The sequence below is a fragment of the Rhinolophus sinicus genome, linkage group LG07 (genome assembly GCF_036562045.2).
Source record: "Rhinolophus sinicus isolate RSC01 linkage group LG07, ASM3656204v1, whole genome shotgun sequence".
Taxonomy (NCBI): Eukaryota; Metazoa; Chordata; class Mammalia; order Chiroptera; family Rhinolophidae; genus Rhinolophus; species Rhinolophus sinicus.
The window spans coordinates 8,685,061-8,829,239 of NC_133757.1; the positions used below are offsets into that span (position 1 = coordinate 8,685,061).

The 144,179-nt window shown below is 41.7% G+C and overlaps 1 protein-coding gene across 1 annotated transcript; it reads right to left on the minus strand.

Moving 5' to 3' along the window:
• Window positions 1–26,336: 26,336 nt before the first annotated feature.
• Window positions 26,337–77,164, minus strand: WDR11 (WD repeat domain 11). Its single transcript, XM_074338967.1, has 29 exons — window positions 77,007–77,164; window positions 75,986–76,097; window positions 70,858–71,011; window positions 69,691–69,864; window positions 68,087–68,273; window positions 65,808–65,973; window positions 65,275–65,389; window positions 64,214–64,409; window positions 63,855–63,958; window positions 61,132–61,308; window positions 58,522–58,606; window positions 52,941–53,047; window positions 50,829–50,904; window positions 49,470–49,578; window positions 47,225–47,349; window positions 46,144–46,291; window positions 42,176–42,282; window positions 41,654–41,768; window positions 41,108–41,279; window positions 34,940–35,048; window positions 34,010–34,072; window positions 32,760–32,825; window positions 31,794–31,971; window positions 31,108–31,203; window positions 30,346–30,511; window positions 29,742–29,839; window positions 29,176–29,321; window positions 28,359–28,439; window positions 26,337–27,302 (listed from the first exon to the last, which is right to left on the minus strand). Exons 1-29 carry the CDS (start codon window positions 77,090–77,092, stop codon window positions 27,146–27,148), a joined length of 3,675 nt encoding a protein of 1,224 aa, XP_074195068.1. The 5' UTR covers window positions 77,093–77,164; the 3' UTR covers window positions 26,337–27,145.
• Between the last annotated feature and the right edge of the window lie 67,015 nt (window positions 77,165–144,179).

Sequence of the window (144,179 nt, forward strand, 5' to 3'; positions counted from 1 at the left end):
ATGACTTTGTGGAGGGGAGGTGCCCAGCCACCCCCCAGCTGCTCCAGCCCTCTACTGTCCTAGCTCCAGCCACCATCCAATGACAGCTGCATGAGAGGCCCAGAAATATCAATCAAGCCCTTCCCCATTTCCTATCCCACAGAAACTGTGAGAGACCATAAAAATGACTGTTGTTTTAAGCACAGCCAGCGGTGTGCTGGTAGATTTTTATTTACTATAAAATGATTCTGGGTTCTCCAGGAAAAAAATAAAAGCCCAGATCTGTAGTGTCTGCCTATTTCCATGGTGTAACCATAACCATGATGGCCAAACATAAGCCACCTTTTCGGTGAACATAGAGTAGAGAAGAGATGTACCCAATGGGCTCTGGCCAGCAGCAGGAGCTGGTGCCAGCATACCCTTGTATGCAGCACTAGAGCAGACCCTAACAGAGGACAGCTCTGCAGGGCCAACCAGGGCTCCAGAGTATGTCATAAATTCTTTCCCCAGTTTGTGCGATGGAGCTCAGAGCCAGGAAGCATTGGGGTGTGTGGCAAATGAGGCCCCTCTGGCCTCGTGGTGGACAAACGCAGAACTGAAACCTTGAAGCAACCCTGAGAGACTCCTAATTTGACAGTATCTTCCCTGATACAGGAAACTATAGTGGCATAAGCCCCTCACCTTGTATGGGGTAGAGATACGGATGGCTGTGGGCAAGTTAGGCCGTAGCAATTTGGGGTTTCGAAGACCCGGGATCCTTCACTAGTCTAGGCAAACCTGCCCTGAGGGATTTGACAAGTGCAGAAGAAACTTATATACACAAGAAGTTGTGGGTGCGCTGGGCCTGCTTTGTGACAACGCCGCCATGTTTCCAGTGAGCGAGCAGGCCCACCCCCCAGCACCTAGAAAAAATATCACCAGTGGGGTCTGCATAGCAGGGGTCACATGAAGATGGTCGTTATTTTCTACAACTTGCTTTCTATCATAAATTAGTATATATTTTATTATAGAAAAAATTCATAAAAGGATAAAATAAAAATTACACCCAATCCATATTATTCCCACTGAAAACTTTTGGGTACTTTTTTCAAACTTTGAAAATATACATTATGGATGGGTTTTACATCCAACGTCTTTAGTGTTACATCATAGTCAGTTCCCCCATCCATAAATCTATAATAATAATAATAATAATAATGGCTGCATAATATTCTATTATGTGGATGATGACAACTCTAATTACTGGATAGATAGGCTGTCTCCCAAAATGTGGAAGTAACTCCCAAAATGGAAAAGCTTATAAATAAGTATTTATGGTTTTATCTAATTGTAGAACGTTTGCAGAAATAGGAAAACATAATGAAAGAACATGGCTATTTTTAGGGCTCTTGATTAACTTCACTGTTTTACAGAAAGTTTCTGTTAGTGTGAGATCCCACCAGCAATGTGCAAGAGTGCATGTCCTACAGCAACTTGAAGGGCAAAATGAATGCTCATTGTTGCTTTGACTTACATATTTTATTAATAAATTTGAATATTTTACATGTTTGTTGAATATTTGTATTGATTGTTATTTACTTGTACTTCTTGTCCATTTAAATATTGTTGTGTTTTGCATTAGCCTCTCACAGAAAAATGAGATTAATTCTTCGTGATCTTTATCACAAGCATCTTCCCAGTATTACTGATATCTAGAAGTTTTAATGTTTCTGTGGTCAGCCCCAATAATTTTTTATTTATTAACCTATTTCTAAGCATTTATATCTACAGAGTCCTTCTCTTGAGATCTGAAATTTACCTGTGTCCTCTATTTTTATGTTAGTTTTACATATAATTGTTAAATGCATGTGGAATTTATTTGGGTGTATGGGGAGAGCTAGGGATTATCTTTAATTTTTTCCACATGGTTGGTCCTAACATCATTTACCGACTAATCTCCCTTTCCTCACAGTTCTTTATCACGTACTAATTTTTCATCTGTATTATCTCTATTAGGGCCTGTGTTTGAGACATTCTGTTACATTGATACACCTGTTGATGGTTTCATTGGGCTATTGAAATTTTATAATATCCTTTTTTCCCCCCCTCAACAATATAATACTTTTAATATACTTCTTTCTCAAAATATTCTGGGCCAGATCAAGCTACCAGCATTTCCTTAGAAGGAGCATTTCAGGCACATCTTGTCTGAATGTAACTCGTGGACCTGAATAGCCTCTCTTGTCTACTCATGATAATAAATAGTCAGGTTTACAAGTTTCCCCCAGGAAAGAGGCCTTTGGATTTTTCCGTGCTCATCCTGGCTGTTTGCTTTGGAATGGAGAAGAAAACAAGGGCAGAATGAAGCGAGAGCTTGGGCCTTGCTAGGCTGCCTTGAAGAAAATTCATTTATGTGCTTACCTTTTCTTATTAAGGGTGTCATTGGCTGTTGGCTACACAACAGTGACTTGCATTTAGCTCTGCCTTCATTGAACCCTAGTGAAGAGACGCCCTAGATAAGACTAGTAGCTGCTCATTAAAGAACAGTCAGCAAAGGGTATGGGCTCCATTTGTAACTTTATCACTAAATTATCGTGGGTACGCTGCTGTCGCATTCTGGAATTCTGCCACACCGTCTGTAAAATGAGGCTTCCAGACTGGACGGTCTTCCAGCTCTAACACAGCGCAACTTGTGGCAGGCAGCCCCATCCAAATCTTGCAATGAAATCCTCAAACTGCCTTTGTTTCCCTGAAACCAGCGTTTGTCAGAACTTTTCAGTCACTCCAAGTTCAGACATCTTGGCACTGCCCTGAGCCTCCTTGCTTTGTGAACAGTCTTTTCAGGATCCCAGGGATAAAAGCGTCCCCAAAGTGTGAAGCAGATAAAAAGCTTCACAAGAGAAGAGAAGACGAAAGTTGTGGGTTGTGTTTTTTTTCCCCCTTCCTCTCATTAGTTTAACTCCTGACTGATTTAAACATTTGTTACATTTTTCCTGGAAACTTAAAAGTTTAATTTGGAATACAGTCACGGAGCAAAAAATCTGCTGAGTCTATAATGCAAAAATATGGTTGCTAATGAGTGGCACTGATTTAACAGGAAATAAGGAAGAAAAATACAAATTTTGGAAGAAAATAAGCAATTTCACAATGTTTCCATTTGCTCCAAACCCAACTTCATTGCTTCAAGAGGTAGCTTGGAAATTTTTCTCATGAAAGTGCAGTAAATATTCCTGTAGACTGTCTATCTTCTGGCCTGGGAGAAATGGGTAGAAATGACAAAGTTCCTAGAACAACTTCTGGGAAATTTGTGTTGATGGTATCTCTGATTTTAAACTCTTTATTCTTTCCTCCAGCAAAAACATACCAAATTGTGCAACAACTAAGAACAGAGTAGCAAATTCCTGCTTCTTTCTTTTAAAAAATACATATTTTAAGTCTTTGTGGTCACACTGTGTGAATGTGTGTGTTTTGGATATGTTTTGATATAACTTAAGAAGCTATCACAAAACTATTCCTCCCCATTAGAAATTCTGATTTAAAAAAAAAGAAAGAAATTCTGATTTTACATCATTAATTGGCATTTTCAAAACACAAAGCGCCCAGTTTGAAGTCTACAAATAAAACACAAGCCCAGATGCTGCGTTTACACTTGCATGCATTTAACACTTCATAAGCAGTTCATTAAACTGATAACGCTTTAAACAGTAACACTGGCTCTTTCAGACGCTTTCAGACGCCCTCGGCCCTCAATTGTCCTGAGGCATCGAATGAACCCTTCCTAGGCTGGGAACCACAGGAATTTACATTCTTGAAGTATGTCTCTTAATTATGGACACCCTGGTCCCTGGCTGACTCAGGGCCAGCTCCAGCCTGCATGCCCCAGTGACTGCACACACAGGGACAGGCGGCGAGGGTTGCGCTCCGAGCACACCAAAAGGGGCCCCAGGGCCCACCCAGGGGTAAGGCTGAATCTCACCACTTCCCTGAGACACCTCGCTGGTGTCAGCACAGCCTCTAGGTTCTGCTAAGCGACTTCCTCTGCCCAGAAACCAGTTTTCCAAGAGTGAATCTCCTCGTTTATCAAGGACTCGGGAAGAATGTTCGCCACTTTCTCGAGTTTCCTTCTAAAAGTAGTAAGCAGTCCCCAGTGCCCACGTTCTCTGTAGAAAACCGGAGACCCCTGCGTGGGCCCCATCTTCCTGGCATAAACCTCCAGGTCCCGGGGGGGGGGGGGGGGGCTATTACTAGGCAGCAGGACGTCTTGGTGTCGGCCTACCTGCGCACAGTTCTCCCTGGAGAACAGTGTAAGGGTTACCAGTCCTTGGCTATGCCTGTGCCAGGCACCAAACAGCTCTGGATGCGTTTCATTCAATTCTGCAATCCAGGGCCGATATTGTCCTTCCTTTGCGGACGAGGACGCCGAGGCTCACCTGACCTAACAGGGATAACGATGCCCCGTCCCGCGGTGTGAAGCGCCAGGCGTGGTGCTGAGTAAGGCTTTTGCAGCAGCGTCTCCTTCAACCCTACCAACTGGTCGGGACCATTATTCTCCCCATTTTGCAAAAGAGAAAATGGAGGCAGAAAGACAGGAACGGAATTAGAATTCAAGTCGTGCATCTAGCTCTCAGGATAGGGCGCTTGGCCTCTACGCTATGGCCACCTCTGAGGACACGGTGTGCACGAGTTAGAGGCTCTCAGAGCCCAGCTCCTGGAGTTTCATCCCGAGGCCGCGAGAACCGGAACCCTCTCGTCCCTCCTGCGGGGCCCCGACCCGGGCGCCCCGCGTTCCCACGCCTCTGGACCTGGGGATGATTTCCAGGCCCATGTAATTGATGGGTGACTGATTGATTGGCAACTGGTGGGTAACTGATGGGTAACCGACCCGCTGCTGATTAACCTCAGCGGGGCAGTGGCGAGACGCGCAGACTCCGCGGCCATGGACACAGCGCCATCGCGTGGCAAGAGAGGGCAGAGCAACCGGAGCCGTGGGTTCGGACCTCCAAGGACCAGGGTGAGCCAGGCGATTGCGGTGGGTGCGGCAGGACCTCTCCGTCCTTTTGGGAACATACCTGGTTTCCTGCTCAGGGCGCGGGCGGCCATGTAGCTGTACCAGCAAAGGGAATGGCCTAGTGGGGTCCTGCGTGGCGGGGACTCCTTGGTCATCCCTGAACTCGCGGGGGTGGGGGCAGGCCCCAGCCTCTCCTGTTGCGGCAGCGGGTTTGTTGAGGAGAAAGGAGAGCATGTGGCAAAGGGTCCTAGGAACCTTCTGCTCTTTCAGGGATACATGGGCCCCTGAACTGGGGCGAGGTCATTTCCCCCCCCCCACCCCCCACCCCGGAATTAAGGTTTTTTTTCAATTACAGTCGACAGACAATAGCTATATTAGTTTCAGGTATATAGCATAGTGATCAGACATTTATATATGGGCAAGATCATAGTAAGGCTTATGCCGCTATTCATTTATTTGTTTTATGGTTCATTCATACATTCAGTAAAAATTTAATAAGCACCTACTATGCGCCAGGACCAAGATGGATGCTGATGATAGAGAAGAGGATATAAGAGATAGTTTAGAGTGCGGTGGTCCCTTTGACAGTCAGGAGAAGTCCCTGACATCCTTCTCAGAACACTTGAAAACATAAAATAAGATACTCAGGACTACAAAGCAACCGATTATACTGAAAAACAGCCATCAAATGGGATAATCTGGGAGGGCCTGAATGATATGATATTTGATGTTAAGAAGCCTCATACAGAGGTAGGAAATGGTCACCAGAGGCCCCAATTCAGCCCATAAACCTGCAGAGTCTGAAAGTTTGACTCCTGTGCAGGACCTGTATTCAGCGTCAGGCCACTGTTTCCCCCCAATTCCTAAACCTGGTCAGATTCATTTGCATGTCTGCCTGGGCCCTGAAGGCACTTGATTTTGTAATGTTGCTGCTTGGGGCAACCCAGCCCCAACATTGGTCTGCCCTGCAGAATTGAAACCCTTGTAGTTGAACCTGCAGAAAAACCTCAGCATCTCTGAGTCCTATTTGGGAAACAGCCTCCTTACAGCTTGGAGATGAACCTCCCAGGTCTCTACCCACCTTTTATTCAAAGTGTCATCTCCCAGGATCCTCTCTAAGCTAGCAGGTATGGGGCACCTCTGTTCCCACCCACATGTTCCCAGACCAGCAACAGCACCACAGGCAGTGTTTTGGGGGTGGCTGGTGAGCTTAGGGCTGGGTCAGAGGTGGCCTTTGTAGTTGGGTCTGAACCAGTGCGGCAAGCTTGCAGGGTGATGTCAGAGCTGGCACTGGCAAAGAACAACTTTGTTGACAAGAAGATTAATTAGACAAATGTAGTGCCCATCAGTTATTGCCGCCGACTCCTTGGGGGTCAGCTCTAGTCAAGCCTTTGCTAGAGATTTTTTTTTCATCTTTTTAAAAGAAAGTTTAATCTCCTAACAAGGCAGCCAAAACCCAGTTCACGGCATGCCAGAAGAGCGAGTACATACACGTAGGTTCTGAAGGGAGGGTTCCTGCAAGCCGCCGGGCCTCAGGCTGGCGCAGCCTGGGAGCCGGGCGGGCCTTCCTCCTACCTGTACAGACCCGGCCCCAGGAAGCGTGTTGAGCCCTGAATCCTTCCTCATGAGGGAGGACGCCCCATTTGTGAGCTCTCTGGGTATCTCTTCCTCTCTGCCTTTCATGGGTGAGTGTCCCCGGAGAGGGGCTGGCAGCCAGCCATGCTGGGGCTTCAGGGCTTAGGGGCTTCCGCCACCTACACCTTCCCTCAGTTCAAATGTCCTCTTCAACAGGCGCCTTCCCTATTGTCCCATTATGAGAAGTGGCCTCATTCAACAAATATTCACTGAGCCTATTGTCTGGAAGCAACCCTGGGGATAATGGGGTGATCTCCATGCATCAGGCCCCAGCCTTGGATGGGGGGCTTATGTTCTAGAGGGGGAGACACAAAAATGAGTAAAATAAATACACAAATGAGCTAGTTTGTGCTTGTGCTAAAGGCCAAGACGCTAAATGAGGGGATGTGGTGGAGAAAGGCTGGAGGTGGCAGACATTTTGGAAAAGGTGCCCCTGAAGACGGGAGATCGCAGTGAGACCAGAGGAGGGAGGAAATCTGCATGGGGAGAGATGGCTTTTTATTTTATTGTTTCAGCCATAGGAGCTAGGAGCCTAATGGTGTCAGGGGAAGCGACACTCTGTGAATATCTGTTGACTGGATAACTAGAAAAATGTGCTTCTTATACTTCCGTGTAAATTAGATTCTTTGAGGGGGACTTGTAAAACTGTAGATTCCTGGCTCCACTTATTTGAAGGGGTGGTGTGAGTCCAGAAAGCTGCATTTTAACAGCCCTTTCCTCCCACACACCCCTCTCCCCGCAAAGAGGGTGCTGCAGTTGGTCTGAGCCTGCCCCCGTCCCTGCCCCTGCCCAGTCAGCAGCCATCGTGGCAGCTCTTACCCTCAGACTGAGCTGCAGTCCCTCGCACAGCCCCATCTCAAGGCAGCCTGCTCAGTCCTGGATTGCTGCCTTCTCTGTCCTTTCAAACCTCCCTGAGGTTTGAGAACTCCCTCCCGGTCAGGCTATGGGCGCCCAGAGCCAGCGCAGCTTCAGCAGGCCCATTCTGGTAGCTTTCACCTCCCACACTACCCGCAGCACTCCTAGGCCTAGCTGTCTCCTTGGACATGGCAGGCAGATCGGGCCTCCTTCTAAGGGGCCTCTGAAAGCCTTCTAGGGCTGGGGCAGGGGTGGACGGCCACTCAATTGCCTTGTCAACAGTTGCCCCTCCTAGAGACCCCCTAAAGCCCCATAGGTTCCCAAACAGCCTCATGGATCCCACATCTATTAATATTTTTCTCTTAAAAAGAACTGAGAATCCCACATGAATAAGCTGTAGTCCCTCATTCTGCTTCCACAGCCGATGGGAGCCTGGGTCTGATGAGGGCACGCTGGCACTGAGCAGGAGTCCCCGGGGCATGCAAGGGCGAGGCTGGCACTATGAGGAGCGGAGCGTGGCAGGCAGCACTGAGCACTGGGTCTTCCAAGGGAGGAATCAGCTTTGCTGCCCCTGAGGCAGTCCTGGCAGGAGACCCAGGCAGGAAGGGGTGGGACTTGCTCTGCCCCCTGGGGCCCAGCCCTGTCTATAGGGCCTAGTGCACAAGGAGACCCTGGGGCTGGGATGTGTCTACCTGGGTCCTGCATCCTGTCCTTTCAGAGTTCTCTTGCATACGTGGAGCCCTGAGCCACGCAGGTCTGTGTGGGCCTCTCTCCCTGGACCCATTCTCCTGTGGGGACCAGCACAGCTGGAGGTGTGGGTAGTAGGCTGAGGGCGTGGACAGAACTTGGACACCTGAGGCTGTGTGGGTACACACACGTGCACTCACACAAGTGCACAAGGCCCTTATGGCCCAATAGGTATTTGGGGGTGGACCTCCAAAGGGGTGGGCCACAGCCCGACTCTGCACTGACACTTTCTGACAGGCAACTCCTGAGATTTCTAAATCCAAACCTGGCCTTCTAGAGGATGAAGAAGATGCATTTATAAGGTAGAAAAATAACCCATGTTTTATCTGACAGCTTGTTATTTTAATGAATAACTTTTTAGTAAAAGACATATGATATGGGTCCTCCACTTTCACTCTCATTCTGGGGCTCCAAAACATTAGGAAGTCAGGAGGCAGTGGAGGAAGTTACCAGAACCAAGGAATCCTCCTCATAGGGGAGGGGGTGGTTCCCAGCACAGAGACTGGGACTTTCCAGTGTTGGCCACACCCCTTTTCCTGTCTCCACCCCAACCTAACCTCCCCACGTGATTCTCCAGGTGTGGTCAGGAAGACCAGCCTGAGGCTGGAGGGGACACCCCCCAACACACAGGCCTGATGAATGGGGCCCTGGGGGTGGGGCTAGGGAAGCTGTCTTTTGCCCCCTCCCCCAATCAAGGACTCAAAGGCCCTGGGAAGTGTGAGAACTGCTGCTGTGGGGGAGTGTGGGTCCTTCATAGTAGCAGATCATGCTTGGAAAAGGGGTAGGGGCTTTTCTGTCTGGAGACGGCTGAAGCGGCACAGTCTGAGAATTACCTGCTGTCGCTGAACAGATGTTTGGGGGCCCTAGAGCCTAATATTTGTAGGGAACTCTTTTCCAGCTGCACATGGAGGGGGCTGTAAACTCTTGGGGCCCAACTAGGAAACCACTCATGTCCTATGGAAGAAAGCTGGCCGTTAGGCCACCTGGCCTGATTCTCCTCTAGGACAAATGTAAAGCTTACGATGGACTGGAGTCAAAGGCCTGAGCCTGCCACCAACATGTTACCATGGTCTGTTTCTTCCCTCTCCAGGCCTCAGTTTCCCTGTGTGCAGAAATGGCCTTTATAAGCCATTTAGCAGTATGTGACTTTCATAAATAAACTGACATGTAAGGCATCGATTCACTTCTAGTCACAAAAGAGAGGGCAAATAGATTAGGAAATTTCTTCTTCCTTTGGCTAATGGCTTTTGGGGCGCTGTGTCGCCAGACAGATGTTGTTCAAACAGAAGACAATTCTGTGAAGAGTTGAGTGGCGTGGTTGAGCTGCCAGACTCAGCTGCATTTCCCAATCTCTGCTGCCCTCTGCTGCCTCTTGCAGGCTGGGACACGCTGATGCAAAGCCTAGCGATTGGCATCACAGAACCACGTTCTGCAGGGAACCTGTGGCTCAGAATGGGCAGTGATTTCCTCCAGGCCACACAGCAAATCAGCCGGGCAGAGTCCTCTGGCTCGTGGAGCCTCCGAGTGGTGCCCGGAGCAGCATGGCATCCCCCAGGAACTGGCTGGAAAGGCGGCTTCTCAGGCCCCGCTAGACCTGAGTCAAAAGCCATGGGCGGGGCTCAGCGCTCCGCCTCTGCGTAAGCCCTCCAGGTGGTTCGCGTGCACTCCAGGTGAGACACTTTGCTATCTCTTTGGAAACAGAAGTCCAGGGGACTCTCATATCATACTGTGCGTCTTTAAAATTAAAATAAGACATGAAAAAAATGCAGAAGTGGGGCTACTTTTTTTTTGTTTCATATTTGGGAAGGTTCGCGCTGTGAGAGTGTGGATTCCTTCCCAGCCTTTGCCAAGAACTGATTCCTCAGGGACAGATGAAAAGTCTTCTCTGAGCCAGGTAATTGCGTGTGCAGTGGAAGTGACAAACAGCCTCCGCTGCGTTTCTGCATTTCAGGGAGACACATCTGATGGCAGACATCAACCGGGCAGGGAGCTGGACTTTCTAAGACTGTGCTGATTTGAGTTCATTCATTCCCTCATTCAGCAACTGCTTACTGAGCACCCACTCTGCATTCTACAGACTGTGTTCAGCATCTGGTTCCTACCCTGGTTGGTGCAGTCCAGTGGGGAAGACAGATAATAGAGTAGAAATTGCACATCAAGTGAATCAGCTGAAATTAGTCACAACTGATAAAGGTTTTGAAGGACATTCTGAGTGCGCTGACAGGCAGGAGGGCACAGCCTAGGCAGAGGGAGTTTTATAAAACAGTGTGACGCCACGTCCTATGAAGGAGGTGGTCCTGACTGCTATGGGAGAGAGGACACTGTCATGCAGGGTCTCAGCTCCCGCTCCCCGCACAAGAATGCAGGATATGGCGAGGCCAAAAAGGAACACCCACGGAGCCATGGATGAGGGGTTCATACCACTATAGTCGCAGCTGGGTTGGAGACACAGGAAGCAGGAGCCACACGATCCGCAGCCTGCCGTCCACTTCTCTGCCAACCAACTAATCCCCTAGCATAGCCACGGCAGTTATATTAGTGGCTAATGGCTAACTGGTTACAGCTGATGGCCAGCTAGTCACAGCTGATGGCCATCCAATCACAGCTGATGGCCATTTACTACCTGAGCCAGCACCTTTCCACATGAGGCCGAGAGCCTGGAAACTGCTCTCTGGGGCTCTGTACCCATAGATGCCTTAAGCTCCACCTTGCCAGGTGGGCTGCAGGGGATCCCAAAGAAAAGACATGACAAAGGTTGGGACTTGATGGGCTGAGTCTTTTTACATTAGAATTAAACACAACTTTTATTATTTTATTATGGAACAATTTTTATTGATAAAAATTTAAGAAATAGGGCCAGCCCGGGGGCTCAGGCGGTTGGAGCTCCATGCTCCTAATTCCAAAGGCTGCTGGTTCGATTCCCACATGGGCCGGTGGGCTGTCAACCACAAGGTTGCCAGTTCAATTCCTCGACTCCCGCAAGGGAGGGTGGGCAGCACTCCCTGCAACTAGCAACGGCAACTGGACCTGGAGCTGAGCTGCACCCTCCACAACTAAGACTGAAAGGACAACAATTTGAAGCTGAACGGCACCCTCCACAACTAAGATTGAAAGGACAACAACTTGACTTGGAAAAAGTCCTGGAAGTACACACTGCTCCCCAATAAAGTCCTGTTCCCCTTCCCCAATAAAATCTTTAAAAAAAAATTAGGAAATATAGATAATACAGACAAGATGAACATTTTAAACCATCTAGAATCCTACCATGTTGACATAACCACTGGTAAGAGTTTGTTGTAGAGCCTTGAGTTTTTTTAGTCAATATATGTGATATTTATTACATATTATATTATACTATAAGTTATATATATCGGCCAGCACACCGTATTGGTAATTTGCTTTTTAAATGAGCACTGCAGCACGGGCATTCTTTTTTCTGACCCTCTGTTCAGCTGCGAGCACCAGTCTGCTGGAACCTGCTGTGCCTGGTGCATCCAACACTCATTTAATCCTAGTACCTGTCAGGTTGTCCCCCTGTTCCTGAGTATACCCTGAACTGGAGGGGATTTTTCTTGTTAAAAATATGGTCACTTTAAGAAGACAGTGGCAGCTCTGGGGCTTAGTGTATGAAAAATCACCGCACACTTACGGAGACAATGATGCCCCAAGAGCCAGGAGAACATAAATCAGGATCTGGGAGCTCTGGGCAGGAGGAGGGCAGAGCCTGGGAGGGGGTGGGCAGGGACATGGAGGTGGGATGGCACACTGGGAACGCCAGAGCATATATATATATATATATATATATATATATATATATATATATATGTATACTTATAACTTGCACATACAATTCAGGTGACCAGGAATGAGGCCTGGACATGAGGATACTACGTGAACAGCCCAGGTGGGCCCAGGAGAGGTCCTAGGTAGTGTAGTGAGACCAAGATCCTCCGAAGTGTTAAACATCCTTTAGCTTTCTTCGCATTAACATAGTGAAGTGAAAAAATGACGCCTGATGCTAATGCTTTCTTATTTTTTTGGTTATTGAAGTCACACACTGTCAACACAAGAGCTGATTTTGGCCCAGAGATGTATTTTTGTTTGGCTTGCACTGGATTTTTACAAAATCAAGCCACCATTTTAAAATCTGGACATTGCATGTAATTATTTGGACTTAAAGCTTCTTTTGAAACATCAAAAGATCTGACGCTCAGCATCCTAATTTTTGTGTCCCAACAGTCAGCTGGTGCTCACCAACTTTCCCTTCCGGAGCCTGTCACCCCAGGATCGCCCCTCGCACAGGGTGGGTTGAGCACTGCACCCGGACTGTCACACTCAAACTTAGGACCAGCCCATCCTTGCTGGCACTTAACTTTCTGATTTGTCCTCAAGCCTGTGGATACCCATCACCCCAAAAATACAAAGTTTGGGTTCATCTGAACCAAATCTGTACTAAAATCAAGCAAAACACAAATGGAGCTGTTCATGGGCTCTTTGTGCAACCCCGGAAGTGTGTGTCCGTATCATTCTGTCCCCTGAACCAGCCAAACAACACTCAACTGGTCAAACTAGCCACACTGTCTATTTTCATCTGAACATATTATAACCACAAACACACTTAGAAAAAGAGCTGTGGGCCTCAATATTATTGGTCATCCCCAAGTTCCCGGTTATACACTGTGTTTGTTCCTTTGCTCAGAGGTGGAAGGTAAGCATTATGAAAACCAATGGAAGCTTTGACTATGATTTGCTTTCTTTTGCTGAACTGGGAGAAAAGTGCCTCTTTTGGAGGATACAGTGAGCCAGAGTGCAGCCTGTAGATCCCAGGGCTGCTGGAGTCTTACCTCCTTCTTCAGGAAGTGGCTAAAATATGTTTTCATGGGTTTAAAAAGTGGTGGTTGAGAGGCTGAGAACTTAAGCAGAGCATAAGGGGTGAGAGTAGGAGGCATGAGACTCTCGGTACACGTGGAAAATAAGAGTAAACCGGAAATAGACCAGCCCTCAGAAAGTCAAAGTCCAGTTCTGAATCATCTCAATTCCCAACTGAGGTCACCTGGGATTGCTAGTGCACCTAGCTTGACTGCCTGCACAAAGCAACGGTAAATCCTGGAGGAACACAGCCTCATCCAGCACTGCAAATTATACTTACGTCTTTTTATAGAGAGTGTCTGATAATCAAAAATTACCAGACATACTCAAAAGCGTATCAATGAAACTGACTACTGACTTTTCCTTAGAAATAGTGGGAGCTGGGGGACGATGGAATATTTTCAAGGTGTTCAAAGAACATAGCTGCCAACCTTGACTACCAACCTAAGTGAAAATATCCTTAAAACATGGAAATGACTGTTGAAGCTGGGCGGTGGGCACACAGGGGTTTATTACATTATTTTCTCTACTTTTGTATGCTTGAAATTTTCCATGAAAGAAATGAAAGCAAAATAAAGACAGGTAAGACCAACAAAAGCTGAGAGAATTCATTACCAGTAGACATGTACTAAAGACAGTGCTGAAAAGTGTTCTTCAGGCAGCAGGAACAAGACCTCAGATGGCAGCTTGGCGATGCAGGAAGGGTTGAGGAGCAATGGAAGTGGATATTCATGTGGGCAAGAGTAAACCAATATTGACCGCATCAAATAATAATAATTCTGCCACGAGTGGGGTTTGAAGTATACATAGAATCAAACCACATGATAACAGCAGCACATAAACCAGAAGAGGGATAAACAAAATTAGAATGTTCTAAGGTCCTTTTCACTGTCTGGACACTAGTTAAAGTACTAATTTATGTTAGACTTTAATAATAAGTCAAGGATGAATCCTGTAATCCCCTAGATAATTATAAAACAAATAGAAGAGGATATGTAAGTAACAAGATAATAGTGGGGAAATAGAATATTAAAAAATACTAATCCAAAATAAGACCGGGGAGGAGGGGAAAGGACGTACTACAGGTGGGAAAATTGGAAGCCAACAGTAAAGATAATAAGACTGAAAGTGGCCACATTAAGTAACACCACTACATGGAAATGGTCTACGACTACAACTGAGAGAATGAATAAAGAACAAAACCCAACTACATGGCACTTAGATGAGACACCCCTTGTATATAAGGACACAAAAGGCCAAACATAAGGCAATACAAACACAGGGGAAAGAGGAACGATGAACTCGTGCTGCTATCAAACACCGTAAGCAGCGGAGAGCCCAAGAGCCAGTGGTGCGATGACCGGATGGCCCTCTCATCATACTCACCTCGCCCTCTAGGAAACACATGGCCTATGACTGTTCTGGACCCTGACTCACCATGAAGAAGCAGGCCCCTGGAAACCTGGAGGCACCTGGCACTGCTGAAATGCTGGAGATGCTGCAGTGGGTGAGACCCGTCCTGCCCAGTGGATGCGGCAAGCTCAAGAAGAGCTCACTACCATGCAGTGACAGGGTGTGCGGAGCTCAGAGCTGGGCCACCTGATTGGGGCTGGGGGTAGAGGGATGCGTGATGGCGCAGGGCGCTCAGTCTTAAGGACATGCAGATGTTCTCCAGGCAGGTAATACAGGAACGGCATTCCAGACAACTGGAACAAAGCTGTGACAGTGCCACAGGGTCAGAAACCAGTGTTTCAGGCTGATGGCGTCATGGGTTGCAAATAACAGGTGCTGAGCAGGAGGTGGCCTGGGGCTGGATGGGGGAGCACCTTGAATGTCATTCCAAAGTGAGCTTGAGCCTGGGGTGTGGAGACAAGGAAGGGTTCTGGGCTGGCAGCGGTATAATTATACTACGTATGAGGAAGACTGGAGGGGCAGAATGTCTTGTTCTGAACTTGGAAGAGAAAGCCCTGGCAGGAGAGAATGGATGGGGAAGGAGGGACATCTCCACTGTTGAAGATTGATGCAGAACAACTGGCCAGGAGCACAGAGAGAACCTGTGAGCAAATCAGTTTGGGAACCCAGAATCCAGTTTGGGAATCTGACCCTTGCTTGAAGAAGCACAACTTGTATCTGGCATATTAAAGGCCCTGAGAAGGTCTGCAGTAAAGAAATTTATATTTGTTTTGGCAGTTCCCAAACTGGTTTGACTATAATGCATTAAAAAATATTTATTGATGTTTTTCAGGACAGTACAGTTCCAAGGAACAGATTGGGATGTATTCGCCAAAGGGATTCTTGGCTCTGGAAGCTTGGAAAGCTAAAAACACAGAGAAGCCGAGACTCTGGAATCTTCCCCATACCACAGTGGAGGCTCTGACTTCCAAACCAGGGCTTTGCTGTGGGTTTAGGAACTGTTTGTGCCCATGGTTTTCTCCCATCTGAAGTGGGACGCAGAAAGAAACGCCAGCAAAGCATTGCAAGGGTGGCTAAAATCAGGGTGATAGAAACAAGGCAGAGAGCCTGCTTCTGTAAATCTGGGTAAAAAGGAAACGTTTATGTCCAGAGGTGCATAAAAAGCTCAAAGCTGTTCCTTTCTTTTTAGAGAAGTGGGTCCTTCCCGGAGAAAGCTGACTGTGAGTAAAATACATGGGAGCTAAGGGTGTCCTGCTAGCCGCCCTCAGCCAGGACAGAATGTGGTAGTATAGTCAGAATTCTTCTTGTTCTGGGTGAAAACGAAGGTCGTCAGCATTACAATTTGAAGGCCCTGAGGAATTCTGGGTCCTCGTTTTTGGTCACTGGGGTCTATTAGTTTCAGAGTTGCTGTGACAAATGACTACAAACTTGGTGGCTTAAAACAGTCAAAATTTATTCTCAGTTCTGGAGGCTGGATGGTGGCCATCAGTGTTGACAAGGCCATCCTTTTCCTGAAGGTGACAAGGACAATCCTTCCTTTCCTCTTCCTAGCTTCTGGCAGCTTCGGGAAATCCTTGGCTTGTGGCTGCCACACTCAGATCTCTGCCTCTGTCTTTGAGTGGCTGTCCTCTCTTATAAACACACCAGTCATTGGATCCATGATTTCATCTCAAGGTCTTTCCTAATTACATCTGCAAAAAACATCTGTTTCCAAAATAAGGTCACATTCTGAGGGTCCTGATGGACATGAATTTTGGAGGGGATACCATTCAACACCCTACAGGAGAGTCAGCAATTCCACCAGAAGGTCCTGCAGACGCTGCAGTGACCACGCCATCCACACAGGCCGACGTGCGTGCCTGGCTCAGGTGGTGGGAGGGTGGCCCTGGCACTTCTCTTTCCTGAGACTAGTTGGTTCAGTCATGGCCTGTCTGAGGTTCCAGGAGCTCAGAGGTTAGGCTGCCCGTGCAGCCCTGAGACTCACCAGACACTGCAATGACTGTGAAAAGCCCCAGCCTCTCACCTCCCAAACACAGCACGGCCATTCATGTTCCCACTATCACATGAAAGTCAAGATACCTCCACTGCTTACAGTTTAAGAGCGATGGGCTCTAACTTACAGGCCAGTCTGATGATCAAAGGGAGGGAGCGGCATTTGCTCAGCCAGACCGAGACTCACAAAGGGAGGTTTTCCCTGGACTCCCACCCATGCCACTGGCTCCAGGGGTGGAAACGAGCAGCTCCCCGACTGTGTCCTCAGATCAGAGCCGGGTCTTCATGGACTTACAGATTAGCCTTTGCCCCTTCTTGAGACTGGGCAGCCAAGGCAGGCCACTGTGTGCCGGTTGGGACTTGCTTCTCCATTTAAGGTTTTAATGGTCTCGAGTGGCTTCCACAAGGTCCATTTCACAGCTGGGAGGCCAGCTGCCAAGCTGCTGAGATTGAGGAGGAAATGGGGAGGGGGAGAGGAGGAAGGGGGAGTAGCCCTGGAGGCAAATGCAAGGCAAGGGAGCATCCTCTCTGGAGCCTTCTCTGGGGTCTGCCTGCCCCCGTCCCTCACAGCAGTGCAGGCAGCGTCCCCACCGCCAGTGAAATTACAGGCCATCTGGTTTCAGTCTTTGCTCATAATGCTTGGGCCCGCGAGGGTGTTACAGGTTTATTCACTGAATTTAATCCTGCCGACTTCCGAGCAGACCGAACAGCAGAAGCTGGTTTGGAACAGGACCCATGGCTGAGACGAGGATGCTGACGACTATGGCCACAGATGCCCTGTGCTCGTGAGGAACGGGTCCTCCCTGAAAACGGAGCCCCCTGGAGGCAGCAGGAAAAGAAGTGATGTTCCAAAGCCCTGGCTGAGGGACGAAGCAGAGCTGTACACCGATGTTCTGCCTTTCCGCCTACAGGTACTGTTTCGGTTTCCGCAGGGCATCTGCTATTTGTTTAAAAGGAAAATGAGGACAGAAAATAAAGCATTCTTCAAGTTTCTGTACGGAAGGAGAGCACCCCAAACCAAAGTGGTATAACCTGTTCCAGTTTGGCAAATACATGTGCGTGAAGCATCCAAACTCCCCCAAAACGTTTCAGAATGCTTTGAAAGCCGGGTTCTTTCCCACAACGCATGGCTAAGAAGACAATCCTTTAATTCTTGCCCCTGCTGATCTCCGCACTTCCTCTGTCTAGTTTGCTGACGATCTCAGCTCCCCCCACCTCCCCTGGTGAAGGGAGAGCATGGGATTCCGGCTCAGCTGCAGACCGAACTCCCCTAAATTCTCCCTCCTTTAGAGAGCTGGGGAGAGTCCAAGTAGCTCAGTCTGCATGGTCACACAGGCGTGTCTTGCATCCCAGCTTTGTCATTTATCCAGTAGGGTGACTAACTGTCCCCATTTGCCTGGGACTGTCCAGCTTTTGAAAGTCCGGTGTTGCAGAGAACTTTTCATTTGGGGGCAATCCAGGATGGTGGGTTACCCATTTTCCCATCACCTTATTCTTCTGTAAAATGGGGCAATGAGACCCACCATGAAGCCGTGGATTAAATGGTGTGTGGCTTTGCGCACAGATGGACGCTTGATCCCTGAGAGGCTGAGGGGTGTGGGCTCCCAGTAGGACACTCACTCACCAGAGACAATCCACCAGGGCTGCCCCGATGTTTCCATCCCTGACCCACTTTTACATGGCCCCATATCCTTGCCATCCCTCTGTCCCTCTCCTAACTGCTTCTGATGGGGATACTTCCTGAGGTCACAGCCCCAGGAGATGGGCAGGCAGGGAGCTGCTGAGGCGTCTCTGGGACTGGAAGTGCTTCCAACTTCTTGGGAAGCCTGGCCTCCCAGCTCGGATGTAGCACGTGATTCGCCAGCTGCCAGCCACAGGCATAGCGTGAGCTGTATGCGTGCCTAGCTGTCTGTGTCCCTCAGGTCACTCTGAGGACAGCGTTATGTCTTACACACAGCTGAGGGGCTCAGTGTCCTCCAGAGCACCACGGCCCGCCCCACCGACGTCCTGCTCCTGCTGCGGTTCCAAGCTTCCTTAACTGGGCCCATGGCCTTGAGGGGAGGCAGCACCCGGTGATGAGCAATGAATGGACAGTCTGCTGTGCTCTCTTCCCCACTGTCCTGGGGACCAGTCTTGGAGCCCAAGAGCAGCACACAGAGCTCACCTGCCTTCCCAGCCTCACAGATCTCAGGCCAAATGTGCTTCCGTCTGTCAACTCTGCCACGGGGTCCATTCCAGTGGAAGGTCTTTTCCTGCCGCCCACTGCTGGCCGGCCGCCCTCCTAGAGGCTACTCCCTGTCCCTTCATTCGCCCCGGAAGTCCTTTTCCACCTCCCCAAGCCTCCCCACTGCCTTTCTCACTCAGTCTCCATCCTAGAGGCCTCATCTCCAACACACCACACCAGCCTAGCTGTCTTGGTCACCACTGTGTCCCCTAGGGCCTTCCCTAGGCGTGCAGAGTCCCTGGAAGAAGCTCGCAGCTCAATAAATACTTGGAGCTTGGTGGTCCCCCCGGGTAGGGATGGGCAAAGGGATGGGGGGCAGCAAAGGGGATTTCAAGTGTCAGGCAGGAGGAGACTTGCTGTGAGTGAGGGAGATTTCAGGGAGGAAGGGCTGGAAACAGGCTGAGCATGTGTCTAACAATGCCTCAAGGAGAGAGAAGGTGGTCCACCTGGCTCCAGATCAAGTTCTTTCTGCTCAAAAGAAGTTTTCCACGATGACAGAGCAGGGGCCTTCAGAGATAGCAGGAGTCCACCTGCTCACTTTCCTCTCTCCCTTACTGCCTGTTCTAGTCCCAGCTCCTGCTTGTCTGGGTCATGTAACCAAGACTCTGTCGTGAATGAAAGCTGATGATCTCATCCATCTTCCAATGAGCAGCGAAGGTGACAGATAGCACACGGGCCCGAACAGACAAAGGACTGGAGCGTCCTCCAGGTTGACAAGACCCTGCATCTGACATCTGTCATCTCTTTCTCTCAGTCACCCCGGGAGGCAGACGATGTTATCACTATTTTACAAATGAGGCTCAGGTGACTTCCCCAAGGTCAGGCAGCTGAATCACAAGGACATGCTGTCACAAGCTCCACTCGTTACCCTTTGTCCCCCTTTGTCCCCCATCTCGGGCACTGATGTTCAGAGCCACTGCTGAGTGGGTTTGCAGAGGCAAAGAGCAATCCCAAGGCTTGGCAGACAGTTGTTCTGTCAGCTAGGGTGTGGCTCCAGCAGGACCCTGAAACGTGCACATGGCATTTCCAGAAGCACGAGCTTAGATCAGATTCTTAACATCATTTGAATTAACTGGCACTGGAGACTTGCTGCAAAACGGTCCTCTAGGGCAGCTTTCTAGCTGCTTAAAGGGACAAGGCGATCAAAATGGCGGCGTGAGGTGAGCCTCTTCAAATCTCCCCTGGAATTTACAACTAATCGAATAACTATAACTCCACAAAGGACTCCCTGCACAGCAGACAGGCAAGATGAAGAGGCCCACTACTGAATTCACCTAAAGGTGGGCGAATAGCATGAGCGGGGGAGGAGGGAAGGGAGAAGTGCAGTGACGGAGCTGGGCGGGCACAGGACGCAGACCTAGCTCAGTGCTCTGAGCTCGCTGCTTCCCGGAACCACCGCAGCTGCGGGAGAGGGAAGAACTCGGACTGCTAGGGCTCCGCTTATGGTCCACAGGGCTGAGGGGGCAGCATATAACATGGCTGAACCCAACGTTCACAGCAGAGACCTTGGAGAAAAGACTGAGGGAAGAAGGCTGAAAACGGTGGTTTAAGCCCGCACTGCCGAGCAGAGAACGGAGCCTTAGGCACTGAGACTAGCCACCCCCTCCCTCCCCTCCCAGAGCTCGCCCTACTCCCATCTGCCTGGTGCTAGAAGCGGAACAGTAGCAGTGTCAGAGCAAAAGAACAGAATATTTGCTGTTCTGAGAACTGTGGACCGCAGACACAGATTTGCGGCCCAACTAGTTCCGGCAAAGGGGAGGAAGCTGTGGAAGCAGGACCGGCTGTGGTGGTGGTCGCTGCCATTGCTCTGGGCCACCTCTCACAACTCACCCCGCCCCTGACCCCACCTACCTGGTGGATCCCTGCAGGAGTAAACAGAGCTGCTGAAACATACGGGCTCTGAATCTGGAGCTGGAAGAGCTTTGGAACATCAAAAGCTCTCCGCATACCCACTGGAACACTGCACCCTGTGACCTAGACGAACTATTAACAGAGGAGAAGCCCGTCTCCCAGGGAATCCCCCCATTGTGTGAGAAGCTGGAATAGTGCAGAGAAAACAGCACTACTGTGTGAGAGAGAGAAAAAAGGCTGAAGTCGGAGAAAAAATAAAACAATCTATCAACAAGTACTGGGAAACAAAAGAAAGACCTCTTCCTATCAGCCTGTTGCAGAAGCCACTCCTGTAGATGTCTAGGAAGAGAAATAATAAATCAGCAATTGCCATGAATAACCAAGGCAACAAGACAGCTCAGAAAGAAAAAGTCTCCAGAAAAGGAACTTACAGATATGGAAATATGTGACTTAAATGACAGAGAATTCAAGATTGCAGTTCTGAAAAAACTCAACAAGATGCAAGAAAACACAGAAAGGCAGTTTAATGAACTCAGAAACACAATCAAAGAACAGCATGAGCATTTTATGAAAGAGATTGAAATTTTAAAAAAGAACCAAATAGAATTTCTGGAGATTAAAAACTCAATAGAAGAAATTAAGAATGAAATAACCAGCTTAGGTAGTAGAGTTCACAAGATGGAGGAAAGAATCAGTGACATCAAAGATAGAAACCTGGAAATTACACAGATGGAAGAAGAAAGAGACTTGAGACTTAAAAGAAATGAAAAGAACTCTACAAGAACTTTCTGACTCCATCAGAAAGAGCAATATAAGAATAATGGGCATACCAGAAGGAGAAGAAAGAGAGAAGGGAACAGAGAATATATTCAAACAAATTGTTGATGAGAATTTCCCAAATTTGTGGACAGAACTGGATCCTCGAATCCAAGAAGCAAATAGAACACCTAATTACCTCAATCCCAACAGGCCTTCTCCAAGGCACATTGTATTGAAGCTGTCTAAAAGCAACGACAAAGAAAGAATCCTCAAGGCAGCCAGGGAAAAGAAGACGGTAACTTACAAAGGAAAGCCCATTAGATTATCATCAGATTTTTCAGCAGAAACTCTACAAGCCAGGAGAGAGTGGAACCAAATATTCAAACTATTGAAAGAGAGAAATTATGAGCCAAGAATAATATATCCAGCAAAGATATCCTTTAGATATGAAGGAGGAATAAAGACCTTTCCAAACATACAGAAGCTGAGGGAATTTTCTAATACATGACCTGCACTACAAGAAATACTAAAGGAGGCTATTCGACCACCATCAACAGGGACAATTTGTGGCAACCAAAACATAAAAAGGGGGAGAGTAAAGGCCTGAACCAGAATATGGGAATGGAGAAAGTAAGCGTGCTGAAGAAAATGGAATACTCTAAATATCAAACTTTCTTTTACATAAACTTAAGGGTAACCACTCAAAAAAAAATCCAGAACTGAAATATATACTGTAATAAAAGAAGAAACAGAGGGAAACATCATAGAATACCACCACACAGAAATAATAGACAACAACAAAAAGGCAAAGGAACAGTGGAGACACAGCCTTACCAGAAAACTAAAGACAGAATGACAGGATCCAATCTATGGTGATGGAAGGAGAAATGACTCTGCGTGGTGAACACACAATGGGATTGATAGATGATATAATACAGAATTGTACACCTGAAATCTATGTAATTTTACTAACAATTGTCACCCCAATAAATTTTTTAAAAAAAGATGAGAAAATTAAGGCTCAGAGAAATTTAGTAAAAGTTACTCAAGGCCTCATCACTAAGTGGTAAAGGCAAGATAGAAACCTAGATCTTCGAGTAGACCCACATTTTTTATACTGAGGCATGGTCTTTCCACATGTTAGCTTTGTAGGATTGGATGCAGTATTTATGGGTCTCTGTTTGCTTACCTTTGGAATAGAGATAAAAATCATATTATACCTAATCCATAGGGTCGTTGTGAGGATAGGATGATTTGATCCATGTAATAAGTGCCTGAGACATAGTGTTCAATATACGATTGGTATTATTATTGCCGGTGTTGTTATTACTACTGAAAACATATTGGGAATGAAGTCCATTTGTTTTTCAGATATTTGTCAATGCTACAGAAGTGGAATAGTTTGTAACTATTTTGTTTAATAAATATTAACTGAGCAAAAAAAAAGGACAAGGCGTATTTTCCTTGGCCTACTCTTGGCAAAGACGAGCAACTTAAGACGTGCACAGGGCTGCTGTTCAAATAAATTCCAGAATGATATGCAGTCCAGAAAACCACTGGGAAGTAAAGTTAATTTGTACAACTAAACTTTGTCACTGGACAGGTGGTTCTTCAGAAAACAATCAATCATTTCCTCCCAAATCAGCCTTAAGAAATCTTTTCTTACTTAGGCCTCCCCTCCTCCCTTCCCCAACGTAACTGCAAACAAATGGTTTGCCAATTTCCTCCTTGAGCTTCGCCATTTGATTATATTGCAGACCTGTCTGTTCTTCACTTCTGTGTTCCACTGCCTGGTTCACCCATATGGGATTATATGAGGCCCTCGTCACCAGTCACAGCAATTCCCGATGTAGGATTCTCTCCCCAAGCGGGATGTCCATGAATTCACTTCAGCAACAGCACTGCCTACCAGTGGCCTCGGACGTAACTGTTTTTCACCTTCGACTCTGCCCGAAGACGCATCATGGCTTACAAACGATGGTAAAATGCCACAAAGCTGGAATAAGGTGAGGGTCTCATTAGAGCAGAACATGTTAGGTAGGAGGTGTCTGGATGAAAACTGAGATTTGCCTAAAAATGTTCTAATAAAGAAACAGCTCTTGGATTTCAAGTTTCCTATCATCTACTGATGCCCTCTGTCTCAGAACTGTCAGCAACAAGACCGCGGGCAGCCGGGGATACATATGGTATGTAGTTTCCTAGAGCCACTGCCCTGGGAACGTGGGCCTGTGAAGGAGCCAAATGGACTGGAGCTCACAACGCCCTTCTGGGAAGCGGAGCATTCCAGGGCACCTGGGTTGTAGGAAAATCGCAGAGGGCCTCATGCTGATCTGTGCCCAACAGGGCAGCTGGACATCTGCAATCTCGCCACAAGGAAGCACTTTGGACCTAGAGTAGGAGAAAGTGAATGTTTTCTGTCAAGAGTCAGTCAGTATCTTGGACTTTTCAGGCCATATGGTCTCTGTCGCAACTGCTCACCTGTGTTGTACAAAAGCAGCCACAGTGAACGGAGAGGACTGGCTGTGTTCTACCCAAACTTGATTTACAGAACAGCAGTAAGCGGGGTTAGGTCTGCAGGCTGTCACTCCAGAGGCCCCTGCTTGTGTAGCTCTCCTTTCCCCTGCCGCCACATAGGCCCACCTTATTCAGTGTAAAAATACCTTAACTGCAAAGAGAAGACTGACCCAAGCTATCCTTTGATGGCAGTGACTGAGGAATGTCTTATCTGATCACCAATTCTCAATTATGTGTTCAGAACCAGTCTTTCCGAAGCCGTACACTACAGGGTCTTGAACAGCCTTCTTCCTTAACCGCACTTGGCTTTGTTCCACATAAATATGGAAGAAGGCAAAGCTAAACCATCAATCCAAATCACCTATGGATCCAGAATCTCTTGCCTCCTTGGGTTACTTTGAGTTGTGTTTCTTAATCACTGGTGGTGTTTATTTGGCTTCTGGGGGCAGGAGAGCCAAACACTTAAGAAAAATGCCTGAAATTGTCTGAAGGGACTCAATCAAGCACCTGAACGAATGAAAATCTTCTGAGTGGGAGAGAAGTGAGGCTTCCGTGGGTTGTTTTGAGTGGATCCTGTGAGGCTGACCAACCAAACACATGGAAGGATCCTTTAAGGAAAGGAAAGCAGCTGGACAATCTGCTGCCCCATGTCCCCTGTGGGTCACCCATCTAAGATTCCAGTGGTTCTCTGGAGAACCACGTTTCTAAAGCCTAGCTCCTTCTTTCCTTCTTTTAAAACACCAGCACCACCAGTATGATCAATCAAAAATGATTTCACATTTTAACTTAGAGACATTCTTTCATCACAAATTGTTTTGAATCAAATCAACTACAAGCAGGCTCCCAAAGACATAGAGCCCTGCTGGCTCACAGAATATTCTCACTCATCTGTCATCTCTGCCTTGCAGAATTATTTTATGGCAGCACAATTACACGTGTGTGTCCTAATGGCTTTATTTCAATCGTGTACTGCTGCGAAGAGTGAAATATCATGGGTGATCCCCGAGCTCAGGATTCACTGGAACACAACACCCTCTGTCCCCATGCAAGACCAAATGTCCAGGCAAGAAACAGCTGAGAGAGCACGTGTTTTCAGACCAGGGTCCATTCTGGTGGGAATTCCTGATTAGGTCCACCTGTGAGTGACAGGCGGCTCATATAGCTGCTGCTCTGACACCCATTTTAAAAGAACAAAAGGTCCTGCTACCTCCTTCAAATAAAGGCAGGAGTGAAAGCATGCCACATGCCACGGCTGGCAGAACAATTCATTAGCAAGAGAGCAGAAAAAAGGTAACGGTGAGTGACAGGAAACGGCTGTGCCGAGACCAGCCAGGAGGAAGGATGTAGCACTGGGCCTTCCTCCACAGAAGCCCCCGCCCAGGTCTTCTCCCCTCCACGCAAGGTGTGGCAAAGGGAAGGGCCAAGGCCCGACAAGCATGCTGTGGGGGCTGACACGTGGAGCAGATGGCGGCCCTGGGGTCACTGTCACACTCCAAGTGCAGCTGTCTGTCACCCTGGGATGCCTCCTCGGTGATGCATCCATACCCCAGAGCTCATCATCCTTCACGGAAAGACAAGCTCAAGTTCAGAAAGGCCGACTGTGGAAGTGACTCACACCTGTCGGCTCTTGACTTCCTGAGGTGACGTGGCAGTTTCAGCCTTGAGCCCACGAGGTCACCAAGGAGAGGGAGACGCCGGCTGTTTGGAACAGGACTTCCATTTGTATCTTGACACAGACTCAGGCTCCGTCTTGTCCCAGAGGGTAATGACTGCCACTCCAGCCAGTTGGACTGTGACAAAAGTCCAGGCTCTCTGCGTGTGCTCGGCGGGTCCCTACCAAGCGGCTTTGCCGCTCCTCCCACTCGTTCCCACAGCCAAACAATGATCACTACCTATTCGTCAAATGCATCTTGAATTTTCAAAATGCCCTACTCTGGAATAAAACTGCTTTTTCCGCTCTGCTTCCTAAGGCAAGCACTCTTTTTTCCGTTAGCTACTTGGTGGTTGAATGAATAAAATATATCTGGACAATCATTTAAATAATAAACAGCGTAAGAAGAGCTGTGTTTGCCCATGGCCTTTACAAACTCTACCTTGGCAAAGAAAGGACAGGAAACAGACCAGTTACAGGACCCATGAAAGGATCCTGCATTTCTTCTAGGACACTTAGCTAAAGCACCAGCCCGGGAACAAGCTTCCGGGGACAGGCCCTTCTTCATGGGTCTCAGTTCCTTGGCTGAGGAGCAGAGCCTATGAGTCTACCTGAAACGCCTACGTCCTGGTGGGCATGAGGATTACGTCCCCTTCTGAAGCCGCACACTGAGCCCTGATGCCTCAGGCACCAGAGACCCACCTGCCTGGGTGCAGGTGCCGCAGCCCTGTGTCCCCACGGCCCAGTTTCTCTGGGTTCGGCGAGCAGCCTGGACTTTGGGGTTGGGCAGCAGGACTGACTCCTGAGAAGCCCGCACAGCTCCTGGCCTCACACACCGCAACGCAGAGAACACAGAGGCCTGGATGGAATGTCCTCTTTATTTGTGATTTCTGTAAGTCATAGACATTTAAATTCTCAGCAATAATTTATAATAGTCACATCTCATATTAAGAACACACAGACAGATAATTGAAGCACAGATAATTCAAGATTTCAAAAAGGAGGTTACCATGATGCATCACAGGAGGAGTTAAATGCAAAACATCAATGACTCCACATACTAGAACGAAACATAAAGCTTAAAATTTCCCTAGGAGCCTACGAGCCCGAAATCACAAAGTTTAGCAACTGCTTACACTAAGGAATGAACAGTTCTGTGTTTTCAAGGTCAAAAAACAAGGAATGGCTTGGTAAGTCATTTTTACTGCTTAAATATTTCTGTTCTGTTTGTATCTTGAAGGATTGTATATAAACACAGGCACAGCCCATATTTGAGAATAGGTCTCACAAACTTCTTTCACTATAGATTTTTCAAACATCTTTAAATTTAATGAGAAAAACAATTCAGTTACTTGAATTTTAAGTTTAAAAAGATTTAAAAGTTTATTTCCAGGGACTCTTAAAGCTCTCTTTCCAAAGCATAAAAAGTCATACACTTTCAAAACCTGAAGCGTTCACGTTTTTCTCCGAGACAAACACAGGACATGGAGTCTGCTTTCCGCAATGTAGGTGCTTGTACACTGCTGTGCACACGGAGTACGAGAAACGTGAAGCAGCTCCCAGGACCCGGGATGGCATCCCCGTCCGTCTGCTGTGACCTTGACCACAGCCAGACCAATGCCTCACCCGCCTGGCCACGGGGTCAGGTTCCCTGGCACTTATCAACCCGTCATTCTTCAGCCAGTTCCTGCTTGGGGGATTCCAGCTCATTCAATAAATCTCTGCCAGCCGCTCCAGCTTTTGAAGCAAAAAGAACTGCTCCCTGTTTAAAACCAAGGTTCTTCAGACTTCGGGCATAATCTGCATATATCGCGGAGATGAGTTTCTGTAAACCACAGTTAAGGAAAAGGGGCAGCAAGGAGGTGAGTACACCCCACCCAGGCTCCCACCGGCGGAAAGAAGCGCCAGCTCTGCCCCACGTCAGGAGGGACGGAGGGTGTCCACAGGAGGGCAGCGAGGGTGAGTGCAGGCACCCGTCCCAGGGGAGGGCCATTCCTGCTGAGGAGGCCATGGCCCAATCTGTAAGGTCACTACACTCAGCACTGGCTGAGCCCAAAGCTGCTCCTTCTCCCAGAAGACCCAACTAACATCCTCCCAGATTCTCCCACCACCTAAACACCACTAAAGACTGGCAAAGAGAAAGATGACAGAAGAGAAACTTCCAAGCAAACCTTCGGACTACATTAGCATCTGAGAGGTTGGCAGTTTGGGGCAGATACAGTTTCGGTGAGAGTTTCTATTTACAAAGCCTGCCCCAAGGCAGGATTCCAGATACCTGGGTGTTGGGTGTTTAGATGGGCCTGTTTCACGGTGTCCTGACATTCAAAATGGCTCCTTCGAACTACAGGCAAGGTTACAGTGCCTAGCTATATGATCTTGAGTAAGTTTAAGTATAATTTTCTGTAGAAAACACACAGAAAACCAAGTATGTGCCATGTAGAAACGATACCGCACTGTAGTAAGTCAAGCAAAGTGCAATGAAAACAAGCAGGGCCCTGCAAGCACAAGGAAATGGGAGTTACGTCCTCAAGTGCATTCTCTTCAAACAAAAAAATGTGACTCAACTGACGTCAAGAAGTGAGATGTCCCTGGGGATAGGGGACCGCAGCGGCTTGCCTACATGATGTGTCTCTTTGAACTGCTGTGTCTTGTTCCACATTGGACCGTCACTGTCGATAATAGTGAGCTGATGCCAGCAATGCAACGACCTCTTTCTGATTCTTTCCCTCTCATTTCTCCCTCCTTGTTGGTTTTGGTGAATCAGAGTATGGACCCTTCTAGATGTAATACCGCTCCCGCCCAGGCAGCACGACTAGGAGGAATCTTAAAACCCACTCCGGTCATTTGCTTCCTCCTCAGCATGAACATCCAGGCAAAGGATATGTGTGTCCTCACTGACCTCAAAGGCACCATACTTGAGACAAGCTTCCACAAACAAGGCAGCTCGATCGAAGTATCTCATGCTGCTCAACAGAACAAAATGAGAGTTAGGCTTTGTGATTTCCGGCTTTGGGGGTAGAACTATCCAAGGACATGTTTCTATATAAGGATTGTACACATGTCACACTATCATCACCTTTCTAACTCCTGGCTTACAGAGGAAAGGAGGGGAGCACACTCATGTCCCTAACCCCAGGCTCTTTTATTAATACTTAAAAAATGTGAAATAGTTGAAATACATAGACATCTACAGCTAACGCAAGTATCCACGCACCCACCGTCCAGATTTAATGCGTAATCTTCTGCCATATTTGCCTCAACCTCCCTCCCTTAGTTTTAAATAAACAAAAGGTCCCATAATAAGCTAAGACCATCTTTGAGATGCTCAGGGCAGGCGTCACCAACTTGCCACACTTTCTGTTACCCTTCCCACTGGTCTCTGGCCTCCATCTCAGTCGCTCTATTCAAAGCTGAATTGTCCCCAATTCTCTAAAGACTTCTTTTATATTCCTTTGAAATGGGTACCTGTTAAGTTTCACCAGTGTGTAGGCAGAAAAGTATCATAGCTCCTAGAGCAAATGAAGAATTAATAAACAAGGACTATTCCATTCCCTGTAGGTTTATACAAATAAAACTAGCAAGTATGCTTCTCGTTTCACTCTAGGCACCAAGTACTGCCATTCAGCTGGCAGAGCCTCAAGGGAGAAGGAAGTGATTAATCACAGGCCACTGTGACCAGCCATGGGACTCTGGGTGTACCTGTGAAGCATCTCAGCCACGCTGGAAAAGCAGCCCAGGGAGAGGAGAACCAAAAGGGCCTTCGACTTCTGGTTGACTTGTGGAGAGCAAAGATGGTCAACCCACCTCTTTAAAACATCAGCACACTCTTCAGAATTTAAGCGGACCTGAGAAAGATGCCATGTTAAAAACAAAGACATCCTGCACTATATAAACAAATACTTCCACTGAAATGGGATCTGCTCCCGGCTTTGCTCCATCAGCACACTGCCCAATGCGGCTGCTTACCATGTGTAGCCATGGTAACGACCCGAGCCCGAGGGCCTGGGGCCTGGCAACACCTCTGCACTGCAGTCTGGGCTCACACCCCGGAGGGGAGAGGAGCCCGCTGCTTTCTCTTCATTGCTAACTTCATCTTCTAGTAAGAAGAAATGGAATTTATACTAAGAAAGAATAGGAGGATGAGAGTTTTAAGAAAATGTTTGCAAAGCAGCTTTGCAGCCAAAATATGCGTCTAAGTCATGAGTGGAAAGTTTGAGACCGAAATTTCTATCCTAAGTGTTCAAGGCACTACTGGAATCACCTACTTTTGCGAGCCATGCTGCCCGGGTCCACTCGCCGTACGTCTGCAGGTAGCGGCAGGCGTCTGCAGCCTTGTCTATCAGGCAGAGCAACTGCACGCCCTCTGGAAGACAGAACAGCGGCCCCTCGTGACCATGCAGCTCACTCTCTGACACGTCACTAAGAGGAAAATCACCATTTGATCTCATCTAGCCTTGTGCGTACATCTGCTGGAGACACTCCTGACTTAAATGTTAATATTACGTATTATGACAGAATTCTACAATGTTACCACTCAAATAACCAGGTAGGTAGCACGATACAGACCAGAAAATAAACAGGTAAAGCATATCTCACTCACTGGTTTTCATCGTTTTCATTTGCCCGGGTTTGTCCAGTTTATGCCTACTGTCTTGGCAATTAGAAACAGCGCCCCTTCACTCTTAAAAAGTGTTCTGGTTTAGATGATTAAATGATATGTTTACCTGCTAAAGAGCTAGTAATAATCTTTCTATCTTTCTCCAGCATATATAAAAATGAAGGGAATATTCCCTAATAACCAAACCCTTTGTGGAAAGTGGGCCTCATTTTCTGGAGTATTGGTGAACACACCCATAAAGCACGTCTTACCTGCCAACTTGCCATTGGCAATCATATTAGTTGCCACCAGCTTAATGGTGCTCTGGGAGGGGCCCGACGAGGTGACAGTTGTGACCAAACAGGCTTTCAGTGAATCACAATAATAATGCTGGTTATCTGCACTTGTTTCCAATAGCAACTGCACAGCTCTGTCTGTCTAATAAAGAAACAGTTCTTCTAATTATGAGATCGTCTTCCTCCAACATAACTTTTGCATTTCATAATTTGAAACACTGAAGTTTATAGCTGGAAGAGTACTTTCATTTTCCAACACTGCTCATGAACGTGTTGTTTACATATACAAAGTACTTTACTGCTTCTTCGGGACAAATGTAAAACCACAGTCTGGTTTAACTAGGTGTTCCAGGAACTGCTTATTCTGGCTTTGCACCAGTCAATTCAGAGATACAAACAAAACAAGACAAATAATCAGGTCTCGTTTGGCATTCTGGAAGCCAACACTACAAGCAGACAAGCTGATTAACCATATATTTTCACTTTCTTACAAGATTTGCTGGTTTTGTCTTGAGAGAAAGCCTAAATTTACACTTATACTTCCAGAGAAACACTCTGTGTGTGTGTGTGTGTGTGTGTGTGAGAGAGAGAGAGAGAGAGAGAGAGACAGAGAGAGAGAGAGACAGAGAGAGAGACAGAGAGAGACAGAGAGAGAGAGAGAGAGAGAGAGAGAGGATGTTCTGAAACACTAATCAACTAGCAACTCCATGAACTATGAAGTTACGAAAATTCACTTACTTGACCCAAGAGAAGTAGTTGGTCTGTACATTTCCGTGTATGATCATAAGTTGACCTTTTCACTTCCTGCAGATTAACCCTTTCCAGCTGAAATTTCTAGAGTAGGGGGGAAAAAAGGAAAATTGAGCCTGGATTATAAGACTTTTAAATTATTTAAATATAAATAAGGTTATTAACCAACTACAGAAATACAACAGTTTAATAAGAATTTGGAAAGAAATAAATGTTGAAATGTATTATCATTCGTGTGCAAGTCTGCCTCCTTATAGAAATCAGCATGTGAGTAGAGCTGGATGAAAAATCCCTACATGTACTGAAGTAATACACTATAGAGTAAAACAATTATGAAGCTACATTTTTATATATAAAATAGCAAATTCAAACCAAGTGAAAGAAATACTTGTTATTTATAGAAAATTAATACAATGAGAGAATTAAGATAATCCTTGTAAGTTAAAAATTTTTAGGCAAAGGAAAAAAATCAAAAGACTGTTAACAAAAAACTTTGTGTGTGTATTATAAAACTCAGTAACAAGTCCTGAGTCACGTCTTCTTTATGCAAATGTGCCAAGGCTCTCAGTTCTATTGTGTGGACCTCAACTTAGTTCCAAAGGTTCCCAAGCTTCAGATAGTTACAAAGACGGAAGTAATCAAGATGAGGAAAGTCTCCTACATGGAAGTAATACCTGAAAGTAGGCGTTCTCACAGAGTATGTCGTAACCTATGTCCAGGGGGTTGTTCACTTTGTCCCGAGCAGCAGGCTCTTTAACAGCCGGGGTGCTCACAGACTTCCCCTGGGACAAGCTGTGCAGGTAATGAGCAGCGACTGTCCAGAAGTGCAGCTCTGATTCATCGCCGTAGAGCCTGGGAACGTGAAACCAGAGTTGCTCCTGAACTCGCACAGCAGACCTGGGCCTGGACGGGGCTTCCCACAGTAGCCCAAAGGACTAGGAGCACAGTGCTGTCATATGAAAAAGCACTGGGGACACTGGTGAGGGACTTGGCAGGGTCAAAGTGTCGAAGCAGCAAGTTCCCCAGCCTTTTACTGTGGCTCCCACAAAACAGGGGCCTGACTGCATACGGTCCCTTCAGCCCCAAACCTCTGTGTGTTGTGTGTTAGGAGCAAGGCCACGGTTTAGAAGCCTGGGCCACGGGGATTTATCTGGTTTGCCATTAGCAGCACTTCTGACCTGGACCACAGCATCACATGAAGGAAGAAGTTCCTCTGGGATAACTGGCTAGATGAGGAGGGGAAATAACTTGCAATTTATTCTCTGGGGAGGGGAGGGAAATGTCTTTTTTACAAGTGACAACTCTACTGTACGGTGAAGAAGTGCAGGGTACTGCTTCTAAATATAACTTATCAGTATATTTTAGGACATGCCCTTTGTCGCTAATATTTTAAAACACGTATTTTAAAAAGCTGTGTATAAAGGAGGCTTTTCATTAAAGAAGGCCTAGATTTCACGTTTAAAACAGTTTTACCTAATCATCTTACTACTTTCTAAATTAATTAAGTCATATGTTAAGGACGAACTAAAATATTTTTCTACAATTTAGATTTTAGAGTCTGATCTTAACCTAAAATCCGTGACAAGAGAAATGAGTGAACCCGAAATTTTCTGTACACAGCACACTTGAAACAGCGTTACCTTGAAACAAGCAGGCATCTCTGCAAGAGAGTGAATTCTGGATCGAGCAAGAGTTTCTTTATGTCACTGCAGACGGGAATCCAGATAAAGGCGAGACAAAAATGTTTAATTCAACAATAAAGCAAGGAGATAAATCAACATACTCTAGAAATGGAAAATTCCATTCAAAGGGTACGTTTAAAACTTATGAAAGACAGTTTGCCATGTCCCTAACATTAAAGAAGCTTATTGGGCACAGAGTGTGTATCTAGACGTGGAGAAGCGGTACCCAGAGGACACCACAAGGGCTGTGAGCCTCTGATTCTGGCTGACATGCTTGCAACAACAGCAACTCCCATTTTTGAAAATACGAACAGCTGCCTAGCGATGGAACAACAATGTCATTATCAAGAAATGACTTTGCTAATAATCAGGAACAGAATATACCTTAGAGAAGATGCGTTCGGAATTAACTTCTGAAACTATCCCCAAAATAAACTATTTAAGGAAGAAGGGCTAGTGTTTTTATAAGTTAGTATTTCTAAAATAGCCAAATATATAAGTATATTCATAAATTGGCGGGGGGGGGAGAAGAAAGATCTTCTTTAAATCTATTCTTTTCCATTTAAGCACAAATATCAACCTTTGAACAGAGGAAAAAAATAATTATTTTGAATTTGACATCAGCAAAACATTCTATTATGGCTTACTTATTAAATATAATTAGGTGTGACAGATTCTAGATTGCAAAAATGTGTTATGTTTTACCAAGAACTCCTTGTGGTCCTCTATTCTACTTCCTTTGCAATATTACTCCTAATATATACTTCTAAATGCTCTTGGCTTAGGGAACATTCTGATTTCTTAGCCAGAACTGTGCACACAGCACCTGACTCGGGGAACTCATTTGAGAAGCGGGAAGCTGACACCCAAGCATCGCCCTGCCCTGTTAGGTCCTGTCACAGGAGGCTTCTCAGGGCATTTGTGGTGGAGGCCAGGGGGCTGCGAGGACACTCGCATCACAGCTTCTACTCTGGCCCAACAGGGGACCAGAGCTCCCTGCCACTTATGAAGTTGTTGAAGACAGATGCTCTGGCAGTGTAACTATGAAATAAGCATGTCTACAAAACAAAGATTTTAAAGTGATAGAAGTGGTCTCTCCTTGGGCCACTCACGTTTTCTAAAACGCAAATTAATTTTAAAAAGCCTAAATTATTATATTTTCTTTCCCATATTCTTATCTTTTAATAGAACATAGTCGGAATGCTTACTTAGACAATGAATTCAACTGCTCTTGCAGGAGATTCTTTATGTCTTCATTTTCTGGATAATCACTGTACAGAAAAGATTTTGAATGAGTTCATTATCTCCACTTAAAACCACTTATTTTTTCACCAGAAGAAAAGCTGTGTTAATACAGAAATAACCTCTTTGTAGCCCTTGGTTAAAAACCTGGTTAGACCAAAATACTCAGGACCCACCAGTTTACTCAGGACCCACCAATCATCTTTCACGTCTGCTTTTAGTCAAAACAAAGAGATGAGTAAAGAAAGTCTGACTTTCAAGAAACCAGAACATTAATCAGTGGGCTCTAAACACTATAGGTGTAGACTCATGCTAATAAGGCATTTGGCGAGGGCTGAAGGGAAGGGCTCGTTCTCCCTGCAGAAGGGACATTCGTGTTCCCTCGGCAGACCCTTCCTGGAGCACACACACACCCTCGCACTGCATTCTTTTTAGTCGCCTACCCCATGCCCACCTGTGCATTCCACATGGCGCAAGTTCCGAGCACTTGTGGGTTGAATGAATAACTACTAAACAGTTTCTGGGAATAGTTTTGCAATGAGGCAGGCATGGACATTTATAAAACATAAAATACCTCTGAAGTAGGCCTATTCTTGCTGTTTTTACAAAGAATTAAGCCTTGGCCTCAACTGGCCCTCTTCACACTCATCATGCCATGCCCCGTGTTCAGACTGCAACACGACCACAGGGCCACCTGAGAGCAGCTTGTGTACAGCCCTCCTCAGGCTCACGCCTCCAAAGGCCCCAGAGGGGTAGACACTAGAGGCCAACTGACGATTCTAATCCTCAGCGTGGTTTTAAGGTCCCAAGCCTTTAAGTCCTGGATTTACTGGCTGCTGCTGATTTTTATAAGTGTCCTTCAACCCCAAGGAAATTAAGAATGGAAAAAAACTTACACATGAGAAATATCCAGAGAATACTGTCCATTCCAAGGTTGGTGTAGTAAGAAAGCTTTCAAAGTGAGAGAGGCCCTTGGAATAAGGAGATACGGGCACCACACAGGCTCTAGATTAAAAAAAAAAGACAAAAGCTTTTTTTCTTCTCAAATAAAATTTGATACCACCATGAAGCTTCAGCTGTAGACAGTTTACAGAGAAGTCAGTAGAGAAAAATGTATAAATCTGGTGGCAAGCAAGAGAGTATGTTTAGTGTACTCACTAGTTAAGACCCACAGGCTAAGAGCAGAGAGATTCTCTTCATTCAAACTAACTTACATATTTTCCTTCCCCTTTTGAAGATTTAGGTCTCCTGATGGTATATAATAATCCCACCTGAATAAACGATTCAACGTGAAGACTTAACACATATCAATATAGCTCATTATTTTAAAATACTAACAATAATCATTTACCAGTACCAGCTTATCCCATTCAACGTCTTTGCTTTTCTAAGACTGTTAAACTAACATGGCCCATCAACGCTGAGCTTCTCATAAAGGGATCAGCTGCATCCTCAGGTCTCACCTATAAAGGTAACCCTTGAACAAAAGGACTATTTCCCCAGACTCTGGGCCCTAGCATCCCCCACATGCAGCATCTGGCTTACTTAAGACAACAAACAGGATTTGTCTGTTTTTCAAGTTCCAGTGCGAAGAAACAGAAGACCCAAAGGCTCCATCAGCCAGGCAGCTGGGCCCTGGCTCCCTGAACAGCTGGACTCCGTCAGACTTTCAATCTTATACACAGTCTCTGGAACCTGCTGGCTTTTACAAAGTCAGCCTCACTGCCCTCCCGCGTCCTGCAGAGCCTGTCTTCCATGGAGTCTTTGGATAGATACAATTACATGAAATGACACAAATCTTCAGGGGGTGTTGCTTTCCATAAGTGACCACAGACTTTACGGTCTGCTGTCCAATACGACAGCCACTGTTCCCACGTGGCCACTGAGCACTGGAAATATGGCGACTACAATGAAGAAAACGAACGCTTATCTTATTTAATTTTAATTAATTTGAATTTAAAAACTAATACTTGATTCAGTCATTAGATAACTAGATAACTTTTAAGGATATTTGGAAGAACTAGGATACATGACTACTTTCACAGTAAATTTTATAAAATCTAAATACAATTCTAGTATTTCTGCTGAAAGCTTGTCCTCTGAATTGAGACATGCTCTAAATGTAAAATACACAGTGCATTATGAAGACTAAATACTTACTAAAAAATGTAAAATATTTCATTAGTAATTTTTAATATTGCTGTGTTGAAATGATAACATTTTGGATATACTGACTTAAATACAATTTTTATTAAAATCAATTTCATCTGTTTCTTTCTACGTTTTTAATGTGGGTACTAGAAAATTAAACTACGTATGTGGTTCAAATTATATTTCTATTGGACAGCACTGCTTTAGGAAACTTTATTCTATGTAGTTAAATACGAATTAAATCATAGATAAAATATTTTACATGGACTTTTCAATTTCTACGTTGGAAAGTGGTCAAGAATAGTTCTAATACCACTTTTTCCCCCCACAAACAAGAGTTTTAATACCAATTCAATAAAGTCACTTTGAATGTAGTTCATATTCAAAAGTCCTCTGTTATCCACCAAGTATCTTGACAGCTGTATTGTCTTCAAAAATCTAAGGTCTAGTAAAGGTACCCGCCTGCACTGTCTTGTCATGTTTCTAGTTTTCTCTAACCTAAGACAGACCTCCCACTTTGTTTTTGATCTCACATGTTTTCATTATTGAAGAGTCAGTGGTCTTAGAAAATGGCTTACATTCTGATTTGTGTATTTCCTGAGCATCATTTTTGGCCAGAGCAGCACTCAGGGGATGTTGTGTGCACCCCACCGCCTCCCATCAGAAGGGGCGTGTGAGTGGGTTTCCTTCTGGTACATAACACTCAATGTGACCATGTAGTTAGGTGGGAACTCACCAAAGCGCTCTCTAGCCAGGGCACCTTTTCCCTTCAGAGTAAGTAAGTAACGTGTGGAGGAGACACAGAGACTGAACTTCCTGTTCCCAGACACTCGTTTACCCAGTAAAAGGACATTCTCTTAACACTCCTGGCTTGAATCAATTATTACCTTAGGAGTTACAAACTGGTGATTGCATGTTTCTAGCATTCTGTTTACATTAGCAAGTGGCATTCTTCTATAAACACAAGCTTTCCCTTCTTGCCCACTCCCCCTTCTTTGAATATTACTATGAAGTGATGGATTTTTTTTTTTATTCAACACTGATATCCATATTACCATCATTCTTTGCAATGCTCATACTCCCCTGAATTTGACAGAAGCCCCTCAAAGCTGGTCTCTATCCTTATGACAGGTTCTCACTGGTTTTCAATTCTTTCTTTAATTTTTGTCACTGCATGATGTCGCAGACTCATCTTGTGTCTTTTCTGCTTTTACCCTGGAAAAAACTGTTTGTCCAAGGAGCCCTGGTTCTTTTTGTTCAGGACATGGAATTTCCTACAGGGATCCCTCCGCATGCTGTGTATGAAGGTGCTTGTTTTCTCACTGCCTTGCAACAGATTGTTTTTAAGCTTTCGAATTTCTGTTAGTGTGATGGGTGAGAAATGGTTTCTTAGTGTAGTTTGAATTTGTATCTTTCTTATTATGAATAAAGGTGATATGTTTTCATATGGCTAAAGGCCATTTGTATATCTTTTATTTCTCTCTGTGAACAATCTGTTAATGACGTGTAAATACTTTCACCAGGTTATCATTTGTATTTTGCTTTGCTTATAGTTTCTTCTGCTCTGACAGTTGTTTTGTTGTTTTTTTTCCTTCCATTTAGTCAAATTTCTCTTTTCTTTTACACTCAGGTTATAAATGAAGGCATGTACCTGGTAAGAACGAGGCTTACCTACCTGTCTATAGAACCATCACAATCAGCACTGGCCGGGATGATGGTGCTTAATTTACTGACTGCTCCCTCTTTCTACTCACCCCTAATTTTCAAGTCAGCCTCTTTTGCTATCAGACAGTAGTAGCTGCTGGCAGTAAGTCACAAAATGTTTGGAAATAGTAAATGTCACGGAACAAAAAATTAACAATACAAATTAAACTTGAATGGCTCAAGGACTGTTCCCATGCTACATGGAAACTACATGGCAGTTTCGTAATCAGTGGACAAATGAAAAGACACAAGATAATCTTCTTAGACAGCGCGCTGCAGTGTTTACGTAATGTGAGCAAGACATTTACAGCCTGAGTAAACTGAAGGAAATGTCTCAGTTTTAAAAACAAAAATGTGTTATTTCTCCAAACAAAGTATTGTCGATAGATAGCATCCCATGAGCACGAACAAACTGAAAGTGAACTCTATTACCTCCCACACGCAAATGAATTTAAATCTTTCTTCTCAAGAGCAAAGATCAGCCATGAAAAACAGGCGATCATCTATCTCACAGCTAGGGAAACTCACCTGCAAGAGCTCACTGACTTCTGCCAAAGGGACAACTAGAATGAAAAGGCAGTTGGCATCATTGCTACTTCTCTTAGATACATTCTGCTTAGTCTGGGCTGCCGCTATCTGAGGTGTTAATCAGACACACACGCAGGCTTTCAGGTGCCTGTATGACAGCAATGCAGGAAATCAGGAACTGAAGAGCCAAGAAGAGAAGCAGCAGAAAAATTACTCTGTCACCACTTGAAGGTGGCAAATGTCAAGGTGAGCAGGCAATCTAGGAAGAAAGGTGATTTTGTTCACGGGGACTCAATGAGGGGGAAGAAGGGAGACAAGGACACTAATGACATTTTGGGCAGGACAATTCTTCATCATCTAGACTGTTCCATGCATTGCACGTTATTTAGCATCCTGGACCGCCCCACACTCACAAGTAGCGGCACATTTCCAAATGCCCCAAATGAAAACTACTAGAAAACAACTGTGGAAAGCTGGGCAGACAAGGAGGAAACGTTTGTGTATAAACCTGATTTTAGAAAGCGTCTTTCCATATGAGCACACTTGGAAAACACGTGTTCACCAGTGGCCCACCAGTTGGGAGGAAGGTGGACTAAAGAGTCTGACACGGTGTGGATACTATTTACAGTGTGTGGAAACTGCATCATACTAGCATGTTACTAAGCATGTCTCACACTCTTGGATTCCTTTAAGAGGCTGCTAAAAAGAATATTAAGATTTTTTTTTTATGCCATTTTTTGCCCCTGATAATAAGGCAGCAGATAAGAAGGGTTCTCCAGGTCAAAACCAGGGATTCCCATCTTCTACATTTGTCTGACATCTCCCTTTACTGTGGTTCGGGGTGGGGGGTGGGGCGGAGAGACAAATGGAAATAAAGTGGGCAGAGAAAGAGAGGACTACCGAAACTCTTCTAGGAAAACAGACAGATTTAAGTCAGTAGTTCATGATATTCTCTACTTGTTACCAAACAGAACTGAAGAAAATATATTAACTGTGATATATCAATGCATCTGACCTAAAACGATTTTATTTTTATCTCACATCAGTAAGTCCAAAATACATTTATAATTCCCCAGAATAGAAATATATTATAGCAAACGTTTTTGCGAGACCAAGTCAGCACGTACCTGGAGGTAAACATACGGATGTCTTCCTCCGAACTCCATCTTTACACTATCATCAGTTTTTATTCTTTAACATTTACCGAGTGTTGTTCTGAGTTTAAAGTTCAATTTGTGGAATGCAGGCACAATTTTATTGACCTTTCTCCATTACTATTTACATTTTTTTTTTCCTTTTTACCTAAGGCCACACCAGTACAGGTTAAATAGAAATGATTTTTTTTACTATTAGAAAAACTGTAAAAGAAAAATGCAATCTAAAATTGGGTGCAGGTCAGATGTTCAAGTGTGGTATTCAACGGGCTAATGATGCGCTCTAATTCTGTAGTCAGTTAATTTTAAGAAGAAGCTACCTTGGCTTTGGAGATTTTGAGAGTCACATTTTAAATTAAAGGTCAAAGAAAAGCTTCTCAAACATTAAGATTATATTTGCACACTCTTTACCTAGAACTAGTAACTGAATTAAAAGAAAAACCATCCTTGAAGTTGTCTCCATTGCCTTAATAACTTTAGGTTTAAAATCAGTATCAGAGCTTCTCCTTCCCCGGGAGGAGGACCTGCCATTTCTGCAGAGCTGGCAAGAGTCTGAAGGACGACACGGAAACGCAACGCTGCACTTCGGGCTTTGCCGACGGCCGTCACAGCTCTGCACTAAGAAGAGGTGCTGCCCCAGTACAGAGTCAGGGGTGGGGAAGACAGACAAAAGCACACCTGACCTAAGGTACAGGTAGCCCCGCCAACATCAGCAGCAGCGGGGAAGTACCTCAGGCATGAACCTGGCAACGAGGAGCAGGTTTGCGAAACGTGACTGTCCCTGAATGGGCCGAAGGCTGATTCTACAAAGCACGGACAATTCCCAGAGCTGACAGTTCTACGCTGAGACTCGGTAAATGACTAAACAAGTCTCTCAGGAAACTTTCTGACAGATCAGATAGCCTGGCGTGTACACCAAAACGAGGCTGAGAGAATACTTAATGCAGAAAGTTTCCTGCTTTGCTCCAATTAGGATCAGAATATTCTTCTCTTAAAGTAACTTATGAGGTTATTTGCACTAAAATATTTTTCATTCTGGTAAAAAGCAATCTTAAAAGAACCATATAATAAGGGATAAGATAGTACAATCATCTAATTCTGTTTTGACTGGCCATTTAACAAGTCATAAGATAGCCATCAAAATGCGTAATACTCAGAACACTTTCCAAAGTGACTTTTAATGATACATATTTGCAAAAGATACAAGGCTCGTTATTAAAAAGCCAGCAGCACCTATCACTAGACCATGTCCTCTGATGCGTTCTCCTGAATTCTGAGTAGCCATTTAACGAATGTAAACATCTTTGATCATTTGAAAAAGCTCTAAGGACAGGGTTAAAGAAAGAGCACTTACCATACTGGAGTTCTTAGCAGTAGAAACACTCAAGCTTTAAGTTAACATGTTTTCTTAAACTCAGATTCTTAGAAAGGAAGACTGAAATGAACAGAAGCAGCTCTCTCCCCAGCAGGGAGCAGCTTGGGCAAAACACAGAGACTTCAGAGCACCCTTTCATGAGCAGCCCATACCGGTTAACTCCTGCTCATCCATCCTGAAACACGTGAGCTTCATCGACATCTCGAGGACTCTGATACAGCCGTCATCCGACGCCAAGATCACTTTGTCTGATGTACACCAGTCCACATCCAGTATCCGGAAGTTCACATTTCTTCCGCTTCTTAAACTGCTCACCATCTGAACCTTCAAGAGTGAATTTGGTGTCACTTTCAGAGAGAAAAGGATGAGTTTATCACTCTAGATTCCATAGTCAAAGAAAGCTGGTGCCGGGGCAAAGGCCCAGTGGAAAACTAACACTGAATGGTCTTTGGCAGCTAGTTCCACATGCAGACTGCATCTTAAAGGTCTCAAAGACAGTGAGGACATTTTTAAAAAATCTGTTAAGTTGTTGCCTTTGGAACAGAAATACTGTAAAAGAAAAATTTTAAGAAGAAAATTGTTTTAAGTTTGACAAGGCCATTATATAGTTTTCATTTCCAAATCAGAAGGAAGAAAAAAAGTTTCTGCAGACAGCAGCTTCACCTGTGTCACTTCAACACACGGGGAGCTGGGCTTACCTCTTTGGTATCCCACACTTCAGCTCCGTCATTGTACATGGCTATTAATTTCTGGTTTCCTTTACCAGGGGCAAAACGAATCTTCCTCACCCAACTCCGATGTGTAGGTATCCCTCTGAGGACAAACAAACAAAACCCAAAACACCAATAGGAAGTAGAGTAACACCTCATCACCAGAAACTACGTCTCTTTCTACTTCCATTTTTGACAAGTTCTTGTGATGGGAGAACCACTTCACTTTCTGGGAAAAGAGCCACATCTCCCAGAAAGGGTCTGCCCTTTAACAACAGCTGGAATAGTGTCCCGGCACTTCTGTATGGGCCACTTGCAGATATGAATGACCCAGAGCTTGGTTCAAGGCCCTTCCTCCCAAGTTCAGTGACAAGAGATCCCAGGTCCATGCTACAGGCCATGTTTGGTGACCCTGTTTACCAAGTCACAGCCGCCAATGGAACCATATCAAGAGGTTACTTTTTTTTTTTTTTTTTAACCAAATAACAAGACTGCATTCTTAACTCCTACCTGGACACTCTGCCTTTCAAATCCCAAAAATTTAAATTTCCATCCACATCTCCAAGAACTAAAGTGTCACCTTTCCAAGCGATGCAGGTGATGCTGCCCATGCTCCCCTAGAAAAGAGCATCAACAGATACACATAAACTTCACTGCTCAGAAACTGTCACCACAGAGCCAATATTTTTACTTAATAACTGTGATGAAATAATATGTGTTAATAAAACTTAATTATAAATGGTTTTGCTTTACTATGAATGCCACCAAACAGTAACAGATAGACTTTGGACTCAGACAGAGCTACATATTACATCAATTTCAACTATGAAAAACAAGAGATTTCAATTTGATGGATATTAAGTTACCTGAACTAGATTTATAGAGAAACTGTCTTTTTGAGAAACAAATACCTTAAAGAGAAGAAAATTAAAAGAGGAAAAATGAGAAGGAAAGGAAACCATTTCCAGAGAGCTCTTGTCTCCAACTTCTCTCTTCCTGCAAAAGGATAAATAAATCTGTTCCAGGGGAAACTCAGAGCCATTTCATAACAACTGTGCAGCAATTTTTCTACTGAAAAACCAGGCTCAGAGCTCCATAGATACCTTCTGGAATAAAGAATGTGGCGAGGTACTGTACATTAAAGGCACCTGCACAATTTGAATCCACAGAAAGCTTTGCAAAAAAGTTACAAACAGAAACACAAATGTAAGACTGCAGCTCTACTGTAATGGCTCTACACTGGGGAAGAAAGGAGCCTGCAGCTGCAGCAAACGCACAGAGGTTGTTTGACAGAAGCTCAGGAGCCTGGGCTCTGGAGTCTGCTGCCTGGGTTTGAATTTGAGTTTTATCACTTAAGTTGTGACATGATTTGGGGCACGTTTACTTAATCTTTCTGTGTCTTGGATTTTTATCATCAATAAAGTAGGGTAAACTCATGAAACGTGAGGAGTTCCCATTAGTGTTAATACATGTATAGAGTTGAAGGCCTTAAAACAGTGCCTGCCACACAATAAACAGTCAATATACACTGGCTGTTAAATAGTATTATTGCTCAACTACTTCTTGTTTCTGCATTTACAGAACAATATAAAAATGCATATGTTTAGTTCTCCTGTTAGCCATCGTAAGGAGCAGGAAAGCTCCACGGGTTGCCCAAGTGACTATTAACGGATGGACGCACACACCAAATAACTGCGTAAATCCTAGTGGCAGGAAACAAAAGAAAAACTGTATTAAAAATGAGTACTTTAGTGGATTCAATAAAAGAAACATAGGAGGTTATGTTAAATAAATAGACTTATGTACATGAAACAATACTCCAAGATCTTATTTCTGTTCTGACCATATTAACAGGCTGTTTAATTAACAATTTGCCTTTACATTTATTGTTTAGTCTTGAAAATTTTAACATTTTATAATCTTACTTTCTAACTTCTAAAAATTAGAATATTAACATTTAAATTAGCCCAGAAATTAGTGTTATCAGCTTAGAATGACACGTGATATATTAATACAACTGTACAATTAAACATTCCAGACCTTTCTACCTAAGAGTTTGTTGATGGAACATAGGCCATATGGAGGCACCAACGAGCTTTCAGAGGATGTGCCACAACCTTGTTTTGTGGCTCCAGATAATCCTGAGAGAATGAATGTAAGATTTAAACGCAATAGACTGTTATTAGTTGACACTGATATGTTGCCTGCATGTAAAATATGATGTTCAAAAAACCACAAATAAGGCTGGCAGCAAAGCAGAGATTCACTCTTGCCCATTGTCCCAGCTTTCTGAATAAAGGCAGTCGACTACTATAGAATCTCCATGAGAACATAATTTAAAATATGCCAAACCTTCCTCTTGTTTTTGTCATTTTTATATACTTTATAGTTATGGGAACAAATCCAAAGGGAAAATTTCAACTCGAAACAAATGTTTAATACTTCATATTTGAGAGAAGGGTAACATAAATAATGGATTAAAATAAGCAAACAAAACCTCTGCCTAAACTCTACATTATAATCCCTAGAAAATATTTTAATTACAGAAAATACAAATAGTAAACCAAAACCAATTCCTCTTGTATTATCTAGTAGATGCTCCATTCCCTTTCCTTAAAAATAATCTGCTCTAAAATACAAGCATGTATGCACTAACCTCACTCGTGTGCACTAACGTCACTGGAGGCTAGATCCTTATTGCTCATTAGGCTGGTGGTTCTTTGAGGAAGCTGCTTCTAGCTGTGCAATAAAAGGGTCTGGCAGGCAGAATACAGATTTCCCTATCCTGACCTCAGATCCCCACAAAAAGTTAGAACTTTAAGAGCTGTGTGGCGTGCAATTATCATACCGCAAGAAGCACTTATAAAAAGGAAAACTCGTGTCAATGTCCAAAAATTTCAAACTTTTTTGGGGGTGGGAGGGGGGAACTGGCGTCTCAAAAATTACTGGATTGTTTCTACATTCTCTTCTCAAATGTGAAGTGATTGATTACAAAAGAGACTGAAGTGTTCACGAGTGGCATGGAAGAGTTCAGATGGGGCCTTCTTTGGGCTTCTAAAGATGAGCTACGTACGTTACTAAGAAAGTATAGGAGATTTTCAAAGGACATTACACTGCGACTCATCTACACACTTAGTTAGGTTATTTTTATTATAACTACCAAATATCAATCTTTCACATTTGCAGTATAATTTTCATCCTTTTAAATTAGTGAACATTTTTGGCAACACTAGAGATCGTTCAAAATAGACTATGTCTCAGATATGACTTATTCTATACAATAGTAAAAATTAAGTTACAGTGTGAAGAGCACTTCTGCAATGTTAGCTTCTATTCTTAGTGAAGGCTGTCTGGGTGCCCTCGATTCTTCCACAGCTGTTAATAACGAAGGTGTGGTAGCCAGCTTCTAAGAGGCCCCCACTGATTCTGCCTTTAGGTGTTCCTGTCCCTTCATAGTCACCTCCCACAAGGAACAGGGCTGACCTGTGAACCAATAGCATCGTGTGGAAATGGCGGAGTGTGACTGCTAAAACTAGGTCCTAAAAGACACTGCAGCTTTCTTTACACTTTCTTGAATCACTCACTCTGGAGGAAGACAGTTGCCACGTTGTGAGGACACTCAGAGAGTCCCATGGAGAGGTCCACGTGTGGAAAACCCGAGGCCTCTCTCTCATCAACAGCCAGCATTAATGTGTGATGGCCTCGTGTGGGAGCCATCTTGGAGGTGGACCCTCCCACCCCAGCCAATGTCCTGACTGCAACCTCATAAACATGGGTGCTGGCAATTGACTAAAGCATTCCATTTTTAGGTGACAATTTTAGGTGATATATATATATCATCTCATGCCTTCATTTAACCATTATAGTAGTATTAGTTAACCAAAACATTTTCTTAATCCATCCATTAAAAACAACATGTGAGATACATGCTGACACAAATTATTCACTACAAAACATTAGTTAGAGGATTCCACAAGACCATAAGAAGATATATAAATGAGTAAATATTAATGATACTATTACCCTTACAACCTGATTACTATTATCCAAAAATAATACTTGACTGTAAATGAAATCCTTCAAAGTAATGCCTGAAATGGAGAGAGAGGAAAGATACAGAAGTCAAACAGACATACCTGAGTTTAAAATGGCCACGTCACTAAGCTGGGTAATTTTGAGAAAGTTACTTACTCTCCCTCAGTTTTGTTATAGATAAAATGAAAATAATTCCTCATGGACTATTATGGGGATAAAAATGAGTAGCACACGGTAAGTACTTAAGCAAAGTAGTTATAATGCTATTCTCTAACAGTACAGAACAAGTTTCATCAATGATGCTATCTTCTTAAATAGGAAAGTTTATTTATATTACATTTTTCTGAAACAGTTTTCCAACTTATGGATGGCCTGACTGGATATGGAACCAATCAAATGTTTGATAAAAACTCTCATACAGATTTAACCCAGGGCTGACTCACATCCGGGGGGATCCGAGCACTGTCTTTCACTGAGTTTCCTTCCACAGTGAGATGATAAACTTGGCCGTCATGATCAGTGAACACAAAATGCTCCCGGGCAGAGATGTTCTGACTGAGTTCAGATTTACTTTCTGCTTCTTGCAACAAGCTTTGGGATAGAGAAAAATACGATAAAGATATTTCATTTCCCTAGAGTGACACTCATAATAACTCACCCAAAATACAGATTTAACAGGAGGTCCAAAACCATTTAAAAAAGGCTGAAACTAATCTTTCCAGCTAATAACAGGAAAGCACAAATTACTCCCAAACAGACCCCAGAGAACATTTCCCCCAACAGAGGAACGCAGTGTTCTGGACTTCTCACAAGAAAAACAAACCTCTCTGCTGTTTCTGCTGCAGAACTCTCCTCAGCAGAAGACGGGCCTTACCTTGACCCAGCGTGCTTTCGGGGGGGATTTATTTGTAAAACTTGTGGCGATAGGGATGGAGACAATACCTAAATTTAGAATTCTCAATATATCGGGGGTGCCAAAAAAAATGTACACATTTTAAGAGATGTTATCAAGGTATTAGTTTTCGAGTTGAACTGAATTATGCAACAATGTAGTATGACGTTGCCTCAAAAGATGGTGTTAATCAAATGAATGCTAGCGTCATTCACTGTATTACAATTTTAATAGTTTTTTCCTTTCTTAAAATGTGTATACATTTTTTTGGCACCCTCTGCATTTTCTTTGGTGTACATAAACGACAATGTGGTCTCTGTGTATGTTCACGCTACGCTCACTTGAATTGCAGAAGTGGAAGTTTATAGAACACAAGGGCACTGAGAATGCTCATTTCACTACAGATGCTGCTGTGTGGAGTTTACAGTATGAGTTAGTGACTATACTAAACTACTCGATAGTTAAAGTAAGTCTTCAGTAATCTGGGGGTGTACTGAAGCAACAAAGAAAGTATGTTCAAAAGCAGAGTGTGAATTGCTTCCAGAGATGCCTTTGGGTGACACTCGTCAAGTTCCCAACCATGACACGGCTATTACAAATGACAGTGGCAGGAAACAGTGCACTGCACGCACCTGATCACAGATGACTCAGCAATGCTCAGCTCTGCATCGGAGACCACGGTCTGGCGGGCCATGGCCTCTCGCGTGGCCAGTTGTTTCTTTCTCAGGCTCTTCAGGTTGTGAGACGGTGACCACTCCTGTGAAGCAGAGACAGACACACCTAGAAGTGCTCAGCTTTCTTCTGTCAAAGGATCCTTCCAGAACAGCTGGCACATTTGCTGTTGCCTAGCATCACTTATTGTTAGTGCACACGGATTCACAATTTGTTCTTAGGCTTTATCTTGTTATAGAAAGGCTAACTGAATGCGTTTTCATTAGAGCTTGAGGTAGAAGCGTTTAATAGTCTGCTTCCACCTCCTGTTACTTCTAATCTTTAATTAGAGCTTAAGGTAGAAGACTTTCATGGCAAACTTCTAGAAGGGTTTTTCACAAAATTGAAAGGTCTTTACAAAACTTTTTTTTTTTTTTTAACAAAATGGAAATAATAAATTCAGTTACAGTATCTCCTATCCCCTCCCTCCACGTCCTCCCCCCAGGTGTACAGCACGAGATAACCATGTTCCTCCAATGATGGCCCATTATCATCCACAGGACCACCTCAAACCTCTCATTTTATTTGTTTTTTCTCTTATATTCCCACCCACTCTAATGTATTTAATCTAATATCCTCTCACATGCATAAATTCTTAGCATGCAGTTATTTTACATGCATGTATTTGTAACTTACATAAACAGCACTGTATTATCTGTCTCGTCCTGTTTCTAACTCTCTTCACTCAGCACAGTGCAGCTAAGCTCTGCATGCTGTAGAATACTCCGCAGGTGCATCCACCCATTTTCAGTCTGTTCTCTCAGCAAAGGACACCCAGATTGCCTCCAAACTCCCATCACAACAAATAACACGGCAGTCAACGTCCTCACGGAAGCTCCTGTGTGACCAGGAGCTGAACATCGGGGGCACAGAGGACGTCTGTCCGGGCCTAAGTGCTGTCAGAATGGCTTCGTCTGCCTACACTCCTACCAGCAGCGCAGAAGAATTGCTACAGCCCGTATTACACCCACATCTGATGCTATCTGGCTTTCCAACTCTTGTTAGTCTAAAAGATGTATCATGGTTATTTTATATTCCACATCTCTAAAAACTGATGAGCTTGAGTATTTCTTCATATGCTTGTTGGCCTTTTAGGCTTCTGTGACATTCAATAACTGCTCACATACTTTGTCCATCTTTCCACTGGGGTTCCTGTCTTCTCATTGCTTACGTGCAGGAGTTCCCCCCATACTAATCCCCTGGAGGGATTACTTAGACCCTTGTCAGTCTTAGACATTGGAAAATTTATTTTTCCAACTTGTCTTCCATATTTAACTTTGACATAGGTGTCATTCATTGAACAGAAAGCCCCGATCTTGATGTTATTAAATGCATTAACATATTTTGCCTTTTGGTGTGAGCTTCTGACGTGCTCTCCTGCCCCTAGAACACATAAATATTCTTCTATATTTGATTATATAATTGTATAGCTTTACTTTCTTACATTTAGGTCTTTAATCTTGTAGAGCCCACCTCTGAATATGGTATCAAGTAGAGATCCAGTATTTTTCTCCATAAAATGAGAGTTTTCTCAAGACTTCTCATTAAATAGCCCATTCTTCCCCTTGGGACTTGGGTGCTCCTTTACTGTCCATTAAGTTCCCAAATATTCATAATGAGCTCCTTATGATGTTGGTCCATTTCTTGTTCTTGGTCCAATATGACATTGCTTTCATTTCTCTGGTTTTGTAATATAAACTATATCCCATCTGATATAGTTTATATTATTATAGCTATATACCTATATAGGTATATATAGGTATATAACTATATAGATACATATAGGTATATATATACACCTATAATAATATAAACTGTATCAGGTAGAATATAGTTTATATAGTTTATATCACCATCATCCGTCACATTACTCCTCCTTTTTCAAGCTTTATTTAGCTATTATGACCTTTATTCTTTCACAAACATTTCAGAATGTTTATCATGTTCTTGAAAATATCTAAGTATCATTTTAACTGGAATTGCACTAATATATTAGCTTAACACATCCAAGAAAATAAGAGTTATCAAAATTTTTAGATCTTCTCTGAACATACCTTTTAACAAGAAAATACATGGCAGTAAAGATTTCAATTCAAGCTAAAGAAAAATATTCACCACAAAAATGCATACCTACATAAACTATTTAGTTCTTCAACTGTAACTTACCAAAGCCGTTATTGCAGGGAAGTTTTTGGACATTTCTCTAAGAATGGTACAAGTCCTAACATCCCATAACTCCAGGGGTTTATCTTTGAATACAACTGCCAAATACTGCCTAAAATAAACAAAATTAGTAAATAAGCCCCTTTTTGCAAAAGTTTCACCATATGTAGTACAAATAACAGTTCAGTAAATCAGAAAACTCCAATGACACATTCTAAACATAGATAATTTAAACTATATATTCAGCCCTCGTGATTAATAGTCATAAGAAGGTAAAGCTCTAAGATGACCTTTGAGCACCACAGAGCCATAACTAGGCAAGGAACACAGCTCAAAAGAAAGAATGAAAAAAGGCAAGCATTTACGTCCTGCTGCCACAACTCAGAGTAACCCTCCTGAGGCTCAATTTTCTCCTACATGACATGAGAAGACCACTACTTACCTCAATGGATTGGTATGCAGGTTATAGTGAAAATTATAGGAAAGAGTTTATAAAAAACCACTTATAACAACATCAAAGAAAAACCAAAAAATAATTAATAAAGGATTTGTGAGACATACACACCAAGAACTACAAAAGATTACTGAAAGAAATTAAAGAAGACCTAAAGAGGTGGAAAGATATATACACCATGTTCATGAATCACAAAACTTCAGATGTGAGTTCTTCCCCACAATGACCTATGGAGTCAATGTAATCCCAATCAAAATGCCAAGAAACCTTTTTGGTAAAACTGGTAAGCTGATTCTAGAATTTATATGGAAATGCAAAGATCTAGAAATGCTAAAGGAAATTTGAAATCTATTTTAGAGAGCTTACTTCTTTCTTTGATCTTTTGTTTTTCATTCAGTCTCTATTTTTAATAATCCAGCTTTACATGTATTTTTCCCTTGGAATAAAAAAGCTACAAAACTTACTGGAACTGAAATGGGTCTAAATTATAAAAGAAGACAATGAACTCCTTCAGTCAATAAACCCACACTGCGGTGGAAGGGCATCAGAATTGCATCAGGTAACATCTTCTCAGTGGGTGACAGACATTTACATCAGTACAGCTACAGCAGATCAAAACAGGGTTACTGATTTCACCCAGCTACCATGTTTCCCCGAAAATAAGACCTCACCAGAAAATAAGCCCTACAATAATTTTTCAGGATAACATCCCCTGAACGTAAGCCTTCATGCGTCCTTTGGAAAAACCTTAATATAAGACCTGGTCTTATTTTCGGGGCAACACGGTAGTGCAATGTTAAGAAATTCTATATGCATTCTAGCATATTTTCAATTTCTTAAAGATGAAAAAAAAATCCTTAAGATTCCATTGTGGTAACACCATGGATTTTTTTTAAATCGACACTTACTTCAAATGAGATACTTTAATCATTTCAATGGGCGATTCATCATTGCCTCGTTCACCTCGAAAAGCAATGCTCCTACCTTTAATTGCAAATATTAAATAAGATGTGAAAACAGCACATAAAACATGCAAGAAACGAGCACGTATACCAATGCAATTTGATCAGTGTTACCCTCTATTCTGCCATTCATTCTTCCATTTGCTTCTAAGCTGTTTCTAATAATCTAAATTCAAAGTATTCTCAAAAGTATTACAAGTTAAAGATGAATAATATATATCCATTTTATAAAAAAATATTTTCACTTGTTACAGTTTCTTGAATTCCTTCTGTGGTTTCTTTCAAATAATTTAATTTTAGAAATTTAGAAATAACAATTTCTAAAGTTTGAATCCATTTACGGGAGGGAAACTGTCTATTGTAAAAACTACTGGTATATTTAAAGTAATGTAAACATTTCCCAAACTTACGAATACTAACTAGTGGGGAAAACACTCTTCAACCAATATTTAAGATTTCCTGTACCATGTGCAAAATACCCAATTAAAATATTTGACATGTTCTAATCAAAAGGTCTCTATAAACTAAAATTGGGGACTTAAGAATTAGTTAGCTATCAAAGAAACTAACTGATTTTTCTGTAATTAAAAAAATGCAAATTCTACCTTATGTCTGAACAAATATTTTAAGATCTTTTCCTAGATTTTTATTTACATTAAACCAAAGAGAGAACACACTCCATTTAAAGATAACTGAAAGCCTACAAGCCTCCCTGCTCTTCAGTGCCATTGAATGGAATCTCACTATTATTATTTGATTATTATAATTATTATATTATTACTCCACAACCTTTCCTGACTCCGCTACTCTGCTGCCCTCAGAAGACAAGGCTATAAAAGTATATAATCTATGAACTCAAATGTCCCACTTAAAAAAGGCAGTAACTATTACTTAGAAATTTGTTCCTTAAAAAGAAATTTGTAAAAGACAGATTTTAAGTTATCTAAAAATCCTGAATTTGACCTGACTGAAAAAACTAAACAGGGATTTTTTTTTTTTTTTTTTTTTTTTAGTGAATGACACTAGAGAATACCATTTCATCCCTGGGGTACCACCAGGCAACTAGAGAGACCAGTGTGTTTGTTGGCAAATCAGGGATCTGAGGATAGAGGTTGCTGGGTAGGTCACTTCCAATGAAACTAGAGCCAACAGTGGTCTAAAGGCAGGGCTAATTCCAAGAGGTTCAGTAACATACTCTGAAAAGTATGTTAGCTGTTCTCACCTGTATCTTAGAAATATATATTGAGACTATAAGGAAGCAATCATACTCTTGACTTATTACACATTACATACAAGATATTACAATCTTATTGGTTAAATTGCTTTTTACAAATAAGATTGTAATATCTTGTATGTAATGTGTAATAAGTGTGTGTAATTAGAACATATATTCATACTGGTACACCATTTTAAAGAAATCACAATTTTGTTAAAAAAATTTATTTGAAATCACAGCATGTGCTATAAAATAATTTCAAATCCTCACCTTATTCTATTTTCACGTTTTTCATTTTAAAACTCATTGGGTTGTAGGTTTTTAACAATTCTGAACAAGTTACTTTCCTGAAATGTTTCCTATTGCAAAGTCCTTAAACTCCCAAATTAAGTTTCCCTATTCACTCAGCCAGAGACTTTAAAAAGTTTTAAATTTGAGCATTTAAAAACAATCCTTACCTGTAAGTTTTAAAAGGGCTTCCTATAAAATCCAACGTCTTGAAATACATTCTAATAAATCTAACTACAAAGATTTATTTTAAAACTGTACTTTTGGTTATATATAGCAATGTACTTAAAAGAAGAACTGATACCGTATTTACTTATGACTCTGTCGGCCCAGGCTAATGGCACTCCATTTTACCGTAACACAATCTGCATACAAACAATGATGAGTCTTTTCTAGGGCAATTATTCCAGAGCAACAAAAAATAAATATACAAACAGAATACAAGGAAAAACTCCAAGGTGAAAGAAAGTTCTCTAAACATGTTTATATATGACAACATTTTTGATCGATATGACAAACCATTTTGAATCTTGTAATGGTCTGAATATACCAACCTGTTGGAAGATCAACCAGCTGAAGTTCATTTCTCACTAATCCCATATTGTTTGGTGTGGAGGTAGCAAAAGAAAGAAAACCAGTCAAACTCGTCCATTCAATACCCCTGTAATAAGAAGTTAAATAAATATTAATCTAGTACCTGCTTTGCTTTAAAAAATGTATTTGAAAAATAAGGTTTTCCTTTTTAAAAAAAATTATTTTACCTAAGGACTAGATTTTATTATACAAGAAATATTAATATGACTTTATTTGAGATTACATTACCATGTATAATATTTCCAACATATATGAAATTATTTATCATTATAAGTTTATTTCCAAATGTAATGACAAGATTGTTTAGTTATGGGTATTAAATGGGTAGTTATAGAATTAAAATAACTATTAAAATGTGGCAAACGAGAATCACATCACAGTAGTTTCTGAGAATTCCATTGCTTAAAAACAAGTGATATATTAATAGAAATATTCTAAGCAAACTGCTTCAAGTTGAGAATACTTGGGAATTTTATCACGATTCTTGGTTAGGAGCAGAAATTCCCTGAAATAAACAATACAAACTGAGCTGTGAGATTTGGAAGTGGTTGCAAGTTCCAAATTGTGTATCAATTAGAGAAAAGCACAAAAGAAAAATCTCAAAGAAAAACACATGCTGACAAGACAGCCGCCTATCCTAACGCCCTGGGAGTTCCTTTGTGTGGGACCGATTGGAAGTGAGTCCATGTTTTTGCCCACTAACCTAACCGGAGACTGTTCACCATCATGGCTTGTAGAGAATGGAAAAGAGGGGAAACACAGGACAAGTGAACCATCAGAGTCATAAGAAGTCAGAAACACTACTACTACACTACCCTGTTACTTACAAGGCGATAGAGGCTGTCTGGGAGGGATAGCTAAACCTCTGTTCTATACGTGATTGCTCATCAGCACTTATGGGACAAACACAGCTAACATATTGTCTATGGCTGCTTTCATGACACAATGGCAGAGTTGAGCAGTTGTGACAGAAATTTTATAGCCTGCAAAGCCTAAAATTTTACTATCTGGTCCTTTAGAGAAAATGTTTGCCGACCTCTGTCTAGTTTATCCACGTCTACTGAAATTTGAATGCTATTATTAGATTTAGCGCCAAATATTGAACATCTCTCTCGTTTGCCCAAGAAGGTAACGGCTTCGTGCATTGCATCCAAACTTCTCTATGTGACTTCCAGGCCATCCAGCCATGTGTTTCAGCCTATCTGACCAAATGTACCTCTCAATCATATGAATTTTGTCTGCTATTTTCACTACAGCAACTGTCCTCACTGACCCTTGTGTATCCATCCACTTACTTGTCTTTTCTCAGAGGGACAAAGATAATCCCAAGTGAATTGGAAATATCTGCAACAGCATGAATTGCTGTAGTAATCAAGGATTATAACTCTTTAAATATAAAACTGTGTTGAAACACTCAAATCAGGCTGCTTAAAACGGAGTACTCTTGAGAATTTCCAAGCCTAGAATGACCTCTCTTTCCTTCTTCAAACACTATTTAAGTGCCAGTCCGGGCTCCAGCTGGTTCCTTACATCTGTTTCCTCATCCGTTCAGTAAGGATCGTAACAGCGAGTGCATAAAGGCCTGACACAGAACAAGCACTGTATGCATTAGCACTCGTCATATGTCAAAATCTAACGTGAGGCCTCCCCATTTACTAAGCTAAAACCACACCTATAGTGAATACAATATAATTAGGTTCATTATTCACTGGAAAAGTCTCTTTGTCTCTTGTTTCTCTTTTTTCCCCTGATACGTAAGAGTATTCATTAAGTTTTCTACTCAGTGTGAATAAAAGGAGAGAAGAATCATTTGGACTTATTCTGCTGTCTCTATAACTGATGGCTTCAATCAGACCTTAAGAAACCTTAAGACACACTCTCCAAGCCTCGCTGCTGGCGATGTGAACCATTTATGCTCCAGTGCAGCAATGCCACCATCTCTGGACACTAAGAAATCCAGTCCTCCCATTCTTCAGTCTTTATTTTTAAAAATACATTTGCTAGTGACTATACTAGGCCCTGGGGATACAGCTGTGAATGAGACAGGTATCCCGCTGTCCTTCTGGGGCTTACAATCTAGCAGAAAAGAAACATTACACAAATGCACTCTGCATAACCGATTACGAGAGTGGTGCAAAGTCCGACAGGAGCTGGAAGAGTCACACGAAATCTGGCCTCAGGGGCCAGGCAGGGCTTCCTGGAAGACCATTAAAGCTGAAGCCAAAGGGCAGTGGGCTTTGCCTGAAAGCCTGACCAGCGGAGGGGACAGTGGCACTGGCTGAGACACTGTACAGTGTGACTATGTTGTACTCGCTCTGAAGGGAGGTACATGCCCTGCCTCACCAGGCACATGACAGGCACTCAGCAAACTATCGGATTAAATAAGTGATGTTCTCTTCCTTGTGCTTATTAGTGCCATGCACACTCAGGAAGTGCTTTTCCCACCGTTTATAACACGTCCCCATGTTCAGGATGTCACAGAACATGGGGCGACTGTTTATTTGTCATCCACCACCAGGAGCAACACTGTTCTGTTGCCTCTGAGCAGATTGCAGCAGCGGCTTATACACCGATGCCTACTGATCAACTGAAGAAAAGCAAAACCAAGTTGGACTTACAAGTAGATTAGATAAGGAGAGGATTATTTCTCAGAAGCAAAGAATGAAAACAAACTCTCTTGTCAAACACAGCAAAACACCACAGTGCTCTCAGGATTAGAAACTGTTCTTTAGGTTTAAACAACACGCTGAGCTCTATAAAAAATCTGTAAGAAGAGCAGCTCATTTTCTGACTTATCCAGGTTTGTTTTCTAGGACTCCTACTAGTGAACAACTGCACCCTTATCAGCGGGTGTTGGGGTCTGACTCCTACAGCTTCCCACGATGGGCCTGGTGATCTCCCCTGGGGATGCTCAGAGGCTACTTATCAACGCTGGTGGCTGGGGGAGCACACACTTCCTGAAAGACCTTGAAGTTCTACGATTATGTAAAACTAACTTCTGCAAACTTACAGACAAAACAGAGATCATTTTACTTTCCACAAATCACTCAATTTACTCAAAGCAATACTGAGTCAATGTTCTGATATCCATATAAACGACTGTTCTAATACTTTTTGATATTGAAAATAGTACTGGGCAATATTATCATAAATTTAGCCTACCGGACAAAGACACAGACTAATAATCTAAGAAATCTAATAATCTAAGAAAACCTACATGTACCACTCCACTTCATTTACATCTAGGTATCTTCCAACAGATGATAAGCCTCAAAGATGTCTGTTTGCAGGCATACAGGAGATGCTCAATACTTACTTGTATAGCATAACTAGTTAAAACATTATGGTTTTAAAAACACCACACAGATGCAACTATCTGCAGTTAGGCAGTCCCTGACCATATGTGTGCATAAGATTCAAGTAGTTAAGATTAAGTGGTTTTAAAAAACACACTTAGTACAAGGTAGAAAAACAACTTTCTAAAAGTTGGCCTGTAATTTGCATGTGAATACCTAGAATGCATTGGGGTTTGTTGCTAAATAGTTCAGCAGTTTTTAAAACACCTCTGTGAAATTTCCATAATGGCTTTAATTATAATACTGTAAGTGCACTAATTGAAATACAAAGACAGCAGGATTTTAGCATCTTCTGGGGTACCAGCTCTGGATATAAAAGGTGAATTATCTTCAAAATGGCAATTAAGAGGGAAAATTCGTATGAAGCACTGGTGCATACTTGTGTGATCATTCACGACACCTGCCTGAGTAGCACATCCTTCAGAGTTATTTAGTCTCCCAAGTAACGCTTCATACTTTCAGGGTTACTCAATAACAAATATTATTTTAGCACATGTAAGTCAAGTACGTAGTGACATCTATGACCTAACTGAGCCAGGACAACAAATCTTACTTAAAAAATTGAATAGCTCGCTGATAAACTAGTTATTGTATCTTTATTAAAGATTTCACGGTTCAGAAAAAAAAAAAAAAAATGAAAATGTACTTGATTTTCCAGAAGCATGATTCTTAACATGAATCCTGTTTTAGTCAAAATTTTCTCTTGTTGTCAATATGCTTCCTACTAACCTTTGTGTATTGTTTAGCTGGAGATCTAGCACATAAACCGTAAGAGCTCCGTTCTTAAGCCTAGAAGGCCTAGACTGAATTCCACCTAACTTTTCACAGATTGTAATACTTGGTTTCTTCTTCTATAAACTGGGACAATAATAGTGCCTGCTGCATAGAACTATAGTGGAGATTCAAGGAAATGATGCATGCAAAGTATTAATATTTAACGTAAACCTTAGAACAAGTACTGATTAAACGGAGAGTTCTGATTGCTCGGTGTTAGCTACAAAAGGAAATCCTACACAAAAGGCAAGAGTGAAAGGACATGGCAAGAGAAGAAATGTAGACAGGAAAGAATAGAAGAGAGAAGATCTCAGCAGTGGCGTCAGGGACTGCTGGAAGAAGAGAAAGACGATGAGCAGCCTGAAAGGGTTCAGACAGAGACCCATGTCCCTGTACCCCGAAAACCTAACCCTTTGAAACCAAGACTACTCCATTTAAATGTATTTAGGGAGATACTGAAGGGGCGCAGCATAAGGTGGCCTAAACAGTCACCCAGGCTGCACTGCAAAACAATGCACCTGACAGAATAAGGCAATGCAAGCTTCTCAGAAACTTCCAACACAATGAGCACTTCTGGCATTTAAAAAGCTAACCCTCCCCCGTTCAGAAAATGCATTTCCTCAGAATAATGTGTTCTTTAAGGTTCACTAAGAATTTTAATGTATACCTGAGACCTATACTTATACAATGCACAGAGTACAGAAAATGGCCCTACTTATACTTTTTTGTTAAAAGATCATCAAAAATTACTGGCAATTAAATAATTTTATACTATACAGGTTTAACTTCACAATCCATCCTTGCTAGGGCAAAAAAAGGAAAACAGCCATACGATGAGCAAAATAACGCCATGGAGCAGACAGGTATGTACTTCTAAAATAGAAACCAAGAGGCATTTTTAATGTCATTTTAATTAGCCCTCCCTCACAAATCTCGGCAAACACAGTACTCATAAAACAGATCACCTCTGAAAATGAAAAAATAATGCCATATAGTTTTGGTTCTTTCCCGATGGTGCTTAAACAAAGAAATAAATGAAATTAATAATTAAAACGACTTTGTTCACATTTTTCTTGAGCAGTCCTACGGATGGATCTTGATAGAAATGAAAAACAAACTAAATAAACCCGAACAAGGAAACCCAGTGATTTCCAGTAAGAAAATAGCCTGGACCTTAGGAGAAAGAAATAAGATGTAGCAACGAAAGTGAGAAAAAAATTCCCCACTGCATAATGTCCTTTACAAAAAGCAAACAATTAGTGCTCATCCTTGATTAGCATAGCCATTAGTTGGACATGAATATTTATTATCCAAAATTTTCAGTCAAATAATCACCACTGAAGAGTATTCAATGCAGAAAAGCCTGTAAGAACTTTCTCCTGGTATTCTGTATGTTCGTGATGTCACTCACCTGACTTCACAGGAATGGACGCTTAACTCCTTGTGCAGCAGCCCGCTGGTGAGGTGGTATACCAGGACAGAACCGTTTCCTGTACCTACAGTATCAAAATGACGTAACAGGCGAGTAGTTACCTAGGGGAGTTCCAGATCTTCCCAGCAAGTCTTTTCTTGAGATTTTAATCATTCTACAACATTGATCTTTTATAAAAGGGACCAAAGCTATGTGTAAAAAAAAGACTGAATTTCTCTGCCTTTCCACTTATCAAAGATGGGCCTACTACTCTCTTGTGCCCTGAAATCTTACCTAAATCAAGTGATAGATTCCCACAGAAAGTCTTCAAAATCTAATTCAATACACATAGAATTTGAAGAAGCACCTTCCTAAGCTTTATTACACATGGTAGTTTACACTTTTTTGAATTTTGGAACGTTTATTCTAGTCGGCTCTCAAAAAGGCAATCCGACTGTTAACCAGACTTTTCTATTTTTCTTCACAAAGATTCGTTTCTATTTTTGTCTCATATTAAGTAAATCGCAAAGAGACGGTAAAATACAATGGTTAACTGGATTTTTGCAAAGGAGTCTGAGTGAAAGACCAGGCTCTGCCCTGGACTCTTACAACTTCCTGGCCCACACTAAAGCTGTGTTTTTATCCGTTTCACAAAAAAATCCATTTGCTGGAGATTAAATGAGAAGACATATGTGAAACAGTACAGTACCCGCCACAAAGGAAGTATGTGATTATTACTATTTCTGTTATTACTGTAATTATGGTTTGTAGTTATTATTTTGCCTAAAGCTTTTTATGATCTTGGTACTGTGTCTAAAATTTAATTAGAAGGGACAGGGCCATTACTTGAGAAAGTAATGTTTCAGTCCTTAAAATGTTTTTCTAAGTTAAGCAAGAAATGTCAACAGTATAATTAGGTGGACAGTCACTTTCTCATTGCACATAACTTAAAAGGATTAATGAATTCATACAAAGCAACCGAATGTAGAAATAATAAATGTAATGATAATAATAATAATAATATTAGAAGTAAAAACGGTTGGCAAATTCCAATTTTTAGATTATTTGCTGAACAGAGCTTCAGAAATTTTTGTGAAACTATTGTAGAAAACACAGTATTACACTTGTTTACATTTATCATCTATTTCACAATATCTTCTAGTACTGAGAAGATATTTAAAGAATTACCAAAACTTTTCAGTTAACAGAGCTTCATAATAATCAAATGATTTCTACATTCTGCAAGTTCTGATGATGTTGAACCTATGATCTAATACTATGGGGAAGCACAAGAAGTAACTCGACAGCTGAACAAACTCTGCTTTCTTCCCTAGTAACTCTGCAAAAGCTCAGGCACCTATTTTATATTTTTTGCTTTTACTTTATTATTATCCTAAATTCAACAAATGACTTGATATTTACTATACACCAGTACAATACAGCTTATTCCACAATAGAAATCTCAGATCCTGAATTAGCTATTATCTAGCTATCCCAAGAAGTAATTTTCTCCAAGAAATTGACAAAATCCTAACTAACAAAATAGGCATATTAACATTGTACATACATTGTATATTGACAAATCCTAATTAAAATTTCTATAAGAAGTTTAACATGAATCAGCAGCTTATAAAGCAAAAATTAAACATTTATCTACATTTATATAAAACTGAACACAGACTATTGAACTTTAAAATTCGAATGACTTTCAGAAAATAGCAATGGAAAAAATGGGAAAAAAAGAATATGCCAAATAGTAATATTCAAATGAGCCTTTAGTACTCACAAGTCAGCCATTATGCTGAGACATACTAGCAACAAAATAAATGTGATCAGGTTTTCATTTTAGAAAAAAAAAACACGACACAAATCATATGTTTATAGACCTGGGGAGAAAGCCAGAAGCCAACGAATAACATCTTTAAAAAATTGTTGATAATTTCAAACAAATATACTATTTTTTTGAAATTTTAGAGAAATGCATTTTAACCTTATATACTTAATAGCAAATTAAAATTTGTTTTTTTTCTATGAAGGAAATTAGGTTACTCACATTACTATGAAATTAATGTGACAGCAAGTTGAAACCCAGACCAATTTTTCTATCTACAACATAAAAATATGCAATTTCAACCCAAGAGGCAAATCTTAGTTTATAGAGACCTTAAACAATTTTAAATATACAATTCTTAGCAAATGAAAAACACTGCTATTATTAAACTACCAACTACGACCATTTATCAGTTACCAAAAACCCAATACAAAATGACATGCACCAGAAAGCGCGTGAGGTGGTCCAAGAAAAGACAGGAGTCCTCCTGACATTTCAGAAAGGTACCCATAGTGTCTGCGTCTCCCTCGCTCCATGCCAGGTGAACGAATTGTCATTGTGATTAAAAATAAATAAATAAAAAGATGGGTGGATTTAAAGGATAGAAAGGAAAAACAAGAAAAATATTTTAAGATGAGTATTTACATGAGTTCACTTAGCCTCTTGCTCTTTATTCTTTAAGAGAAAGAAGGATTTTCTAGTAACTAGCAAACTTGTATGTCTTATACAATGTAGAACATGCATGAAGAATTAAAAAAAAGAACAGGTCCCATACTCACCTACAGCAAGCAGTGGCTGATACATCTTGATGTTTTTTGTGGTCAGCGGCGGACACATGCGGAGAGTAAACTGCGGCAAGGGCAGTCCCGACAGCAGCCCTGTTAGCAGGAATTTGAGGTGCACTTCCTGCAGAAGGGGGCCCTTGGGATGTTCTTCCCCAGCAATTGCACTCTGCCCTGATTTGTAATCAGAAATACCAATATATTAATTATAATGTATGCTGATCTTAAAAATCTAAAACACCTTTTCAGTGAAAACAGTCTTAGGCCCTGAAGAATACAGAGGGTGCCAAAAAAATGTATACACATTTTAAGAAAGGAAAAAACTGTATTAAAATTGTAATACTCAATATATACTGATAACAAAAGATGAATACAAGTTATGTTTGACTCCTGCAGTTACAAGAGGTGCTCAAAGTGGTTACCATCAGAGTAATTTTAATATAGTTTTTTCCTTTCTTAAAATGTGTATACATTTTTTTGGCACCTTCTGTATATTCAGGTCTAGAAGGTATAAGGAAGCACTCAATGTAGGATTTAAACTGCATTGTCTAACAGCTCAAAAGACAGATTACTCCAGAATACTGCTATCCAGAATTCAGGGACCTTTGTCTTCTAAGAAACACTATTTCAGCCAAAGTTCCTGGTATTAGAACCCGAGAGGGCAGTTTCTGGGGAAAGGGATGCAGCAACACTCCTGTCTTACCACCTTTCTAAAGGGTAACTTTCAATGGATACACTTTGCAAAGTGCACATAAGATTGGGAATCACAAACAAAAGGTTCAAAGAACTCATTTAGATTTCTAATGAGAAATTTTAATGTGTCCATGAAATTACAAAATTTATGCTTTAGAATTAAATACTTCATACGTCACTATGCAAAATAAATATAAAATATATATTAAAAAATATTACATATTAGATATAAACTGTAACTTCCTATAAACCACTATTGACTACTGAGATTAAGTTGTCAAAAATACATACTAATGAATATGTGAGTGTATATATATATATATAATATATATATATATAAATACATACACATATATACTGTGAAAGGGAAAAATGTAAATAATTACGAGGAGAGGGTGTGGGAACCAAGTATAACTTTTTCAGGCTATAAAATTGTTTTAATGATGTTATTTTAAAACCCGTAAGACATACACAAAAAAATGGCCATCAATTTAATCCAAATAAAATGATACCTTTGGACCAGCCATACAACTGATATCAAACTTTAGTAAAAAAAAAAAAAGATGGGGTGTAAAGGAATTAGGAAGTTCAACAGGTAGGTACCATGTTTATCGACCCTCAGTACCTTGGAGTTCACGCCTGAGAATGGCTCTATTTTTCTTCAAGCACCTTCCATAGAGGCAGTTCACAAGGTAGGGCAGATTAGGTCTTAATAAGCAGCCGCTTTGACCCAATGAATATAAATCAGGTGTCTGTATTTAACTGAATTGCTTTCAATTATCATTAACTACATAGTGAATTTCAAATTAAAAGTTTAATTAAAAGTTTTAATTAAAATGTTTTCAAGTAACAAAGCTTTATTTTACTCAATACTTTTAAATACACTACATTGTCAAGAACTATTACACAATATATATCCCTTTATCTCTTAAAAAATGGTATCACTTAGATACCTAAACAGCATAACATTTCATCCTGATTAGTTCTGTGCAGGTGTGCTTACAATTCTTTTCAATTTAATATTTTACATTAAATGCAGACAAAGTCAATTAACTTTATGTTACCGATAAAATGCATTTTGCAAAACAAATATGTGTCTAAACTTCCTTATATGGATTTAAGTCTGGAAGGTAAAGAGAAATAGTTTTAAATATAAAAGTATCATTGAGCAAAAGGATTTTACAACTTACAGGAAGCGTGAGAAAAATCAAGGCCTGGAAAGGGCAGGTCTTGCCTAAGATCACGCGGGAGCAGCCAGGACTGGACGCTCCAGACCAAAGGGAACGGGTTTACAGTTTGGCTCTTCCACTTACTGGTTGTGTGGTTTTGAGCAAATTTTTAAAATCTCTCTGGGTCTCAGATCGCAGGTACATAAAATGGAAATAATAATATTACCTACCTTGCAGGATTGTTTGAGGTAATACGCAGAACACTGAGTACAGCACTTAACATAGTATTAAGCACCCAGTAAATGTCATCTCCGATTAAGATTAATAAGGTAACGCTCTTCCTAGTATATCATCTATCTACATTTAAACAAAACAACCTACTAAATACCAATTTTCAATAACATTATGGAAAAACAATGACACAGAAAATCCTTTATAAACCACAGCCATAATTTTAAAAGAATTAGACATCAAAACTACTTGGCATATTTATAATTTCTAGTTGTGTAATATTTGAAATTACAAATCCCCATACTTCCTTTAATATATATTGGCCCTATAATTTGGAAGCTATCTTTTATCTGCAAATAAACATTTGTTGAAATTAAGCACCCCCAATATGTAAACAAGAAAACATATGTCAAAAAGTTAAAATAATTTTTTTCTAATACTGCTCAGTTACTTTATTACTCCTTCAATAAATGTTTATTGCACATCAAGTACAAGGCTCTGTGCTCTCTACATTTTAATTTTCTCAAGTATTAACTTTGACTTTGTCATTGTAAGTCAGTGACTATTAATTTTGCCCTTCAAAAAGAATACCAGACATGAAAGCTAGAGAACGAAACAAAAGCTTACCAATCATGTTATCTAAGGAGAGATCTGGGAGTTTATTCTGTAGCACTCCTACAGGAATTCCACAGAAAGACACTGGTGAATATAAAGGTGACACACCAGAACTACTGCAAAGACATAATCATCAGATGGTTTTACATATTTATAACCTGCATCACATGTTACTAATTTTAGATCATGCATTCTATTTTTCTTACCCATAGGTAAAATATCTCTAGGTTTACATAATTCCCTAAAAATCCAAAGTCTTAATTATCACTCTAAAAATATTTTTAATAGAAAAAATCCCTGCTATTGTTATACGATTCTGGTAAGTTTTAAAAAAGAGGAAACAGAAAACAAACATGATCCTATTGATTTACCTGTTTCGTGAATTTCGATTACAAACTGCAGACTTCAGTTCCCATATCATGACCCTTCCATCACTCACTATGAGGGCAGCGGCATTCTCATTGACAGGACAACACACCATACTGAAGGGACGGACAGTTTTTGTCACCCTGATTGCATCACACTGGCTTCGTAAGTCATAGGTGAGCTCCTGGACAGGGTCTGGATCTTAACATAGTATTGTTTTCTTATAAATATCAGAAAGCAACTGTAATGATATTACTAATATTTGTTTTAATTTAAATAAAACCTCAACTAAAAAGGATATCATTCCTTTACTAATGCAACGTTTGTCAAGAATGGCTTCCTTCTTTATAATTACTACTAATTTCTTCAGAATATAAAGATAATTACCTTAATGACTATCTACACCAAGTTTAAAACCCAAAACAATAATAATCAAGATAGCTTGTTTTTCAATATTTTTAAAATAAAGAAAATGCTTTGAAAAATAATCAACAGTGATATGATTAAATAATGAACAGTGCATTATAGACCATAGTTTACAGTAGTCTATATATATAAGCCTGAAAATAATTGAACTTTACAAAATGTAAAAAATCACTTTCACCTTTACACAGTACTTCATTTCACAAAACATTATTTTTATTCTCCAAGATAAGACTGAATGAAACCGACAACTGAGTAACCTGGAGACTTATTAGTCTATGTCACTTTACAGTGGAAATTCCTAAAGCAGAGGAAAGTCAAGGGGGTATAATAATAAATGTACATACAAATTAGACTTGTGCTAAAGAAAAATTCACAAAAGATAACATCAACTTGGCTGGTGGAAATAATCAAGGAATTACAAAATACTACTTTCTTGGTTGTACATAGGAGGTGTACTAGTATAACACCATGAGATTTTTCTTTGGCTTTTGCTTTTTAAGCCCCCACTATAACCATATTCTACTTTCTCAAGGCCAAGATTATCATTAACTCTATCATTTGGCTGGTATTTACCACATGAAGCTTTATAAAACAATTATGAAGAAAACATTATTAACATTATTGTGAGATATAAACTCACCCAGTTCCTCATTTGAAGTGCTGAAAATACTGTTATAAGATCTTCTAACACGCAAAGTTATACAGCCATTTTCATGTAGGCAAAATAAACCATCACGTTGAAAGCAGGGTATTACCTTTAGATAAATAATTTATTTACTTTTTAAAACACAAGAAATTAAAGAGTATATACTGTGAAACTCAAACTTGTATTTAGAGAATATGGGCAAAAAAACAATAGAAAAACAAAAACATACCACATAATCCAAAGCTTTAAACAGTAAATAAAAAATACATTTATAATCATAAAAAAAAAAATGTGTCTTTATCCATGTAATTTAAATAGTTCAGTAAATATCTTCAGATCAGTCTGAATTTCTAGGGTAATCAAACCAATCAAAAGTGTAGAAAAATAAGGAATGTAAAATAACAATGTTAATCTTTAAATCACTAAAAAAGAGAAAGTCAAATGAAGGACTTTTGCAAGATTATAGTTTTTCTCTATATGACATTCATAATCAACTTTTGGGGATGTAATTTATAAATTGTAGATACCTGAAGAAATGGAACTCCTGTTCGTTCTATTGCAACCACACCCACTGTTTGATTCACCTCAAGGTCAAGGATTAATATCTCTCGAGGATAGAGTAACAACATGTGATTCCTTTTGGAAGGCAGATACGCCAACTGAAGGCAATCATTGAGAGTTATGAATTCAGCACTGAAAGAAGTAAACATTTACTTTAGGCATCAAGAAATGAGTCAAAGACTTCATTCATATTAGAAAAAGCTAACAAGGAATTGAATGTTGTACTTTCACATAATAATTGTCAATGAGAATGTACATTTTTTTTTGAAATGACCAACAGGAGCTGGTATCTAAAACTTAGACTTCTACTACGTTCCAAAATCCAAATTATGACAATAATGTATAGACTGGACAGAAATGTTTGTAAATTTTTTGAAAAATTGAAAGTAAAGTGTAAGATTGAGTCTGTGATATAACATGGTGAGAATGCTATACTGACATTCATAACATAGTAGCTTTATTTTCCTTTTGCAATGAAAATACTAAACAGATTACTGTAAACAAAACTCAGGATTAAAACAAAACCTTTTAGGGTAATTAGGGCCACTGATCAGAAGGGAATGGCCTTGGGCAAGTCACTTCCTCTATTCTGCCTTCATTTACTTTTAAGCTGTCTCAAATCTTTTTGGAAACAAAGTAGGGTATTTTATTCACTCATCACAGCATTTTCTTCTTTGTAAATAAAATATGTAAAACTATATGAGGACTGTAAAAGACTGTTCAAGAGTTTCAAAAATCATTTCAGTAATTTGTGATTATTGCATATAATTAATTACCTTTTTATATTAACTATATTCCAATAGAAACAGAGATACAATTATGTACTTTTTTAACATAATGATTTTATTAAAAGGTTTTGAAATTTAAAATAAAGTTAGAGGACTAGAAAGAAGGATTTGGACTGCATTAAAATCCTGGCTGTCATTTCCTGGTTGGATAAATTGAGTAACATATTTAAAACACTGTGGGACTCAATTTCCTCATTTATAAAATGAGAACAGTACTGCTACCCAGGATTGCAGTAATATTATATGTAATAATGGATGTGAAAGTACCCAGAGCAGTTCTATTTGAAGGAATTAATAATTCATTTCCCCCAAACTCAAGATGAGAGTATGATTCATTTGAGAAAAATGTAACATATAAATCATAACTTATAAAACTATTCAGACTACAAAATAATTATTTATTTATGAGACAGAATCAATGAAAAATGAATAGAAAGTTCTCTTAAGATATTTAAGAAGCAATCTTAAAATTATTTCAGCATAGAGTGCAGGATAAATTAGTGAACTTAACCGGCTTATGGTTTAATATGTAAAAATAATATTTACATATAAATAAATTCAGAATGCACAGCCATTTGTATATTTTACCACATATTTGCAGGTAATTACCCACAAAGTTTAGATAGAATAATCTTAGCATATTAAAAATAAAGGCTCTTTTAAAATGAATGTCAAAAAACTGCCAAAGCAATAAACTATAAGAACAACCATCGCTCTAGGAAAAAGACAAATCTATTTCTAAGGCATAAAATTAGTTACTTAAAATAAAATTTTATTCAGTTGCTTTCTACTATGAACAATAGCTAGCAGCATTCACCTAATGAATGCTTACCAAGTATCAGCCACTATGTTAAGCACTTCAGTTATTGTATCTATTAATTCTTACAGCAACCATACGGAATTCTTTAAAACACTATTTTAGAGATTGGGAGAGTGAAATTTGAGCAAGATTAAATAATTTTTTGAGTCACATAGCTACAGTTTCCCCTAGAATCCTGGCCCTTAACCAGGATGAGAAACATCTTTACATACGTAAGAAAAACACCCATATTTTATGACTAAAGAGACTGCACAGCATTTAAGTCAGGAAAATGTACTGAAAATGAAAATCCAGATTTTTGTCCCTCAATTTTTAATGTATTCAATAGCCACAACATTAGAATGTTCATCTCACATTTTCAAAAGTAAAAATTGGAAGCAAAAAATTTCAATCTGTGAAAAATCAGTGGGGGGAGTTTAGCCCAATTAGTGGAAACAAAGGAGCCACATTAAATGCTGAATCTCCTTTTAGGGGACGAGACAAAAAGAATATTTTTCCTCTTATGAAATTGAAAAGTGGAAATGAGAAAGTGTGAGATGAAGAAGAAAATCAATCTTAGCACATCTTCTAAAATGATTTTTTTTCAATAGATGATACATAGATGAATGCTGTTGTTAGCTTTACACTTGTAACTTACCTAGGTTTCTCCTGAGTGATTAAGATTTTCACTTTATTAAGAGCCTTCTTAGCCCCTGTGGCTGCAGCCAGCTTGTTATGAGCTGGGCTGGAGTGTGGGCTGGATATGTAAACTTTTTTCCCAGGGCCTGAGGGAGGCTTGGACGGAGAGAAGTCTGAGATGAACACAATACCCTCACTGGTGAGTACTACATGGAGAGAAGCAAAAGCCTGATTAAAGTTTAATCAAGTTTAGCATAGTTTTTTTCTAACACAATTTTGAGAGCAAGGTAATGATAATTTTAATAATACAGAACTGGCAGTGTTATGCAGTCATAACATAATAGGAATGTTCTCCAAGTTGAAGTGAAACAGGTGGTCCATTACAATTCTTCAGAGGCCTCCAAGCTCAGCATTTTAAATTAATGTTTTATATTAAAAGGATACCAGAAGGTTACTGGCAGAAAGAACAAATGTTTGTTCTTCCAAATAATTCAGTGCATGGACTTTCATTAGAAACCTTTCCTCATTATATCCTATAACTTCAAAATCCAAATACTTTTCCAAATATAAAATTCACAGGAGAAAAAAAGAAAACCCATACAGAAGAGGCTCTTCCTATCGCACTTAGCTAAATTCAAACATCTGATTGGATGATACAAATTTTTGCTGATCACCATGAGCCACCCAGTCTAAATATATTTCCTTTTTTTTCTTGAGCATCAGATTAACCCCTAGGATGTACAGAGTGTTCTTCTTCTCTTTATAACTAGAGTAAAAGTGGAGTGGCTGACTGCCCACCACAACCTGCCCACTCCCATTCCCCCAGCCTCCTCCATTCCCTTTATCTGATTTTACTTCTTTATACCACTTATAACTATGTTCAGATTTTAGGATCTGACTCCCTCTCACTAGAATACACACTCAATGAAGGCAAGAATCCTTGTCTCGGTTCACTGATATATTCTAGGTTCCAGAACATGCCTGACATACAGTAACTACTCAAGAAACATTGGTTGGATAATTGAATACAAAATATTTTCTTAATAATGTAGTCACAAAAACATGTCTAAAAACAAATTAGTTTTTAGCTCAGTAGTTCAGGAAAACATCAAAAGCACATTGGCAAAAAAACAACCTCTGCAAAAAAAAAAAAAATTCCCTTGGGCTTCATCTGTTCCTTACATACATCTGCTTATGACACTCAAAATGCATGTCATGAATTAGAGAACAATTCTTTAAAAAGGAAAAGTGAATTTGGCCATAGACTAAATGCAACCATTAACTTTGGTTCTTTAAATGTTACAGAAAAACAAATTTAATTAAGTATGAATTAGAATAGCACACCATTTTCTCCCCGACTAATCTGATGCTGTTCACAAATTCCACATAGTGATGGTCTAGCTTGCTGATTTAAATTTCTAACTATCAAAATACTTGCAAATGCTATGAGTTACGATTTAGTATCTGTACTAGGATTGTATTAGGGGCTTAGAGATGTGTTTCTCCACTTTGCTCAGTTGTTTTAACATTATAGATGTAGGATGTGTGTATGTATCTTATGTATATAGCATTAACTATATCTAATTACCTCAAACTCATTTTCCACAAGAAACTATTACTCACAAGTTAAATGTGAGGGATCAAAAGGGTCAAAGGAAAAAGAAAGGATGTTATCTGCATAGCTCTTCTTCCACAGTTTGGTGCCGGTGTCTGCATTCCAGAGCACAATGTAATTTGGTGGGTGGATGGCCAGCAGTAAATCTCGGGAAGCATCTTGACTCCATAACCACTGAACATCTGTAAAGACCAGATAGAGGCAAAATTTGGAAATCATCCACTTCAAAACACTTGGCTGATGTGTCCTTGGTATTTAGTTTTTTGTTTTGTTTTGTTTTTTTACATAATCCTTAAAATCTTAACTTCACCTTCGCCCCCCCTCAAGGTTGCATATATGGGTACACGTGTCAAGATTGCAGAGAAGAAGCTAATTTTATATAAAAATGTCTGTACTTTAGAATCTCAAGGTCAAAATTTTCAAGTAATCTGAAATATGACTGCAAAGAAAATACACGGCAATTAGCAGCAATCATTACTTTAAACTTTATGTCAAAGACTGTCCTAGCCACGATCACTAACGTGAGACTCTCCTAATGCTTTTGTGGAATTACTTAATGGGACTTGGCAGAGTTTCATGTCTTTTCACAACAATAAACAGGATAAAGATTTAGTTTAGTACCTAGTACATAGCAAGTACTCAATAAATATTTTTTAAACAGTTATTTTAAAAATTCTCTCAGTCAAAACAGCCACTCTGTCAAAGCCTTGAGCCTAAAGAATACTGTTTTGGTTTTAAGTCAATAACATAAACAAACATAAACAATAACATAAACAAGCAAACAAATCACCTATATAAAAGAACAAAATCATTAATAGAAAGTAAGCACTGAGGGCTAATATAAAACAGCAGCTCGGCTAAGTTTAGTTATACTGTAGCTTAAGATTACAAAACTGTTTATAGCAGCTTACTTTCTCTCATCATGCTTGACTGAGGCTGATGTTGAAATTAATGCATTTTACCAAAGCTCAAATCAGCTGGGATTGGAGGAAATATGCCCAGAAATGTACTGATAAGGATAAAAAACAAAACAAAACAAAACCTAGATTCAGATCAGTAGAACAGACTAAGCACAATCAAGAGTTAACTAGGAAGTGATGAAAATAAATGGGTAACAATCCACTCTAAGACGAAGTGTATTAATATAAACACTTAGCAGCGCACACTTTCCTCACCCTGAATAGGTTTGGTGTGTTCTTGGATCTCACACTGAGCTACTCCTGCTGCTACGTCCCAAACGATGATCTTTCCATTGACATCAGCAGAAGCTAGGCGCAAGGCATATGGTGAGCCAATGTTATGGTGATAATTTTCTCTGGCCCATTTAACCTGGTATCAAGAAGAAATCAAATCGAGTAAATACCTGCACTGGATGACTAAACATAACTTGCATAAAACATCAACCCGAACCCACACTACATTCCACACTTACAGTACAAAAATATTTAAAAAGAATAAACAGGAAACCAGTTTCCATCTTGAAAGTCAGACATTTTTTATTATTTATGGTATTTTTTAAAAGTTGCGATTAAAATATTTTTGAAAATACCACTACGTTCCTGCCTTTAAAATATCGAAAATGATGGATAGCCTTAATACTCTGGGAAATTCAGTAAAAACTCCAAAACACCATATCATGAAATGGTAATGATCATTGGTACACCATTTCATCATACTAATGATCGAATGTTACAATCATAAAATCTAATTATAACAGAACATCTAAAATCCTAAATTGCCAAAGCGAATGTTTTTCTGTATTCTGTTCTCCTAATTAAAATGAGACAACTTAGACCTACAAAAATCTTGCAGATAGGAAAACAGGAAAAAAATAAAAGCAAACAAAAAACTCTGGCTGTCCCTCTTTCATAAAATTGGAAAAAATGGTAAGCTTTTTCTCTTAAAAAAAAAAAAAAAAAAGAGGATGCTTCATACCTCTAACAACATCACAAGAAGAGAATTTTAAAAATAAAAACTGTACGAATTCCAGTGCAAATCACACTGATCCTGAGCATCAAATACTGATAAAGGTCAGAAATAAAACACACAGCGCTCACCCTGCCCCAAGGTCTGCCCCAGCCAATTCCCTGGCCACAATGTCCCCTCTCCTCTAGCTCAGTGTCCTGCTTGTTTTCTTTAAAGCATTTACCACACAACAATTTGTAATTATTTTGTTTACTTTGTTTTGATCTATCACCAACCCACGGCCGATAAGCTCCACAGGGCAGGATCATGCAGGCCATACTGTAATCCCCAAGCTTAACGCAGTGCCCAAAGCTAGTGCTCAACAAATATGTGCTTAATAAATGAACTGAAACACCACAGAATCTTCATACACATGTAAACATATGTATGCAGGAGAATGTGTGTCTGTGTGTGTGTATATATATATGCATATATATACGTAAACACACAATACATAATGCTGAGGTAGGGAAGTAAGCTAACCAATTCCTATAGTATTCATGAAAAAGATGGAAACAAAAAGTTTTGTAAGCTTCAATGTCCATATGCCTTAAGGTTCTACTATAATACATCTTTTCCTCAGGCAATAGTTTTAAAAATGAAATGTGTGTATATGTGTATGTGTATATGCTTGAATATGTATTTACTTTATGTAATGTGTGTACATATGCAAATAGATTCTCATTATTTCATTATTTGCAGATTCTGTATTTGTGAATTTGCCTCCCTAAAATCTATTTGTGATGTTTATTGCAAAATCAGTATTTGCAGTGCTTTTGCAGTCATTCACGGACATGTGCAAAATGGCCAAAAATTTGAGTCACCCAACACACGTGCACATTCCCAGCTAAGGCCCAACAAGGTTTTCATGTCTCAGCTCTAATAATGCAAACAAGTGTCTTTTCTATGGTCTGTTTAGCACATTCTTTGTATTTTTGTGCTTTTTGTTGATTTCACTATTTAAATGGTCCCTGGGCACAGTGTGGAAATGCTGTCTGGTGTTCCTAAGTGTAAGAAGTTGTGATTGATGCGCCTTATGGAAAAAACATGTGAGATAAGCTTTCTTCAGGCATGAGTTGTAGTGCAATTGGCTATGAATTCAACTTTAATGACTCACCAATACATGTTAAATAAAATGTTTTTTAACGTAAACACATACAAGACAAAGTTATGTACTGATCAGTAGACAAAAATATTGTGACTAAAGCCTCACAGGAACCTAACCCTGAATTTCCCCTAGGAGCAATCAATGTTTCAGTATTTGCTAATCAGTGTTTGCAGCAACTTTACAGGATAAAACTACCATGAGCAAGCAATTGCTGTGTGTATACATTCATATATACAAACACATATATACACGTGTATGTATGTACATGTTGTGCTTGAATTCCATTTATGTAAACCCCAAGCAGTATATATATATATTTAAAAATCACATAAAAACATCATAATCAAACTGCTGACAACCAAAGATATAGAGAAAATCTTGAAGGCAGCCAAATGACTATATGCACCGCACACAGAGAAACAAAGATGAAAATCTCTCATCAGAAATTATGCAAACTGGAAGACAGTAGAGTAGTCATCTTTAAAGTACTACAAGGAAAAAAAACTGGTGAAACACATTCTCAGGCAAATAAAAGCTGAGAGAATCAACCAATATTAGATATATACCTCAAGAACTCAAGGGAACTTTTTCAGGCAAAGGGAATATATAACAATATCAGACTTGGATCTACACAAATGAAAACTCTAGAAATTCCAAAAAGACAGAAGGGAGCAGGGGAAAGAGAAAAAGAGAGAGAGATTTTTCTCAAAAAAACCCTATACCTACACCTAACATCAGACTTAATTAATAGTACAAGACAGTGCTTTCCTCCTCGGCTCAGGAACAAAGACAAAAATATCCTGTCATCACTCATTCACTATAGTAGAGTTCCTAGACAACGCAATATTACAAAAAAAAAAAAAAAGAGACAGAAGACATACAGGTGACCAATGAAAAAACTAAACTGTCATCTGCAGGTCACATGGTTGTATATGTAAAAAAATCCCCCAAAACTACAAGATCTAATGAGTTCAGCAAGATCACAGGATACAGGTCGATACACAAAAATCAATTTTACTTCTTCCCAGTTCACATTATATATAAAAACTACCTCAAAATGGATCAAGAACCTAAATGTAATAGCTAAAACCGTAAAATTCTTAGAAAAAAACAAAGGTGTAAATCTTCTTGACTTTGGGAAAAGCAACAATGCTGTATTTCTTAAATACAGCAACAAAAGAAAACACAGATAAATTGGACTACATCAAAATTAAAACCTTGTGTTTCATAGGACACTATCAAAAAAGTGAAAGACAACTCATAAAATGAGAGAAGATATGTGCCAACCATATTATCTGATGAGGAATTTGTATCTAGAATATATAAAGAACTCTCACAACTCAGTAATAAAAACACAATGCAATTTTAAAATGGGCAAAGGACTGAAAAGACATTTCTCAGAGAAGATATACGAATGGCCAATAAGCACATGAAAAGATGCTCAACATCATTAGCCATCAGAAAAATGCAAACCAAAACCACAATGAGAACCACTCCATAGCCACCAGGATAGTGACAATCAAAAAGATAATAATAAATGTTGGTGAGGATTGGAAAATTGGAACCTTCATACACAGCCGATACATGCAGCCTCTTTGAAAACAGTCTGGCAGTTCCTCAAAAAGTTAAACATAGACCTACTACATGAGTCAGTAATTCTATTACTAGGCAGATTCCCAAGAGAAATGAAAACACAGACTCACACAAAAAAAAATTGTACATAAATGTTCATAATAGTATTATTCACAATACCTAAAAAGTGGGAAATTCCCGAATGCCCATCAATAAATAAATGTGGTTTATCCACACAAGTGGATTATTATTCAGGAATAAAAATTAACAAAGTACTGACACACGGTACAACATGGATGAACCTTGAAAACATTATGCTAGGTGAGAGTCAGACACAAAAGACCACATATTGTATGATTTCATTCATGTGAAATATCCAGAAAAGACAAATCTACAGGACAGAGATTAGGGGTTGCTAGGGATGACAGGAATGGGGGAAGTGGGGGGCAGTGACTGCTAATGAGTATAGGGTTTCCTTTTGGAGTTATGAGATTGTGGTGAAGGCTGCACAACTCTGTGACTATACTAAAAACCATGGAATTCTAAGCTTAAAATGGGTGAATTTTACGGTATGAATATCTCAAAGCTGTTATCAAAAAGAAAAAGAAAAAAGACTCCAAGTCTCTATTTCCACTTGTTCCTAAAACTTCAGATCACTGTAATTCAATTGCTCCAGGAGGGCGGGACGTTGCATGTTGAAAACATAAAATCACTGACTGCCCACAAACTCAGCTCATCGCAGTAATACTGTCATTCAGTTACTCAAACAGAAACTTTGGAGCCATTCTATTCTGACTTTCACTTAAAATTGATTACTACAAAGGCTACCAAGTTTACCTCGTAGGCAGCTCCTAAATAACACCCTTCATGCCTCAGCTTTATTTTAGGCCCTTACAGTTTCCTGCCAGAATTACTGCAAGTCTCCTAAATGATCTCACTGCCTTGCTTTGCCTATCTCCAACAGATCCTCCACTGCTGTCAGACTGAATTTTTCTAAAATGCAAATATGATACTATCAATCTCCTACTTAAAAATCCAAAATTTTTCCATAACCTGTAAAACTTTCAGGGCAGTGAATTTCCCAGGCTGCCTCCTCTGTCATCACCCCTAAATGCATATCCCATCTTTTAGCCACCCTTATGCACACTACTTCTTTTGTGTATATTCTTCCTCTTTCCTGGAAGGCTCCTCCCCACTTTTTCACTGGGCCAACTACAGTTTACCAGCCCCTAAAATGAAAAGACTTCTGTGATGCTCCCCAGATCCCTACAACTAGGTAATATGCAGCTCCTTTGTCTTCCCACAGCGTATTCTGCAAGTCGCCCTTATTACACTGTAGTTGCGCGTTTTCTTTCCATTCTTCCTCACTAGACAATGAATTGCTTGAGGGCTTTCACCTCCCTTTCCTTGGCACGTGCTAAGTGCTAAAACTAATGAATGAATAAGTGGTGTTTTCCATCAGCTTTGACCTGAGGACTACCATTTAATAGCTCATCCTGGACTGAGATAAGTCATATGCATGGAAATACTAGGCCACCCCAGTTAGGTTATCATATTTAAAAGCTATTCAACATTTATGCATACGACTTAAGGAAATTTTAGTCACACCACTTTAGAACAGACAATATATTATAGGGTCAAAGTGGAATTTGACTTACCTTGACCACATCAGCTTTATGTTTTTCTAAAACTTGAAGAGTTTGGGCTGTACTGGAATCAATCACTACCACCAGCGAATGACATCCATAAGCAATTAAACCTTGCCAGCCCCTAACAAAACAGTAATATGAAAACGTCAATCAATTTAACTCCTATGTATCACCATTAGTGAAACCATTATGTAAGTCTAAAGGCCAGTATGTTACATTATCCCGTTTACATGACAGGTTTAGCTAAACTTAAAAATGCTTGTTGAAATTCGTTCTCCATTTGCATAAAAAAGTTCTAAGGGGTACGCGTCTAGAGCCTTGAGGAAACATAACGTAACTCCTGTCACCTAGTTGAGGGCACCCTCCTTGTCTTATTCAACTTTGAAGCCTGAGCTTCCACAGTGCGTGGATTCACTGAGGATTCCCGCTGCATAAGACCTGCGATCGCCTGGTCCTGCCAACTAGGTAAACACTGGGCAGGTCTCAGTCCCCTGGCCAACATTCCCAGGACCACAGCGACAGGCGTTTGCTTTGTATTAGCCGAATTATTAATATTCAGAGCTGCAGTCTTATTTCACACCGAAAAGATAAAAGTGAAAGGAAGGACAGCACAGGGTGGCAGCACACTGTGAATGAATACAGGTAAGGGGCAGGGATAAGAGAGAGAAGAGACGACAGAACGGGGACGAGAGGGTGGTCGGGGGCATTTCACGGTGAGAAGACTGGAGATCGGCGGAGGTGGAGAGGGAAACGGGATGTGGAGGAAGGTGCGGGAAAAGGCTCCAACAGAAGCAAAGGTGGGAGAAAGCGGGCCAACGTATTGGCACAGGGCAAGTTCTCACACCGGGTATTTACCACTTTTATAGCAACAACAAGTAAATCCAGCATTTAAAAGAGAATCTCTCTAGTGTGAGGGCGGCACCCCGTCTCGGCGAGGCCAAACTAGCCAGGGGTGAGACCTCTCGTTTTTGCCCCTTCCCCTCACAAACTCCTGGCCCCGCCTGACGGCCTCGAAGCACGGCGCCCTCACCAGTCCACCGCCGCCTTGTTGTGGGCGCTGAGTGCCCCGGTGAGGGTGCGAGCCGACACCTTGAAATTCACGGTGTATGGTAACATCACAGCGGAAACGCCCGGCCCTCCGAGCCGATGGGCAATCAGGAAGCGGCGGCCACTGCACTTCCTTTCTAAATACACTCCGGGTGGCTCCGTGGGCGCCGCCATTTGGTTCCGCCGGATCCAAGGTGCCACCGTTCCTGGATTCCGCGGACCAGATTCCGCCACTCCTGGTTCCGCCTCCATCAGGGTCCCGCCGCCCTTGCGGCTCTACCGCTCTGTTGTTGGCCTGGGCTGTGCCTTCGAAGTGGTGCTACTACCTACATCATCTCTGTTGTCTTCAGACTGAGATTGCGTTGGCCTCTGTGCCCTGCTGGAAATCGTGAAAAGCAAGAGCTAAAAGTCCCAATTAGCCTTTCTGCCTTTGATTAATTAATTTAGGACAACTACCAATGCCAGGCACTGTTGCAGGCGCGCGCGGGGGGGGGGGGGGGTAGCGATAAAGACACTAAGTCTCTGACCTCATTAAGTTTATAGAATAAATGAACAGGGTTAATTGGATGAAATGGAGAAAGTGAATGAGATGAATGGCCCAAAGATAAAAATGTCCAAATATGGAGAACACTCCATATCTGGTTTTGGAAATAATTGAAAAAACATTACTCCGGAGGCCACATACCGGTTCGCCAGTTAGAGTAGCTTTCATTCTGCAGTTTCTCCTCTGAGGCTCTCCCTCTAGTGAGACTCAATCATTCCCTCCTCTCTACTCCGTCCTTCCTTTATACCCTTCATAGCACTTCCAGCAATGATCTTTGCAGATGTTTGTTTCTCCCCCAATACATTTATTTCCTTGATCAACAAAAGGGACAAAATATTGGCAATTTCATCATCACAGGTCTTTGTGTCCACACCTTATCGGTCTTATAAACCAGCTTTCTCGAAGACCACCTGCATTATCCTCTTAGTTGTTAAAGCCAATGTTTGGCTCTTAGTTGTTCTCTGGCAACTACACACTGTTGCTGCTTCCGTTCCATTCCCTTCCCTTCCCTCCCTTTCCCTTCCCTGTATCACATCCTCCCCTACTGATGCTTTTGGGGCCACTAGACATGCCCATAACCACAGATCTAAATTTATCACTCCCTTATTAAAAATATTTAATGCCTCTTGTGACAAAGATTGCTAACTGGTCCCCCAAATTCATTCTCCCCTTCTTTCATTGGAACATAATCACAATTTGTTTCTGGGCACATTGTTACTCTTTTAAATGAATACATACCCCGGCTTCCCTTACAACTAGCTCAGACCATGAGACGAGGTTCTGGCCAATGAGATACAAATGGAATTGTTGTGTAGTGACTTCTGAGAAATCACTCTTCTGTGCCGTTCAGTCCTATTTCAATAGTTATACCCTACACTATTGTTATCTGAAGATATGTCTGTCTAGCAGGGGAGACTAACACATTTTTAGGCAACTGTAATATAGGAGAATGAATAAACTCCAGTAAACTTAGAACTCTTCTCAGAGGACAAAGAAAATCCCAACCTTCCTTTCTTCCCAATGCCTAACATTTTTCCTGGTCCTCAATAAATGGTGGATGGAATAAGTGTTTTAAATGGTCATAAGTATAAGGTCAACCAGACACCAGGTGACAGTGAGGAGTCAGTACATGAGCTCACAGATGAAGAGAGGCAAAAGGTAACCCTCTTGGAGGAAGAGGGATTAAGTCACTTAAATCTATAAGCTATCTTGAGGACATGAATGTTTAATACTCAAGGCAAGGATGGATGACTAGGTGGCACTGAGACAGCAGTCTCCAATGGTACGAATGTGAATTAAGTACGTCAGTGGATTTTACAGTCTTCTCTGAAGCACCTGTCTTGGCTAGTATGGAAGACAGAATATTGAACACACTGCACAATTGGTCTCTTTGATAGTAAAGAAACTATGCTCCTCTTTTGTGTCTGAAAAAGTACCATTTCACCCCATGCCCAATGGCATCAACTCCAAAGCCTGGTAACGTAGGCTCAGAGCATTCTTCCACGGCTATATCATTTGCATCCCTAAAAAAGGACAACTTTTTCCCCTCTTTCTTTTAAAATTAGTGGAGATAAAGAGTATAACGGTGATATTTCTGATTCCTACTCTGCTTGGGTGGGGGAAAGCAGAAGAAAGGGACGAAGACAGAAATGACATATTTCTGAATAGATTTCTTACTTTGTAAATAAACTTTCCAGGGTCACATCAGAACGGACACTGGGAAACAGGTTTGAGCATGGATGGAGATGGAGAGGATGACGATGAAGTCAGTAACTTACTGCTGAGCACTCAGAAAGTGCCGGGTACTATGATACAACCTTCACTTGCATCATCTCATCTAATCTACTCAGTCACAAGGCTGTATTATAACAAGTATCCTATAGATGATAAAATAAAGGTTCATAGAGGTGCCCGAAGTTATACAGCCAGTATCAGGCAGAGCCAGCGTGAGTCTGATTACAAAACTCATACTTTTAACTACTGACAACACCACACTGCCCTCCATGTCAGAATCCACTCCACAGTCCAGTTACAATGAAGCCCAACTGCCTGGAAAACATGGGATTTAAGAAAACCCACAGCTTTCTTGAGATACAATTTATATACCATACAACCCATCCATTTAATATGCACAATTTGGTTGGTTTTAGTATATTCACCGAGCTTTGCAACCATCACCACAATCAATTTTAGAATATTTCATCACTTCAAAAAGAAACCCTGTACCCATTAACAGTCACTCACCATTTCCCCCCCGACTTCCTGCCCCGCCTCCTCATCCCTAGGCAACTGCTAATCTACTGTTTGTCTCCATATCTTTGCCTATTCTGGAAACTTCATAGAAATGGAATCATACATGTGGCCCTTTGTACCTGTCTTCTTCCACTTAGCATAATGTTCTCAAGATTTGTCCATGTTGTAGTATATATCAGTTCTTTATTCCTTTTTATTCCTGGATAATATTTCATTGTGTGGATATGCCATCTTTTACTTGTCCATTCACAGTTGATAATATTTGCATTGTTTCTACTTTCCAGCTATTATAAATAATGCTGCTATGGACATCCTTGTGCACATTTTTGCATGAACTTGTGTTTTCATTTTTCTTGGGTGCGCACCTATGGGTGGAATTGCTGGCTCATATAGTAGCTCTATGTTTAACTTTCTGAGGAACTACCAGCCTGTTTTTCCAACAGGCTGCACCATTGTACATTCTGATCAGCAATGTATGAGGCTTCCAATTTCTCCACATCATCAACACTTGTTATTCTCTGTCATTGTGATTATAGCCATTCTAGGGGGTGTGAAGTGGGTCTCCTTGTGGTTTTGGTTTGCCTTTCTCTGATGGCTAATGATGTTGAGAGTCTTTTCATGTGCTTATTGGTCATGTATGTATCTTCTTTGGAGAACTATTCAGACCTTTTGCTCATTTTTAGATTGGGTTGTCATTTTACTACTGAGTTATAAAAGTTCTTTAAATACTTTAGACACAAATCTCTTATTAGATTTGCAAAAAATCTCTCCCATTCTATAGGTGACAGCATGGACTTTGAGCCACTGGCTGAACAAATACTGCAAATCAGGTGAAGGATTGCAGTCAAGGTCTTATTTCCCAAACTGAGAAAGACAGCAGTAGCCTGTTTGTAGCCTGACTGTGGGAGGGGAAGGGGACACAATTCTGATGCTGAAACACTGTGTATTACGACAGGGTACACTCCCAGGGATAACGAAATTAGTCAAAGGGGAAACTTAGGGATTGTTTTTGTTTGTTTTATTTTTGCATTTTACTATTTGTGTTTTTGTTTTAATTTATTTCACTTGACATGGCAGGATGATGAACAACTTCAGGCACACTGTTGGTAGTTCTGCTTCATTCCTGCCCTTCACACTTGTCCAAATGTCCTCTAGCACCAAGTGCTTCTATGCTATGTGCACAAGTTCATGGAACCCATGCACTGCATGTGACCCTTTAAAGTTGTTTTTTTTTTTTTTTTAATGCTCCTCTATTATTAATGTCAAATAGCATCTGTTGAGGATTTAACCATGCGGTAGGCAGTGAGCTAAGGACTTTCCATGTGCCTTAAGCCTTTTCCATTCTTTAATTCTCACATTGGATTTTCTTCTTCTGGCTTGAGGGTGTCATGGAAGGTTAGCATCAGTAGCAGAAGAGCATTTGTTGTGACGTTGGGCAGATCATTTGACCTCACTCATTAAGCCTCCTTTTCTTCTGTTATTTAGAGGGAAGGGAGTAACTTCCTTGGACGATTAAATGCATTCATTACATTAGACAATATATGAAAAGAGCCTAACACAGCACTTAGATCTCTAAGCATCTTATTATTTACTGACAGAGTTGAGGTATAAATTTAGACATCCTGTTTTCATTGACAGCACTGGCCTCTCTAAGCTATACCACCCCGAATTTGAAGAAAGATCTTCCCTCTTTGCGGTGTGGCCTGCAAGAGAAGAAGTAGTAATGATTTGAGTAAAAGTGGAGTTGAGTTTGCTGTCAGTCACCAGGGTACCAAAACTGCAGTGGCCAGCTTTAAAACAGAGGCTTACGGGACCACAACCATGAACATATAAGGTAGGGTTTGAAAATTGCAGCTTCCAGATGGACCATGTTGATCTTGGTCTGGAGAGGACAACTCAACTCTAAAAGATCAGGCTGACATTTTTTAATAGCTGGAGGTTTGTAATGTACAGCATAGGAAAAATAGTCAATATTATCGTAATAAAGTTGCATGGTGACTGATGGTTACTAGAATTATTGTGGTGGCCACATCATAAGGAATATAAATGTAGAATCACTATGTTGTACACCAGAAGCTAACATAATATTGTATGTCAAATATACTTTAATTAAAAAAATAATAACCATGAAAGATATTTGTCCAAATATACAAGGCTTGGCTTAGAGAGATTACCAGCATTTTTACTGACATCTTAGAGCTAATAATAACAGTAGTTCAGAACCAGCCAATCCTACTCAAGCCAAGTAAGAAGTGGATGTAGTGTTCTCCATCTCTACTGTGGAACAAAGTTTCTCCAGTGAGAAGGACAGACAGTGCTGTTGATCCACCTTTGTTGTGATTCTGACAGAAAGTATGAAACATAAGTGGACTTTTGTGGCCCGTGTTGATATGCTGTTACTAGACAGCAAGTCTGAATGAAAGATTAACTAAATGTGTTGAGACTGAAATTGCTTGGTTTGATGTGATAGTAAAAACTTATCATCTGAATAGAAGTGATTTTATTATTTTATTCCCAAGATTTGCTATTTTGTTAGCGCAAAATAACTATATAACCATCTGTATACTTGAATATGTGTTTTGATTATGCAATGAACATGACCACTCACACACACACACACACACACACACACACACACACACACACACACACACACACACACAAAAAAGGTTGGACAATTAAGTTCACAAGCTTTCCACCATGCATTTACACGGTGGAAAGTTTGCAAACTTAATTGTCCAACACCTTTTCTGTGTGTGTGTGTGGGTGTGTGTGTGTGTGGGTGTGTGTGTGTATGTAAAGGTCAGGTTGTCCTCATACACAACCAAAGACACAGGCTTGCGCTGCCAGCCAGGTAAGCCCAACCTGTACTCTGCTAGGAGCCATGGGAAGGCATGGCCACCCCGCAAATCACATCCTGCTTATTTCAGCACATGTAAGCATGGGCTTACCTCCAGTGGCTGCAGGAGTCAGCTTTTAAAGGAGAGGGGCTGCTGCTTCTGTACCTTTCAGTATGATGTTGCCTCATGTCTTCCAGGCTTGGGCCCCATGAGTCTTCCTTCTCAAGCTGTGTCTTCATTCAAAACCTTCTCCTGACGTTGGTTGCTCAGCCTCCCACCGACGCCAGCATCAATATATGCCAAAACATTTACTGCATTTGTTAGATTATTTTCCTTATAACACTTGTATTTTAAATCGGTCCGTCCTTTATTATTTAAACAAAAACATCTGAATTTCAAACCAACCCTGTTTAGTCAGTGGTGGGTATTGCCAAGCCCATGTTCTACACTAAGGAATTCGACCTCAGAAATGTTAAGTGACTTATCCAAGATCACACTTCCAGCCAGTGACAGAGGTGAGCGTCCACCAGGTTTTCTCACTCTAAAGCCAGGGCTCTGTCCAGGATACAGGGCTCCTCTCACTTGAGACTGAAAAGTTATGAAAAGGTTATGAAATTATCATAGAGGGTGAAATGGGGACCAAGTGTGCACACTTTGTGCAGTCAAAACATTTTAAAGGAAAGGGTCCCAATATATGGAAGGTAAAGCCAACAGCAGAAGGGGTGACTGGCTCAATGGGAGGGAGTACTGGATTGACAGCCTATACTTGGCATCTACTTAGATTTCCTCGGGTGTTTCCTTAAACACCTCCCGCCCACTCCTCACTTCCTTGTGGATAATCATCAGTTGGGTTTATTATTTGGCTACTCTTGTTATTGATCTCTTTTTATGTCTCTCCATATTACACGTAATTATTACATTACAATGGATTAGTTGCTGTACTTTAGGACATGGTAATTGAGGTTTACTAAACTAAAGGATATTTCTGAGAACAGATTCAAAAGCTGTCTCCCAGAGTCTATGCTCACTACCTACATGGACCCTGGAGGGAATCCCAGCCTCCCCTCCCCTTTCCTGGCCCATTGCAAGTCACTGAGCCCCACACCTGTGAGGCTGGACCTGCTGGCCGGAGACTGCCCCCAGACCCAGGCATCCACCAATTGCTCTTTTGAAGGCGAAGTTAATGCCGGGGGCTTTACAGCCAAATTAATTAGGAAAGTCATACCTGACTTTGTTATGTGCCAAGTTCCTCACATCTGTCTCATTTGCATGAAGGATTTCAATAGAAAGTAGAGAAGGAAAACAGCCATTAATCTTCCTCATGGCAGAATGCAGTGGTTATAAAAGTTAATTCTCTGTAGGAATCAGGCTTACATTTCACCTAAAATATTTTAAAGGTAAAAACTGCTAGGATCCTTGTATAATTGTAGAAAGGGGTTTTCTATAAAACTTGGTGATCTGAATAACAATTCTATTTATTGAGAACCAGGAGAATGAAGGGAAATCCATATTTCTAATTATATACACCAAGGGTGCCAAAAAATGTACACAAGCGGACACTTTGGTCAACGTTGCTCAAGCAGTAGTTCGCCGTCATCAGAAGGGTCTGGCCGCTGATGGCAACCACTTTGAGCACCTCTTGTAATTGCAGAAGTCAAATGTGACTTGTATTCATCTTTTGTTATTGGTATATATTAGGTATTACAGTTTTAATATACTTTTCCTTTCTTAAAATAAATGTGTGTGTGTGTATGTAAAGGTCAGGTTGTCCTCATACACAACCAAAGACACAGGCTTGCGCTGCCAGCCAGGTAAGCCCAACCTGTACTCTGCTAGGAGCCATGGGAAGGCATGGCCACCCCGCAAATCACATCCTGCTTATTTCAGCACATGTAAGCATGGGCTTACCTCCAGTGGCTGCAGGAGTCAGCTTTTAAAGGAGAGGGGCTGCTGCTTCTGTACCTTTCAGTATGATGTTGCCTCATGTCTTCCAGGCTTGGGCCCCATGAGTCTTCCTTCTCAAGCTGTGTCTTCATTCAAAACCTTCTCCTGACGTTGGTTGCTCAGCCTCCCACCGACGCCAGCATCAATATATGCCAAAACATTTACTGCATTTGTTAGATTATTTTCCTTATAACACTTGTATTTTAAATCGGTCCGTCCTTTATTATTTAAACAAAAACATCTGAATTTCAAACCAACCCTGTTTAGTCAGTGGTGGGTATTGCCAAGCCCATGTTCTACACTAAGGAATTCGACCTCAGAAATGTTAAGTGACTTATCCAAGATCACACTTCCAGCCAGTGACAGAGGTGAGCGTCCACCAGGTTTTCTCACTCTAAAGCCAGGGCTCTGTCCAGGATACAGGGCTCCTCTCACTTGAGACTGAAAAGTTATGAAAAGGTTATGAAATTATCATAGAGGGTGAAATGGGGACCAAGTGTGCACACTTTGTGCAGTCAAAACATTTTAAAGGAAAGGGTCCCAATATATGGAAGGTAAAGCCAACAGCAGAAGGGGTGACTGGCTCAATGGGAGGGAGTACTGGATTGACAGCCTATACTTGGCATCTACTTAGATTTCCTCGGGTGTTTCCTTAAACACCTCCCGCCCACTCCTCACTTCCTTGTGGATAATCATCAGTTGGGTTTATTATTTGGCTACTCTTGTTATTGATCTCTTTTTATGTCTCTCCATATTACACGTAATTATTACATTACAATGGATTAGTTGCTGTACTTTAGGACATGGTAATTGAGGTTTACTAAACTAAAGGATATTTCTGAGAACAGATTCAAAAGCTGTCTCCCAGAGTCTATGCTCACTACCTACATGGACCCTGGAGGGAATCCCAGCCTCCCCTCCCCTTTCCTGGCCCATTGCAAGTCACTGAGCCCCACACCTGTGAGGCTGGACCTGCTGGCCGGAGACTGCCCCCAGACCCAGGCATCCACCAATTGCTCTTTTGAAGGCGAAGTTAATGCCGGGGGCTTTACAGCCAAATTAATTAGGAAAGTCATACCTGACTTTGTTATGTGCCAAGTTCCTCACATCTGTCTCATTTGCATGAAGGATTTCAATAGAAAGTAGAGAAGGAAAACAGCCATTAATCTTCCTCATGGCAGAATGCAGTGGTTATAAAAGTTAATTCTCTGTAGGAATCAGGCTTACATTTCACCTAAAATATTTTAAAGGTAAAAACTGCTAGGATCCTTGTATAATTGTAGAAAGGGGTTTTCTATAAAACTTGGTGATCTGAATAACAATTCTATTTATTGAGAACCAGGAGAATGAAGGGAAATCCATATTTCTAATTATATACACCAAGGGTGCCAAAAAATGTACACAAGCGGACACTTTGGTCAACGTTGCTCAAGCAGTAGTTCGCCGTCATCAGAAGGGTCTGGCCGCTGATGGCAACCACTTTGAGCACCTCTTGTAATTGCAGAAGTCAAATGTGACTTGTATTCATCTTTTGTTATTGGTATATATTAGGTATTACAGTTTTAATATACTTTTCCTTTCTTAAAATAAATGTGTGTGTGTATATATATATATACACACACATATATATATACACACACATATATATATATATATATATATATATATATATATATATATATATATTTGGCACCCTCTGTATATCACATATATCATTTATATATGCTACATACATATAAAATAACAAATACCATAGATAGATAGATAGATAGATAGATAGATAGATAGATAGATGATAGAATTTAGTTAGTTTCTACCATAGTTTGATATCCTACTCAATGGCATTGATATTAAAATGTTCTTATTTTGAGCCTTGCCTTTCCTAGCTGAACACTCTCTGGGGCTCTGGAAGTAGATGTGTTACAGTTCAAAGCCAGAACAGAGAGAGCCAATAGAGCAGCCATTACCAAAGACATTTATGGTGTCTATGATTGAGGAATCCTTTGTTTCTCGGCTTTATTTAGCCCATAAGAACAGTCTTTACATGGTCATATGTGCACGTCGGGGTTTTATTGGTATTGGAGAATTTGCATTAGGGCTCATTAATCTACAACAGGAGATAGTAGGTACCTTAATATGAACTTTCGTGATTTAAGGAAGTGATAATAGCACATCATCAATATTTAAACTGTGGGGAAATTGTCTGTCCCTGAACAGTACCTATTCTTCTCAAACAGAACATGTCAGGTGCAGTAAAAATTTCCTTTATGCTTTCCAAACCACAGGGACTCCCAGGGGCCTCCTGGATCAAATCTGTCTTCCTAGGCAATGGCGTCGTCGCCTAACAACTGCCCTACCTCATCCATCCTCATTCAATGTCACACATGTTCACAGAGCACCTGTTAGGCTAGAGCTGCAGGCTCAGCGGGAGTCCATCTGCCCGTCCCTGATTGTTGGAGCTACAGCCACGAAGCAGGCTGACACTGAAGCAGGCATCCTAGAGCTCAGTGGGCCGGGATAACACCTCTTTCCTCCCACAGCTGGGCCTTTGTTTATGCTGCTTCCTCTGTGCAGAATATCCTTCCGTCTTTCTTTGACTGGCCCTTTCTCGCCCTTAAAACTCAGATCTGGTGTCTTCTCTGGGAGATATTTCTAGAAACTCCAGATTTAAGGCTAAATACCACTACTTTTGTGTTGTCATATTTTTTCTTCTTAAAAAAGTATGTTTTCTACGTTCTGATTATATAAACAGTATGTCTTCAAGAATGAAATATGGGTAAATTTTAAAACATGTCATTGAAATATTGGTGAATATAAAAATGTATAAAAGAGAAAAAATCAGTATTAGTTTCAACTAACAATAACTATCTTATTCATACTGTTTTACAGTATCTTTAAATATTCCCATTTCCTTCTCCAGACCGCTTGGGGACACCAGTCATGTCCTATTCATCTTGTGCCCTCTTCAACCTAGCTCTATGCCTGTCACGTAGTAGTCCCTCAATACATATTTGTTAAACTGAACCAGATTAAATCACTTAAGTGCTTTTATTGATACAAAAAAAGAAAAGAGAAAAATAACCAAATTAAGCATGTTGTTTAGGATGTTAGAAAAGAAACATATATTCCTCCCACCAAATAAAGGAGCATAGCGAAGGCAAAAGTGAAATAAAGTAGAAAACAAGGGTGCAATTAATAAATCAAAGCACTCTTCATTTGAAAACAACAACAAATGGATGACTCTCTGGCAAAAAAAAAGAATTTTAAGTGAAAGAAAGAAAATAACATTAGAAACATGGAGTTACAGCAATAGAAATACCAAATAGTAATTAAAGTACCATGCATACTTACATAAGTCTGAAAGTCTAAAGGAAATGGATGGTTTTTCTGAAAACTACAAATTTCTACCACAATAGAGTTTTAAAAAAATATCTGAAACGACAAATAACTAAGGAGGAACAAATCAAAGACATACTCCTGGCCTCCTCCACCTTACTGCTCACTGCTGACCTGGTCTATTTTATAGATGAATCCTTGGACTGTCAAGAACTGATAAATACCATTATCTAGAAACCACTGTAAAACCTCTGACCAAAAACAGTGTACTTACTAACATTTTGAACTGCCAACAACAAAACGTACTCTAGTTAACTAACCCAGAAAAGGGATGTGTTCCAAGAGTGTTTGGAAACTTACGCCGACTGGGAAGAATGGAAACCTAGGTTTGAACAGGAACAGAAGGGAGGTGAAGCTTACCCCACCATGCCAAAAATCTGCTCAGAACTGCGCTGCTCCCCAGCTGGACGCTCCCTGCTGCTGGCCCTGCCACCTCTGGACATCTCTCTTCCTCTGATAAAACTCACTTTCACCCCAGTGGACTCTAGTCCACAACAACCACCATGAAAAAAATTTCTCTGAATGTCCAACTCTTTCCCGGTTCGAAGTCCCAGACCAAAGCATGTGCTTGGCTATGCTTGGCCATGAGCTTGGCCTTCCCAACATCAAAAGTATGTCTGGATGCTAGACAATAAAAAGGCTGACTATCTAGCATGATCTGCTCCTTTTGGTGCCCAGGCAGGCGTCTTCCTCTGCTTACACTTATAAATAATAGCTCCTGCCTAACAGCTCTATTTCCTCCCATAACTCAAAACGCAGTAGTGTAACCTCACGGGGAAGGCTCACCAAAGTCGCACCAGTTATTGGCTTGAATCATATGAAATTGCCATTTTTGTAGGTCAGGAAATGGTTGAATATCATCACTTTCATGTCGTTCAAACCAATACTATGTATACCCAGCTCCAATTTCTCCAAACCAGCAGAAGCCTGGGTTATAGATGGCTGAGAGCAGAGAGATGGCACACTCTCTCGTGTCTCCTCTTACAAGGGCACTAATCCCACATGAGGGCCCCACCCTCATGACCTATTATCTCCCAAAGGCCCCATCTTCTCATACCATCTCATTGGCTGTTAGGATTTCAACACATGAGCTTTGCGGGGTACACACACATTCCATCCATAGCAGATATAGAGGTGGGAGTCGAAGGATTGAACTAGGAAGAGTCTTCGTGTTGAAACTGCAACCTAGAAATGGAAACAGGTGATTCAAACTTTTAGCTACTTATGTGCTACTTAGCTAACTCTGTGCCTGCCTAGCCATGTATTTCCCTTTGTCTTGTTTAATAGAGCTCAGACTCGGTTCAGCTATCTACCTCTTCCCAAGTAATCCTTATACCTTAGGAGAAGCTGGCTTTACCACCCTTGGCTATAGGCGTGGGCCTAATTGGTCCAGGTGAGGTCCTTTCCTCTTTATCGGGTTGGTTGAGGAACTGGCATGAAATATGCTTCTGGCTAATGAAATATAAGAAGTATTTTGCTGAAAATTTCTGGGAACCTTCTTCCTTGCCCCTCTGCCAGGCTTCCAAACGTAACTGTCCCTTTCTCCTATTGCATGGGAACAAGGAAACACATAGTCTTCGTTGCTGCTAGAAGCCAACCTATGACCAGGAGGAAAAGCAGCTTGAGAATGCAATTGAACCCTGGACAGCAGAGCAGAGTCACGGTAAAAGCCTGGGTTTCAATTATATCACAAACCTGATAACATCAACCAACTCAAAGCCCACGCTATCTTTGGACTTCCTCTTATGGAAGCAATGGATTTCCAGTTTAATCCACTTTGAGTTGGTTTTCTGTTAGCCTAAAGCACACAAATTGACATGTTTTGACAATGAAAATAATGCACACTTCAAAAGCATAAAATACTGTTGCAAGCAGTGTTTGAAGGCATTCTTCAATAAGAGAATCCAGTCAACATTCCACACTCACTGTCAGGATGACATCAAACGCAGAAGGCACACATTGCCTCCTATGAGGAAGCAGCAGCTCCTGTGAAGACGGTGTGTGTCCCCATAGTGTTGGTTTGGCACAATCCATTTTGACCAGCATTATAGCCACTCTGCTCTAGTTTGGGCTCTTAGTATTGAGTTGTGCCATCGATTTTCCTAAGACTTCATTCTATTCTTGATTTCTCCACTGCTATCCCTACAGGCAGAGCAGGACAGCAGTCGCTTACCTTGAGAAACACTTTCGTTTACATTCATGATTAATTTGTGGGTAGCCCGCTGGACAACAGCAATAGAAAAGCTGTTGCCTGGGAAACAACATTCTTCTTGGTTTTTTTTTGAGAAATGTTGAGTCTGATAATTCACAACATACTGATCTTGATGTAAGGGCTGAGCTACCTATGCAGCCCTGCCCGGCCATGCAAGAATGCCCAACTCCAGAGCCTAAAGTCATTGTTGACTTTTTACTCTGCCCTCTCATCTCAGAAAGTTATACCTAATCTGTAATAAACTCCACACTTGTAGCCAATAACTGAAAGCAGCCAATTCTGAGGGGCTCCAGACAGTCTGTCTTTCCACTGTGCTGGGCTGGGGGTGACTTGCTCTCTGATATTTTCTTCTTTTTCAGACTCTCATGGAAAGGCTGTCTGTTGGGGCTGAAAATTTCAGGTTATATAGTACTGAGAAACTCCTGTTTTTCCCCTGAGGTAACAGCATGTTGCAACAGAAGCTGAATTGAAGGGTAGCGTAATGTAGGTCTAATAAAATATTAAAAACCATGCCACCCTACCAACAGTGTACAAGTGTTCCAATTTCACCACATCCTCAGTAACATTGGCTGACTTTTTTTAAAATAATAGCCATCCAACAGGTGTGATAAGTATCTCATTGTGGTTTTGACTTGCAATGATTAGCAATGCTGAATGTCTTTTCATATACATATTGGACATTTGTATGGCTTCTTTGGAGAAATGTCTATTCAAGTCTTTAGCCTATTTTTGAAATCTAGTTGTTAGTTTTTTGTTATTGAGTTATAGGAGTTTCTTATATATTTTGGAAATTAACCCTTTATTAGATATATGGTTTTAAATACTTTTGCCCATTCCATAGGTGGATTTTTCACTCTGTTGATTGTTTCTCTTGCTGTATAGAAGCTTTTTAGTTTGATGTACTTGGCTATTTTGACTTTGTTACCTGTGCTTTTGGTGACATATCTATGAAATCATTGCCAAGACCAATGTCATTGAAGCTTCAGGCCTTCCATTTAAGTCTTTCATCTATTTTGAATTAACATTTATGTATGGTGTAAGATAAGGTTCCAATTTCATTCTTTTGCATGTGAATTTCCAATTTTCTCAACACCATTTATTGAAGAGACTACCCATTGTGTATTTTTGGCACCCCTGTCAAAGATCAGTGACCAGATATGCATGGATTTACTTCTGGGCTCTCTATTCTGTTCCACTGGTCTACATATCTGTCTTTAGGCCATGCTGCACTGTTTTAATTACTGTAGCTTTGCAATATTATTCTGAAATCAGGAAGTGAGATGCCTCCATGTTTGTTCTTTTTGGCTATTCTGGGTCCCTTGCGGTTCCACAAGAATTTTAGATTTTTTTCTATTTCTGTAAAAAATGCCATTAATATTTTGATAGGAATTGCATTGAGTCTGTAGATTGCTTTGGGTGGTATGAACATTTTAACAGTATTAATTTTTCCAATCCATGAACATAGGGTGTCTTTCTATTTGTGTGTGTCTTCTTTCATTTCTTTCAGCAATGTTTTATAGTTTGCAGTGTACCAAACCTTTCACATCCTTAGTTAAATTCATTCTTCAGGATTTCATTCTTTTGGGTACTATCGCAAATGGGATCATTTTTCTAATTTCCCTTTTAGATAGTTTGTTGTTAGCGTATAGAAGTACAACTAATTTTTGTAAGTTGATTTTGCATCCTGCAACTTCACTGGATTCACAGAAGGACAAATACTACATTATTCCATATATATGAGGTATCAAAAATAGTCAAACTCATAGAATCAAAGAGTAGAATGGTGACTGCCACGGATTGGGAGTTGAGGACAATGGGTGTTGCATAAAGTTTCCGTTATGTAAGATAAATAAGTCCTAGAGATCTGCCTATAGTCAACAATACTCTAGTGTATACTTACTGTGGTGCAATCATACTCCTTTCTGCCAACCCTGTGATACATTCCTAGTGAATCTCTGGGTATCTGTACAGATTAGGAGTTACTTGCCCCTTATTTTCCTTACGCCACCAGCAGAGACAGCAGGTCTGGGCAGAGAATAGAGACTTGGGCTTCCTCTTTTGTTGCCCAGGGAACAAGAAGCTACCTTCTGCCCCAGGCCCCAGAATCTGTCTGATAAGGCTCTAACCAAGCACACCACACTGCCTGTGCCTTGAGGTCAGCAGCACCTGTACACACCATAGTTTGCAAAGTTGTTGGGTATATTTTTTCTGTTAATAATGAGTAGGACTTTTGTTTTGCCCAGACATTTGACTTTCAACCATAAGCACATCATAATGAAAGAAGTGAATTATTCATGCTGGGCCTTATTGCAATACCTTCCAAATTATGATATATTAAAATATTTATTTATTCCCTTAATAGTCCACAGGGTTGCTAATTCTTTTCATAACCTCACCTGTGCCAAAGCTGCCAAAGCTAATGAAATAATCCTCCTTATTACCCCCTCCGCCAAAGCAATCGTATCTTATAATCATAGCTCAGAAACTATTCACACAAAATCATGTGAAGTACTTCTGGGGACTGTATTATGGAGATGAATTTGTGCTATGAGTGAGAAATTCAATGTATATGTTTTCAGTGGGTTGTCCAGGTATCAGAAGGCTTTCCCGGTGTTTAATGGAGCCGTTCGTCTCTAGAAATGAGCACTATGCAATGTGATATGTACAGACCTGGAGTTCTGCCTTTTTTATTCTGGCATGAGCACCCAGTGGGGAAAAAGGGATGTGATATCAAAGAGAATCACAAATGAGCACTTTTCTCACAGAGACAGTTGCATCTCGGGGAGATTTCAGGCCCAGCCAGACAGGGCATTCTCTTATCAAAGCACTTCGATTCCTGATAGATACATTCCCTTCTGTGTGTGCTGGATCCTGATTGTGGGAACCTTTCAAAATTAAGAATGTTTGGAATTTAGACTTGGGAGAAAGGCTGGCCAGGAGTATAGCTCTATCCTAGTAATCCTATAGCAATGACAAGGGCTGTTATTATTATTATGACTTCAGTCCTATGTAGAAATTTGCAACTTGCTGTATGGTCATTTTAGGCAGAAAAACAAGAGCTGACTGACTGTTGCTAAAGAGCATTCAAAAATTGCTGACAATTAAAGAAACACTCACTCTGGTGAGGAAGTAAACAACCGAAGAAGCTAATTATAGAAACTACTAAGAACAGCTGATATTGCAAATAAAAATGATGATAGCTAATACTACATTGTGTTTGCTGTGGTCTATCTAACTGCCTTATATCATTTAACTCACTTAATCCTTACAACCACTAGGGAAGGCAGGAGCAGTGCCCCCTTATCTGCGAGGGACACGTTCCAAGACCCCCAGTGGACACCTGAAACTGTAGTTAGTACCGAACCCTATATATACTATGTTTTTCCTATACACACACACACCTTTTCACTTAATAGAAGCTTCTCTTTAGCACACCCGAATTGCTAGCATCGCTACTCTTGTGCTTTGGGGCCGTTATTAAGTAAAATAAGGGTGACTTGAACGCAAGCACAATACCACCATAATTCACCTGATAACCAAGATGGCTACTAAGTGATCAACACATGGGAGTGTATACAGTGTGGATACACTGGACAAAGGGATGATTCACGTCCTGGGCGGGACAAAGTGGGATGGCACAAGATTTCATCACACCACTCAGACTGGTGTGCGATTCTTCATTTATATTCAGGAGCATCGGCGAGGATGTCAGACAGAAATATGTGCAGGGCCCTTACTGTGTCCAGACACTATGCTAAACACTCTATTTAGCTTATTTCATATTCATAGTCACCTGACAGGTACGTATGATTTGTCCCTACTCTACAGGTAAAGATGTTGATATTCAGAGAGGGTTAAGTAGAGACTTATACACATAGCCAGGGACAGAGGCAAAGCCCAGGGTGAGTTTCAGGGAATATCCCAGGACCATGAATGGTTCATGTCCTCTTGGCATATCACCATCTGGAGGAGACTTTGACACAAAAGGACCAACACCTGGAGCGTGGGTCATCGTGCCTGACAATGGGTTGACACATTTTAGTCCTGGGCTCACGGGCCATACAGTGACCATCTCTCTGGTTGGGGCTCAGGTTAGATTTTGGGAGAGGTGGGGTCAGGCCACAGAGGACAGGCTATAGGGTAGCTTGAAAACCCCATACACCATGGGTATCAAGAATTTGTAATACAATAAACATGTGCCCACTTGTTTCTGAAATCCGATACCAGGAAATTGGGCTTCCAGAACTACAGAATAGCTCCAAATAGTTATAGGCATGTATCCTTATTCTCCATTAGACCTATTCCAAAGAAACTTGACCTGCCCACAGTACCTTTCAAAACATACCAGACCATTCAATCACCACGTGGCTCCGCCCACAGTCTAATAGAAACATCACATATCATCATTGTTACACTGTTATTGGGTGTTTAGTGTGTGCTTCAAACATACCAAATGCTTTCATATGTCTTGTCTCTTTGAGTCCTCACAACTGCCTTGGGAGATAGGGATTTTTTAAATCCATGTTACAGATGAGAAAACTGAGACTCAGAAAGATTCAGTAACTTGAACAAGGCTACGCAGTAAGTGACAGAGCCACATTCAAATCTAAATCTGTCTGACTCTAAATTTTGAGCTCATGACCACAGCATAGTCTTCCAAACCCTAAAGGTGACTGTTTCTCACCCTCTGATTTCAGGTGCTATTTCAGGTACCATGACTGCCAGAGGCTGAATCTACCCATATTTGTACACTCAGTCCTCCTGTAAGAAGTACTACATCAGTGCTTCTCAAACAAGGGTGATTGTACCTCTCAAAAGACATTTGACAATGTCTGGAGGTATTTTTGGCAGTCACAAATGGGGGAAGAGGGAAGGCAAGTGCTCCTGGTATTCAAGCGGATAGAGGCCAAGGATACTACCATGTTTCCCTGAAAATAAGACCTACCCCGAAAATAAGGCCCAGTTAAGATCGTCAGCCAGATGGATACATTTAGTATGTTATGACGATGTTCCAGAAGAAGATGACATGACTGTATGTGAATAAATGTAGATTGTTGTACATGAAAAACTAAGGCATCCCTTGAAAATACACCCTGATGCATCTTCTGGAGCAAAAATTAATATAAGACCCGGTCTTATTTTCAGGGAAATACGGTACTAAGTGTCTTCCATGACAAGGAATTATCAAGCCCCAAATGTCAATAGCACTGAGGCTGAGATCCACTGTACTACATAAACCACCACTCAGACTTCAAGTCAAAATAAAATAATCATACTGTTTTGCTTCCTCTTGACACAGTGGGGCATTAGAATGCAGGGTACAGTGTTGACACCAGGCTTCGGATGCTGACTCTGAAATGATTGACTCCTCAAGGGTCCCACTGGGTAGGGTAACAGATACTTTATCCTACCAACTAGGACACTGACTGTGAAAGCAGACAATTATCCCATGACAACAAGCATGCACCTGGTTGAACAGCCCCCCTACTATTAGTTCACTGGCAAAAATGTGCTCATGGAAGAGGCCAGTGCAGCAGGAAAGATGATACGCTGCCATATATGTCTTGGCAATGACTTCCAACCCTCCCAGTTTAAAGGTGAATTTTCCTCAAGAGCTTCCCAACGGTTTAGGTTCCCAAAGGCTGTCCCTCTGTCCTCCACACAGGTGACACCTAGCACCATCTGTTGGTGTCAGGCAGAGCTGGAAACCTTTTGCTTTGCAGCCAGCTTTCTTGCTAGTTTTGAAAGTCCATTATATGAATTTTGGCAAGTTGAGTATCTTCTGTAAGTCACTTTATCTTGGCAATCACCTTGTGAGGGAGGTCATGTGTTATGGTCATTTTTAAGAGTGTAGTAAACAGAGACACAGAGAGGCTGGTGTCTCTGGGGACAAAGCAAGTGGACAGATTTGGAATCTGAGTTTCTAGGTAGTTGGAGCCCAATGACACTTTCTGTCCTGAGGCAGGAGACAGATGGTGTCACATTCTAAGTGCAACTCAATGGGTGTAACCAGACTTCAAGAAAAAGCTAAAAAACATTTTTACTATAACCATATCTAACTGTCCAAATTATTAAAGGGGCATCAGGACAAGTGTGTCCTAAGCTGAAGAAGAGTCTCGAGGTGGCTGCAGGGTTCTGGGTGTGCTGTTTACACTTCACCTCCTTTTTCTTCCTCTGAGGAGAGCAGATCAGAATCTAAGTAAGTTGAGTAGAAGTAATTTCATTATAAGGATAACCTTGGATACACTCTCTCTGAATAGAAAAGAGATTTATTCACAGACTTTAATTAGTAGTAGTAATTGCCTGTAACCCATCTCACAACCTACTGTGGCTCCCAGCAGACTGGACACCGTGCTTCAGAACGGGCTCCCCTGTACAGGGCTTCGTCTCTGGGGAAATAAACACAAACAGCAATAAAATAAGACTGTTGTTAGCTTTGTTCCTACCTTCGGATTGTTTTGTTGGGTTTCTCTTTAGAACTCAAAATCAAATCCTCTGCTTAAAGCGCTTGGGTTTTAGGAAGATAACAGCAGACAATTTGAGCATCACAGAGGTCTAAAGTGTCTGGCTGTGTTTAGACTAATCATGGAAAGATAGACGGGCAGATAGAACATGCTCATGAAAGATGAAGAGGCTACAAGGGGTGAGATCTTGGGGAAAAGCGTGCAGGGGGACGTGATGCTGATAAAGTGAAAAATCGAGTTGTGAGCTAGATGTAGAGGGTTATTGCCCATCTCTGTAATTCTGCAATTAAAAGGGGGAAATAAGTGCTCGGTGTTTCTCTTTCCTTTAGAGAGGGTAAAAGCTGTTGGCAGCGAGTTGCTTATAGACAAGCAAAAGAGGAAGATGGATGACCCCGGCTCCTCAGAGAGTTTGTAATGGAGTTTTCTCCTCCACTGCATTCCATTTTTCCTTGCCACAGATCCTGAGTTCTCCATCTCCATGGCTGAAATATACTCTCTTCTGTTTGTAGATGGCAAATGTGACAGCACAGTGAACTGTGGGCTGTAATCCAGTCTGACAGGCACCCTGGTCAGTGAGTGGACGCCAGAAATACCTGGGGCAGGAATGCAAACCATGGAGCTGAGCTGGCCACCTGGAGTGCTAGAGAGGCCCTGGAGGACTCTGGAGGGCTGGTTTGCAATGCAGCTTTCTTCTTCTTGTCTCCCATTCTCCCAGGTAACTCTATCTCCTTTTCATCCCACCCACCCCCCGCACCCCCACCCCATCGCCCCAGGCTACCCTCTCCCTCTGATTCAGAGCACAGAGTAACACTGCAGGAATATCTGTATCTATATCTATATCTCTATATCTCTATCTATATCCACATCCATATCTATATCTGTATGTATTCCTCAACAACCTCAAAGGAAAGGCTGGCTAGTGGCAGATAAATTTGGGTGTTCTTAGGTTCCTTAGATGACTGTCACTTCTTTAACTCTTGACACATAGCAGATATTCACTCAATATGATGGAAATGTAAAGGACAGGTGTGGAGAGGGTGGGCTTCCCAAATGTGGGAGGAGGAAATAGGAGATGGAAGCTGGAGTATGTGGGAGGGTTACTCTCGGAAAGGAAGAGTCTGAGGGAAGGGTACGGTGAGATGTCTATCTGAGATGCTGGGGTACAGGAGGGCCTGTGGGGGTACTTGCACCTGAGTCACCCACGCTCCATGGACGGTAAATTCTCACCTGTTGGGAGTGAATTCTCACCTGTTGGGAGAGAAAGCACAGCGCCCAGCAGTTCAAATTCCTGCCATGTTTTCTAGCAGCTATCACTTCAGCAAAGTGGTAACAACTCTTCGTTCTCCTATAAATTGAAGATGATGAGTGTAGTGTATTTGGAAAATTATATTTAAATGATGCAGAGAACACATCTGTTTCGTAGTGTGGCTGGGTGCAAATCTCCTTCAGGACTGATCATCGTGAAGACAGAACAAAAGGAACTTTGAGTAGAAAACCCATTTTAGAAGAGCAGTAGCAGCTTGGGAAAAAAAGGGCCCCCTGTGCCCCCCGCTGTGATCAGCTGTTGCTGCTGTTTACAAGTTCGGTTAAAGGAAGCTTATACCGATGCCTCCAAAAGGGTCCCCAAGTTCTTTGATATGACCTTGAAACAAGCCCCTCAAAGCAAGAGTTTTGATTACTGATACAGCTGTTAGAGAAATCAAAATAAACTCTCTTTCACAAAAGCCACTATCATGGGTATGTATCCATGTCATGAGCAGAGAGATAATTTCAGAGAAAGGTATGATTTTGACAAATTACAGCAACTGCTCTTGTCAAATAGTCTCCTTTCAGAAGGCCAGAGATGAATCACAGCTCAAGTGAGGCACAGCTGATTAAAGAAGCATTTTCTTGTTTATAGTCTGTTGATAACAGTATTTTCAAGATATAGTGCACGAGTTTCAGGGATTCCAGACGCTTTGCCCAGAATAGAATTTCCCTCCATTACCAGAAATTTATGCCACTGTCCACACACTAATAGCTCAGTCCTAAATGGCAGTCTCTCTGGTTTTAATTAAAACATCAGCATAATTGGTCTGTGGCAACCAAGAAGCCTATTTTGCAGATGGAAAAACAGGTATTTAGTGCCTTGAGGGAGTGTGATTAGAGACCCAGATGGAAGCAAAGCCGTCTCTGAACTCAGCCTCGGAGCTCTAGAGACTCCAGCCCCATCTTCCCATTGATGTTTAAAGAGGCATCCCATTGGACGTTTTCTGTGGGTCCTGCGTGGGCACCCCAGGGCGTGGGCCTTCCGAGCTGTTCACCCTGTACCAGCCGCTTCTACTTGAGGAGTGATTATCAACAAACATTTGGCTTTGCATTCTTTCCTGTTGAAACCACTGCAGCGCGTTTTGCTTTCTAATTAGCAACCACCATCTGCTGTTGGAAGTCAGCCCACAGGATCTGGCTCAAGTTCGGTGGAAATCGGTCACTGTGCTTAGCAGAAACACCTCCATCATGCTAAGAGTTCTCCATGCTAAGAGACACACCTCACCCTGCCCATCATTTTCACTTGTGTCTCCTCCATGCCGGAGAGAGTGACAGAGGGAACTCTGAGAAGGGCCAGGAGCAGAGCTGCCCAAGAACCGCTGTGTGAGAATGACCGCATTGAACTTGGAGGTGTCATGAGGTCACTCTGCTTCTGCGGCATCAAATGAAGACCACTCGGGCATTGGGCTTTCACCTATCTATCCATCATCTATCATCTATCTATTTATTTTTATTGAGAAATAATTCTCATGCCAGAAAACTCACCTTTTTGTACACTTTATGTGTACAATTCAGTGGGTTTTAGTATATTCACAGAGTTGTGCAACCATCACCACTAATTCCAGAACACTTTCATCACCCCAAAAGTAACTCTATACCTGTCAGTGGTCACTCTGCACTATTGCCTCCCCCCAGTCCCTGATAACCATTAATCTACTTTCCGTCCCTATGGATTTGGGTGATTTACTGTTACAGCTCTGCTGATAGGGTTCTTTGCCACTGTCCATGAGGAGCCAAGAAAAAGGGAGAAATTAAAGTCCTCGGCGAGGGAGGGAAAACCAATTTCTTGGCATTTCTCCTTGGCTGCTGAAAACTCACAACACCCCAATCTCTCCTCTCTAGCTGTGCTCACATCTTTCCTCTGTCTCCACTGCCCACACGCTGTGATGCTCTCCAGCCACTGGCCCTATTGGTTATTGGTGCATGGCTCGTGGTGTCACTCCTCCCCTGCCCGCTCCGCCCACCCCTGTGGCTTCAACCGTTCCTTGTGGCAGTGGCTGCACCATGGTCCAGCTGAGCCCAGGCCCTTTTTGGGAGTTCTGATTTTACCAGATATGCTGCTGGGTCCTTGAATTCATTTTCTATTGATACTGTAACGAATGATCACAAACTCGGTGGTCTAAAACAATACAAATTTATCCTCTTTAAGTTCTGGATGTCAGAAGCTCAAAATGGTGTCATTGGTCCGAAACCAAGGTATAAACAGGGCTGTGCAGCCTCCAGAGGCTCTAGGAGAGCGTCTGTTTCCCGGCCTTTTCCTGTTGTTTTTAAGCGCCATTCCTCACTTTCTTTGCCTCTTGGCCTGTTTCTCTCCGTCAGAGCCTGCAGGGTAGCACCTTCACATTCCTCTCTTCTTTGTTGTCACGTTACCTTCTTTTCTGATTCTGACTCTTCCCAAGGTCTTTGGCACATTGGTTGTCCCCCCAGCCCCCTCACTTTTCTTTAAATTACTTGTCCTTCCACCTCTACTCTAATGATTCAATACAGGCTTTTTCTAATTTTTGATCTTACTTATTTATTTACTTTTATTTCTCAATTACAGTTGACATTCAATATTATTTTATATTAGTTTCAGGTGCATAGCATAGTAGTCAGTCATTTATGTAATTTATGAAGTAATCTGCGTGCCCCCCGCCCCAATAAATCTTGTACCCACCTGGCACCATACATAGTTATTACAATATTATTGACTATACTCCCGATGCTGTACTTTACATCCCCGTGACTTTTTTGTAACTACCAATGTGTATATATTAATCCCTCCACCTTTTTCAGCCAGTCTTCCAACTCCCCTCCCATCTGGCAACCTTCAGTTTGTTCTCTGATACAGGCTTCTTTTTAGTCCAGTTGCCTTGCTGTCCTTTTGAAACATAGAAAAGTTGTCTGATGTCAGAAAACCATAAGGGAAGAGTACTCTCTACCCCAGATTTTGACCTAAATGTCTCTTTTCTTCTATTCGGTTTTACTTAATTGAAAGATTGTTTCATACATTTTTCTCCCCCTCCCCCCCACCGCCCCATATCTATTTTTGTTCTTTCTAGTCTCACTTCAGAATTCACTCAACTATTCTGCTTCTCAAATAGTTGCTATTCTGTTGGTAATAGAGAAAGCTCCAGGTGCAATGCCCTAATCTAATTTCGGGATGTTATTAAGAGCATTTAATTCACAAAATTGTGTTTGATTAGAAAAGAATGACTAAATTGTGGATTGAATTGACTGGGGCACAATTTTAAGGCTTGTTATTAAGGATTTAAATCTTATTGGGCAATTTCTTATGCCTGCTTGAGGCATCTACTTTCACTTATAATAATAGATCTCCTTGTAAAACCTTCCAGAGGGTAGCATTTTATATTTAACAGGGGGACGGCATGTTTTATCTGATATAATCATCTCAATATTTCAGATGTTTTTCCATTATTTTCATTTTAAGATTGGGGAAACCAAAGCATGAGGCTTAAAGGACCTGCTCAAAGCTTGTTAGTGCTGGCTGGCTCCTTCATTTGTCTTCAGGTTGAAAGGTCAGGTCTCTTTCTGTTGTTGTCATGGGAATGTCAAGGCTATATGTTCCACATTATCCCTGAATTTGCTTTTCTACTTTTCGTCAGAAAGTCTGAGAATTAAGCTACCTGCCTCCCAGAAACATGGTATGATTGGCTGTTATTCAACAATTTCTAAAGAAAAAAGGGGGGCTAGGAATGTTTCCACTGGATATTGATAACACTTGTTGAAGGTTTCGTCTTTAACTCAATTATGACCCATTCATTTCAATTGATTCCTGATATTATGGTGGACACCAATGTCAAGTTATTATACATTATTTTCTGTATTGTGAAATCCTTATATTTTCCTCCTACTGCTTATATTCTTTTGGTATTGTTGTAGATTGGGGCTTCTAAACCTCAGCACTACTGATGTGTTGAGGCAGATGTTTCTCTGAAGGGGGGCCGTTCTGAGCACTATAGGATGTTTAATGATATCCCTGGCCTCTACCCACTAGATGCCAATAGCACTCCACTTCCCCAATTGTGACAACCAAAAATGTCTCCAAGCATTGCCAAACATCACCTGGGCAGTCATCCGTAGTTGAGAACAACTGCTGTCGGTGATATTCGCAATGAAAACATTTTTATTCTCTAAAATTATCGAATACTCTAAAGAAGCATTATTAATTACTTAAAAGCACACTTATCAATTGATTCTCACGTCATCCGTAGAAATCAGTTGAGAACATGTCCCAGAAGAGAGAGAAACCAAAATCTAGTTAATTCAAACAGAATCCCTGGGACTAGGTAATTAAAGATGTTCTTAACTGGTTGTCTCACCAAAATCAATACAAACTACAGTTTCATCCATCTTAGCTATAGAACATGTTTGCTTCTAAGTCTTAGAACTGGGAATTGAAAAAACAAGCCAAGGTTGACGTCTTTGGTTACATAATAAGTTTGATACACATCAAGCCGATTACTCTGAAATTTCAATCATTCTACCACTTCTCCTTTATATAATTTGAAATGAAATAATCATTTATGACAGGAAAAAAAGGAGGTAAGGCTCTGCGTAAAGAGGCATAAATAGGAAAGGGAGGACAAAACAGTTCATTTCCACACAAAGTGCTTCTTAGTTGTTAGTCCCCTCCAGCACACAGCTGTGTTACAGGGAGATAGTGAGTTCCCTGTCGCTGGAGGTGTGTATACAGAGTTGTAGTGTGGGAAGCAGGAAAAGAACAGGTTGGGCAGACCTGGATTTGAAAGGTTGGAGGCTTGGAAATTAACTTCACCGAGCCTCAGTTCCTCTCTGTAAAATGAGACTACTTGACATGAAAGGTTCTTTAGCAAATTAGAGATGCCATTTACAGAAGTTTGACTTATGCTAAGTATTCAATAATATTTGTATCTAATTTCTTAGAAATTAGAAGCATGTATAGGCTCATGCTTCTTCTGCAGGGCTGGGCAGCTTCAGCTCTAGGTTCTATGAATCATGCTGACAGACACCCAGTAATTGTGGCTACATAGGGTTTGCTCCAAAGTGGCTTTATCCGTCATCACAAAGCCAACATTTTGCAATACCCATTACATACATATTCTTATTAACTTTTCCCTGAAACCATCCTTTACTGTTTCATAAATTGAGAAAAAGAAGAGCAAAAAGAATAATGGTTAAGGGCTCCATCCACTGAATCCTGGTTTATGGAGGCAATAAAAACAGTGTGTTACCCAACCATAGGAGTGTCTATTTTGAAATAAACTAAACTCGGCTTATGTTATGCAGACCTGCATAGAAATGTGGACTTGAGTGTCTGAAAGTATCTCCAGGCTGTTACGCTGGCTGGGCTTCCCCGGCACGTGAGGCTGGGTAGGAGAGGGTGAGAAACCACAGGCAAAGAGAGAGGCCCTTCTCCTATTGCTGGGGCACTTCCCCAGGGCTGAAAAGGGGTGCCGAATGCCAGAACAAAAGAAACCAACATAATAGTTTTGACCATAACCCAGGTCTTCGTCATCCATCAGAATGCTAACTATTTCAAACTGTTTTACTTCCGAAGAGAATAGTACTTCATCAGCAGGGCTCCCTCATATGCTGGCGTCAGTGTGGCTAGTGGTTTTCAATTACTTTTAAAGTTATGGAGACCTTTCCATAGATAGAATTCCCCACGGGACACTGACCCATAAGAGGAACCAGAGGGAAGCCCTGCCTAGTTGAAGTCAGGGTGGGGAACCGGAGCTTTGGGGTCTGTCAGCTCCCTGGACCACCCTGCACAGACCCTCCTAGTGGCCTGGAGGCATCCCCTTAGATGAGCTCCTGAAATCCAGATTGAGGACCAGTGGACACAGCCAGCCTAACTCCCTTTTGTAAGAGCATGGCTTTGCCCCCAGCGGGCTTGAAAGTCCTTCTAGCACCAGTAGAAGGCAAAACATCGGAGGCACTTCCCTGTCAACTTGGTCTTCAGAGCCACCTGAGTATAACACAGTCCCTAATGACATCTCGTAAAAGAACCTTTTTGCTTTATATTGCTTCTGATGTTCTTTTCTCATTACCATTATTTTCAAAATAGGGTGCGGAGGACATGGTAATACAGTAGCTACCAGCATTTGCTGAAAGAACTTTAGGAAAAAATTATTCACTTGATGTGGTCATGATTTTAATTGTCTGGGGAAAAGCCACCAGAAGCACGAGTTTTGAGTGTGAGTGAAGGTTCGGCCATCTTTGGGAAGCTGGGGCTGCTCTCATGGATACTAGGCTGATCTTGCTTAGACTCCGAAGGATCTAGAACAAGGTGGTGCATGGTGGATGCTCAATGTGCACTGGTTGCCTAAGAACAAACCTAGGGACTCAGAAGCACCATGTCACGATAATGCTCTCCAGCACACTGTGAAAATTTAATTCCAGGATGGGCAGGGCTGGATTTTGCTGACTAATTACTTCTCCCTCTCTTCTGGCACCCATCTCCTCAGAAAATGAAGAGACAGTATGAGATAAGATACATTTACATTTTTAAATTCTTTTAGCATAATAGCTTTTTTTTTAACAGTATAGTGGTAGCAACTGGCACAAGTCAATGCTGAAACCAATTAGTGGAATGACATGAAGTACAACAACAACAAAAAATGTAGATTTAATTGAATAAAGTTTCAATATAAAATCAAGCTGCCAGGCTTGAAAATTGCAGTTAATTCTAAGAGGAAGAAAGGGCTCATCGAATCACACTCACCGCATTCTCGGTAGACTGTTTGCACAACTGCGTGTCTCCTTTAACTCTTCCTTCCTTCCTTCCAAGTACTCGGTCAAACGTCCTCTGATCCATGCTAAATCCTGTTCTCTGAATGATGACTCAGTGACTGCAGAAGCTCCTTCCTCTGGAGGTGTTTTCAACACTCTCTGTTTGAACAATGCCACCTCATAAATCCTGCCAGAAGACATAACATGTGACAGTGGACACAATCAGGCTGGAAACTCTGGGGTCAGAAACAACGGCTTTGTTGGACATTATGAAAAAACCAACTGTCAACTGGGGGACCTAATGATATCTAGCTTCCAGGCATTAACCCACCTGCCCATGAGACAGTTGTCACGCAATAGACTCACTAAACAGTGAAGGAAGTCTGGAGGGAGAAAGTAAGGCTTCAAAGCGAGTCTGGAAATTCTCCCCACAGTACCCAAATTTCTCCCAGCCCAGCCTCCCTGGTGCCTGAAATCTCTCCATTAGAATTGGTAATTTTTAAAAAGGTGGGAATCTGAGAAGGCCCCTCCTTGTTCCAGTGTGAATTAATTGATCAGATACATTTCCTCACTGGCAGTCAGGGCAGGATGGGGGTGGGGGCGGGGAGGCAAATGGTGGTAGGATCTTGACCCAGCCTTTCTTTGCCCTTCTCATTATGGCCTTCCAACACGGGCTAAGTTGTATGACAAGTAATGTTACAATGGGGCTCTACTCTACTTCTGGGAAAGCTGCTCTCTGCAGGCTCTGTTCTCTCCGCAAAGGCAGAAAAAGCAGAAACCCAAACCCAATCCATGATCACCATTCGCGAAAAATTCTGCATAATAAAGAATGTCATGTCATACATTTCTGACCACGAAAAGCAAGAACCCTTATTATAGGAAAACAAAGGAGCTGAGCTTGTAACTAAGACAACCACTTAGGGCAATAAATGCGTCTTTAAGGGTGTGTGCGATCCTCCTTGTAAGTATTATGGGCACATCAATTTTTTTTTTCAGGAAATTTCTCCTCATTTCTCAGCGATCTTTAATGTGAAGTGGCTAATGATTTTCACTCTCATTGTTCTTGCCCTTGAGCTTCTCGGTGAAATAATGATCTTCCATGAAACATGTCCGTGTTCTGCGGCCTGAAGAATTCTTTTGCAAAGTAAACCCTGCTGCTCTAACTGATCTATTGTATAAGCTTTTGCTTTAATACGTCGAAATACTTCAGTCAGCAAGGAATGAGAAGGATGGATAACGTGGTGTCTTTTTCTCCGGAGAGCAGGCACAGCTAGGAAATGTTGAGGGTAAGCAACAAAGAAGGCTGAGCTTAATTTTTCAAATGTCTATAAAATCTATAGTGATAGTCCGTCTTTCAATCCTGATATGGGTAATTTGTATCTTCTCTCTTTGTTTTCTCAGTCAGCTAGGCTATGCACTGTGTCTGCCTCCCCAAATTAAATCTCATTTCCCAGAATTTCCTTCTCTGTTTGTTTCTTGGTCAGGATTGCGCACACGAGAAATTAACATCAGCTATGGAAGGCAGAAGGAAGGCAGTGACCAGCTTAGGCGTCCACAGGGGCTGGCAGGGGCTGGCACATTGTTGTGTCTCTGGGGGCTCACCTTATGGGTGGGGGCAGCAGCCAGGCTTGCAGGTCCTCCAGCTCCTGCTGGGATACCTCCTTCAGCCTCTCCGAATCCAGGTCCGGGGTCTATGCAGTGCCACATCAAGAACATCAGCCCATAACTTGAGACATTGAAGTTGGTTCTTCAATGGAAAACCAAGTCAGGTTCCCGTTCATGCTCCTGCATTTCAGCTGGTCCTCTTTGTTTGTCCTGATTTCTCCCACTTCACGTCCCCTTCTCATTCCTGGCTGAAGGCCCTGTAGCCTTCAGTTCCTGATGAAATTGCTTCACATAGACTGTTTACCAGCCCCCGCAACTGAGTAAGGTCCATTTCCTATGTCCCATATTCTATATCATATTGGCTCAACCCTCAGCGGATACAATCAGTCTTGCTAAGGAATTATCAGTGTTACCAATTTCTTCAGAGAATCGGCTATTGTCCTTATTAATTTTCTCTATTATTTATCTACTTTCTATTTCTTTGATTTTGGTTTTTATCTTCATTTCTTTCCTCCTTTCTATGTATTTTGGGTTCAGTTCACCCACGTTTTTCTAGGTTTATAACATGGAAACGTATGTTCAAGAAGAAGAAAGGTTTCAAACAAACAGGCTGAGATTGAAAGCTACCACTTTCTCATTGGTCACTGCTTTAGTGGAATCTCTGAATTTTTGATATGCTGTGTTTTTATTATCATTTTTCAGTGCAAATATTTTCTTATTGCTTATGATTTCTTCTTTGATCTATACATCACTTAGAAGTGTGTTGTTTAATGTCCAAGCATTTGGAGACTTTCTAGGTATCTTATTGTTATAAATTCCAAATTAATTTTGTTGTTATTCAAAAACATACTTTAAAAGATTTCAGTATTTTGAAATTTATTGAGACATACTTTATGACCTAGCATATGGTCTCTCTTAGTGAATGTTCCATGCCTTCTTGAAAAGTGAATGTATAGTCTACCATTGTTCAGTAAATACCAATTAGGTCAAGTTCGCTGAGCGTGTCAGTCAAATCTTCCACATACTCATGACCTTTTTGGCCTACTTTTTCTGTCAATTACTGAGAGAGGTGTTAAAATCTCCAACTATATCTATTTCTTTCTTTAACACTGTTATTCTTTTCTTCATAGATTTTGAAATTCTATATATATTTTATATTGATTTTGAAGACCATATGTATTTTATGCTGTCATGTATCCTGATGAATTGAGACTTTTATCACTATAAAATGTTCCTTTTTAGTCTCTGCTCATAGGCCTTCCCTTGAAATTTATTTTGACTGGTGTTAATATAGCCATGCCAGCTTTCTTATGCTCTTTCTTTGCCTGATAGATCTTTTTCCATTCTTTTTCTTTAAGCCTACCTGAGACTTTATATTTAAAGTGCATATTTTTCAGACATTTTTTTTTTTTTGCCATACAAAGAAAAGCCATAAAAATTACTAGATGCCTTGTGATGAAAGAAGAGTTTCTAAATGGTATTATGTCTGGATAACTATAAACTAAACATTAGATTTCACAACTGCAGGCAAGTGATTGATTAAAAATAAAATTTCCTGTAATTTGTCAGTTGCTCAGCTCACCCAGATCCTGTTGACAGCTGTTTCTTAAACAAGAGAAATATGAGTGTCAGAGACAGTTTGGGTTGCTGGTGCTACATCTTGCAATAATAACATCATTTCAATGAAATGAGATTATAACTAATCGCTGCTAAGTCTGAATAAACACCGTTATCTTGCAGCATCTCAGAGGATCTTCCCACAGCAGTTTGATGATGCTCCCTGGAACACTTATAAGAACTGAGATGATAAGAGTACAGCATTAGGAATAGAGACAGTGGAAATGTAATGGCTCTGTGCGATGCCAGAGGGATAGTGGATGGGGGAAGGGGAGTTCACACAGTGTGAAGGATATAAATGGTAAATATCTAAGTATTACTTTGTTTTGTGCACCTGAAACTAATTTAAAAAAAGACAAAGAAGAAATAATGAAGCAATAATTCCACTCTTAACAATAGGTGCCTTGAAAGTAAATAATCTTGAGTGGTTAAATGACCTTATGTTCCCATACTCTTTTCCTATCCATCACCAATGTGTACATTCTCATCTTGCAGATTGCTAGACTGAATTAAAATTCTTCTCTACAGAGAGTCAGAAAAATAAAAATAGAAATAGTCATGATAATGACGATTATTATAGTCTATATTTATTATTATCTGTACTTCTACTCCTTCACACCTAAGGTTTACACTCGTTTTTCACAGTGAGTACTGCGGTCAATTTGAAGTCCAGAAATGATTTTGAAAGCCTTATTTCTTATGTAATCTTTGACTATTTTGCTGAAGTGCTGTAGGTGGTGTTTATGAGCAGCTAGCAGGTACGTGCTGCTAGACAGTGAGTACATTTGTGGTATTTCTGCTGCAATGTGTTACCTGAGTCTAACACGAGGGAATACCACACAAGCTATCCTGAGGAACAGACATACTACAAAACTAGTGGCCTGTATTCTTTCAAAATGTCAATGTATATTTATATAACTTATGAAGTGATCACCCCAATAAGTCTAGTATCCATCTGGCACCACACATAGTTATTGCAATATTATTGACTATATTCCCTATTCTATACTTTACATTCCCATGACTGTTTTCATATCTGTCAATTTGTACATTTTAATCCCTTCCCCTTTTTTAATCTATACCCCCAAACGCTCTCACATCTGACAACCACCAATTTGTCCTCTGTATCTATGAGTTTGTTTCTGTTTTGTTTGTTCATTTATTTTGTTTTTTAGATTCCACATGTAAGTGAAGTCAAATGGTGTTTCAGCCCATAAAGCTGAAGGATGGTTGTAGATTAAAAGTGATTAAAGGAGACATGACAACTAGATATAACACATGACCTTGGACTGGATTCTGAGCCAAAGGGAAAAGCAGCTAAAAAGGACACTGTGGAGACAATGGATGAAATCTAAATATGGACTGTAATTAGATAATGATATTGCATCACTGTTAAATTTCCTGAGGTTGATGATTGGATGGTGGTAAGTAAGAGGGTGTCTTGGTTCTTAGGAAATGCACACAAAAATATTTAGGGGTAAATAAGAATAAGCAAAATCAGCAGAAAGGACTCAGGGAAGGAGCAAGCAACCACTCCAGGGGCAGTCACTTAGGGGAATATTTTTCTGGAGTATCCCTAATTGCCAACACCCCGACTCCCACCCCAACACTAGGGTACCGAGGAGTGTGGTAAACAAGTAAGAAATCCATGATTCCCTCCTCCTCCCAGACCTTCCTGGATGTGTGGCTACAGAAACTTAAGGAGTTTTCACTAAAGTAAGAGACTGACTTTCAAAAAAGAGTGGGGCTAAGTCTTTTGACCCAGATGAGGCAGGGAGAGGCAGTTTTAATGATAATGGATGACAGGTCACTATAAAGCAGGGAAGGAGAGTTCCATGAGGCACAGGGAGATGGTAATTGGGAATAACTCTTCCCTGTTCTCCCTCACAATTAGGCTCGTCAGTTATTCCAGGCAAGAGCTGTCACTGAAGGTTTGGGGAAAATGAAAGGGAATTATAGCACAGAAAATAACTAATCACTAGTCTGTTTCACCAGGGTATTCCATGGCCCCCGACCACCTGGAAACTCCCAGATGTCCCTATGTGAGCCCTGGATTGATGGAGATGAAAAGTTGGTGTCTTCTTTCTTCTTTTAGCTGCATCCAAGGCTCCTCTTCTGAATCTCCACTTCTTGGACTGCCCTCTTCTTAAAATGGCTGACGGTGGTAACCTCAGCCCCACCTGAGGGGTGTGGAGCGATCCTCTGGCCTCCACGAGAGACTCTTACAGTATTCCCATACCACGCATGCTCTACTTCTGAGTTATCCCATATCAAATCACACCACAGAGGAGACACTTAACCCAGGAGATGCGAGACTGAGCCAAGTTCAATCCAATTTTTTTTTCTTTCTTTTTTTTTTAAGGAGGGCACAGCTCACAATGGCCCATGCGGGTATCGAACCGGCAACCTTGGTGTTATTAGCACCATGCTTTAACCAACCGAGGTAACCAGCCATCCCCAGTCCAATTTCTTTTCAGGATTTCCTCATTAAGGTTTAAAAGATCTTGGTGTTCATTCTCTCCTAAGGTCTCCTTGTTTCCCTAAAAATTGCCATGCCCATTCTACAGATAAGAAAACTGAGACTCTGAGAAGTTAAGGCCACAACTCAGAAAGTGCCAGAAATTTCTGCCATTCCTTCAAATTCAGAATGCCTAAAATAAAAATCATCCCTGCCCACCCCGCCAACCAGACAGGAGCAGCTGGCCTTGCCCTGTCTCAGCAGCCCCATTCATCCTTTAGTCTCATCAAAATGAGCATTTACTCTTCTATCCAAATTGCAGAGGGAAGGCTCAAATAAATTCCCAATCATTCTCTCAGTACCCAGTAGTATATATAAAATATATTTAATAGCATTAACCTATCGTATAATGATTTTTCTGTAGCAGGGAACATATCCATAGAGACTAATTCCATTCTAATAGATTTTTAGAAAGTACCACTACATAAAAGAACATACTTCAAAAACAGTTTAGACAATATAGGAAAAAGAAAAAAGAAACTGTCCTGCTGATAAAGGGGGATGAAGATGGGAAAATGGACAAGAAATAAAGTCTGGAAATGTTTGCTGTGCATTAACACTTGGGAACATACAAGTGTAAAGAAAGCTATTGCTTTTGGGAGCATGACGGATACAACCATGTCATAAAACACGTCCCAAAGCAAAACAGCCATGTTGACAAAGCTGTGTTGCAATGTCCTACTTTGGATCAGAGGCTGATCAGAATGTGGAGGGTGAGATGGGTCAGGGGGATTCATTCAAGGCAGAAAGGGTGAGTGAGGAGAGCACTGGGGTCTTGCTCTGATTGAGCACTAGCTTATCCCTCGGTCTGGGGCTGCTGGTCAGGCACTTGGCTAGTGGGACAAGAGCTCACGCCTGTCTCTGATCTGTGTCCTGCTGGAGCAAGGAACATAGCAGGTGCACCATGGCTGCTTATCACTTGATTGCATTTCAAGCTAAGTAAAAGGGTACTTATTCCCTTATCACCAGCAACTAATATTTCTACCCTCTTCTTTTTGGTATAAGCTATAACCAATAAGAGTATTAATAGCAAGCAATGAGCACAGAGAGTAAATAAACACAAACATAATGGCTTGAGGCTATATTAGATTTAATTTTCTTTCTTTTATTATATGTGCCTGTGGGATATATAATTCATTCGTTAGTGGGAGAGAAGGAGGAAAACCCAGAGACAGAGAATATGAATGAGAAGTAAAGCCAATTGCCAGGAATGACCTGTCTGGCAATTCCCCAGAGCATTTTTCAGCAAGGAGAAGCTGGACGGGAACACTGCAGAATTTCAGGAGAGGGGGTGTAAGCGGGGTGACAGTCTCTACTCTTAGGAAAGTCTCAATTGCCTCACCAGCTCCACGAGGATAAAACTACCACCCACCTCCCTGTGGGTGGGATGATGTTAGGCCCCACGTCCACTCACCCAGGGTTGAAAGCAGGTGCAGGACATGGAGATGGTAAGCACCCAAGGTCAAGCATGATGACGGATCCAATCATCACCCCCTCCCGAGTGCAGAACCCCAGTCTTGCTCATCCATCTATCCTTGTGCATCACATAGAGTCTGTCACAATGTAGAAAGAAGTCCCTGAACATTTATTGAATAAATAGATGAATGAATGAATGATTGAATGAATGAAAACTGTTCTTATGTCTGTGCTTAGAAGAAACTCCCCTCTTTAGGAATCATTCTCTTTTTGTTTCTTTGAATCGTTTCTTCTGTGTTTTGTGACATTGCAATGCACAACCACCCTCACACCCTACATTCAAACCCTGCCTAAAATCCTTGGGCTGTGCGCAAATACAAAAAATATTTGTAAAATAAATAAACAAATAAATAAATAAATAAATAAAAATAAAAAACCACACCAACCTAGGCCAACTGAAGTCCATCCGTCGTGGTCTGTCTTGAATGTATATGGGAGAAGACTGTGGGGACAGAGCCCCAAAGAGCAGTTTCCAGGCTCTCGGCCTCACATAGAAAGGTGCTGGCTCAGGTAGTAAATGGCCATCAACTGTGATTGGATGGCCATCAGCTGTGGCTAGTTGGCCGTCAGCTGTAACCAGTGAGCCATTGGCCACTAATATAACTGCTTGTGGCTACGCTAGCAGAAAATGGGGGCTAGCAAGAAGATGGTGGCTGAGCTAACAAGAGCGGATTGCAGAGAGGCGGATGCCGCCAGCGGGAATATAGTGATATGACTCCCCTACTTATGGCTCCGTGGGTGTTCCTTTTTGGCCTCACCATATCCTGCGTTCTCTTGTGGGGAGCGGGAGCAGAGACCCCGCCGGACGCCCCACACGACAGGGACTGATGTTTATTTTTGTGCCTACAACATCATATTTCAATCCTGGTTTCTCCTCAGTTTGGGCTGCATTCTAGCTTTCAAGACATTCTCAGCCATAGAAGTTCTCTCTTCACATGGGATGAAGTCAGCTCTGTGCATCCCATAATATTAATCCCAAAAAGCAGGTGCTGTGAACTCCTGCCCTGACGAGCTTCACGGATTTGAGAACCTTAGAGCTGGTGCATAGACAGTGTGGCTAAGGTGCTACCAGAGGGACAGAGCAGGGCTCGGCCTCCCTGCTGTGCCGAGGGCAGCCTTTGATGACGTCAACCAGGGGTGCTGGGCTGAGAGACGGCTGTGGGGCCAGAAGCCCATCTCCAGCCCTCCCTTGACCATGACATCTTGTGAGCAACGAGAGGTGCCCCCGGCTGAGTTTATTCACGAGTGAAGCAGCGTCCAGGGTCAGCTGGCCAGGTTGAGCTCGTTAAACAAGCCAACCTAGGTCACAAAACATTGGCCACATGCCAGTGTTTTTCTAAATGCTTTGCCCCTATGAACGCATTCGCTCATTTCATGCTCAGGCTCTGATGGGCTTGCTCCCACCATCACCCTCACACCACAGGGAAGACACTGGGTCCCACCCAGGAGCACTTGAGTCCTCCTCCCTGTTCTACGGTTTGCGGGCAGTGGGGCCAGGAGGGGGACCGAGTTAGGTCATGCCCAGGTGGCAGTGATTCTCATCCAAGGCTGTGTTGCCTTCCAGCTGTGACCTCTGGGCACGACACTTCACCTCCGTATCTATTACTTCTGTAAAATGGGGGATAATTCGATGATAAGACCCACCTCATTAGGCTGTGCGGAAGGTGAAAATTGATTACATCTAGTGATGCTTCACCTATAGTATGTATTTCATAAATAGGCTCAATTTTATTTTGCTAACGCCTAGAAATGGGAGAAACATGAATCCCAATTTATGTTGTTTACTCTCCTTTACATGTAAATACAGGTGGGACTAACTAAAAAATGAAAACTTGCTAATATAGATTTTCCTTTAAAAATCTTTTTTTTCTAAGGTAAATGTCGAAGGGCTATTTCCTATGACACATAGTTCTCAGGACACCTATGGGTTAGTCAGGTCTCTCTGGGGGGCTCTTCACTTGGAGTTTTCGTACATTGAACAAAATCAAACTTCCTTCCTCTTTCTCCACAAGAGGCTATTCCATTTATTGGTGATTTGACATATCCATGCAGCTCCCTTTTGTAGCCTTTCCCTGTCACAGCTTTTTAAGGAAGGCATTAATAACTCCACTTCACAGAGGAAGCCTGAATCTCTAGGAACTTCTGTGACCTGCTCAAGGTCTCACAGCTAATGAATGATGGCGGTGGGGTCCTAGCTCCCTGCCAGCTCCCAAACTTGCCCCCTAAAGTGTGCTGGCATAGACCAGGCTTTATATGCCTTTGGGCTTCGAAAAAGTGTAAAAACTTTAACATTTAAACCACTTTTTGGATGAAAGATTTGGAAAACTAAAAGCCATATGCTTCCCTGTCCCCTGACAGTAGATTGGCCAGTAGATGCCATTTCTTCATGATCCAAGGTGATCATTACAAAATTTCATCATCATATTTCATCATATACAGGTTGGGGACCCTCTTCTTCTACTCACAATGCCCCAATTGCTATAGCTTTGAATATTTTTGCCTTTATATTTGCTTTATCTTTTTTTTTGCTGAATTACTAAGTAAATTATAGACAATGTGATTTATCATCTCTAAATATTTCAGTATATACCTTTAAAAAGGGCATTTTCCTATCTAAGCACACTACCACGATCACACCTAATAAAATGAACGTCATCTAATCGTCCATCTATATTCAAATTTCCCCAATTGTCCCAGAAAGGTCTTTCATAGCCGGTCAAATTCTCTTTTGAAATTCTTGTCCACAGGAGAAAAATAGCTGGTCATGTCTGCAAACTAGCATTTGGGTGCACGTGCCCCATGCGGGGGGTCAGAAGAGGTTTGGGTGACTCCAGTGAAAGCTCATAGCCAAAACATAAGAAAACCAAACCTCATCACCATATAGGAGACGCATATACAAGCAGGCACTGGTCTTGCCTGTCACAGGTACAAGTTAAATTTAATACTTAAGACTCAGTGGTAGGTTTTCCCCTGGGCTTCTTACCTATTGCATGTACCTGGTGCTGACGTGTGTAACTCCTCCCACTGCTGGCGGCATGGCCGGCTCATCTGCTCCTTGGGTGCTCAAGGCACAGTGAGGTGTCAACCAGGAAAGTGGACTGCCTCTCCGCCCCAAGCTCTGAGTGCCCACAGGGAGGAGTTACAGGGCTGCCAATTTTGAATCCCAGCACTCTAGGTAGGAGCCGCAGATGCTGCTGAAACCTCACCTGCTCCCCCAGTAGAGTGACCAATCATCCTGGTTTCCCCGGGATTGAGGAAACATGGGACTTTCAGTTTTAAAACCAGGACAAGTGGATCACTCTACTCCCCAGGGCTCCTCTGTTGGCCCCTCCCGGTGAAGCTCTTCCTTCTTATTCTGGCTGACACATTCATCAACCAGCAGTATTTACCGAGCCCCTCTGATGCTCCTAGCAGAGAACTAGGAGACTGTATAAAGAAAGGCAGTGGGGACTGACGTTATTGACAACCCACAGTGTGCCCAGTGCTTCAGATTCACCCCCAGGTGTTACCTCTGTTGGGGAGGCAGGGATGGTTCTGTCCTATTCTCTAGTCAGCCTGCCATCTGTATGTGAGAGTCACTTGGGCAGCTTTTAAACAGAATAATTCCAGCATCTCAGTCCCTAAGAGTTTCTGATTCAGTTGGTCTGGGGTGACGGTCAGGCACTCCTATTTTTAAAAAGCGCTTCCAGATGACCCTGGACACTCTTTTCCATGATTTCAGACTAGGCCTGTATGTTTTTCAATGCACAAGTCTAGGCAGCCAATCCAGGTGGCATGTGAGAGGAAACTGATCTGCCCATCCGACACCCAAGGTGGAGGCCCCTTCATACACAACAAGGGTGACAGCCCAGTGGTTAGGGCTCAGGCAGCCTGGGTTTAGATGCTCTTTGCAAGCTGCCCAACCTCCTTCTGGGGAAAAAGGCAGGGGGGTGGTCTCTGGTCCAGCTGGCTCCTTATCTAGGCAACCCCAGGGTAAGCTCCTACGGTCATTTTCAGGCAAACTAGCTTGTCGCCCACACTGTTCTATGAAGGAGTGAAAGCCAGAGAGGGTCCCTACCACAGAACACAGATACCCACGTCTTGAATAAAAGTTGGTAAAATATAACAAATGCTCATGAGAACATAATCAATAAGGTCAGACTGTTTATGCCAAGTGCCAAGTGCAGAGCTTCATTAGTAAACAATGTAGGATTGATGATGCACAACTGAGCCCTTAGGGATGAGGTAGGCTTGGAAGGCTTCCTGGAGGAGGTGAAGTAAAGAGGAGAGGGCAGGTCCTGCTCAGAAGAGAATGGACCCCCACCCCATCAACATAGTCATTTGGAGAAAAATAATATGGGTGTCACTTCATTTTCAGACTCTTGCATTTTAAGGTCAGCAACGTTACCAGTGACTCTAGCTTAGAGGTTAAGAGCACCAGCTCCTGAGATGAACTACTTGGGTCCAAGTCTGGCTTCCTGATTACATAACCACGGGGAAGATAGAATCATTGTCTGTAAAACTGGAGAAACACTAAGATCTGCTTAATACGACTGCAGTGGTGATGATAAGACGACGCACATACAGTGCAGTACAGAGCCCCCAACCAATGCTGGTAATGGTTATTGCTATCATCATTAACCAAAGGCTTGACCAGTTACTATAATTACCTGGGTCATACATCATCTCTCACACGATTAAGGAAAGCTCTTGGTGAAGTCATTACTCACAGAAGATGACTCTCCAGTACTGGGATAGGGGCATGGCTGACATTGACCTTCAAGGGTCACCATGTTTGGAGAATCATCAGCTTCACTCTAGAGCCAATCTGGCTGCAGCTTAACGCTATACCCAGTGGACAATAGGCTGACGCCTTCGTTTACTAGGACTGCTATCACAAAATACCACAGATTGGGTGATTTAAACAACAGAAATTAATTTTTCATACTAGTTCTGCAGCTAGAAGTCCATGATCAAGGTGTCTGCAGGTTTGGTTTCTCCTGAGGCCTCTCTCCTTTGCTTATAGCTGTCCCCCTCCTCCCTGTGTCCTTACACGGTCTTTCCTCTGAGTGTGTACAGGTCTGTGTCCTAATCTCTTCTTATAAAGACACCAACCAGATTGATTAGGATCTGAGGGCCACAGTTTAATTTAATCACCCCTTTAAGGACCCTTCTCTCCAAATACAGTTCCACACTGAGGTGCTGGGAGTCAGGACCTCAGCCTGTGAATTTGGGGGGGACATAATCATCCCACAATAGCTGAGTTCTGTTTTTCCACTCTGTCCTGTTAATACATAGCAGAGCGAGGTTCCGGGAGCTTGTCTTGTCTGCACAGGGAGAAAACCTGGGGTCCCTCAGGGCACATGGCACATGGTTCCACACGGTAGCCCAGCCAGCTGTGTCTGTCTGAAGCATTCACAGGAGGCACAAACACCAACAGTGTTCAGCATAAACAAAGCCATCACTTCCAAAGTGCTTTGGAGAAGGGAAAATGAGTTTTTAAATATGAATCATTTGTTGAACACAGCCGCTAATAGGCACAGCCAATATTTCTCACTAATGGATGGGCTGAGAAATGAATTGACAGACAGTCTCACATAATGAAATGTGTGTACTCTTTACAATTACTAACGAGTTAGAGCCGATCATTCCATCACTTAGTAAATGGAATTTCTACATTTTTTATCTTAGATTAAATAAAATGAAATCTTGTTGGTGATATTCAGCCAAACAGAAAGGAAAAATAAAATGGTGGGTTTTTTTGGTTTTTTAAGGTTTTGGGTGCACTGGTGTGTTTTAACATGCTTTTTCAACTTTTAACATTCATTTAAGTGCTGACAATCTAGGAACTTTTATAATAAATTAATGGCTTGTGGTGCTCAAATGCAGAAGGAATCGAAATTCCTACTCAAATTATTGAGTTACCAAGGTTTGGTCTTACAGGTCTTTTAGAGCTTTTTGTTTGTTTGTTTTAAGTAAGTACTTGGATCTTTAAAATGTTTAATTTCCATGACTCTTTTCTTTGAGGCAGCACCCAAAACCAAATTAAATTCATTTAAAATTTTTTTCTGCTCTAATAGCCTGGAGTGTCCACTTTAGCTTTATTAACACACACACACAAACACACACACACACACACACACAAACACACACACACACCTCCACTTAAAAGGAGTTCAAAACCTAGAAAGCCTAGAAAGTTAGATTAGATTCCAGGGTTATTTTGGACATTCTCTCATGTTCTTTTGTTGGCTTGAAAAGCCAGCCCCGACGAAGGCTTTTGGGTCTAAAACAAGTCATGGTATGGTACGGTGGTCTCACACCCAGGCCCTACAGTCTGACAGATTGCATGAGTCCTGACTCTGTCCCTTGCCACCTGGGAGGGATGGACTCATCCAAAGCCACACAGATAGTAAGTACCTACTCCATAGGGTAGTGAGAATTAAATGACGTCCGTTATTAGTGTCCGGCACATGCAAGGATGTTGGCGGCTGTCACCATCGGTACTGCGATGCTTACACGGCACAGCTGTCGAAACTCAGCCATGTTTCATATTAGCCACAACTTAGCAAAATCAACGGGCTTGTGATGAACGTGAACCTCTCTTGTCAAATTTCCACTTTATGTTGTGCTGTGTAGCACAAAGTAGCACTGAAGCACAAAGAACTGGAGAAACTGGAATTTATCAAATGTCTGCAAGCCATTCTGAGCCCCTCTGAAAACTCATGGTTGCCGACGTTCACAAAGGAAGCACCTGCTCTGATGCCCACAGTTTGAAGAGTTTCTCTTCTTGGCAAAAGCAGCCAATCAGCGAATTACCTGACCAGTGGTCGCCTGCCAGTCAGTGCAGGGGTAACTTCTCCTCCAGGGAGCGTGTACTGCTCGCCTTCTGAAGCCTGGACCAGAATCTTGGTCCTTTACAAGCTCTAGATTTTGGTGCCTCACTCTCTTCCAGTCTCTCAGTGAGAGAAAGTTATTTTCTTTCCACAGGGAGGGGTGAACAAAACAGAGAAACAAATTCTTTCTCCACTGCACAGGTGTCAGGGCGAATCATAAGAGAGGAGTGTTCAAGATCTAGGGATATATGAGCTGTGGGGTCCCCCAGCCAGCAACTCAGCCATTCCTATGGCTCGGTCCTCTGTGGAACTGCACCAGTGTCTCAGGGGCGCCCCTGCAGACCATCATTCACCAAGGCAAAGACTGCAGACAGACCTGCTTTTCCCGTTGCAGAGCCGGCTCCCTGCAGCCGCTTCCACCATCTCATGACAGCCACCGTTAGCAGCAGTTGTTGATGATATTTCTCTCTGCTATCAAGTCTCAGGGTTGACAACCAGACGGCTCAGCCTTCCTCTGCAGCTGCCCCTCTGAGTTTGGAGGCGCTGCAGCTCATAGGTCATGGCACTGCTCCTGCTGAGGGTCAAGGGGCTGCTCTGGGGCTCCCCAGCTCCTTCAAGGAACTGGGCACAGCTTCCGGGACAGCTGTACACACATCAACCCGGCTGTGCCTGCCATTCCTTCCTGCTCTGCCCTGAAGCCTCGCTGACTTGGTCGTGACACCCCGCCTCCGCCTCTCCCCACTGGAGGCTCTGAGGGGGGGGGGTTGATTTCGGGTCCTCATGTACCTTGGCAGGTCATGTGGAAACAGTGTATTTGGGGGAACTGAGAAAAGGTCAAGTTTGCGTCATTTTTCTTGGCAGTATATTTGTGTGTGCCAGAGATTACACCAGGACAAAGGGTGAGAAGCAGGAAGCCTTAGCGCAAGAGTGGAAGGGTGGGAGGGGCACCTAAAAGGATGCTTTTTAAAAAATTGAAGGACAATTGGCATACAATATCCTATTAGTTTCAGGTGTATGCCCTAGTGATTCGATATTTACACATATTACCGAACGATCCCCATAATAGTCTAGTTGCTATCTATCTCCATACAAAGTTACTACAGTACTATTGACCATATTCCCTATGTTGGAGGTTGCTTTAGACTGTGGGAAAGAGAGTACCTGAAAGCAGACTAAATGTAGTTTCAGCAGCAGTAAGGGCTATTTTTTTCCCCACATAATAAAAATTCCAGAAAGAGTTGATCTGGGGGGTTGGCTCAGTTACTCAGCAGTGTCTAAACACTGAGAAGGTGCTGCCGCTATTTTCTGAGTTGGAAAGTCCAAAAGGGAGCATGAGGCGTCATTCTGCTCTCTCAGGGGGGAAGAGCTTTCCAAGAAGACCCTCTATCTAGTTCCCCTAATGTCTCTGGACCCAGCTAGGTCCCATGGCTGCCAGTGGATCAAGAGCGGCTGGAAAGTGAGCTTCTGGCATTTTCAGTTTCTATTTATCATTGATCCCGGCTCCACCAGCAGGGGAAATGTAGGTGGGGGGTGGCTACTGGAGAGGAAACAAACACCACTGGTGCAGATTCTATCATCTGTGAGGATTTGAGAGCTAGCACCACATTTTTGCTGCATCCCCCCAATATATTCTAAAAAAGTCTTTTGCAAATGTGTATATTTTCTTCTCCTTACCCCCTCACTAGGGACAATATGCATTAAATCATGCAGCACAGTCCTGCTTGGGCATGCACGAAAATTTGGTGACAAATGTGGGTTACATATGCATACCAGAACAAGAATTAGCTTCATCGTCAAAGCAGCAAGATAGCAGCATAAATAACTAGAATATAAATGCCTTTATCCCTTTATTGAATCAGAGGATTAGGAACCTGGGATTTGCTATTAATTCAAATGCTTTAGCAAATTAGTAATCACAGTGGTGAGAAACCCTAGTATCTCTTTCTGATTCCTTTTATCATCAGGCAAGGAGCACAGCTTCACATGGAAATCTAATGCTACCATGTGTACCAGAAAATATGCAAAAACAGATATAGAAATAAATAAAATATAGAAAATATTTCCAAGATTTTATAAACCATGCCACCGAATTAAAGATACCTAAGGTTATCCATGCAAGGAGAAATAAACCTACTGCATGCCCATTTCACAGATGAACTAACTGAAATTCAGAGGGATAATACTTAAGACTCAGAGCTAGCAAGTAGATCTCTCTGGCTCCAAATACTGTATTTTTATCGCATCACCCAACAAAAATCCACCAGTCTAAATATGATGATAGATTTTTCTTTCAATTCCTCAAGTAGTGAACATTCTATTTTATGTAAATTATATTTTTAAATGAATTTCCTTTTTTAATGCTTTGCATGTGAGATGGAGTTTGATATTTATGATGTATGCAAGTTACAAAGGCACCTCGGGGCATGGAAAAACTATCTCAGTCTCCATAATGGCTCACTGGATTGTTTGGTCAGGCTCAAGAGGCTGCAGCTACCTTGGAACAAATAAACACTCAGACTGTGTGTCCCATGAATGGCAGTGAGCACTATGCCCTCCAGGAGGGGATGGACTCAAAGGATGGACTCACCTGAAAAGTGCCAATTTTCACTCAGTAAACCAGGTATAAATGTGCCACGTAATAACACCCATCCCCTCATTGCCAAGGCACAATTTGATAGCTCTTCTATTAGTCAAAGATTTCCAAGACACAAAACATCTATCTGTCACTCTTTTATTATTTCTGAAGCAAGGCGCATGCAGTTGTTAACAAAATGTGTGATTTTTCTATGGAAAATCATCTGGCTGTGAAGGTGAAAGCTTTTTTGAATGGGTGACAATCGATTGCTCATGAGTGAAATGTTCACTGACTAGAATAATAGGGTTGATCTAAGAAAGGCCCTTAAAATCTATAGCACCTATTCGAATGGCCTATCTTTAAAAATAAAGAACCTGAGGCAGTAAAAGTTGAAATATTTGACATAAGAGCACACACGAAGCTAGTAGTTAAATTGTCCTATTGTTGTAACACAATTGTTTGTTATTATCAATATATTATAACTTTATTGTAGAAAATTTTGATATGCAGAAAGAAGAAACATAAGCTCACTCTAATTGTTCCACTCTTAAATATTTTTGATTTTTTTTTTTGCAATCTTCCTTTTTCTTCTATTTTAACTGTCAGATGTTTTAAGATTCCCAATTCCTATAATATATTCTTCCTCAGATACCACACTCATTAGACATAAGGATATCTAAAGTAGCTCCTAAAAAGTACTATGAATGGATTGACTTTGATTGGAAAAGCATTGGATTTCCAAGGTTCTCTCTCCACCTGGGGCAGATGGGCTTCTGAGAATTGTTTCCCCAAATCAATGAAACATAGTTGTGTATTAGCATGTCGTCAGAACTTATTTTAGAAGCCAAACTCCATCAGGTCACTTATTTTATCTATGTTTCCACACTGGGCCTCTTTTCCCCCCACTGAACTGACTGGGTGTTTGGTCAACATGTAAATTCAATCCAAGGGCACTGGGTCACGAGGCTATGCTCATAATTAGAATCTACATGGTTCTTTCTGGAGCACATTGTATTGAGTGTGGCAGTTAGTCCCCTCACAGACACTCAGAGAGGGACTGTTGTGACTCTTTTCTAGGTCAGGGACCTGTGACGCAGGGAACAGGAGTTCAACAAGCGTGAATGTCTGAAAGCCGCACGTCTGGCTCCGAAGCATGTGTGTTACGATAATTAGACTGGTTCTCAGCAGGACCTGAGGTTTTGTTATTGAAACTCTCCCAGCAAAGGCTAGGCTATGGGGCGGTAGGAGGTTTCTTGAATTAAATGAGAGGTTAGGCTAGATTACCTCTAATGCGCCTCATCTCCTGAAAGCCTATAATTCCATGTTCTTACCTCTTCTAATTAGTGCTGGTGTCGGGTTGGCAGGTGGGCACAGAGTGGCCCACGAACAAGCTGTTTTGCTGATGAAGCTAAGAGCCATGTGGCCCAGTTTCAGAGGACTATCACATTTGCATCCCAAGTTGGAGCAGCCCATGCAGGGGATTTCATTTTATTCAGGTCTCTCTCAACGGTTGTGCGTGGGGCTCCAAGGGCAAAGTTCATAATGATTTTTTGTAACTTTTCAGTTTTCTTCTCCTCTCTGCCCCCCCCCCCAAATGCTCAGGCTTTCTCACTTTCCTCCGTCATAAGTGTCCCCTCCCTCATCCATACCATCCTGGCCCTGCCACCCTACTCGCTTGTCCTCCTATCATGACCCATCTGACCAGTTACCTCTTTCCCTTCCCCATGAAACTACCTGGGGAATATGTCCTGCCTGATCTCTTTTCTTAAGAGGATTTGCATAGATTTCTGCTCTCGGAAACCAGGGAGAGGGGGCGGGGACAGAAAAGGCCCAGTTGGCAATTCTGAAACCGCTATATGTAAGGAAAGATAAGGCCTGAAAATGCCCACATATTAAAAACTGTGGGTCCTCTCACACAAAGGGACATACTGGCCCATGTCCTGTGTCATGCACGAACTGTCTGGCATCCCGGAGTGCCCCTGGTGCCCAGGAGCTGTCAATCTGCCATCGTCAGCACAGTGGGTACTGTCTGAATGGGTGGCCTCTGCAGTAATATTACAAATGAAATGTAATGAGGGAGAGGAGGCCCATGGATGAAATGAAAGTTGCTTTGCCCCCATAGGCTGGCATATACAGCTGAATCCATGGCTAGCACTGACGGGACCATGATACAAGGTAGACACATCACGTCTGCAGTGAAGCTGCGTCTATAGCCACAGGGCGGACGACACAATCTAACTGCTCCGCTCCTGTCGCTGTGTGAGTGGGCTCTGAAAATCTGCATTAACTGAGGCATTGAGATAATGGAAAAATAATGACACACACAGGACAATTACTTTCATTATAGTGTAGGAATTAAATCACAACATCTTTTATTCTACCCCCCTCTGAGTTCAGAGAAGACTCTTAGGGGTTTTAAGCTCTCTCTCTCTCAGATGAAGGAATGTTTAAATAAATTCTATAACTTTAGTTCATTATCTACCAATCCTTAGGATTTTATACATGCGGGACATGGGTTGGCCTCTCTCTCTGCCGTTTTCCCACTTACCTCCTGGAATCTTTGGCAAAATAATAAAAAGTGGGAAACCTTTTTTGGGGGGTGGGACTGGGACAGGCAGCATAAAAACACATCAGAGTTAAACAGGGAAATGCATTTGTCCTCTAAAAGCTCCAGTCTGAAAACCGAAAGAAGCCAAGTCTTCCTTCAGCTAAGAACCTGCCACCTGCTCTCTAGAAGGGAATCTAGAATGATGCACAGAATGCGGAGACCAAACATATGCCTCTGGGATGCAGCCTGGAGCCCTCGGCTGTGCGAAGGCCTCAGGTAGTCATGGTGACACAGGAGAAGGAGGCTGCAAAGCAAAGGAGTGCCCAGGTGTGCAGCAGGGCTGGAGCCTTTAAGGAAAGATGAGAAAACAAGGTGTTTGCAGGATCCTTTGGAATCTGAGTGGGCACTCAGCCAAATGTAAGGCCGTGTTTCAGGTAATGCACTGTAGCTAGTGCTCTAAATGGCATCAGAACTAATATAAATATGGGACAAGTGCTCAGTTCCCTGAAGTTCTATTTCATCAAAATGCTAAACTAAGATGGGTAACAGTTTCCCTTTAAAGGGGCAGTGAGAATTGGCTTAATATTTAAAAATTCACATTGTTGGTGGTGGTACATTTTTGCTGTTGATCGAATCATGAGTTTTTGATGACAGCCCTGGCTCTGCATTAGATGCCTATGTGCCCTGTAGTGGGATGAATTGTTGAATCACCTCAAGATATGTTTTTATGTCTTAACCCCTGGAACCTTAACAGATGTAATCAAGTTTAGGTGAGGGTGGGCTCCAAATCCACTGACTGGGGTCCTTATAAGAAGAGGAAGGTTTAGAGACAGGGACACATGCAGAGAAGAAGCTGAGTGGTGATGGAGGCAGATACAAGCCCACGACTTCTGGCAACCAGGAGAAGCTATGAAAAGACTAGGAAGCTTCTTCCCCAGAGCCTTCAGAGGGAACGTGGCCCTGCTGAAACCTTGATTTCAGACTTCTGGCCTCCTCAACTGGGAGAGAATAAATCTGTTTTACGCAGAGTGTGGTAATTTGTTACGGCAGCCCTAGGGAACTAATACATGACCTCACGCAAACTGGTTGACTTTTCTGGGTCTCGCTTCTCCAGGATTCAATTAGGATGGTTCTCTCTGCTCCACATCCTCACTGCTGCCTGTAGGAACTTCTCCCAAGCCACATTCAGCAGCCTTTCTGCTCTTAAGTGTCCAGTTTTCTTTCCAGGACCAGTCAACAGTTCTGTGAAAGCTGGGCTACTGTACTCATCTCATTCACTCCTCCACCCCTGTGGCTAATGCCAGGAACATAGCAGGTGGTTGGGAAATATTTTTGGGGGGCGAGGAAGGGGGGGTGCATAAATGTTAGTAGTAACGAATAAGAAGATGCAGCAATAGTAGCAGAACATGCCTGGCCAGTAATTGCTTTATAGGTAAAGCTAACTTAGGATAGTGGGCTAACAGTTAACCCTGGGTAAAGGCGGAAACAAAGAGAGAAAAAGGAGGGCAGCAAAGAGTGACTTGGTGGGCTGTGTATAGAGGTTAAAGATTGGGGCTAAAGACTCCGTAGGCTGACACGGAAGGTCCACTGGGATTGTAAAGGAGCTGCCGAGTGTTGGCCAGCTGGCTCAAGCAACTCAACAAAGGCACACGACCCTCAGGAGTCATGACAAAACGATCCACCTTTCCCGGCTGTTAGCACCTCAACCCACTCCTGGATCTTAGAAAGTGTCCTGTGGACATTAGACGACCTTCACTACAAGAGGAAATCTTTTCCAACTCTGCCACATATCAGTTTTACTAAACACAGATTGATGAAAAGCTTTACTTGAAATAGAAATCTGTGGGACCAGAAGAGGGGTCTGGTTAAGACTCCTGAAGAGTATAAAACAGTCTAAGAACTTTTCGGTCTATCTTGAATAGGTTATGCTATCTGGTAAGTGTGTGTGTGTGTGTGTGAGAGAGAGAGAGAGAGAGAGAGAGAGAGAGAGAGAGAGAGAGAGAGAGAGACAGAAAGAGAGAGACAGAGAGAGAGACAGAGACAGAGAGAGACAGAGAGAGAGACAGAGAGAGAGACAGAGAGAGACAGAGACAGAGACAGAGATATGAAGAGAGAGGGTGGGAATTCAGGATGAGGTTTCAAGAACAAAGTATCTACTGAAAATCACTGCACACCCACTATTCCCCTGTCGGAAGCCTTTCTCCTTCAACTCTTGCAATGATAGAAATAAAGTCCCACAGTTTATTTTGTAATAGTAGGGAGAGAATTCACATACAGAATCTATTCTCATAGGTACCACATTAGTTCAATCTGGTTTCTGACAACAAAGTGTGTTTTGGTTTCTGTGATCATAAGAATATATTGGGTCTTTGTTCCTGGTTCCTGACACAGAGCTTCTGAGACCCTTGGAATTTCCTGAGTGTTAAGAGTGACACAAGCATCTTTTCTTATTCATAATAAGGCCCCTTCAACCTTGCCTGACTTGATGTTAATGAGTGACACATGGTGGGCTCCTGGATGTTTCAGGCTGGGGCTGGTTGCCCAAGAAACCAACCATGTGATTAGAGGTTGGAACTTGCAGCCCCACACCCCACATGCTGGGGAGCAGAAAGGAGCTGGAAATTGATGGAGTTCAATCACCAGTGATTCAATTAACCATGCCTACATAGTGGAACCTCCAAAAGCTCCTAAATGATGGGGTTCAGAGAGCTTCCTGGTTGGTGAATACATTGAAGGGCTGGGAGGGTGACACACCTGGAAACCCCATGCCCCTCCATACTTACCTGTGCATCTCTTTCACTTGGCAGTTCCTGAATTATATCCCTTATAATAAACCAATAGTAGCAAACTGTTTTCTGAGTTCTGCGGGCCATTCAAACAGATTAGCACATCTAAAGGGGGCTGTGGGAACCTCTGATTTATAGCTAGTGGGTCAGAGGTACAGAAGGCCTGGAATTTACAATTGGAGTTTGAAGGGAGGGCAGTCTCATGGGACTGAACCCTTAACCTGTGGGGTCTGTGCTAACTCTGGGTAGTTAGTGTCAGGATGGAATTCAATTGTAAAACATATTTGTCCTACATATTTGAAGTCAGAGGGTTGTGAGGAAAGACAGTTCACAGTTTCTGACAACAAAGTGTTACCATCATTCTTAGGGATCATTATTAATAACTGTGATTTGTAAAGCTTTTTATAGTTTACAAAGTTTACCTAAACAAATAATTTCATTTGATGCTTATAACACTCTGAGATTATATTATTAATACCTGTTAATCTGTTATTGTTTTCATCTTCATTTTATAGGCTCAGGGTTGTAAAGCTAATTAAGTTATTTTGTCCAGGATTTGTGACTCTAAATCTATTATTCTCCTAGCATCTCTTGAAATATTACCCCAACATCTAATGGCTAATTCTCTATTTCTACTAAACGTAGATATTAATTCAATTCCTCCAAAAGTGGACACCAAGAAGGGATTAGCTGTGAAAGACATACCTGTGGAGAGGAAGTCACTGGGAGAGCCATAAAGTCGCTATGTAGGTGTGACACCTGTGAATGAGCCTGGGAGGAAGAAAAGTGGGGTGGCAGAGTTTTAGACTACAATGCAGCCCCCCCAAGAAAGTTTCAGCAAGAACAATGAGGAGTTCTCAAGCTGACGTCACGTGTAAGAGGAGTCCTGCCTCTTGCAGGAATGGGCCTGTCTCAGTGTCCCTGGGAGCAGCCTAATGCTAGTGAAGTGTGGCTGCAACAAACTCGGGCCAGACTCAGGAACAGCTATTGGGGCGATCAGTCAATTCTGCTCCCCATAGGAGGCAATCTGAGAGGCCTTCTCTGGATTAGTATGTTTTACCCTATGGTAGCAAATAAAAAGTGTTACAATATTTATCCAGGAGAGGCACTTGAGAAAAGCAACACCATGCAGGCAAAAGGATCTTTCTCCGCAGTTCTCAGCAAAGAACGCAGTCGTGGGGTTGGAGGGGAACGGTACTTGCAGTTTGCCCATCCCTGTGCAAATCTGGAAAGAGCATCCTGCTGAAGGACTGAAGTTTCATCTCTCCCTCACCCACCAGAGATTCAGGCAGAGTTCATTTTTGTGGCTGGACCCTATGCTACAGTACTTGGGATAAACTCAGTGGTTTTGCTGATTTTTCTCTCCTTGATGAAAATTTAAAGGAAGATTCCAGCTGTGCTGCTTCCTTTATTTCTTCCTGGTAATAGCCTTGAACAGTAGGGAGAAAGAGGCTGTAGACGTCTGAGTGTGGAACTAATTGAAAGTATCCACTGAAACTAATGACACTTAATGGGGATGGAATTTGCATCTCGGAAATCTAAGAAGTCTGGCCCGGCTGATGAGAAGAGTAGTTTATACCTGCTGCATCTGTTTTCCTGTGACCCACTCACTTCTCAACTCCTTTTATTCTGCCTTTGATTTCTGTTTCTCTACTGACTACTTTCTGGGAGTCATGGATGCCTCCTTGTGCACCAAATGTGACAGCCTGTGTCCCCACCTGTGTGCGGAGGTGCCACTGCTGACCTGCATCTCCCTCCCTCCTCTGGCAACTTCATTGATGGATGCATTTTCCTGTTTGCTCTCTGCTTCTTGATAACTCCTTTCTCTCTCCTTCACACATGTCTCATCTTCCTCTTCCCCCCAAATTCAGAGATTCTGAAACCTCTGCCCTCAGCGTTGAGTGCTTAATAGGTGTTAGCTATTATGATTATGCTTTAAAATCTAAGAGATTTTTAGATTTTCTTGAAACATAAGTCCTGGTACGTGAGGTAATGGCCACACTTAGCTGCAACCTGGTGTGGGCCGTATGTAGGGACAATCCCCTTAGAGCATGACGTCTCCATTTTAACACGAACCCCACCAACTGGTTTCCTCTCGAGCATGTCGCTGCCCAGTCTCGTGAGGCATTTCATTTCCAATAGTGGCGTTGGCAGTAATTTTTGCTTTCTCTTTCTCCCTCATGCCCGGCCCACCTTTAACAGGACTCAGTGCCTCTTTCGTCATGACCTTACCCATTCTCCCACATTCACACTCTTATCGCCTCAAATCAAGGATTTCTTTCCTGATTACAACAGCCTTCTCAAAACTCCCATTCCTCGTGCTCGCTTCGGCAGCACATATACTAAAACCCCCATTCCTCCCTCACTGTAATCCTGTTTAAATTCTTCTCCCCAAAATAGTCTCTTAAAGAACAACTCTGCAGGTGTCTCTTCTGGTTAAGCCGCATTGGTTGCCGCATCGTCTGGCAAATGTATCAACCACCTCCCCTGACTGCCCTTCAGAGCCGCCCCCCCACACCGCCACATCTCTTCCCATTTCATCTTTTCCTATTCACACCCCTCCTTCCCGCCCCTGCCCAGTCTCTATGACACGGAGCGTTAGGGAACACAGGGACTCCAGGTCTCTCAGGCAAAGATGAAAAGAGCCAGCAAGGAAGAAAAGATTCTGGAGCTAACCCAGGAAACAAAATTCAAATGAAAGCATAGGATTCTGGGCACAAATTCGAGATCAAAGAACCCAGGCTTCTGCTAAAGCCACAGTTCTTCCCAAACTCCAGGAAAGCCAAGCTCTGTGAGGCACAAAGAGCATTATTCATTGAGGAATTGCAGAACTTTTGTGTATTACACGTATTTTGTGATTTGGGGAGGGGGCTGGTCAGTTTGTGTTTAAATGTATTCAACTCCCAACTCGCTGGGGTGATTGAAAAAGCTTCAGCGGGGAGTTGAGCTGAGTCAGACTCAGACTGAGATCCCATTCCAGCCCAACCACTTTTGGCCTGATTGTGTCATCTTAGAACATTCTTTACCTCTTCTAAGTCAATATTCCTTTAGTTGGAAAGTGAGGCTAATCCCCACCTCGCAGGGGTCTTAGAAGGGTTTGACATGAGCATAGTAACATTGTGTGATGATATCTAGCACGGTACTGCAAACATAGGAGGCACCCAACAGCCGGAACCATGATGTACAGCGGCACAGGTTGCGCACTGTGCAATGCCAGGGATGCCATTCACATCACCTCTGCACAGTCATTTGCAACAGCTTCACTTCCCCGCCCCTCCCAAATATCAGTTCCCTTTATCCTCTTTCCTCTAAATGAGACTAGACAAAACATAAAGTGAAAAGATGATAGAGAATAGCCAGGGCCACTTTATGACTGTACGACCAGCAGAGATGCAATAAAACAATGTGATACTTTTCTGCTTCCTGTTGACGAAAAACATTCAGCCTAAGAAAAAGCTTATAAAAAAAGAAAAAGCTTATGAGTTTATCTGAGCCAAACTGATGACAATTACCAGGAAGCAAAATCTCAACGGGTTGAGAAAATGCTCCGCAAAATGGCGGTTTGCAGCTTATTTTATACATAAAATCAAAGGAGGAAGATTACATGAAATCCATTGGTGACAGATTAAGCGGGTAGGAGAAAGCAAAGTGGGGAAGTCTCTGGGATGGGATAAAAGTACATTGGAGAGACACGTACGTCTTTCACACAGGTGGTACAGGACGGTTAATAGTTCTCATAGAGATGTTTATCAAGGGACAAGAATAATAAAGAGGGATTCTGTACTTTCCTGCTCTGGTCCAGAAAAGGGGATTACTGACATTCCAAGGATGTCATCTTAGGAGCAAAAAGACAACAGACAGGCCCACTGAAAGGCACAGATTAACTTTATGAAGAAAGCTAAAGATGTGACTTCCCTCCATGGCCCACTTAGTTATGAAATTTTTTATGCTCACACCATCTTATGTGGTTATTTTCAGTCTCCTGAGCTTGTCAGGTTTAATATGTGGCCTCTTTTCTGTCCACACCTTTACTTGACAAACGGGGGGACATTCATTCATCAACTCAGAATTCAATGAACACTTACTATGTGCTAGGCATGCTAGACCCACAACAGATATTCCTGTCTCATTTCTGTAGAGCATAGCTCTTTGCACCTTTTTTCCCTGTGTCCTCACCCCAGAATGAAAATAAAAAGCTATTGACATCCAAGAGCATGTTCGTGTCTTCAAAGGGGTCTCTTCTCAAACTCTTAGTCTCTGCCTCTTCTCCAGACCTCCCACCAAGCCCTCCCACTGTGTGCCTACTCTATCAGTCCGTAGGGGACCGAATTTTGGTATTTGGTGATAAGAGATTCTGGAATCACTGAGGTATTCAGTGCTACAGACTCTTAGCATCAGGATAGGCTGCAGAATTCAACAACTGCTTTAACTTTTCACCCGTCTCTTAGGAGCCAAGCCATCTGCACGTCACTCATGTTTCCTCCTGAAGCTGTCAGGAGATGCTTACAGCCAAGACCTTCCTCTGGACATCAGTCAAACATGCAAAAGCTGAAAATAAATCATATGTTTTGGAAGAGGGCTTCCATTCTCTGTGAGATAAAAAATAAACTATGAAATTTTCACTTAGACTTGCCTTTTAGGCATAGAAAAACATTGGCAATATTTTTCCTCTATTTCATCCATGCTTTTCAGAATCAAACATATATTGCTTTCTATCTTGGTCTCAAGTGTAATACACTCATAAGACCAATAATTTCTACCATTAATACCAGACCTTTAGTTTTTTGATGTTTACTAATTTTTATATAACAATTTTAAAATGTAATGAATTGCACAAGTACACACTGATATAGAAAGACAGCACCCAAACTCAACTGATGATTGGCAGGCAATGCCACCATGCTTAGTACCTGGTAATTTATCAAGCACTCATATGATGGAATATTACATAGCCATTAAAAATAATAAAGTGATATGCATGTACTCATACAGAAAAGGTTTTAAAATATACTATTAAATAAAAAGATGCTTATCAAACAGAGTTGACTATAAAATCCCATTTTCATTGTATACTGTCTATATAAGATACATAAGATACTGAACAATTCCTGGGTACCAGGCACTGCTGTAAGACATTAGGCATATTATCTTGTTTGTTTCTCCTAAAATACTGTAAGGAAGGTGCTATTTTTTACCTCCCTTATACAGATGATAAAACTTAATCAAAGTTGAAGAGAATTCTCCAGATCACAGAATCAGTAAGTGATGGCATTGGCTGTTCAGTCCAGTTACTCTGACTCTAGCCGTCTGTGCCCTTAGCCACCAGGCTGCCCTATACAAACTTTGCAAACTTTAAAGTAACATTGACATTGATTGTTTGCTGAAATAAGTCATCTTCTTCTTTTAGTTTATCTGTAATTACATGTAGTAAAAATTATGTAAATATATAGTATTTTACAATGAATGCCTACATTGGGAAAATGATCAATTAATGGTAACTGGAAAAACAATACAGTCTGAGAAAAGACTTCTGAAAATCTATATTACTGCCTATTGTGTTCTTAGATGAATTTCAGGGCCACTTTGCAGCACTATTCATCTGCTTGTAATCTTCTTAAATACTCCAAGGTCTAATTGTTTAGTTGCTTAATGAAACTGATTCCCTTTGAGATTCTTTAACAAGCTTAATAATGCCTTTCAAAAAAGAGCTGAGTAACCAGTTAAATGGAATTACATAAGCATGACTATTTGCTGTTATAAGTCAATTTTGATATTCTCAGACTTCATAACTGGTTGTGCTTTTTCTGACTCTGGGGCAAAGGAACATCTCCTACTTTTCAGTTTGTCAGTACAAAAAAAATAATAATTGTAAAGCTTTGCTTCCTAGCATGTATTTCATTGTGAGGTGTTGGAAAACATACACTTTCAAATGATGAACAGACACTTTTACAAAAGGTCATGGTGACCATTGGAAAATTAAGTGGTATGTATAACTCCATTCATCTTAGCAGTTCAATTAATCTTACAGTTTCAGGGTATTAGAGTGGGGGTGGAGGGGAGCAAAATCAATATGAGCCTAGAGCACAGTCTCTGAGTTTGAAACAGCACAGTCTTCCTTAAGATCAGAGGGAAATGACTAGAGAATGTACGAGCGCTGTGACTTTACAGAACGTTACCCTTGTGGGTTTCTCCAGGGTCATTAACTACTCAGTCATCTCTGTTTAGGCTTAGGGCTTAGATTGAGGGCATCATCCTTGGGCAGGTTGCAGTCAAAAACAGAGACTTCTCATTCCTTGGCCCATAGCTTTAGCTCATTTATCTTTGAAGTTTATTGCCAGAGATAAAGAATTTGCATATCCTTAAACATGACACTGGGGCACAAAAACACAAAGTTCTCAGTATTACTGCTTTCCATCACAACAACGCCTTTTTAATGCTGGAGGAGTTGTGGGTACAGCTGAGTTTCTCATGGGAGAAGCCTGCTCAAAAAATAATAGTGGCAATCATACCTCCACTGTAGCAGTCATCAAGCCTGCCTGGCATTAGCTGGGTATATGTGTGGACAGCCTGAATAACAGTAATAAGAGCAGCTGTAATGATTTCCTGCTATGTGCCACATGCTAATAAACTCTTTACATATGTTTTTTCATTAAATCTGTCCTATCACCCTACGAGGCAGATCCCTGTTTATTATCCCCATTTGTTCATGAGGACATAGAGGGTCTGAAGCCAAGATTATGTCATAAAAGCTGCTGCAGAGAAGCAGAGCTGAGGTTCGTAACCACACCTGCCCAACTCCAAAGCCCCTGTGGGTTAAAGCTCGATGCCGCATTGTCCCTGCACGGCGCAATTTTTGATGTGAAAGACACCCAGATGTGACATACTACGGCATGGCTGGTCAGGGGGAGGGGAGGAGAAGGAAGGGTCATCATAGCAGCAAATCTAGGAAGATTACTTCCAATTTATTGTCCCTCCCCCACTCCTATCCACCTAGTACAGTACTGGAAAGAAGACACAGGCAGACTGTCACCCTCGATATTCAGAGAGAGATCCTGCTGCTATCTGCAGGAGAGGAACTCTAAGCAAAATGAGAGCTATTGTTTCAAATTCTACCACAGGTGCCATTTCATTCTTGCAAAAGACTATGCTTGTTTTCAGAGATACCTTTGAGTCTTTAGATAGACACTGGCCCTCGTTCAGTCAACCCATGTCTGCCTCCTGGTCTCCTCACAGTGAATTCAGAAAAGTGAAAGGACCGGGGGTCTGGTTAGAGACGTATGAAACCAGTGAAAGGTCTCAGGCAGGCTGAAAGGATGGCACGAGGAGGACGAAAAGCGCTAGACTCAAGATATGCCTGGGAGGGGTCCTCCAGACAGAAGGAAGAGGCTGGGTCATCAGGATGATCCCCCAACCTATTGATGCTTCTTCGATGACCAAATCCTCCCTCCTCAGACATGAGCATTATGTTTACAAGTCCGTACCCAGCATCACCACCTGGGCTCTGCCATTCAAGACCCAAACAGGCTGAGTGATCACTGACTCTGGACTGTGCACCTTTCCTTGTTTCCTCTGACAACCAGTCACTCTGGCATCTACCCGTCCTCCCTCTGTGAGCCTCACCTCTAGGACCAGTGAGAAATGAATACTCAATACAAGTTAATTGTTCAATGCTCGGAAAAGGTCAAGTGTGTCTGTGTCTGCATGTCCTCAAAAGTAAAAGTTTATGGAATTTGCACCCAAAATATAGTTATTTATAAGGATGGATATAGAAATGTATTGTATACAAGTATTATATTCAAGAGCAAGACAGTAGAACCAGCTTAAGAATCCAACAATAGGAAAATGGATAAAGACATTCATTACATGCAACTATCAAAAGTGATCATCTTGAGCAATGGTTTGGCAACATGACTGCCAGGATCCACGAGAGTGTGAGATTTTAGCCCCCTTGTAAGTTAACAAGACAGCCATGGTTTCATGGATGTTGGCAGAAGACACAAGACTCCTGGGTCCAAGACAAAGGACTTTATTACTCACAGTAACAGCAGCAGCCAGAATAAAAGGATTGTTTTTCCTGCCAGTTTTTCAAGCCCTAATTTCCAAAGGGTAACATGAAGAGGTCCGGCAGACACCTGCATTGACATCATAAAGTGGCTTGCATTTTAGGAGGGGAGTCTGAGCTTAGGGAACCCACATCTTTTCTAACAGACAGTAAGCACTCCTGCTGTTTGCTCCAGCAGGAGATTCTATCTCTGTCCTCCAAGGCTGTTTACTGTGTAAATATCCTTGAGCAGACAATCTGGGACTAAGGTAGAAAGTGCCCCTGCTGGAAAGATGGGCAGAAATGGGAGAGACTCATTGTTTCCCAGCAAAGATAAAATACCAACAACATATTGTTAAGTGAAATGAAGCAAGGGACAGAACAGTTTAACTTCATTTCTATAAAATTAAATTTGTGTATATAGATACACAGAAATGTATGAAAAAACATTCATCCAGATAGCGAGAGTTTTTTTCCTTCATTATAAGTTCAAACTTTTCTAGCAAACATAGATTACTTGTGAAATTAAAATTTGAAACACTTAAAAAGTGGCTCTTAAATGTCTATTTAATAACTGAAGGAGCCCCTAGAATTTTTCTGCTGACTTTGCATGGACATGTAAAATGCAGTGTCTGATCACATGTTAAAGGAAATAAATACACGTTTGATATTTTTATGTGTATTCAAAGACCCGCCTGTTGACATGGCAGCTGTGGAGTTGCTGACAGTTGTTGACATTGTTTAAACCTCCTTAAACAATGCAAATCACATTCACAGCAAAGCTGTCTGCGAATTTTTATTTTCCATGACTCCATGCTACTTCCTGCCTGCCTGAGTAGCAAGCATAATGCAAGTGTATTAAAGACCTGTCTCTCTCCTACTCATTTTTGCCAAATACGGTAGAAATGTTTAGAATTTTTTTCATACTTATAGGGACTGCAGAGCATAAATGTGAATAGATTCTCCAAAGTAAGCTTTCTTTTTCTGAATGCATTTGCTCCATATGATTGTAAGTGTTATGAATTGCTTTATAGTAACCATTATGCTTTCCCATATATTTTATGCTTAGTCCACACTACAAACTTTTGTTTGGATACACACACACACACACACACACACACACAGAGATTCTCACTTTTAAACAGGAACAATTATTGTCTTATAAATTGTAATTAAGATAGTAGAAAATATAGGTAAAGCTCTCTAGCTTAATGTCTGGTACATAATTGTTACACAAATACAAATGTTATGCAACAAATAGTATGTTACAAATGACAAAAACAGAAATCAAACTTTAAATTTAAAACTTATTCTTATTCCAAATTGACAATTCAACTAATTTTCCAGATATTAGTAGATTGTGTGCCTGTGTGTGTGCCCAAACGATACACAAACACACATACACTTATTAGGTAAAAGCATAAAGCGTATATTTTCTAATAGTTGCTGTTTAAGAGCTATCAAAGTTACCAAGTAGATAGATCATCTTTTTATCCACGTTACTTGCCTAAACTTATCATATATTATTTAACTGATTTCCTGGGATGAACCTGCACTTAATTAACTAAATCGTTTATCGATATGAAGAAACATAGGAGAACATGCTCATTATTTGCCAGGGACTCTCTCATTCTTTGGTTGAAATCCTTTTGCTACAAATCTCAGAAACCCACTTCGAATAAGCCCAGAGTGAAATTGATTGGAGGCATACAGCAGCAGTACCTTCTAAAGTCAAAGAAAAGGCCAAGAAGGCCTTTCTTGAAAGGCCAGAATTCAAGAAGAAGAGGAACAAAGTAGGAACCTCTAGGGCTCGAGTTTGGGGGCTTTTCTTCTGGAGTCTTGTCAGTTGTATCAGTCAGCTCTCTTTACCTATTTGCATTGTCTCAATTTCAATTCCGGAGAAAGAGGCACTGAGTGGTTCAGTTTGGGTCACCTGCTCCCATCACCTATGGCTGGGAGAGCAGAGTATCAGTATAGAACCATGGTTCCTGGGGTCCATGGCTACGTCTATGTGCATGTGTGCTTTGTGTAGACGTGTTTCTATGTGTGTGAAAAGGGGTGTAGTGGTGGAGATGGGTATTCTCAGGGATCTGTGGCTGGACTGACATCCCTAAATGTCTTCTCCACACGCACTTTTGTTCCAGAGGGATAGAAACTTTCGTTTTCCTTATCCTTTAAGGCTATTGTTCCTAGACCACTTCCCTTCTCTGGATTGGTACCCTAACCAGAAGTTGCATAAATGATGGCTAAGCATACTTGCAGCCTTAGCAATCATCCCAATAATACTTCACGGAGACTTGGGGAGTTTGTCTCAGCAGGGAATTCAGCTCGCCAGGGTGGATGGCAGGTTCCACTTGAAAATACCTAATGCCGTTCGTAATGAGACTGTCAATAATGAATCATGTTCCAAACATGTCCTTTGAAAAGAATAATGTTGCCTTCTGACACCAACTTAATAGGTTTTTACCTCTGTGGGAAGCACATTTTCTTCTTTCACGCAGTTTCATTAACGTTGGTGAGCTGAACGCCCTGATCACCTACGTGCTTGTGCCACATCATTGGTGCACAGTTCACTCCCCACAACTAACTAACCACGCAGTGGCTGGAGGAAGATGCCATTTAGCCTTTGTTGGGGGTTAGGGATGTAGGCGTTGATCTAGGTCTGCCTTTATTGCTAACGGAGATTTGGTCAAATGCTATCAACTGTTGGGACTTCTATCTCCTAATCTGTACACTGGGGTCAGAATCTCCATCTTACCCAACGAGCTGGGAGAAGGCAGACAGAACAATGTGCGTGAACACCATCTGGGCACTGTGAATGTTGACTATAGTCTCCATTTGAAAATCTGCCAGCCCGCATCTCTTGGGTGTGTTAAACCATGGGCAGCCACGCTTCCAATCAACCAGACATGTTACCTTCTCTGAGCCCTGTGGCAGAGGAACCAAATCTGCATTTTGTTGGAACTACTCTCTCATTTTACAAGCTGCAGAATCTTCAGAAAAAATAAACAGGCTGTGATATTCACAGCTGTACCCATATGAAGGTAATTAGGAGACTCTCATAGGCAAAGTTATATATAAAATATTCCCAGGAGATTCATTTTTTCACTGAACCAGTAAATAAAAACGAGAACCACTCCCCTCACTCCTACCCGCCCCCTCACCACATTCCCTGAGGACACACAATTCTTGTAGTATTACCAGGATTGCTTATATTTTGTTGCAAATATAAACATTAGTTAGTTATCTAGGTACTTAGTATTTAATATTTACACTTTTGGGGTCATCACCAACATTCAGAAGAAGTAAATAATTTGATTTGCTGCAAAAATAGCTATACATCTATAAGATGCTTCCCACTCTGAAGATAATTCATACCTTTGGACCCTCAAAGGAAATTAAAATTTCTGGCCATGGGCTTGGGGTGTACCCATTAGTGGCAAGCCCATCTGTCCAGAACCACACCCCCCGCCCATAACACATCTCAATGACCGTGCAAATCTGCTTCATAAGCCACATTGGCTGGCAGCTGAAATTTCGAAGTCAAGATCAGCAGCAGCGTCAACAGCCTACAGAGGGGTCAAGAGAAGGATTAGAAAGGCTATTTGTTACAGAGAAGGAGGCCATTGGCGATTTTTGAGAAATCATTCCAATGTTAGCAGAATGGCGGAGCACAGAAGTCAGAATGCAAGAACTTAGGAAAGTTGGATTTGGATGCTGAGGAAATGGAAGCATAGGTACCTGTCTGCTTGACAGATACATCAACAATGAAAGAAAGGACGGAAATAGAACAGTGTCTCAAATGAGGAGATGCATTTATTTTCTTACTTACCTATAGCCCAAACATGCCCATGTTTTAAGGCCAAGTGGAAGGAGCTAATCCTGTACCAGCTGTATGCTGTGCAACCTTAACAAGTTACCTCACTTCTCTGAGCCTCAAAAGTTTCTTTTGTAAAACAGAGGCAACGATACTATATATAGATACGATATATTCCATTGGGAATGAGGTAATTCATGAAATGCTTACTTCACACAGTGTTTGGCACCCATTAAGTGACATAATCTAATACATAAGATTAACAAAGAGAAGGAGGAAGAGGAAGAATAAGAGGCAGCCAATGAGCAACAGAAGAGGGAAGAGGAGGAGGAGAAGGAGATAATATTGGAGAGGCTGGGACAGGACCCTCTGCAAACAAATGGGAAAAGCACGGATGGATGTGGGGAGAGAGACGCTCTCTGGTAAACAGAGTAGGAGGGGAAGCTCCTGATAGACATTTCCAATTTCCTCTGCAAATAATGCATCATTTTCTTCAAAAAAAAAAAAAAATAGCAGGAAGGGGACAATTAGGAGAGAGAGAAAAGGGTCCAGGATTGTCATTGTGAAACAGGTATTAAGACTCCACAAGAGATGAGCAAAGAGATTACAGAGAAGCCACAGGAGCCCATCTGAAGTAAAGAGGAAAGTCCAAGGCCAGAAGTTCAGGTTAGGACAGAGCAGAAGTTCAAGGGAGAGAGGATAATGGGGTCGAAGTGAGGACAGTCTGTCTGTCTGTTGTCTATCTTTCCTTCCCTTCCTTTGCCTTCTTTTTCTTCTTCTTTCCCTTCCCTCCCCCCCCCCCCATCCTTTCATTCTTTTTTCCTTCTCCTTTAAGGGGTAATAAGCAGTAAAAAGAGTTCTTAATTGTTCCTTCTTCAGTGTTTTCTACCTTCTTGTGAGACTTACAGAACTGATGTCCATAGTACAGGCTCTTGTGCACTCTTCTAAAGGAGCTGTGTAAAGGGCAATCATAGCACTAATAACTGTTGGCAGTCTTACAGTATTAACATAATGATATGCAGCCTGGAAATGGATCCCAGAGCCAGAGGAGCTTAGGTATCAGAAAGAAAAATGTACATTTAATCGGAACTCTCTCCCAGCCTTGTGTCTGCACGCACTAGTTACTCTGTTTGCGGGCTCTCCTTGTGATTAGGTATTTAAATGCAATCACGCTCTCTTTTAAGCTACCTGAAGCAGTATCATTTTTCTCAATTAAGGCATAAAGATAAATGTTAAAAAAAAACACACCCATGACTTTACATATCATCTAAAACATCTTTGAATGAATTTATCATTGTATCAAGTGTTTCGTGAGAACCTACTATGTGCTAGGCATTGTGCTTTCACTATGGATTAAGCTTCACGGACCATCGTGCTTTTTAGAAGGAATGTCAATTATGGACAACTAGCAAATTAACATAAGCTGTTGCCTCTCTTCCTCAAACCCAACTTTAGAGATTTCTGGAACAAAAGCAGAAGACAGTACTTAACATCAACACCATGAAAACAACATGGGAAGACAAGGTGGCTGAGTCCCTGTATAGAAGGAAAATGACAACCCAGGAGAAAGACGCCCAAGGCCCCAGGTGGGAGACGTGTTTGGGAGGCCTGGTTGAGTGTACGTTTTCTTTCTCCCACCTTGACCTCAGTGGAGTATTGACCCTTGTTGCTTCAGTGGCAAAGCCCCTCCCCAGCCCAGCACTCAACAGAGGCAGTTAGGAGACACAGGGGCCGAGCTGGAGCCCTTCTGGGGTGATAACAAATATAGGGAGGCTGGTCAGGCCCTGATATTCCCTCTTCACATCCCCAATCCCAAAGCAGACAGGGATAGCTCTTGGAAAAGAGCAGTTCTCAAGGTTCTCCAAGGTGACCATCCCTGGGTGACGCAGGGGTGAGGGGTGGCAGTAGGAGGAAAGCAAACTGGGAGTGGTTGATTCCTAATTGCAATACCAGAGGCTGCCAGCCTGAAGCCCACTCCCTACCTCACAGCCTCAGCCATTGCCTCTCCCTTAGGTACACATCACTCCCTGCACAAACTGAAATTCCCAAGGGAACATGCACAGACAGGGGGGAAATAACGACCTCTGCAGAGCACACACACCCTGAAAGGCAATACACTGAGAAACCACTACTGGAGAAATTGAAAATAAGCCTAATCAATATCTCTAAAAAGGGAAGGAGGGATATTTGAAACACGAAGTAAGAGTGAGCAGTTATGAATAGGAAACAATGGGAGATCCTGGGCATGAAACATATGAAGTGTAGAAATGAAAAACTCAATAGATGAATTGAGGAGCTGAATGGATACTCCCAAAGGAGGCAGATTAATTCAGGAGAGAGAAATGAGGTATAGGAAGTATGAGTGAGTAATGAAATTAATAATTTTTTTGTTTAGATATGCAATGACCCCTTATTACTCGCTCTTACAAAAACCAAAGCAAAGCCATGACAAACAAAACGACGCTAGATGAGGCCAACATGGCAGGGTGGGGCACTATGAGATGGATAAAAGTGTTTAAATATTCTTCTAAAGGGAAAAATACCAATAATAACAAAATAAATCAAATCTAATTAATAAATTATAGAATAAGAATGATGCATTTTGGTAGGGGGAGGGGAGATGGGATGAAGAGTGAAGTAGGATGAGGTTGATGACTTACTAATCTTTGAGGTAAAAAATACATTCTCAAGTCCATATAGAACATGTAGTCATTTATATTGTGTCCTTGTGGATCAAACGAACCCCCTTTGGGACCTAATTTCTGAAACCCATGTTTGATTTAAGGTCTTATTTCCAATGGCGTCTTCCCCACCCCCCTCTTCCAAAGTATGATGGATCATTCCATACTCAAGTCACACTTTAGGGGTAGCTGAATGCAAAATAGAAAGACACTCTTGGGATACTGTTTCCACTCATTTTTTCCCAAACCCTCTCCTGGACCATTAGATTTTGGCTTACAAACCATCCTGGGGAAGTTGCCATGCTTTTGGTGTTTCTGAGCCTGGCTCACTGAGTAAGCAGATGACTCATTAACTAGAACAATCTAACTGCCATTCCTTACCTGCCCATTTCTTTGCAATGGCTTTTCAACATAGCTTTTCATTTGGATTCACGGCATTGGTCCTCCGCTAATTAGCCCAAAGTATCTCATTATCAGCGCATGCCTGGTCAATTGTCTGATTCCCTGCACTATCAATCAATAAGAAATTTCTGTTTTAATTTGTAGCTCACAGCCCTGAGATGTCAGGTGGTCCTTTTCTTTCAGACATTTATGAAGGAGAGAGGATTTATTGCCCGTCCTGGCTATTTCCTTCATTGCTATCGGCTTCTCGTTACAGTTGGTTAAAGCTCACTGTGATCCTTCCTGCAGTCTGGACTTCCACTTAGGAAGGCATTTTGTATTCCAGGGGGACCCAGGGATGTCACCAGCCTCCAAACAACAACTTCAGGAATGACATAGAAGACTGCTTCCCATAACAGACCTAGCAGGCTTGGAATCTCCTTCATGCTTTTGGTTGGCTGACTTAAAAGACTGATGTTTAGAAAGATCATAATTAGGCTTTGAATTAATGTTTCTTTACAAATGCGACTTAGCCAAATGTCTTGAGACCCACAACATTTCCAGTAATTGGAAAGGGCAGACTCTTAAAGGACGGGGTTTTTAACCAATTGGGTTTCTTCATTTTGGTAAATTTTTCCTCAACTCAAGGTTATAGAAACTTCTTTATTGAGCACCTAGTACCATGTTTCCCTGAAAATAAGACCTAGCTGGAAAATCAGCTCTCATGCATCTTTTGGAGCAAAAATTAACATAAGACCTAGTATTATATTATATTATATTATATTATATTACCCGGAATTATATTATATTATATTTGATTATATCGTATCATATCATATTATATTATATGAGACCCGGTTTTATATTATAGTAAAATAAGAAGACCAGGTCTTATATTAATTTTTGCTCTAAAAAACGCATTAGAGCTGATGGTCCAGCTAGGTCTTATTTTTGGGGAAACACGGTATAGGCAAAGGCTTATGTGAGGTATTGGGGATACCTGGTGAAGTAGAGATGATTAGTAGGTAAGTACTGCTTGGTTTGTTTACCTGACAAAAGGATGGTAATAGAATTCTCTGAGGCTCTTTCAACATATAAGATCTTTGATTCTGACCATGTTCTGTAGAAAAGGTCAAAACAAACCTGGACCTTCTCTTGGAAAAACTCCCTGAACAGACAGAATGCTGAATGTCTCAGGCATACCTTTTGCTTATCTTACCCTATTACAACTGTAGAGTACCAACAGATGTTTAATTCAGACTCTGAATGGAATATATTATTTGAATCCTCTTTTTCTCAGCAGAGGTGCAGGGAGCAAATCAGTCAAGCTCAAGAAAGAAACTATAGTACTATTTTAGGCATTCAGTTTTCTAGTTATGGACATACTTCTGTTTTTACAACTTTAGAGGGAAACATATCTGTAAAAGAGCTATTAAATCGCTCTCCCGCCTTTCCAAATTAGAGTGATATTTTGATTAACCAATAATGTGTGATGCTCTTCCATCCTCTGGGGGCGAGGGAAAGTTAAATTCTAATAGGAAGAGACCAAAAGCCACATTTCTAGGAGTGAGGCAAGCTCTAAGGGACAGCCAAAGCTCCCTGTTTGCAGGCCATGTGGGTTATCTTGGGGTCCTGCAGTTAGAATGTGGGGTGCCATTAAATGTTCCCATCCACCAATGATGGGTCTGTGAATGGGTGCAACCACTTTGGAAAAGAGTTTGGCATTCCTATGAAATTTAAAGATACACATATGTGTAGTTAGTGACCCACAAACGTTATCACAAGACAAATACCCTCCTAGAGAAACTTCTGCACAAGGATACCAGTCTACAGGATCAAGAATGAGGCTGGCAATGAAATGTAAACAACCTGAATGGCCACCAACCCATGGATGGTAGAATGGATAAATTCTGTCATTGTCACACAGAATACTACCGTAATCAGAAGGATAGATTACAACTATACACATTTACATGATTTCAACTATACACATTTACATTTACATGAATGAATTTCACAAACATAATGTTGAGTGAAAGACACATGTCACAAAAGAACACACATGGTAGGACTCCATTCACATAAAGTTCTGAAATGAGAAAACGAAGCCATATTGTTTAGAGATGTCACAGAAAGCCGTTAAAACTATGAAGAAGCCCAAGGAAATGATTATCACAAAAATCAACATATTGGTTTTGATTAGGAGAGGGCACACAGGTTTGGGGGTAGATAGGTAATATTCTGTTTCATGGCCTGTGTAGTACTTGCGAACATATCTCATGTATGACTATTAAACTTGCATTCATTTTTATGCACTTTTCTGTTTGTGTGTTATATTTCAAATAAAAAAGAAATGATCTCCTTTGCTTGGAAATATTTTCCATTGCTTTAGACTCAAGCCTGTCAGGACCGCACTGTCCGTACATCTATCTACCCCAGAAGTTTGGTTATCTTCACAGTGTCATTCAGGCTCCACTGCTGCGTTTATTCATGCCCCAGAAAGTAGAAACAATTAGCTGATGGTTCCCTCCCTGTCATCAGCAGAGCATGTGTTCTTTTCTGGTGTCAGCGTCTGTCAGCTGCACCTAAATGATCTGTGTCTCTTAGGGGACCACTACCAG

Excerpts from the sequence above, each read along its gene's own strand:
- WDR11 (XM_074338967.1), bottom strand. The coding sequence starts at position 77,092 with ATGTTACCATACACCGTGAATTTCAAGGTGTCGGCTCGCACCCTCACC. Across the intron at positions 46,292-47,224 it reads GCTGAGTCATCTGTGATCAG|CTTGTTGCAAGAAGCAGAAA; the intron begins GTGCGTGCAGTG and ends TCTATCCCAAAG. Across the intron at positions 29,840-30,345 it reads TGCCAATGGCAAGTTGGCAG|AGGGCGTGCAGTTGCTCTGC; the intron begins GTAAGACGTGCT and ends TCTGTCTTCCAG.